Source organism: Saccopteryx bilineata, chromosome 1 (genome assembly GCF_036850765.1).
Source record: "Saccopteryx bilineata isolate mSacBil1 chromosome 1, mSacBil1_pri_phased_curated, whole genome shotgun sequence".
Classification (NCBI taxonomy): domain Eukaryota; kingdom Metazoa; phylum Chordata; class Mammalia; order Chiroptera; family Emballonuridae; genus Saccopteryx; species Saccopteryx bilineata.
In genome coordinates, this window is record NC_089490.1 from 157,901,112 (window position 1) to 158,009,768 (window position 108,657).

The window sequence follows — 108,657 nt, forward strand, 5'->3', positions numbered from 1 at the left end:
GGAGGATGCTGCAGTCTGTTGAAGACATTCCCAGCAAGTGACATCACTGTGCCTCACAGTGGTTCTTTTGGGTCCTCCGAAAACGATTTACATTACAGTCACCTCATCCTTGCACAAACAAGTTCTGTCCCTACCACTCACCCACACATAGAGGGAAGAGCGAATCACAGGCTGCGTCCGTGAATGCCCTTGCGCCGCCTGGGCCCCGCTGCCCTCTGGGAGTTGTGGTTCCGAGGGTGCTTTTCCTTAACATAAAATAGCCCTAAGCCTTAAGGCCCTTCGCAGCCGCCGTAGGCCGTGGAACTACAATTCCTGACCGGCACCGGAGACGCAGGCGCGGAGCGGGAGGCTTGTTGTGTCCGCGTGCGAGCGGCATGTCGGCGCTGCGCTGGGGCCGCGGCGCAGCAGGGCTTGGCTGGGCCTTGTGGCCGGCGGGCCGCCCCATACTCTTGGCGGAGGAAGGTAACGCGGGGGAGATCCGGAGCGACGTCGCGGGTGCTGCCACTCCCAGGCCCCAGCACTGGCCATGACCTTTGGTTTTTCGTCCCCGAGGTCTTGCTACAACCGACCTTTGTTGCGGTTCTGGTGAACCCACTGACACGTCCCCTTTTTCATTCGCCCTTGGCACACTTTTCTGACAGGGGTCGGCAAGACACTTTGACCTTTGACTCTTGGTTTCTTTTGGTGCCTTCTGATCCTTTGTTTACTGTTTAAGGCTCTTGACTTTTGAACTAGGTGTACCTTTAGTTTGAGAAACCCTTTTAACCTCCGGTCCCTCGCCTCAGTTTTCTTAACTTTGATCTTTTGGTTTCTTTCCAGTGTGAAACATGTGAACGGTGAGTTTCCACTGAAAATTCAGGGTTTCTTTGCCCCTGGATCCTGCATTACATGTCCACGTGGGGTCCCCCACTACCACTACATAGAGGCCTGACCCTCTTCAATCTCACCCTCTCTCCCGCAGGGGCCCTGGGTGGCATATGGGGCTACAGAAGGAGCTCGTCTGCCAGCCTTTGTGAACAAGACCGCCGGAGGGACTGGGGCCACGCGGAGCTGCTGGAGGGTGAGCCTTAAGGATTGAGGCCTGAAGCCCTTATATCATTGTCCCATCGTTGGCCTCTTGGATAGGGGTCACCTCCCTGGTTCCTCACAGTGACCCCACAAGAAGGGATGTCAGTCTGTAAAGGGGTGTATCCAATGTGGTCCCACCTCTCTGGTGCTCCTGAGGGCCCACTCCAATGATGAAGTGGTGACCATTTGTAATTCCCTTCTTTCCCAAACTCACCAGGTGCTGTCACTTTCCAGACAGTTGATGCCCAAAATTATGACTGGAGAGACTGGCCAAAGGCCACATGTAACTGCACCTGCAGAGGCAGGATTAGAAACCAGAAGTGATCTGTCTTGCTCTGCCTGGACTTTCTGGAGTTGAGCTCCTGATGGGATTGATAACTTAAAAAGGCCTTTCAGCCCTGGCCGGTTGGCTCAGTGGTAGAGCGTCGGCCAGGCGTGCAGGGGACCCGGGTTCGATTCCCGGCCAGGGCACATAGGAGAAGCGCCCATTTGCTTCTCCACCCCCCCCCCCCTTCCTCTCTGTATCTCTCTTCCCCTCCTGCAGCCAAGGCTCCATTGGAGCAAAGATGGCCCGGGCGCTGGGGATGGCTCCTTGGCCTCTGCCCCAGGCGCTAGAGTGGCTCTGGTCTCCTCAGAGAAACGCCCGGAGGGGCTGAACATCGCCCCCTGGTGGGCAGAGCGTCGCCCACCAGTGCCGGGTGGATCCCCGTCGGGCGCATGCGGGAGTCTGTCTGACTGTCTCTCCCTGTTTCCAGCTTCAGGAAAAAAAAAAAAAAAAGGCCTTTCAAACCCTGGCCAGTGTAGTTAAGTTAGTTAGAATATTGTCTCAATACGCCAAGGTTGTGGTTCCATCCCCAGTCAGAGCACAGACAAGAAACAAGCAAGGAATGAGTAAATAAGTGGAACAAGAAATCAATTTTTTGCTCTGTCTTCCTCTTCCCCTCTATCTCTAAAAATCAATTTTAAAAAAAGGGCTTTCAAGGTGGGAGACAACAAGCGTTTGAGACCAATAAGAATAGTTATTTAGGAGTCATTCATTCAGGCAGAAACCCAAACAATGTTCCAATTGGGAGACAAAAGACTATTTATGGGAAAGGGAAGGGGAACAACTACTCCATAGAAAGAAGTCATTGCTGTTGGTGCAGATAACATAGGGATGCTAATTCTACACATTTTTAATTTTCAGTCTGATAGCCGTCAACCCAGTAGTCATAGTATATATAATATCTGCTTTTTTGTTATTTTTGCAAAAAGTTCTTTGGAATACAGGTCACTTAGGCCCAGTCCAAAGGTTATCTCTGGTTATCTTGCACGGTTCCAACATTCTAAGGTTTTTGTTTGTTTGTTTTTGTGACAGAGACAGAGAGAAGAACATATAGGGACAGACAGACAGGAAGGGAGAGAGATGAGAAGGATCAATTCTTCGTTGCGGCTCCTTAGTCATTTATTGATTGCTTTCTCATATGTGCCTTGACTGGGGGACTTCAGCAGAGCAAGTGACTCCTTGCTCAAACCAGCAATCTTTGGGCTAAAGCCAGCGACCATGGGTCATGTCTGTGATCCCATGCTTAAGCCAGCAACCCTGTACTCAAGCTGGTGAGCCCATACTCCAGCTGGCAATCTCGGGATTTTGAACCTGGGGCCTCTATGTCCCAGCCCGATGCTCTCCACTGCGCCACTGCCTGGTCAGACTTAACATTCCAGGTTTTTTTGGGTTTTTTTTCTTTTTGTATTTTTCTGAAGTTGGAAATGGGGAGGCAGTCAGACAAACTGCATGGGCCCGACCGGGATCCACCTGGCATGCCCACCAGGGGGCAATGCTCTGCCCATCTGGGGCAATGCTCTGCCACAACCAGAGCCATTCTAGCGCCTGAGGCAGAAGCCACAGAGCCATCCTCAGCACCTGGGCCAACTTTGCTCCAATGGAGCCTCGGCTGTGGGAGGGGAAGAGAGAGACAGAGAGGAAGGAGAGGGGGAAGAGTGGAGAAGCAGATGGGTGCTTCTCCTGTGTGCCCTGGCCGGGAATTGAACCCGGGACTCCTACGTGCTAGGCCGACACTCTACCACTGAGCCAACTGGCTAGGGCACACATTCCAAGTTTTAAGGCATGAGATGTGCAAGGTGGCTCCTCCAGGGTTGCTCCAGCTCCATTTTAAAGTAGCTCCATTTATTATTATTTTTTGACATTTTCCTCCTTTTGTTTTTTGTTGAAAGCATTGCTGTTCAACCACTGAAAAGGAGCACTGATGAATTATTAAAAGCATTGTTGGTCTTCCATTGTCAGGTGGCTCATTTTGGATATGTCATGCCATTGTCAGTTCCTTGCCACCAGGAAGGCTCATTCTGGGTATGTCATATCCCATGCAGGAAGAAAAGTAGTTTTTTAGGAGTTTTAGGGCACACTTGAGCAACAAGAACTCCAGAACAGAGGAAGGCTTTGCCATCATATATAAATATATATATATTTTTTCCATCATAGTTCTTTAAGTTTCTTGAGATTTCCTATATGAAGTCTAATAGACCTTCATGACCATTTCAAACCATTGAACAACCATTATCAAAGTGATGTCTTTTATTTTTTTTAAGTTCTTGAGTGTTATTTTTTAGATTTTATTAATTTTATTTTATTTTAATCTTTATTGGTTTTTAGAGAGAGAGGAAGGGAGACAGAGAGAGAGAGACAGGGACATCAATCTGTTCCTGTATGTACCCTGACCTGGACTTGAGCCCTCAAGCTTGGCATATTGGGACGATGCCCTAATCAACTGAGCTACCCAGCCAGCGTAAATTTCACAAATCTTTTATGTTTGTCATAATATAGTAATCCAAAATATATAAAAAATATGAAGTATGAATTTTCCCTCTTATGTTTGTAATAAATTATCAAACTTATGTTTAATATATTTACTTTATTTATTTGATTTTAGAGAGGAAAGGAGGAGAAACATTAATTTGTGTTCTGCTTATTTATACATTCATTGGTTGATTCTTTTTTATTTTAGGTGAGAGGAGGGGATATAGTGAGGCAGACTCCCACACACGCCCCTACTGGGATTTGCAACATAAGGCCTGTGCTCAAGTACCAAGCTATTTTTAGCACCTGAGGCTGATACGCTCCAAAAAAATCTATTCTCAGTGCCCTAGGCCACGCTCAAACCAGTTGAGCTGCTGTGGGAGGGGAAGAGGGAAAGAAGTGGGGGGAGAAACAGATGGTTGATTTTTCTGTGTGCCCTGACCAGGAATCGAACCTGAAACGTCCATAAGCCCTCTATGCTCTATCCACTCACTAAGCCACTGGCCAGGGCCCATTGGTTGAATTTTTTTTTTTTTTAAGATTTTAAAATTTTTTTTTTTTTTTAAATTTTTTTTTTTATTTATTCATTTTAGAAAGGAGAGGGAGAGACAGAGAGAGAGAGAGAGAGGAGAGACAGAGAGAGAAGGGGGGGAGGAGCTAGAAGCATCAACTCCCATATGTGCCTTGAGCAGGCAAGCCCAGGGTTTCGAACCGGCGACCTCAGCATTTCCAGGTCGACGCTTTATCCACTGCGCCACCACAGGTCAGGCCAAGATTTTAAAAATTTGCCTGACCAGGGGATGGCACAATGGATAGAGTACTGGGCTGTGTTGCAGAGGACCCAGGTTCAAAACACCGAGGTTGCCAGTTTGAGCGCGGGCTCACCAGCTTGAGCACGGTGTCGCTGTCCTGAGTGTGGGATCATAGACATGACCTCATGGTTGCTAGGTTGAACCCAAAGGTCACTGGTTTGAAGCCCAAGGTTGCTGGCTTGACCAAGGGGTCACTTGCTCTGCTATAGCAAACCCCCCTCCCCCGTTAAGGCACATATGAGAAAGCAATCAGTGAACAACTAAGGTGCCGCAACGAAGAATTGATGCTTCTTATCTCTCTCTTCCTATCAGTCTATCCCTGTCTGTTCCTCTGTCTGTCTCTGTCACAAAAAGAAAAAAAGATTTTTAAATTTATTCATTTTAGAGAGGAGAAAGAGAGAAAAGGAGGCAAGGTGCAGGAAGCATCAACTCCCACATGTGCCTAGACCAGGCAAGCTTAGGGTTTTGAACTGGCAACCTCAGCTTTCCAGGTTAACACTTTATTTACTGTACTACCACAGGTCAGGCTTTTTTTTTATTATTATTTATGGAGAGGAGAGGAGGCAGAGAGACAAACTCCTGCATGCACCTGGACCGGAATCTACCTTGCAAGCCCACCAGGGGCCGGTGCTCTGCCCATTTAGGGCATTGCTCCATTGCTCAGCAACTGAGCTCTTCTTAGTGCCTGAGGAGGAAGCCATGGAGCCATCCTTAGCAACTGGGACCAACTCGCTCCAATCAATCATGGCTACAGGAGGGGAAGAGAGAGACAGAGAGAGAGACAGAAGACAGAGGGAGCAGTGGAGAAGCAGATGGGTGCTTCTCCTGTGTACCCTGACCAGGAATCGAACCTGGGACATCCACATGCTGTGCTGATGCTCTACCACTGAGCCAGCTGGCCAGGTCCAGTTGATTCGTTTTTGTTTGTTTGTTTGTTTTTTGTATTTTTCTGAAGTGAGAAGCAGGGAGGCAGAGAGAAAGACTCCCACATGCGCCCGACCGGGATCCACATGTTATGCCCACGAGGGGGTGATGCTTTGCCCATCTGGGGCATTGCTTCATTGCAGCTGGAGCCACTCTTGCACCTGAGGTAGAGGCCATGGAGCCATCCTCAGCGCCTGGGCCAACATTGCACCACTGGAGCCTTGGCTGTGGGACAGGAAGAGAGAGATAGAGAGAAAGAAGGGGAAGGGTGAAGAAGCAGATGGGCTCTTCTCCTGTGTGCCCTGGTCAGGAATTGAACCTGGGACTTCCACATACCCAGCAACACTCTACCAGTGAGCCAACCAGCCAGGGCCTATGTTTTAATTTTTATTTTTTTAAATTTTATTTTAATTTTATTTATTCATTTTAGAAAGGAGAGAGAGGGGGGGAGAGAGAGAGGAGAGAGACAGGGAGAGAAGGGAGGAGGAGCAGGAAGCATCAACTCCCATATGTGCCTTGACCAGGCAAGCCCAGGGTTTCGAACCTACGACCTCAGCATTTCCAGGTCGACACTTTATCCACTGCGCCACCACAGGTCAGGCTATTTTTTTAATTTTTAATTTAATTTTTTTTTTTTTGTGAGAGACAGGGACAGACAGGAAGGTAGAGAGATGAGAAACATCAGCTTGTTGGCAGCACTTTAGTTTTTCATTGATTGCTTTCTCATATGTGCCTTAACCTTGAGGGTATTGGCTCCAGCTGAGCTAGTGACCCTTTACTCGAACCAGCGATCTTTGGGTTCAAGCCTGTGATCATGGGGTCATGTCTCTGATACCACACTCAAGCTGGGTGAGCCCTTGCTCAAGCTGGCAACATTAGGGTTTCGAACCTGGGTCCTCAGCATCCCAGGTCAACGATATATCCAGAGTGCCACCTGGTCAGGCGATTTGTTTATTTATTTATTTTTAATTGATCATAGAGACAGAAACATTGATCTGTTTCTTTATGTGCCATGAGCAGAGATTGGACTGACAGACTTTGTGTGTACACATGATGCTCTAACCAACTGAGTTATCAAGCCAGGAATTTTTTTTGTATTTTTTTTTTTTTTTTTTGTATTTTTCTGAAGTTGGAAACAGGCAGTCAGACAGACTCCCGCATGCACCCAACTGGGATCCACCCGGCATGCCCACCAGGGGGCGATGTTCTGCCCATCTGGGGCATTGCTCTGTTGCAACCAGAGCCATTTTAGCGCCTGAGGCAGAGGCCACAGAGCCATCCTCAGCACCCAGGCCAACTTTGCTCCAATGGAGCCTTGGCTGCGGGAGGGGAAGAGAGAGACAGAGAGGAAGGAGAGGGGGAGGGGTGGAGAAGCAGATGGGCACTTCTCCTGTGTGCCCTGGCCGGGAATCGAACCCGGGACTTCTGCACACCAGGCCGACGCTCTACCACTGAGCCAACCGGCCAGGGCTCTTTTTTGTATTCTTGTAGTACAAGTTCCATCCTGTGTTCACCACCATTTTTAGACATCTTCATTTCCAACACTGGGCCATCCATAATAATGCCAGTGGATATGTTTTCTGGAAGATTATCTGCTATTTGTTCAGGAAAGTTATCTGCGGTGATGACCAGCTGCTTGGAGTTAAAGCCAAAGCTCTACATCACTCTGCTGCGGTAGAAGTAAGGCAGTTGCTTCATGACATTGTTCGCTTGTGTCTCAGGCTGTGGCCTGGTCTTCTTGAGGTGATACCTGGATCCCCAGAACAGCGAGGGGTCATGGACGGGTGCTTGCTTGTGGCCATGTGGGAGCACAATGGCCAAGAGGCTCAGTGATGCTCTGCAGCAAGCTCCTAATGCTTCTGACCCAACAGATGCTGCTGGGGTGACTCAGAGGCTGTGTCTTCGCTTTGAAGGGCTAAAATGATTTAAGATCCCTCCTCCACACATCTCTACAACATCCACACACCCCTGCAACATCTATACACTTTATATATACAACTGCCACACCTGCAATTTAACGTCTGCAACTTACACAACCCTGCAACATCCGCCCACCTCCTGCAACTTACACACCTATACCTACACACTCCTGCAACTTACACCTTTTGTAGCTACACACACCTATAGCTACCATACCTGCAACATACACACTCAGAAGTAAGCAGACAGGTATCACAAGTTTAGCCCTGGCTGGATAGCTCGGTTGGTTAGAACTAGAACATTGTCTCAAAGCGCAGAGGTTGCTTATTCAATCCCCGGTCAGGGCACATACAGGAACAGATGTTCCCATATCTCTCCTGCTTTCTCCCTCTCTCTAAAGTCAATAAAATAAACATTTAAAAAAATCACAAGTTTACACAGCAACCTTCTTTTGTTTCTTACTAATTATTATTTTTAAAAAATATATATATTTAGCTTGACCAGGCAGTGGCGCAGTGGATAGAGCGTCAGACTAGGACACATGGGACTCAGTTTTGAAACCCGGAGGTCCTCGGCTTGAGCACAGGCTCCCCAGCTTGAGTGCAGGGTCGCTGGCTTGAGCGGGTGATCATAGACATGACCCCATAGTTGCTGGCTTGAGTCCAAAGGTCGCTGGCTTGAAGCTCAAGGGCGCTGGTTTGAGCAACGGGTCATTTACTCTATTGTAGCCTCCAGGTCAAGGTACATATGAGAAAGCAATCAATGAACAACTAAGGCAGTGTTTCCCAACCTTTTTTGTGCCATGCCCCACCTTAACCTTTCTAAAATTTTTATGTCCCCCCCTATGTAACATATATAATTTTTAACATTAAAAAATTGATTTGGGCCTGACCTGTGGTGGCGTGGTGGATAAAGCGTCAACCTGGAAACACTGAGGTTGCCAGTTCAAAACCCTGGCTTGCCTGGTCAAGGCACATATGGGAGTTGATGCTTCCAGCTCCTCCCCCTTCTCTCTCTCTCCCCGCCCCTCCTCTCTAAAAGGAATAAAAAAAAAAATTGATTTGTTCACTTAATAAACATAAATGATAGGTTCTAGGAAGAAATCACTATGAAACTGTTAACAAAACACAGTAAGTAAAATTTCAAAACATAATGAAAAACAGAAATTTAAATTCCAAATAATTTTAATACAGATTTTTCTATATTAATTTATTATTTTAATTTAGTGTGATCCTTGCGCTTGCTGCTTGCTGCACAGAGATTTTATATTAGGTTCCAATTTGGTTAGCTTTAGTCTCAAGTCTCCACGTTGTGTTATATCCAGCCGATTTCTTTTTTTTATCAGTAAATCATTTACAGCACTAAATCCACATTCAGCTAAAAATGAAGATGGAAACGGTAGCAATAGTTTTCTTGCACATTTGGTTGAATTTGGGTATTTGATTTCTGTTTCCTCACAAAGCCATGCCATCGCTCCTTTGATATTAAATAAAGCTTTAACTGACTCATCATTTTGCAATTCTGCGAGTTCTTCTTGATAGTGCATATTTGATATATCAGACAAATCCACTAACATTGGCTGCATCATCCATGTTGGGAAATCAATTTGTTTTAAATCAGAAAATCTTTCTTTTAAATCAGCCGATAGAATATTCAAATGATTGACAATAACAAGTAAAGCGGTATCAGTTACTTCACATTTTTGGAGCCGATGAAACTGTTTAAAGTTTTTGTTGTTAATATGTTTCTGATATAACTCAATATTGGTAATGAAACCAAATATCTTTGCTTTTTTTTTTTTTTTTCATTTTTCTGAAGCTGGAAACAGGGAGAGACAGACAGACTCCCGCATGCGCCCGACCGGGATCCACCCGGCACGCCCACCATGGGGCGACGCTCTGCCCACCAGGGGGCGATGCTCTGCCCATCCTGGGCGTCGCCATGTTGCGACCAGAGCCACATTAGCGCCTGAGGCAGAGGCCACAGAGCCATCCCCAGCGCCCGGGCCATCCTCGCTCCAATGGAGCCTTGGCTGCGGGAGGGGAGGAGAGAGACAGAGAGGAAAGCGCGGCGGAGGGGTGGAGAAGCAAATGGGCGCTTCTCCTGTGTGCCCTGGCCGGGAATCGAACCTGGGTCCTCCGCACGCTAGGCCGACGCTCTACTGCTGAGCCAACCGGCCAGGGCAATATCTTTGCTTTTGCATCAACAAGAGTTTTATTTGTTCCTTGAAGTTGCTTATTTAATATATTTAGTTTTTCAAAGATATCGGCTAAATAACTCACAAATGCTTTACCGTCTATTGTTAACAGATACTTCATTTCAGGTTTGTCGCTTAAAAAAATCACTAAGAGTATCAAACAGTTCCATAAATCTTTTCAAACAGTTTCCTTTAGATAGCCATCTTACTTCAGTATGAAGTAAAAGTCTCACATGGTCTTCATTTTGTTCTTCACAAAATAGCTTGAAAAGACGATCACATTTGGCACTAGCTTTAATAGCATTAACATACTTTATTACTGTGTGTAATACTTCATTCAGAACAGGCGAGATGTTTTTAGCTACCAAGTTTTCCCTATGAATAACACAATGCACAAGCATCATTTCTGGATTCGCATCTTTCATCAATTTTAAGCAGCCATTTTTCTTGCCCATCATATTGGGAGCATCATCTGCAGCACAAGATGTTATATTTTTCATTGGTATATCATTGACATCTAAGTAGTTTTTTAGCTTATTATATATATCTTTGGAGGTAGTGGTGCTTTCTAATCTTTTACAGAACAACATTTCTTCAGCAAAATGTCCTTTATCAATATATCTTACGTAAGTTATCAATACTGCCTCACTGGCTCTCAAAGTTGATTCATCCATTTGCAAGGAGAATTTTATTTATTTATTTATTTATTTATTTATTTATTATTCATTTTAGACAGGAGAGGGAGAGACAGAGAGAGAGGAGAGACAGAGAGAGAGAAGGGGGGAGGAGCTGGAAGCATCAACTCCCATATGTGCCTTGACCAGGCAAGCCCAGGGTTTCGAACCGGCAACCTCAGCATTTCCAGGTCGATGCTTTACCCACTGCGCCACCACAGGTCAGGCTGCAAGGAGAATTTTCTTGTTTTCAGCTTTTCAATAAGTTGTTTTTCAATATCCTCACTCATTTAGTCTATTCTTCTGCTAACAGAATTGTTACTGAGTGGCATAGCTTTTACATCTTTGTCATCTTTTTTAAGAACTGTTTTAAGAAATGCTGATATTGACGGTTTTATTAAATTCCTATAGTGTGATTTTCTCCAGTTTTAGTGATGAATAAAGAAATTTGATAACTAGCCTCAAGAACACGATTATTAGTTGAAGTATGAGCAGTAAATAGAGACTTTAATGTTCTTTTTTCAAAATTTTTCTTTAAAGTTTTAAAGTAACTCAAGTCTGAATTAATATGAGTACTATGTTTCGCCTTCAAGTGCGCCTCAAGATGACCTCGTTTCATTGATTCATTGGTCAAGCATTGCTGGCATAAAAGACAAAAAGGAATCCGCTCATTGTGAACAGCGGGTATGAACCCAAATTTTAAATATTCCTCTGAATATTGACGAGTTTTTTTCTTGCTTGCACCACTCATTTTACTATGGGCTATAATAAAAATAAGATCAATTAAAAACTAATATTAAAATGTGTTAAAATATATTCAATGTGACATAGAGTAAACGTATACTAAAAATTCATATTTATTTAAATGTATATAACACATTTACTACACTACCACCGCAAATCAAAAGGTATCTATATTTTTTCGACAAAATTTTCTGGAAAGTTATGCTTCTAAAATTAAAATTGTTGCCTGACCTGTGGTAGCGCAGTGGATAAAGCATCATCGACCTGGAACGCTGAGGTTGCTGGTTCAAAACCCTGGGCTTGCCTGGTCAGGGCACATGTGGGAGTTGATGCTTCCTGCTCCTCCCTTCTCTCTCTTTCTCTTTCTCTCTCTCCTCTCTAAAATGAATAAATAAATAAAGTCTTTTAAAAAAATAATAAAAATAAAACAAAATTAAAATTGTCATGCATGCACTATTATAGCCCCAATAATATTTATAAAATATTATTTCTTTCTAGCCCCGATGCAAGAAGTACTTAATAAAGAGTTTAATATTGATAAAAATAAAATCAAATACTTACCAATTATATCTATACTATATATATGTATATTTATTAAATCAACGAGCTTTTACAACAGTTTTTTTTTTTGTTTTTTTTTTTTAATTTTTATTTTTTTTTAACACAGTCGGAGAGAGGGATAGACAGGGACAGACAGGAACGGAGAGATGAGAAGCATCAATCATTAGTTTTTCGTTGCACGTTGCGACTTCTTAGTTGTTCATTGATTGCTTTCTCATATGTGCCTTGACCACGGGCCTTCAGCAGACTGAGTAACCCCTTGCAGGAGCCAGCGACCCTGGGTCCAAGCTGGTGAGCTTTTGCTCAAGCCAGATGAGCCCTTGTTCAAGCTGGCGACCTCGGGGTCTTGAACCTGGGTCCTTCCACATCCCAGTCCAACGCTCTATCCACTGCGCCACCGTCTGGTCAGGCTACAACAGTTTTGACTGACACTTATTTCAAATTAACACCAACTGAATGATGGGAAACACTACAGAAGTTGCGATGGGCCAATTAGGTGAGAATAACTGCGTTGTTCAGCGAGTTTTTAAATTTTTTTTTAAATTTTTATTTATTTTTTCATTTTTCTGAAGCTGGAAACAGGGAGAGACAGTCAGACAGACTCCCGCATGCGCCCGACCGGGATCCACCCGGCACGTCCACCAGGGGCGATGCTCTGCCCATCCTGGGCGTCGCCATGTTGCTACCAGAGCCACTCTAGCGCCTGAGGCAGAGGCCACAGAGCCATCCCCAGCGCCCGGGCCATCTTTGCTCCAATGGAGCCTTGGCTGCAGGAGGGGAAGAGAGAGACAGAGAGGAAAGTGCAGCGGAGGGGTGGAGAAGCAAATGGGCGCTTCTCCTGTGTGCCCTGGCTGGGAATCGAACCCAGGTCCTCCGCACGCTAGGCCGACGCTCTACCGCTGAGCCAACCGGCCAGGGCTAGCGAGTTTTTAAAACGTCCGGGGTTCCCCGCGGCAGACGGCACGCTCCGAGGTGAACCCAGGACGAAGTTTACTTGACGATGCCCATCACCCAGTTGATATCTTGGTCTCGTCAAACGAAATTATACTTAATAATTATTTACCGCAATTATTTAAGAATTGCATTTTTTGTTAAATTTGGCACCGATACCTAGCATTGCATTTAAATGGCCCGGGGCGAAAGAGTTAAAGTGTGGAGACCATTTTCAAATTGCTCCCCTTAACTATCGAATTACCCCCCTGTGGGGCGTGGGCTCCACGTTGGGAAACACCGAACTAAGGTGTCACAATGAAGAATTGATACTTCTCATCTCTCTTCCTGTCTGTCCCTATCTGTCTCTCTCTCTGTCACCATATATATATCTTTCTTTTTTTTCTTTCTTTTTCATTTTAGAGAGGAGAGGGAGAGAGAGAGGAGAGACAGAGAGAAAGAAGGGGGGAGGACCTGGAAGCATCAACTCCCATATGTGCCTTGACCAGGCAAGCCCAGGGTTTCTAACTGGTGACCTCAGCATTTCCAGGTCGACGCTTTATCCACTGTGCCACCACAGGTCTATATATCTTTCTGTCACTGTACACACACACACACACACACACACACACTTATATATGTATTTAAGTTTTATTAGTGGTGGCACAGTGGATAGAGTGTTGACCTGGGATGCTGAGGTCCCAGGTTTGAAACCCCATTGTCACTGGTTTGAGCACGGGCTCATCTGGCTTGAGTGCAGGGTTGCTGGCTTGAGCATGGGATCGTTGACATGATCCCGTGGTTGCTGGCTTGAGGAAGGGGTTACTGGCTCAGCTTGAACCCCCTGGTCAAGGCACATATAAGAAGCAATCAATGAACAACTAAAGTGCTGCAACTCCAAGTAAATGCTTCTCATCTCTCTTCCTGTGTCTCAAAATAATATATATATAATATATTTAATATATTCATCACAGGGGTGCAACCAGAGACTTAATTAAAAAATAAAAAGAAGCCTGACCTGTGGTGGCGCAGTGGATAAAGCGTCAACCTGGAAATGCTGAGGTCGCCGGTTCGAAACCCTGGGCTTGCCTGGTCAGGGCACATATGGGAGTTGATGCTTCCAGCTCCTCCCCCCTTCTCTCTCTCTCTGTCTCTCTATCCTCTCTCTTCCTCTCTAAAAATGAATAAATAAAATAAAATTAAAAAAAATAAAAAATAAAAAAATAAAAAGAAGCCTGACCAGGCGGTGGCGCAGTGGATAGAGCATTGGACTGGGATGCGGAAGACCCAGGTTCAAGACCCTGAGGTCATCAGCTTGAGCGCGGGCTCATCTGGCTTGAGCAGAAAGCTCACCACCTTGGACCCAAGGTCCCTGGCTCGAGCAAGGGGTTACTCGGTCTGCTGAGGCCCATGGTCAAGGCACATATGAGAAAGCAATCAATGAACAACTAAGGTGTCGCAACAAAAAACTGATGTTTGATGCTTCTCATCTCTCTCCATTTCTGTCTGTCTGTTCTCATCTGTCCCTCTCTCTGACTCTCTCTCTGTCCCTGAAAAAAAATGAAATAAAATAAAAAGAAAACAAAGATGACATTATAGCTGGAGAAACAGAGTCCTATACAGAAATCAAGGCAAGGAGAAATCATCTAAGAAAAAATGAAATAGCACAAGGAGAGAGGTTGGACAGCCCAGGTCGGGGCTCTTGGCTGAAGACCTGCTTTGTGTAGGTTTATTGCAGGTACTTCTATTTTTTTTTAAGCTATGATTGAATGTTTTTTTTTGGTTTTTTTGGTGTGTTTTTTTTGTATTTTTCTGAAGCTGGAAACGGGGAGAGACAGTCAGACAGACTCCCGCATGTGCCCGACCGGGATCCACCCGGCACGCCCACCAGGGGCAACGCTCTGCCCACCAGGGGGCGATGCTCTGCCTTGACCAGAGCCACTCTAGCGCCTGGGGCAGAGGCCAGGGAGCCATCCCCAGCGCCCGGGCCATCTTTGCTCCAATGGAGCCTTGGCTGCGGGAGGGGAAGAGAGAGACAGAGAGGAAGAAGGGGGAGGTGGAGAAGCAAATGGGCGCTTCTCCTATGTGCCCTGGCCGGGAATCGAACCCGGGTCCCCTGCACGCCAGGCCGACGCTCTACCGCTGAGCCAACCGGCCAGGGCCTGATTGAATGTTTTAAATTATTTTTATTTTATTAATTTTAGAGAAGAGAGAGAGAGATAGAGAAAGAGAGAGAGAGAGAAGGGGGGGAGGAGCAAGAAGCATCAACTTCCATATGTGCCTTGACTGGGCATGCCCAGGGTTTTAAACCGGCGAGCATTTCAGGTCATTTGTTCCACTGCACCACGACAGGTCAGGCTGCAGGTACTTCTTTTTCTTTCTTTCTTTTTTTTTTTTTGATTATTTTTATTTATTCATTTTAGAGGGGAGGGAGAGAGAGAGAGAGAGAGAAGGGAGGGAGGAGCAGGAAGTTTCAACTCCCATATGTGCCTTGACCGGGCAAGCCCAGGGTTTTGAACTGGCAACCTCAGCATTCCAGGTCAACGCTTTATCCACTGCACCACCACAGGCCAGGCTCTCTTTTCTTTTTTTACACTGACAGAGAGAGGGATAGATAGGGACAGAAAAAAAGGAACGGAGAGAGATGAGAAGCATCAATCATCAGTTTTTCGTTGCGACACCTTAGTTGTTCATTGATTGCCTTCTCATATGTGCCTTGACCGCGGGCCTTCAGCAGACCGAGTAACCCCTTGCTTGAGCCAGCGACCTTGGGTCCAAGCTGGTGAGCTTTGCTCAAACCAGATGAGCCCGCGCTCAAGCTGGCGACCTCGGGGTCTTGAACCTGGGTCCTCTGCATCCCAGTCCAACACTCTATCCACTGCACCACCGCCCTGTCAGGCACTGCATGAACTTTTTAAAGGCTGACCCACATAACTATTTTAATGCAAAGCCCAGATATCCTATTGTTCAAGTAGGGGAAGATTTTGGAATTTTGAAACACATGGTGTCACTCTCCAGTTTAAAATCCTCCTGTTCTTTACTTCTGTGCAGAGTAAACTCGAGTCTGACCAGGCAGTGGTGCAGTGGATAGAGCGTCAGACTGGGATGCAGAGGACCCAGGTTTGAAACCCTGAGGTCACTGGCTTGAGCGTGGGCTCACCAGCTTGAGTGTGGAATCGCTGGCTTGAGTGTGGGATCATAGACATGAACTCATGGTCGCTGGCTTGAGCCCAAAGGTCACTGGCTTGAAGCCCAAGGTTGCTGGCTTGAGCCCAAGGTTGCTGGCTTGAGCAAAGGGTCACTCACTCTGCTATAGCCCCCCTGGGTTAAGGCATATATGAGAAAGCAATCAATGAACAAGCAATCAATGAACAACTAAGATACTGCAGTGAACTGATGCTTCTCATCTTTCTTTCTTTCTGTCTGTCTGTCTCTATCTGTCCCTCTCTGACTCTCTCTGTCTCTGTCAAAAAAGAAAAACAAACAAACAAACAGAAAAAACAGAGTCATGTGCCTACCTCCTCAGCCTCTTCAGGAGGGTCTGTGGCTGCTTCAGGGCTTCTGCCCCTGCTTGTCTTCCTGCTGTCTGCAGAGCTGGTGTCTTGTCTTCTAGGTCAGCTTAGATGTCCCTGTTTCCTCTTATATCTACCTCATTTCCTCTTTAACATTATCCAGCTTGTGTATCTCTCCTCTGTGTTTGAAAGAGTCTCCTGAATTTTGGCCACTCTAAGGATCAAGTTTATGCCTGTCTTTTCATTTTCATGACCCTTCAAGAGCCCCTGCTGTGAGCTGACCTTCTTTGGGGGCTGATATTCTAACAAGAAATGCCAGCAGAAGACAGATGTAGTTGATCTACTGACTGCATATTTACCAAGTCACCTAGCTGTTCAAATTTATTTGCAAGCCCAAATCAACCCTCCAGGTGCTCTCCCTGTTGTGTATACTATGCAGAGCAGTAAGCATTGCAGTTTCCCAATGCACATATTTCCCACTGAGGTGGAACCAAGGACATTTGCTTTGTTCCCGTACATCTTGTAGCTAGTGGCCGTTTCAGGGTGTATTTGGTGCCATGCTTGAACAGTTTTGTGTTGTTTGCTGTTGATTTTACTGTTTAAGTGGCATCAGATGTAGAACCAAGGTGCTGTCCTTTGATCCTGAGCGGGAAGCAGTGCTATGCCTTTTGGAGAAAATACATGTTAAGTCACTTCATTCTGGTGTGAGTGATAATGCTGTTGACTGAGCTTGATGTTTCTGAATCAGCAGTATATGTGAGATCAGGGCTCTTAAACTGATCAGCATATAAAACAATTTGTTGATAAGAAAAGAAATAAAATTATGTTCTGATCAGTTGATGGAAATGTAACTGGAGGCTTGCAGGAGCCCTGTGTTTCCCTGGGAGCAGTGGTTTCCTGTTTGTTATTTCATTGTCCTGGCGACTGTAGGAACAGAATTGCAGAGAACAGAGCTGTTGTTGGTTGTGCTCAGGAAGGGTAGGGCAAGGATGGGCTGGGAGACCTTGGTAAGGGCCTTTCAGTCAGGGAGAACAGCATGCGCAAAGGCCCTGAGGCCATTATAGCTGGAGCAGAGTGAGTGGTGGGGTAATGGAAAGCCATCGGGGCACCTGGGTAGATCTTGAGGACAGAGCCTTGAGGACGTGCCAAAAGAATGGATGTGGAGGGAGAGAAGTGAAGATATTCCTGGGACTGTGGGCTGAGCACCTGAAAGTCAGAGCTCCAGTGGTGGTGGCAGAGATGAGGAAAGGACACCAGGAGCTTGTATGTAACATGAAGTATAAGTGGGGTTGTGTAAAGAGTTGCTAAGTGGGTATGGGGGCCTATGTGCGCAGAAGTCCAGGGACATGTGGGAGTTGTCAGCAAAAACATAAAAGTGAGGCTTCAGTAGCAGGTGAGACTCACCATCTATCTCTTGGCTAGCAGAGTCTCTGGGAGATTAGGATTTGAACAGGGATCCTTTGACATCCTTGCTCTTTGCTTCTCCACAGTGCTTGAGGCCAGGGTGCGACAGCTGCAGGCCGACCATGTGTCAGAGGTGTCAATGAAGCAGGTGATCCTGGCTGGAATCCCAGAGGCTGGTGACTCCCAGCCACCCAAGAAGGCTCAGGTGGGGGATGATGGTGCTGCCCTGGGGCTCAACGGCCGCTGGGCACAGAGGTTGGACGAGGACAAGCATGTGATGCAGAAGCGCAAGCAGCAGCTGGATGCGAAGCGCAAGCAGCGGGCTGAGCAGCAGGCCCGCAAGCAGCAGCTGCGTGTGGAGCCCCAACTGCTGAGTGAGCAGCTGGCAGACCACCTGCAGCGTTGGGAGCACAGTACCCCCAGGAGTCCTTGGAAGGACCAGCTGGCCAGGCTGCTGCAGGAGGCCCCGAAGAGGCTGAGCCACGCAGAGGAGCATGGCCCTGTGAACAGGATCTCCAGGATGCGGCACGAGGGTCAGCAGCAGAGGCTCCTCGCCTTCTTGGAGTGCTGTGTGCTCGTGGATCAGCTGCCCCTCGCCCACCATGTGCTGGTCACAGAGCATAGCAAGTCCAGGCAGAAGGGGGTGCTCACTCTGCCTATGTACAACACTGTCCTGCTTGGCTGGGCTCGCAAGGTCAGTGGGAGGCTGGGTAGGCCACACAGAAAAGGGGTCACCATCTTTCACAGGTGTAGGTGAGGTTAGGGGGGTGAGACTTGCCTGTGGCAGTGCTCAGATTCTAACCCTTGTCTTTTTTTTTTTTTGCAGAAACAGAGAGAGAGTCAGAGAGAGGGATAGATAGGGACAGATAGAGAGGAACAGAAAAGATGAGAGCATCAAACATGAGTTTTTCGCCTGACCAGGTGGTGGCGCAGTGGATAGAGCATCGGACTGGGATGCGGAAGGACCCAGGTTCGAGACCCCGAGGTCGCCAGCTTGAGCGCGGGCTCATCTGGTTTGAGCAAAGCTCACCAGCTTGGACCCAAGGTCGCTGGCTCAAGCAAGGGGTTACTCGGTCTGCTGAAGGCCCGCGGTCAAGGCACAGATGAGAAAGCAATCAATGAACAACTAAGAAGTCGCAACGCACAACGAGAAACTGATGATTGATGCTTCTCATCTCTCTCCGTTCCTGTCTGTCCCTGTCTATCTCTGCCTCTGTAAAAAAAAAAACAAAAAAAAAACATCAGTTTTTTGTTGCGACACCTTAGTTCATTGATTGCTTTCTCATATGTGCCTTGACTGCGAGCCTTCAGCAGACCAAGTAACCCCTTGCTCGAGCCAGCGACCTTGGGTCCAAGCTGGTGAGCTTTGCTCAAACCAGATGAGCCTGTGCTCAAGCTGGTGACCTCAGAGTCTCAAACCTGGGTCATCCGCATCCCAGTCCGACGCTCTATCCACTGTGCCACTGCCTGGTCAGGTCTAACCCTTGTCTTTTAGACCCAAAGCTGAAGTGCTTTGTTACTGTTTTTTTGTTTGTTTTTTACAGGGACAGAGGAAGAGTCAGAGAGAGGGATAGATAGTGACAGACAGGAATGGAGAGAGATGAGAAGCATCAATCATCAGTTTTTCATTGCAAGACCTTAATTGTTCATTGATTGCTTTCTCATATGTGCCTTGACCACAGGCCTTCAGCAGACCGAGTAACCCCTTGCTCGAGCCAGCGACCTTGGGTCCAAGCTGATAAGCTTTTGCTCAAACCAGATGAGCCCGCGCTCAAGCTAGCAACCTCAGGGTCTCAAACCTGGGTCCTCTGCATCCCAGTCTGACGCTCTATTCACTGCGCGCCTGCCTGGTCAGGCTTTGTTACTGTTTTTTGTTTTGTTTTGTTTTTTGTTTTTGTATTTTTCTGAAGCTGGAAACGGGGAGAAACAGACTCCCGCATGCGCCCGACCGGGATCCACCTGGCACGCCCACCAGGGGGCGTCGCTCTGCCGCGACCAGAGCCACTCTAGTGCCTGGGGCAGAGGCCAAGGAGCCATCCCCAGCGCCCGGGCCATCTTTGCTCCAATGGAGCCTTGGCTGCGGGAGGGGAAGAGAGAGACAGAAAGGAAGGAGGGGGGGGCGTGGAGAAGCAAATGGACTCTTCTCCTATGTGCCCTGGCCGGGAATCGAACCTGGGTCCCCCGCATGCCAGGCCGACACTCTACCGCTGAACCAACCAGCCAGGGCCCTTTGTTACTGTTTTAATAATTCTTTTAGGCTTGACAGATATAAATCTCATGGTAGCCCTCAAAAGAAATTTTCAAAATGACTGAAAAGGAAGGAAGAAATCCTGCTTTTGTTTTAGTGCATTTCCTTCTAGTCTGCTGGACCATGGCTGCTGAACCTGGGTGGTGCAAAAGGTACTTTTGGCATTTAAGTGGCAGACCTGCAGACCCTCACCAGGATAATGACTTCCATGGCTTGGATTTAGTTTGCTCCTTTTCTTTTAGTTTTCTGAGGTCAAAGGTTAGGTGATTGTACTGAGACTCTTCTTTCTGAATACAGGCTTTCTCAGCCATAGACTTCCCTCTGGGTGGTGTGTCACTCTCTTTTCTTCATCTCTGAGTATTTTCCAGTTGCCCTGCAATCCCTCTTTGACTCTGGCTGTTTAGAAGACTGTTCTTTACGTGCAGTCCTAATTCGAGGAACCACAGGAGAAACTGCTTAAGGAACAAGGAGCCAGTTTTTATTTATTTATTTATATATTTATATATATTTTTTACAGAGACAGAGAGAGGGATAGGTAGGGACAGACAGACAGGAACGGAGAGAGATGAGAAACATCAATTATCACTTTTTCTTTGCAACACCTTAGTTGTTCATTGATTCCTTTCTCATATGTGCCTTGACCATGGGCCTTCAGCAGACTGAGTAACCCCTTGCTCGAGCCAACGACCTTGGGTCCAAGTTTTGCTCAAACCAGATGAGCCCGCAAACCTGGGTCTTCTGCATCCCAGTCCGATGCTCTATCTACTGAGCCACTGCCTGGTCAGGCAACAGGGAGCCAGTTTTTTGGTTTTTTTTAATTTATTCATTTTAGAGAGGAGAGGGAGAGACAGAGAGAGAGAGAGAGAGAGGAGAGAGGAGAGAGAGAGAGAGAGAAGAGGGGGAGGAGCTGGAAGCATCAACTCCCATATGTACCTTGACCAGGCAAGCCCAGGATTTCGAACCGGCGACCTCAGCATTTCCAGGTTGACGCTTTATCCACTGCGCCACCACAGGTCAGGCAACAGGGAGCTAGTTTTGTGTCAATATACCTACCTACGAGTGAGGATGTCTGTGGTACAGACTTTGATGTGCTTGACTGACACGTAAACAGTGAAGCCTACGGGCAGCCTGGTGACTACCATCTGATCACTATGATGTGATATGGAGATGCCCGATCTCCACAGGTGACAGTCAGCTGGTGTCTTGCTTGCGTCCATCATTGTGGGAGGTGTACTCAGATCCTTGAGTTAGTGGAGATGAAAGGATTGTCCTCTTTGTCTGAGTCCACAAGCCCTCCAGAATCTCCAGCAAAGAGCCCTGTGACAGCAGGGTGTCTTGTAATTAACCTGGACTCATGACACTGTGTGGGTGCCACATGGCTTCTACAGTACTGTTTCTGGGCAGCAGGTGTGTATAGGACAGGGCTTGGTGATCATGCCAGTCACTTCTCTATGAGCCTCAGTTTTCTCATCTGTAAACTGAGGAGACTGCCAACTTCTTGGGACAATGGGGGACTGAACTTAGGGCTTCCAGCTCTATATGTGTGTAGGAGAGGAATAGGAAGTTATGTGAGATTTAAAATGTGTTTTCACATTGATGATGCTACTACTAAAATGCTTTTGAAAAGTGGGACAGACGTGCTTATGTTAGATCAGTGCAGTCCAATACAAATGTCTGTAGCATTGGAAATGTTCTCTTTTCTTAAAATATTTTTTTTATTCCTATCCTCCCTTTTCTATCTCCTTTGGTGACTATCAGCATGTTCTCTGTATCTATGAGTCTATTCCTGTTTTATTTATTCAGTTGTTTTGTTCTTTAGATTCCACATATAAGTGAGATGATATAGTATTTTTTTGTGTGACTTATTTCACTTAGCATAATACCCTTTAGGTCCATCCATGTGGTCACAAATGGTAAGATTTAATTCTTTTTTATGGCTGAGTAATATTCCATTGTATATATGTACCACATCTTTATCCAGCCTTCTATTGATGGATATTTAGGTTGCTTCCATATATTGACTATTGTATATAATGTCTCTGTGAACATGGGGGTGCATATCTTTTCAAATAGTCTTTTGGATTTCTTCAGATAAATGCCCAGAATTAGAATCCTTGGTCATAAGGCAGTTCTATTTTAATTTTTTGAGGAAACTCCATACTGTTTTCCATAGTGGCTGCACCAGTTTGCAATCCCACCAACAGTGCACGATGGTTTTTTTTTTCCCATATCCTCACCAACATTTGTTATTTGTTGATTTATTGATACCAATTCTGACAGGAGTGAGGTGAGATCTCATTGTGGTTTTAATTTGCATTTCCCTGATGATTAGTGACATTGAGCATCATTTCAAGTCTATCTTGTGTCTTCTTTGGGGAAATGTCTATTCAGGTCCTCTGCCAACTTTGTAATTGGTTTGATTTTTGGTGGTAAGTTGTATGAGTTCCTTATATATTTTAGATACAAATCCTTGATTGGATATATTATTGGTGAATATATTCTCCCATTCAGTAGGATGTGCTTTTTTTGTTTGTATTTTTCTGAAGTGAGAAGCAGGGAGGCAGAGAGACTCCCACGTGTGCCTGACCAGGATCCACCTGGCATGCCCACTAGGGGGCGATGCTCTGCCCATCTGGGGCATTGCTCCATTGCAACCAGAGCCATTCTAGCACCTTAGGCGGAGGCCATGGAGCCATCCTCAGCACTTGGGCCAACTTTATTACAGTGGAGCCTTGGCTGTGGGAGGGTAAGAGAGAGATAGAAAGGAGAGGAGGAAGGGTAGAGAAGTGGATGGGCTCTTCTCTTGTGTGCCCTGGCCGGGAATCGAACCCGGTACTTCCACACTCCGTGCTGACGCTCTACCAGTGAGCCAACTGGCCAGGGCCAGATGTGCTTTTGTTTTGTTGATGATTTTCTTCTCTGTGCAAAAAACTTTTTAGTTTGATGTAGTCCAATTTATTTATTTTTTCTTCTGTTTCCCTTGCTCAAGGAGACATATCCAAAAAGATATTGCTAAGAATGATGTCAGTTTACTGCCAATGATTTCTTCTAGGAGTTCTATGGTTTTGGGTCTCACATTAAGTCTTTAACCCATTTTTAGTCTATCCTTGTATATGGTGTAAACAGGTGGCCCAATTTTATTCTTTTGCATTTATCTGTCCAGTTCTTTGACACTGTTTATTGAATAGCCTGTCTTTACCTTATCATACATTCTTGCCTCCTTTGTCATAGATTAATTGACCAAATAGAAGTAGGTTTATCTCTGAGTTCCCTATTCTGTTCCATTGATCTCTGTGTTTGCTTTTATGCCAGTACCATGCTGTTTTGATTATTGTGGGCTAATGTCAGTATTCACAGCCCCGGGAAAAAGCCCCAGGACTGAAAATCTACCCCTGTGTGTAGGGGACAGGTGAAGACTCAAGAAAGAGGCTGCCGTTCAGTCTGGTAATTAATCGAGTTTTTCAAGGGAACTTACATATGAGCTGCATCTTGGGCAGCAGCAGGATGACAGGGATATTCTCCACACCACATGGAAGCTAAGCAGATTTATATAGGACAGGGCAGGATAGATGGGGTACTGAGGTGTGACCCCTTCAGTTAGGGGAAAATGCTTTCCATCCCTGCCCAGGGCAGGGTAGGACAGTCTCAGGGGGGTTAAAGGGAAGCTTTCTCTGTTCTAGGAGATCTAGCTGGACCTAGCTTGAGGATCCAGCTGAAGAGTCTTACAGCTGTAATGTCAGGAACAATGTCTCTTCCACAGTCCACCCTTTTTGATTGGCTCTTTCAATTTCACATACCCTCTCCCTCTTCTGCAAGATGCCTGAGTGATCAGTGAAGGTTTCATTAGATGGAAGCTAGCTCATGCAGCCACCAGTTGAACACACTGGAGACACAGCCCACAGCAACAATACAGACATGTGTAAGAAAAAGGACAAAGTGACCTGGCTAGGTGGTTGTGTAGTAGATAGTGTGTCAACCTGGGATGCTGAGGACCAAGGTTTGAAATCCCGAGGTCGCTGCCCATTAGACTTGAGCATGGGCTCACCAGCTTGAGTCCAAGGTCACTGGCTTGAGCAAGGGGTCACTGGCTCAGCTGGAGCCCCCTGGTCAAGGCACATATGAGAAAGCAATCAACAAACAGCTAAAGTGCCACAACTATGAATGGATGTTTCCCATATCACTCCCTTCCTGTCTGTATCTGTCTCTCTCTCTCTTTTTATTTTTGTATTTTTCTGAAATGAGAAGCGGGGAGGCAGAGAGACGGACTCCCACATGCGCCCGACTGGGATCCACATGATGAGGGGTGATGCTCTGCCCATCTGGGCTGTTGCTCCATTGCAACTAGAGCCATTCTAGCACCTGAGGCAGAAGCCACAGAGCCATCCTCAGCACTTGGGCCAAGTTTGCTCCAATGGAGCCTTGGCTGCGGGAGGGGAAGAGAGAGACAGAGAGAAAGGAGAGGGGGAAAGGTGGAGAAGCAGATGATCACTTCTCCTGTGTGCTCTAGCTGGGAATCGAACCTGGGACATCCACATGCCAGGCTGACACCCTACCACTGAGCCACATGGCCAGGATCTATCTTTCTCTCTTGCTTAAAGAAAGAGAGGTAGAGGGAGGGGGAGAGGAAGGAAGGAAGGAAGGAAGGAAGGAAGGAAGGAAGGAAGGAAGGGAGGGAGGGAGGGAGGGAAGGAGGGAAGTAGGGAGGGAGAGAGAAGGAAGGAAGGAAGGAAGAAAAGGAAGGAAGAGAAAGAAGGAAGACAGTGTTAATAACTTTCCTACCATTCCTCCCTTCCCCGTATCTGAACCAGTGTGCTAATAACTTGCCAAGTCTTGAGGTCAGATCACAGAGGGTGTTTACTTGAGTTTCATGCATGTTAACAAAGAAGAGTTAGTAGATTCATCTGCTATAAAAAATACAACACTCAGTTTGGATGATGGTACAGGTGCCCCCTGTAACTGTACACCACAGGAACAGCAGAAGTCCAAGGTCAGAAAGACAAATATTTAGTGGGGACTTTGATTGGTAGATCTTCTCTTTCTGTGAGAATGACACTCAGAGCCTGATTCTTAGATGTTAATGTATCCCTGGCCTTGGGATCCTGGCCAGACTGTGTGAATCATGCGTGTTGGCTGGAGAGGTGGTGCTCTGTGGTGTGAGGTGAATAGGAAGGGGAATATGCCAGACCAGGGCCCCTACATTCTCCCCTTCTCACTAGAGCATGTACCAGTCCATGTGTAATGTATCTCCATGAGTCCTGACTATATTAGGATGATAGGGTTCAACTGGAGACTGAGCAGTTCATCCCCACCCAGAGGCGTGAAGTAACCAACCCACCCTTATAGGATGTCCCATTACAGATAGCAGTAACTGGTCCTGTATATCAGGGATAATAGGACTGGTCTATGGCAAGCATCGGGACTATTGCTATGTCCTTTGTTTACCATACCTTTACCATTTTGGGTGCCTCAGTCAGAGTACCATCCTGCCATATGGAGCAACAAGCGCCACAGGTTGGCCATGTAATGTATTACACCTTTGTCTACCCAGCCAAGGTAGGTTGTCCAGTTAGTAATTTTATCTGTTGCTAAGGACCCTGTTCTTTCATTCCACCAGCCCAGCTGCTTGTGGATTATATGAGAGGTGGATCTTTCATTCAGTATCATGTTGTTTGCTTATTCTTGTACTGATCTACCTTGAAATGTGACCCCTCCCCCCAGTCACTATTCTGTGAGAGTACCCAGACAGAGACTCAGCTTTTCTGGTCTCTTTATGGTAGTGGCCTGATTAGCCTGCTAACATGAGAAGGCCTGAGTTAATCCAGAGGTGCTGTTGACACACAGCACATTTGGAGCCCTTGCTCAAGGGGAAGTGTCCTATGTAGTTCATTTGCAGTCCCTTACCAGTTTTGGCACATGGGCCCAGATTTCCATGGCAGTTGTTTAGAACGTTGTCTGGAGCATATAGGACAGGATGTAACTGCATTGCCAGTTCACTGTATTTTATTTTATTTTTTGTGTGGCAGAGACAGAGAGAGTCAGAAAGAGGGACAGACAGACAGGAAGGGAGAGAGATGAGAAACATCAATTCTTCGTTGCGGCTCCTTAGTTGTTCATTGATTGATTTCTCATATGTGCCTTGACTGTGGGGCTACAGCAGCCCGAGTGACTCCTTGCTCAAGCCAGCGACCTTGGGCTCAAGCTGGTGAGCCTTGCTCAAACCAGATGAGCCTGCACTCTAGCTGGCGACCTCGGGGTCTCGAACCTGGGTCCTCCACATCCCAATCCCACACTCTGTCCACTGCGCCACTGCCTGGTCAGGCAGTTTACTATATTTTAAAGGCAGCCTTGTCTCTCCTTAGCTGTGTGCCATCCTACCTGGGAACCACAAGGCCCACTTTTCTGATGACTCCCAATCTGTAGTGATGGGTCGATTGCTGAAGTGCATAGTTTTGCCAAGGCATCTGCTTCCTGGTTACCTGCACCTGTAAACATCTGTGGGCACGGACATGGAGTACAGCAAGACTGGCCTCAGGCTACTTACTGCAAGTGAGCCTGGATATCTTTCTATATCTCTGTTTGAATAAAGGTTTGTTCATAATCATCGCTTCTTTTACTCTAAGCCACAGAATCATTCTTTTCAGAAAGGCCCAACTGTCAGGACACAGGGTCAGTGGCCAAGGTTCATATATGATTACCAACCAGACTGCTCTTAACTCACCCCAGGGTTACTGTGATTTGTTCCTGTTTCTGTCTAGATACTATCAGTTGATGGTTGAATGGTGATGACCGTCCAAGTAAACACATTGTCCCTGCTCGAGCCAGTGGTATACCAAGTTCCAGTTGGAATTTCCCCTGTTCTTTCTATGCAGGTTGCAGGGGCCAACATGAGTTGGAGCAGAGGAACTTGGAGGGTAGCATGCCTCTGCTGTAGTTGGGAATGCTAAAAAAAATATATATATATATATATATATATATATATATATATATATATATATATATATATTTTTTTTTTTTTTTTTTTTTTTTTGCATTTTTCTGAAGCTGGAAACAGGGAGAGACAGTCAGACAGACTCCCGCATGCGCCCGACCGGGATCCACCCGGCACGCCCACCAGGGGCGACACTCTGCCCACCAGGGGGCGATGCTCTGCCCATCCTGGGCGTCGCCATGTTGCGACCAGAGCCACTCTAGCGCCTGGGGCAGAGGCCACAGAGCCATCCCCAGCGCCCGGGCCATCTTTGCTCCAATGGAGCCTTGGCTGCGGGAGGAGAAGAGAGAGACAGAGAGGAAGGCGCGGTGGAGGGGTGGAGAAGCAAATGGGCGCTTCTCCTATGTGCCCTGGCCGGGAGTCGAACCCGGGTCCTCCACACGCTAGGCCAACGCTCTACCGCTGAGCCAAACGGCCAGGGCTATATATATATATTTTTTTTTAAGTGAGAGGAGGAGAGATAGACTCCAACATGCACCCCAACCGGGATCCACCCAACAACCCTATCTGGAGCTGATGCTCGAATCAACTGAGCTATTTTTAGTGCCTAAGGTTGACGCACTCGGACCAACCAAGCTATCCTTAGCACTCGGGGACCAATGCTTGAACCAATTAAGCCACTGGCTGCAGGAGAGGAAGAGAAAGAGAAGGGGGAGAGAAGCAGGTGATCATTTCTCTTGTGTGTCCAAACTGGGAATTGAACCTGGGACATTTATATGCCAGGCCATTGCTTTATCCACTGAGCCAATTGGCTGGGCCAGGCATGCCATTTTGTCAGTGCAGGAGCCTGGGCCATGCAGAGGCTGGTCAGTGGAGCACGTTGTCTGTCCACTCCTTGATGGGGAGGGAAATTCTTACTGTATTACTGGCTGTTCTGTCTGGGTATATCTGATCTCTTCCCTTTCCACAGTTAGGACCACAGACAAGGGGCACTCTCTCCCTTTGCTGCTTTTGCTATAAAGTCCCACCTAGGTCTTCTGGGATTACTGAGATGTCTAACTCAAATGGCAGTCCTGCCAAGGAGAGTCCAGGAGCTTTAATCTGTTTGACCACTATTTTTGCTTTCTCAAAGGTAGCCTGTTCGGCTCCCCAGTCCCATATATGTCCCTTCTTAACTAGGAAAAGGCTTTGTGCAAAATAGGATGTAAATGTTTACTAGTACCCCAAATTCCCAGAAGAGCCTGTATCTCTAGATTTTTTGTTGTAGAGTAGGCTTGTACTTTCTCTGTGACAGCCTTGGGGACAAGACAGGTCTTACGTAACTATATGACCCCAGAAACTGTACTGCGGTGCCTAGACAATGAATTCTCTGCAGATTCACTGCTTGTCTTTTCTGTGGTAGGTAACCCAGTAAAGCTGCAAGGTTCTCGGTAGCAAAGACAAATCTTCACAGGTTAATGTTATGTTACTGATGTAATGAGTCCATTTCAAAGGGATCAGGAAGCAAAACCATGATGAGTCCCAAGCCAGCCACCATCCCATGACATGGTGGAACTAGGTACATAGCCTTGAAGGAGCACTTAAAAAAATATACTCCAAGTGGGAAACATTTTCCAACAGTCTGTTTGTCACTGTGAGGGCATCATCCTTGAGTCAGGGAAATACAAGTGACAGACAGTTGAATCAAGTCTAGCTTAAATGTACTATGGTGTATGAAGGAAAGCAGACTTAGAAAAATGAGGTTTGCCAGAGAGCCAGGAAGAACCAAGTGGGTTTTTCATAGCCCCAATTATTCGTTCAGTTTCATTGTTTAACCATCTTAGTTTCTCTGATTTAGGAGCAGACTGCTGCCATGTTACAAAGACATCAAGAAGGCAAAAGTCTGGTAAGAAGAGACCTTTTTTTTTTTTTTTTTTTTTTTTTTACAGAGACAGAGTCAGAGAGAGGGATAGATAGGGACAGACAGAGACAGGAACGGAGAGAGATGAGAAGCATCAATCATCAGTTTTTCATTGCGACACCTTAGTTGTTCATTGATTGCTTTCTCATATGTGCCTTGACCGTGGGCCTTCAGCAGACTGAGTAACCCTTGCTCGAGCCAGCGACCTTGGATCCAAGCTGGTGAGCTTTGCTCAAACCAGATGAGCCCACGCTCAAGCTGGCAACCTCGGGGTCTCGAACTTGGGTCCTCCGCATCCTAGTCCGACGCTCTATCCACTGCGCCACTGCCTGGTTAGGCAAGGGACCATTTTTGCTGAAGCATAATGGACTTCATCCCCCTGTGTCACAGCCTGATACTCAAGTTCAGTCCAGTTACTGTGTGCCTCAGTTTTAATGACAGACATCTTATGCCAGTACTGTACATCTTAGATTTTCAGGAATTTTAAATAATTTTTGAAACATTTATAACTTACACTTACAATACAGAGAATGTTTAATGTTACTTTTAATTTGACAGTGTTTCCCAAATAAGCCTAATTGTTAGTGAAGCTTAACTCTATTTTTTTAAAATTATTTTTATTTATTTATTCATTTTAGAGGAGAGAGAGAGAGAGAGAGAAGGGGGGAGGAGCAGGAAGCATCAACTCCCATATGTGCCTTGACCAGGCAAGCCCAGGGTTTTGAACCAGCAACCTCAGCATTCCCGGTCAACGCTTTATCCACTGCGCCACCACAGGTCAGGCCTGAAGCTTAACTCTTATTGATTCCGATTTCTTAAGTAATTGAGGACCTGATTAAGACAACAGAAAACACAAATTTCTTTCTTTTTTTTTTTTTTTTTTAATTTTTCTGAAGTTGGAAACGGGGAGGCAGTCAGACTCGCGCATGCGCCCTACGGGGATCCACCTGGCATGCCCACCACGGGGCGATGCTCTGCCCATCTGGGGCATTGCTCTGTTGCATCCAGAGCCATTCTAGTGCCTGAGGCAGAGGCTATAGAGCCATCCTCAGCGCCCAGGGCCAACTTTGCTCCAATGGAGCCTTGGCTGTGGGAGGGGAAGAGAGAGACAGAGAGGAGGAGAAGGGGAGGGGTGGAGAAGCAGATGGGCACTTCTCCTGTGTGCCCTGGCCGGGAATGAAACCCGGGACTCCTGCACGCCAGGCCAACGCTCTACCTCTGAGCCAACCGGCCAGGGCAAAACACAAAATTATTTTGATAAATTATAGAATTTTTGCATTTTGGCAGAAAACTTTTCACATGATTTTACTAGGATCAGACTACTAGTACAGGAGACTTTTAGCATGGAGAGGGAGAACCAAATTCTAATTTTGTATCAGCCTACTTTTGATATTTATTTTTAAATTATTTTATTTATTGATTTTAGAGATAGCAAAGAGAGAGAAACATCAATTTGTTGTTCCATTTATTTATGCATTTATTGGTTGATTCTTGTTTGTTTGTTTGTTTTTCCATTGGTTGATTCTGGTATATACCCTGACTGGAGATTGAACTGCATCCTTCACATGTTGAGACAACATTCTATCCAATTGAGCTAGAGGACCTTGATTTGATATTTAAATTCATGCACTGAATTAAATTCATTCCAATTTGAGCTAGCTTGACTACACATTAAAATTTCTATCCAAAGGGGCCCTGGCCGGTTGGCTCAGTGGTAGAGCATCGGCCTGGCGTGTGGAAGTCCTGAGTTCGATTCCCGGCCAGGGCACACAGGAGAAGCGCCCATCTGCTTCTCCACCCCTCCCCCTCTCCTTCCTCTCTGTCTCTCTCTTCCCCTCCCGCAGCAGAGTCTCCATTGGAGCAAAAGATGGCCCGGGCGCTGGGGATGGCTCCTTGGTCTCTGCCCCAGGTGCTGGAGTGGCTCTGGTTGCGACAGAGCGAGGCCCCGGATGGGCAGAGCATCACCCCCTGGTGGGCGTGCCGGGTGGATCCCGGTCGGGCGCATGCGGGAGTCTGTCTAACTGCCTCCCCATTTCCAGCTTCAGAAAAATACAAAAAAAAAAAAAAGAAAGAAAACAAAAAATAAAATAAAATAAAAATTTCTATCCAAAGGTTCCTTCTCCATAAACCTTCTACAATTTGCTTTTTTCCCTTGTAGTTTATCTCTTACTCATTCAGGAATAACCAACCTTATTTTAGGGAAAACCACTCTTCTTTAATTACCTCTAAAATGTATTTTCATACCTTATATTGTCTGATTCCAAAGATATATCTCTCAGTTTCTTTTCATCTTAATTAAAATTTTTAACCATTAATTTTTATTAAAAATAAAGGTTTCTAAGAAGGCAAAAGTAGGTGAACCTATGTCCAATAATGAATGTTTTGTTATTTATTTATTTATTATTATTATTTTTTTACAGAGAGTCAGAGAGAGTGATAGACGGACAGACAGGAACGGAGAGATGAGAAGCATCAATCATCAGTTTTTCGTTGCAACATCGTAGTTGTTCATTGATTGCTTTCTCATATGTGCCATGACCGTGGGCCTTCAGCAGACTGAGTAATCCCCCGCTCGAGCCAGTGACCTTGGGTCCATGCTAGTGAGCTTTTTGCTCAAGCCAGATGAGCCTGCGCTCAAGCTGGCAACCCCGGGGTCTCAAACCTGGGTCTTTCCGCATCCCAGTCAGATGCTCTATCCACTGCACCACCGCCTGGTCAGGCAACATTCTGTGGTCTTTTGCTGAAACTTGGCCCAACCCTGGCTTAGTCACGAGTGCTTGGACCTTAAGTTGTGGGAGCCTACGTTCTCCCAGTTTGACAAAGTGACAAGCTAAGGTTTCTAACTATTGCTGTGTTCCCTGCCTCTTATCAGCCAGTCCAATTCTAACAGAGTTGTAGACAGTGTGACAAACCTTTTCTTTTTTTTTTCTTTTTTTTGGGTTTTTTTTTTTTTTTTTTTTTTTTTCTGAAGCTAGAAACGGGGAGAGACAGTCAGACAGACTCCCGCATGCGCCCGACCGGGATCCACCCGGCACGCCTACCAGGGGCGATGCTCTGCCCACCAGGGGGCGATGCTCTGCCCCTCCGGGGCGTCGCTCTGCCACGACCAGAGCTACTCTAGCGCCTGGGGCAGAGGCCAAGGAGCCATCCCCAGCGCCCGGGCCATCTCTGCTCCAATGGAGCCTTGGCTGCAGGAGGGGAAGAGAGAGACAGAAAGGAAGGAGGGGGGAGGTGGAGAAGCAAATGGGCGCTTCTCCTATGTGCCCTGGCCGGGAATCAAACCCAGGTCCCCCGCACGCCAGGCCGACGCTCTACCACTGAGCCAACCGGCCAGGGCCGACAAACCTTTTCTAATTTCAGTTCTTCCTCTAGTGTTCTGCCTCTGGCTTCTACCTCCAGCTAGGTGTTGGTGGCCAGCCACACCACCTGTAAGAGGGGCCAGCCTACCACTGTGGCCATCCGCATCCCTTCCTTGCTGGTGTGTAATGAGTATTTCTTCAAATGCATAAGGCCAGCCAGCATCTTTGGGACACCCCATGCTCACGTGGTTTCTAGCATATATACAGACCTTCCCTCACCAAATGGGGGTCGATGGCCAGCCTGGGATTTCTTGCTGGGATGCCTCTTTCCCAGACCCCATTATTCAGTCTCCTGGCTAGTTCACTGATTGTCATGTGGCCCCAGGGAAAAGTCTTGAGACTAGAAATCTACCTCCATACATGAAGGGTAGGTTAAGACCCAAGAAACAGGGTGCTATTCCAGCCTAGTAATCAGTAGTGTTTATTAAGGGAACTTACATGCGAAATGTGTCTTGGGCGGTGGCAGGATGATGTGGATTTCTTCTGCACCATGTGGCAAGTGCTAAGGGGTTATACAGGGCAGGGCAGGATGGATATGGTACCTGGGGTGTCACCTCTCCCCAGATGAGGGGAAGATGCCTTCCTTATATCTTTGTCCAGGACAGGGCAAGGGCCTGTTCCAGGAACCAGCAAATCTGGGAAACAAATGCATAAGGCCAGCTGGCATCTTTGGGGCATCCCTGCACTCACACAGCATCTAGCATATGGTCCGCTCTTCAGCAAATGGGGATCAGACAGTCTCTGCAGGGGTTATGGGAAGCAATCTTCGTTCAGCTCAGATCTGGCTGGATCTAGCTCAAGGGTCAGGCAGCAGTCACTTATGGAACAGTCTCTTCATAATTCATAGTATAGTTTGATATCAGAGTGAGTGATACCTTGCACTTGAGTCTTAAAATTCTCTATTTGGGTGTGTTTTGTGGTTTCACATAAATTTTACAATTAGGTCTGGTTCTTAAAAGAATGGTATTGGTATTTTGATAGGGATTGCACTGAATTTGTATATTGTTTTAGGTAGTATGTTTTAACAATATTAATCCTTCCAATCCATGAATAAGGTATATTCTTCCATTTGTAACTTCAGTTTCTTATAGATTTCCAAGTACTGTACAGGTCTTGCACCTTTTTGGTTAAATTTATTCCTAGGTAACGATGCAGTAAATGAGATTGTTTTATTTATATCTTCTACCTGTTTGTTATTGGTATATAAAAGACAACTGATTTTTGTATATTGATTCTGTAGCCTGCAAATTTATTGAATTCATTTATCAATTCTAATATTTTTGGGGGGTGGACTCTTTAGGGTTTTCTTTATACAGTGTCATGTTATCTGCAAATAATGAGTTTTACTTCTTCATTCCCAATTTATTTCTTTCGTCTGATTGCTGGGGCTAGGACTTTCAATACTACATTGAATAACAGCAATGAAAGTGGGCATCCTTGCTTTGTTCCTGATCTTAGAAGAAAAGCTTTAAGTTTTTTTTATCAATAAGCTGTGGGTTTTTCATATATGGCCTTTATTATGTTGAGGTACTATTCTTTATACCCATTTTATTGATAGTTCTTATCATTAAAAGGATTGAGTTTTTCAGATGTGTTTTTCTGTATCTTTTGAAATTATCATGTTTTGTTTTGTTTATTAAATAATTTATTGACTGATTGATTTTAGTGAGAGAGGAAGGGAGAGAGAGACAGAAGCATCATGCTGTTTCTGTATGTGCCCTGATGGCAGATTGAATCAGCAACCTCTGTGCTTCGGAACGATGCTCTAACCAACTGAATAATCTGGGCAGGGCGATCATACGGTTTTTATACTTCATTATGTTAAGCCCAAGGTCACTGGTTTGAACAAGGGGTCACTGGCTCAGTTGGAGACCTCTGATAAGGGCCCATATAAGAAAGCAAATCAGCCTGACCTATGGTGGCACAGTGGATAAAGTGAGAACCTGGAAATGCTGAGGTTGCCAGTTCAAAACCCTGGGCTTACCTGGTCAAGGCACATATGGGAGTTGATGCTTCTGCTCCTCCCCCCTTCTCTCTCTCTCTCTCTCTCTTTCTCCCCTCTCTATAATGCATAAATAAAGTCTTAAAAAAAAAAAAAAAGAAAGCAAATCAATGAACGACTAAAGTGACACAACTATGAGTTGATGTTTCTCATCTCTCTCCCTTCCTGTCTCTCGCCCTCAAAAAAAAAAAAAAAAGAAAGAAAGAAAGAAAGAAAGAAAAGAAAAAGGAAATGTCAGATGGACCATCTGTCTGCTGAGTTCAGCAGTCCCGACTAGCAGTGCTTTTCAACCTTATTCTTTGACTGCAGAGAAGGGTCTTGGGTGTGGCAGGCTGAGCCACCCAGACCCTTACCCTGGCTTGGTCTCCTCAGGGTTCCTTCAAAGAGCTGGTTTACGTGTTCTTCATGATGAAAGATGCTGGCCTCGCTCCAGACCTGTTGTCCTATGCAGCTGCCCTGCAGTGCATGGGGCGGCTGAATCAGGATGCCAGCACTATCCAAAGGTGAGTGGGTGTTGGGGTGGTCTTGCCAGGAACACAGTGACGTGTTGGGCCTGGGAGGTTGGCTTAGCCTGCACTGCGGCCAGGACTCTGTAGGACCTGATTGTGCCTCCTAGTGCTGAGACCACTGATTGTTGGGGGTCATTCTGAGTCGAGGGTTCACCACCTGCCATATGTGCCCCACAGATGTCTGAAGAAGATGGCCCAGGATGGACTGCAGCTGGAGGAGCTCTTTACAAGCTTGCGACTATACAAGGAGGATAAAGCTGCACTCCTAAGGGCGGTGCACAAGGCTGAGCCCACTTTCATACCGCCACAGCCATTCGTACCCTCATCCCAGGTCAATACTTCCCCGCTGCTCAGGGAAATCTATGACAAGGTGAGCCCCAGCTGGCAGCCTGGCACCTCAGGTGGGTTCCTATCATGTGCAGGGTGAGCCATGGGAGCGTCAGGAGCCTAAGCTTCCTTTTATTTCTCCTCACTGAGCTGCCTGCATCCTGGGGACACCTTCCCTTCTTTTCGGAGGTTGAACAACTCAGAGTTGGCAAGTTCCTTGCCCCCAGAGGACCTTGACCCTCAGGGTTGAAGCTGGAAGGTGCCGACAGAAGGAAAAGCCCACCACATGTGCTCCAGGCACCACAGCTGTCACTGTCTCACTTGACACTCAGCAGTAGGCTGAGCACAGGAGTGGTAGAGCTGGGTATAACTGTCCTAGGATGGGTCAGCCTAAAGAAGCAGGGGCAGTGGGTGAAGCAAGCACCGCTTCCCAGGACAGAGGACAGGGCTGAGGAGCAGTCACCCAGATGCCTTGGGTTTTTTGGGTTTTTTTAAAGCATTTTAATTTTATTTATTTATTTATTTATTTATTTATTTATTTATTTTGTGACAGAGTGAGGGACAGACAGGAGGGGAGAGAGATAAGAAGCATCAGTTCTTTTTTTTTTTTTTTAAATTTTATTTATTCATTTTCAGAGAGGAGAGAGAGAGAGGGAGAGAGAGAAACAGAGAGAGAGAAGAGGGGAGAGCTGGAAGCATCAGCTCCCATATGTGCCTTGACCAGGCAAGTCCAGGGTTTCGAACTGGTGACCTCAGCATTTCCAGGTCGACGCTTTATCCACTGCGCCACCACAGGTCAGGCAGCATCAGTTCTTTGTTGCGGCACCTTAGTTGTTCATTGATTGCTTTCTCATATGTGCCTTGACCGCGGGCCTTCAGCAGACTGAGTGACCCTTTGCTCGAGCCAGCAAACTTGGGCTCAAGCTGGAGATCCTTGCTCAAACCAGATGAGCCCGCGCTCAAGCTGGTGACCTCAAGGTCTCGAACCTGGGTCCTCCGCATCCCAGTCCGACGCTCTATCCACTGCGCCACCACCCGGTCAGGCGGGTTTTGTTTTTATTGGGGTATAATCTGCCAGCCATACACTTCACCTTTTAAAGTATAATTCAGTATTTTTTAGTAGGTTTACTTCTAATTCCAGAACATTCAGTCACACCAAAAAGAAATCCCAGCTCCTGGCAACCACTTACCCACCTCTTGTCCCTGTGGATGTGCCTGTTCTGGACATTTCACATAAATGGAATCGTACACTGTGGCCTTTTGTGTCTGGCTTCTCTCACTGGGCATCGTGGTTTCAAGGCTCATCCACTTTATAATGAGTGTCAGCACTTCACTTCTTTTCGTGGCTGAGTAATACAGGGTGGCACAAAAGTAGGTTTACAGTTGTTTATATGGAAAATAATACAATAAATAAAAATACAAGAATAACTAGCGTGCGGAGGACCCGGGTTCGATTCCCGGCCAGGGCACACAGGAGAAGCGCCCATTTGCTTCTCCACCCCTCCGCCGCGCTTTCCTCTCTGTCTCTCTCGTCCCCTCCCACAGCCAAGGCTCCATTGGAGCAAAGATGGCCCGGGCGCTGGGGATGGCTCTGTGGCCTCTGCCCCAGGCGCTAGAGTGGCTCTGGTCGCAACATGGCGACGCCCAGGATGGGCAGAGCATCGCCCCCTGGTGGGCAGAGCGTCGCCCCTAGTGGGCGTGCCGGGTGGATCCCAGTCGGGCGCATGCGGGAGTCTGTCTGACTGTCTCTCCCTGTTTCCAGCTTCAGAAAAATGGAAAAAAAAAAAAAAAACCACAAGAATAAAATCTGTTTTGTGTACCCAAAACTGTAAACCTATTGTTTTTTGGGTGTTTGTTTTTTTTTTGGTTTTTTTTTTTGTGAGAGAAAAGGGGACAGATGAGGCAGACAGACAGGAAGGGAGAGAGATGAGAAGCATCAGCTGACAGTTGTGGCACCTTAGTTGTTCATTGATTGCTTTCTCATATGAGCCTTGACTGGAGGGCTCCAACTTAGCCAGTGACCCCTTATTCAAGCCAGCGACCATGAGGTCATATCTATGATCCCAAACTCAAACCAGCAACTTCAGGGGTTTTTTTTTTTGTTTTTTGTTTTTGTTTTTTGTTTTTTTTGTATTTTTCTGAAGCTGGAAACGGGGAGAGACAGTCAGACAGACTCCCGCATGTGCCCGACCGGGATCCACCCAGCACGCCCACCAGGGGTGGCGCTCTGCCCACCGGGGGCGATGCTCTGCCCCTCCGGGGTGTCGCTCTGCCGCGACCAGAGCCACTCCAGCGCCTGGGGCAGAGGCCAAGGAGCCATCCCCAGCACCTGGGCCATCTTTGCTCCAATGGAGCCTTGGCTGCGGGAGGGGAAGAGAGAGACAGAGAGGAAGGGGGGTGGGTGGAGAAGCAAATGGGCGCTTCTCCTGTGTGCCCTGGCCGGGAATCGAACCCGAGTTCCCCGCACGCCAGGCCGATGCTCTACCGCTGAGCCAACTGGCCACGGCCAACTTCAGGGTTTTGAACCTGGAACTTCAATGTTCTAGGCCACCGCCTGGTCAGGCTGTAAACCTACTTTTGCCCCACCCTGTTCTAGTGTGTAAATGGACACATTGTGCTTATCCACTTAGGTTGCGTCCATTTGTGGACCTATGGAGTTTTTTTCTTGTTAAAATTTTTTTTTTTTTTTTTTTTTTTTTTTTTTTTTTACAGAGACAGAGTCAGAGAGAGGGATAGATAGGGACAAACAGACAGGAATGGAGAGAGATGAAGCATCAATCATCAGTTTTTCGTTGTGACACCTTAGTTGTTCATTGATTACTCTCTCATATGTGCCTTGACTGTGGGCCTTCAGCAGACTGAGTAACCCCTTGCTCGAGCCAGCGACCTTGGGTTAAAGTTAGTGAGCTTTTCTCAAACCAGATGAGCCCTCGCTCAAGCTGGCAACCTTGGGGTCTCAAGTCCGACACTCTAGCCACTGCGCCACCGCCTGGTCAGGCTTCTTTTTAAATTTATTGGTTGGTTTTAGAGAAGGGAAGGGGGAAAGAGAGAGATGGGGGATTCACTTGTTCCACTTAGTTGTGCATTCACTGGTCACTTTCCATATGTGTCCTGACTAGGGATCGAACCCACAACCTTGGTGTTTTAGGATGATCATCTAACCAACTGAGCTAACAGGCTCTGTGGACCTGTTTTTAATTCTCAGTGTGTTGTGTTTTGCTATTTCTAATTTATTTCTTTTGGGGTGGGTCACACATTCATGCAGATCCAAGCTTTAAAAAACGCGGGCTGGCCAGGTTGTTCAGTTGGTTAGAGCGTTGTCCTGATGTGCTCGGGTTGGGGATTTGATCCCCAGTCAGGGCACATATAGGACTCAACCAGTGGATATGTGGATGGAATGTTTCTCTTTTTCCTTCTCTACCTTTCTCGTTCCCTGACTTCCCTTCTTAACCCCTCCCATGCTTCCTCTCTCTAAAATCAATAAATAAAAGTTTAGAAAGACAAAATGGTGTCCAGAAACTTGAACTGCCTTCCTGGGCTCTCAGCACCCAACCCAGTGAGGCTAGGCAAATAGCGCTTTTTGTTTTTAAACCATTGTGACTATTTTACAGACTGCACTAGCCTTTTCCCTGTGATGTACAGGACAGGTAATTTTCAGGTCATTTGGAGAAACGATTTTTTTGAGGGCGGAGTTTCTGGGCAGCTGCTCTCCATCTCAGGTGTGCATGGATGAGTTTTGCCTATGAGGTGTCAAGGGCCTCACAACCTGCCTGTCCCACTGGCAGGACCACCCTGTGTCCTACCCAAGGCAGCACCTGCCACTGAAGACGCTGAAGTGCCTGTTCCAGAAGCAGCTCAGTGTGGAGATGGCCACCACTGTCACTGTGGACTCAGTGGAGAAGGCCCCATCGCTGACCACGGAGGTCCTGAAAGCAGTAAGGGGCCCGTTCGTGCTCAGGTTCTCACTTGATTGAACTGGGCGTCCCCTGGTCTGGGGGTGCTGCCTGCTGTGCTGCAGCCACTTCTCCCGTCCCACGTCTGTCCTCCATCCCTTTCACTGAGCCAAGGTCATCATGTGCCCTCCCACCACTGGAGCAGAATGCTCAGCAGCCACTTGGTTCACCTTGCACCACCTCCTGGTGGATTCTTGCTGGGGGCCTGTGAGCACTGGGCCCGTAGGGCACTGTGGTGACCCTGCCTTTATACCTCTCCCCCCTTAGCGAAAGACCCTGCAGGAGCTACGTGCTAGGTGGGAGGCAGAGCTGTGCGTGGCCCTCCGACAGACCAAGGCCAGCGAGGCCCGTGCTGCCCGCAAGGGTCGCCCCTCACTCTTCCCCTATCTGTGCCTGCTCAGTGAGGAGGAGTTTGCACAGCTGCTGCTGCAGGTGGGCAGTGGGCAGGTGGGAGTGGGGCAGGGCCTGGGGTGTGGAGGGTGGGGAGATGGGTGGGTAGAGTGGGTGGAGGGGAGAGTGTGGGCACCTGTGGGACAAGGGACTCATAGCACCGCCCCCAGACCTTGCAGGCACTGTCCTCACAGGGAGAGTCGCTCCTCTCCCTCGCACAACAGCTGGGCCTGCGCATCTTCAACCGGCATGTGGTGCAGAGGAAGCTGCTCAGTGATGAGGTGCAGGCACTACAGCAGCGCTATTTCAAGTACCTGCGCCTGCTGGCCTCTGACACACAGGTGAGGTCTCGAGGGGGCAGAATGAATCGCTGCTACCAGGCCTGGGGGGCCTCCTCAGGGCTAGGGAGTCTAGCTGGGTTTCAGGTGGGTAACCCAGGCCCCCAGAGGATGTCACATCCCTACTGTGCTCCCATCCTGAGGCTGTCGGAATTATGCCCAAGCCCTGCCCCTTCCAGTGCCCCCCAGCCTGTTTCCTCATTTATAACTTTCCACTTGTTGGGCAGCTGGGAGTGTACAGATCTGTGCCCAGACCCCCAGATCCCTGACCCATTATGCTGCCCTCAGGAGGCGGTAGACTGCCTGCCACGGCAGTATTGGGAGGCACTGGGGGCACCTGAGGCCCCCCACGAGCAGCCCTGGCCCTTCCCTGTTTTGGTGCAACTGGGCAAACAACTGGCTGAGGTGCTAGTGCAGACAGTGAAGATGCCTGACCACCTGGCCCAGCGCCAGGGCACCTGCAGGCTCATCCCCGTGCTCTACCATGTGTACTCCTTCCGGAGCTTCCGTCAGGTGAGCCACTGTGAAACTGGCTTCTAGGCCTAGAGATCCTTCTGCCTCCAGTAGGGCTCTGAGATGGGGCTAGGGGCTCAGGGTGGTGTGGGAATGAGGCCACTATGGGGTACTGTTGAAATCCTGCTGGGGTCATGGCCTGGTCTCCGGATAAGGGCGCTTGGTGGGACCTTGGGGCACTCTGTCTGCTTCTTGCCTTTGGGGCAGTCAACTTCTTCATGGTGCCTGCCCATCCCACCCCCAGATTGGGATCCTGAAGCCACACCCAGCCTTCATGCAGCTGTTGGAAACTGCAGCCTTGCGCACAATGACCTTTGAGGCCGCTGAAGTGCCCATGCTGTGCCCACCACTGCCGTGGACTTCCCCACACTCGGGTGCCTTTCTGCTGAGCCCCACCAAGCTGATGCGTTCCATGGAGGGTACCATGCAGCACCAGCGCCTCCTGGAAGGCTGCCCACCTACTGAGCTGCATGGTGCCCTGGATGCCCTCACTCAGCTGGGCAACTGTGCCTGGCGTGTCAATGGGCGTGTGCTGGACCTGGTGCTGACCCTCTTCACCAACAAGGGCTGCCCCCGCCTGGGTGTGCCAGCCCCTGCCTCCGAGGCACCACGTCCACCTGAGTGCCGCCTACCAGCCGATGCCTCACCAGAGCGCAAAACTGAGCTGCGGCGGGAGCTGGCCCGCTGCCTAAAGATGGCACGGGAGATGCACAGTCTGTGGACTGATGCGCTGTACCGCCTCTCGTTGGCCCAGCACCTGCGGCACAGTGTCTTCTGGCTGCCTCACAACATGGACTTCCGAGGGCGCACCTACCCCTGCCCACCCCACTTCAACCACCTGGGTAGTGACCTGGCACGTGCCCTGCTGGAGTTTGCCCAGGGCCGACCACTTGGCCCCCATGGCCTTGACTGGCTCAAGATCCATTTGGTCAACCTCACCGGGCTCAAGAAGCGTGAGACACTGCAGGCACGCCTGGCCTTTGCTGATGAGATGATGGAGGACATCCTGGACTCAGCCGACCAGCCCATGATGGTAGGGTGGCCAGGGCCCTTCTCCCTCTGTCTCTCTCTGGCCTGTCTTCCACTCTGGCTCCAGCCGCCTCAGTACTCACCTCCAGGCCAAAATCAATAACCCTAGGTCCCTAAATCCCCCCTTAAGACAAAATTTTTTTTTCTGGCCCTTCCCTTTGCCTCAGGCCACCAGCAGCTCTACCACCTCCCACTCCAGAGTAGCCCTCTTTCCATCTCTGCCCTGTGGCTGCTGACTCAAGGCTGGGTCCAGTTCCTTCCCTGGTCCATTGCTCCAGTCCTCACCCTGCTGTCCCAGGGACTCTGTCCTAGCCTCCCTGTATCCTCACATCACCTGGGCCAGCCCAGCTCCCATCCATGCCCAGAAGCCCTGTCCCACTGATACAAACCCAGCCTCACCCAGCACATTGTCCTCCTGCAGGGCCGGAAGTGGTGGATGGAGGCAGATGAGCCCTGGCAAGCCCTGGCCTGTTGCATGGAGATTGCTCGGGCTGTGCGTGCCCCCAACCCTGCTGCCCATATCTCCCATTTCCCTGTTCACCAGGTGAGCTGGTGGGGACCCTGGTATGGAGTGGGGCTATCTGAAGTTGTCTTGAGTCTGAGGTTCCACAGGACACTGTGGTCCCTATGTGGGGGCCAGCCCCAGTGGGTCCAGCTGGCTTTGACTATGGCATATTCCCTGCCTTAAGTGCCTTCATTCTCTCTTTGTGGTGGGATAACAACACCTGCTCCTAAGCATTGAGGTCCAGCCAGCTGGTGATATGAACAGAGTGCTGAGAAAGCAGAGCTGTGGTTCATTGCTGGGGATGCCCGTGCCATCCCAGCCCAGATGCCTCACCATTTCCTCCTTGGCTCAGGATGGCTCCTGTAACGGGCTGCAACACTATGCTGCTTTGGGCCGGGACAGTGCAGGGGCCGTCTCCGTCAACCTGGTGCCCTCAGACCTGCCGCAGGACGTATACAGCAGTGTAGCTGCACAGGTGGCCACCACAGCCCTCCAACCTGTTCTCATCCCCGAAGCCCCCTGGGGTCTCTGTCCTGTGACTGCTTATGTGTTGCTGACCCTATGGCCATGGCCTTGCTTATTATATATGATGTGACTGGGCAGTCAGGGCAGGCTTTCCAGGGGAGGTGCCAGAGTGGAAATTGTGAAGTCAGTGGAGAAGGGGCCTCATTGAGATGCTATTGGGTAGGGTGGGGGCGGCCAGAGAGGGAGGCAGGCAGAGAGTCTATGGGCCTGCCTGCTGACCGCCAACTTCTGCCTAGGTGGAGGTGTTCCGCAGGCAAGATGCTGAGCGGGGTGTGCAGGTGGCCCAGGTTTTGGAGGGCTTCATCAGCCGCAAGGTGGTCAAGCAGACAGTGATGACTGTGGTGTATGGGGTCACCCGCTATGGTGGCCGCCTACAGATCGAGAAGCGCCTCCGGGAGCTCAGTGACTTCCCCCAGGTGTGTAGTTTCACCCCAAATCCAGCCTGCAGCTTCCCCTGAACACCTAGCTGCTGGGCAATAAATAGCTCAGGGAGGGGCTTGTTTCCTACCACTGGGGGGTAGAGAGGGGGGTAAGGGAGAGACCTATAGGAGTGAGCCATCTTCTTAGTACCCTGGGCCTTTGTTTCTCCACCCGAAAAATGGGAGTGTATATTTCAGGAATCAGGACAGCCCTGTGAGGTCACCTGGCCCTGGACTGTGGGGGGCTAGCATGGAAGCTATCCGTCCCCTCCAAGCTCGCTCCCACCATTTCTTTACCTCACCTACCCCCAGGAGTTCGTGTGGCAGGCCTCTCACTACCTTGTGCGCCAGGTGTTCAACAGTCTTCAGGAGATGTTCTCGGGCACCCGGGCCATCCAGGTGTGTCCTCCTCCTCCCTTCCCCAGCATGGCTTCCCAGACTGGGCTCCACTCTGAATGTGCCCCCATCCCTGCAGCACTGGCTGGCCGAGAGCGCCCGGCTCATTGCTCACACTGGCTTCGCTGTGGAGTGGGTCACACCCTTGGGCATCCCAGTCATCCAGCCCTACCACCAGGACTCCAAGGTGTTGGTATGTGTTGCCCCCACATCCCCGCCATCCCCACCCCAGTGCTAGGGCAGGCCTCATGTTCCTTACCCCTCCCACTCTATCCCTACAGATCAGCGGAGGGATCCAGAGCCTTACCTTCAGCAACAGTGGGGACACTAGCCAGTGAGTGTGGGAGGGTGGGGGGGTACAGCTGGACTAAGGGGAAGCTGGGTGAGGACTGAGGGGTTTGCTGGGCCAGGGGGTGCCACCTAGGTTAGGCCAGGGTAGAAGTACTGAGTCCTCTACCTCAGCACACCCTACCTCCTCACCCACACAGGAAGCCCAACACACTGAAGCAGAAGAATGGCTTCCCACCCAACTTCATCCACTCTTTGGACTCCTCGCACATGATGCTTACAGCCCTGCACTGCTACAGGTTGGCCCAGCATCTGCAAGGCACACATTCATTAACCACATGCTGTAGGCAGGCCTGGTGCCAGGGACGCTCATAGTGCAGGAGATAGATTGTGAGGCCAAGTCCTGCAGATAGAGGTTGGAGCAGAGACCTACAGCAGGCAGAGAACCCAGCCATGTGAATCTGTTGAACCTGGTGCCCAGAAGATCACTGTGCAAGCAAGTGTAAAGGTGTGAGTGATGGGGAAGTACTGGGTCATGGAGGGAAAGGATGGTTCCTCTGAGTGTAAAGCTGGTTGCTCTGGAGGTCCTTGTGACCCCATCCATCCAGGTGAGTGCAGGCACACGCTATATGGCCAGTTCTGGGGGGCTTAGATGTTGTCCTGATGCATTGGCCTTGTGGCAACTGGCAGAATCCTCTGGTTTTCTGTGCTGAACCTCTCAGGCGGTGAGCCTGGGGTGATGGGGCAGGTATGTGGACAGTTCTGTTAGAAATGATCATTCACACGAGGAAGGGTTCGCTGGACAGAGCCAGGGATAGGGACGAAGTCTGTGCTCCGATCTGCCCTCTGTGCATGGCACAGGTAACCCTGTGATGCCCTGTGGTTGGTGGAGGGTAGGGAGGACATCCTCTGGCCCCTACAGGGAGCTGAAAATCAACCTGGTAGCAATAGGAGCAGAGTGGAGAGGACACAGAACAGTCTCATTCTAAGATGGGAACTTGTGCATATGCTGAGAGTACAGTTGCTGAGCTTACAGGGATGGGGGGAGCATGAGGAGAGAGAAGGGTGTACATTGCTGAAAACAGCCCCCAGCCTAGTGGTTGAGATCTGGGCCCTAAGTGAAACCAACAGGCCTGGCCCCTCCTCATGGGAGCCCTTCCCCTACTACAGGAAGGGCCTGACCTTTGTCTCTGTGCACGACTGCTTCTGGACCCATGCAGCTGATGTCGCCATCATGAATCAGGTGCCTGCCATGTCCTCCCCTCCAAGGGTGGATACCCATGCTCTCTATGTGGGACTTGCACCTCCAGCCTCAGTCTAATCTTTGGTCCCAACACCCATCAGGTGTTGGGGCAGGTGTTGTTAATCCTACCCCTCAGGCCCTTACTCCCAGCTACTGATGTCCCATCCCCAGGTGTGCCGTGAGCAGTTTGTCCGCCTGCACAGCCAGCCCATCCTGCACGACCTGTCTAGGTTTCTGGTGGAGCGGTTCTGCTCTGGCTCCAGGTGAGGCACCCCACCCTCAGTGTAATTTCTACTACCTCCTCCCCATCCTCCCTGGGCCTCACTCCCCACCCTGTCCTCCACTTCAGGTCCACGGATGTCACCAAGTTGCTGGACATGCTATTGTCGGTACCCAAGACAGGTAGGGCCATGGGCAGAGGAGGGGTGTCCTAATTACCAGCTGGGGGCTGGGCCTTCCCAGGGCCCTGCCTATCCCAGGACTGGGGTTCATAGTCTTGCTGCTCTGCTCCACAGGGACCTTCAACCTGGAACAGGTAAAGCACTCAACCTACTTCTTCAGCTGAGCAGACCACTGGGCCGTCCCATGGGCCCTCTGTACCATAATGTAAATAAAACTCTGTTGCTACCCAGGGGAGCATTGCCTTCTGCGGGGAGAGGGTGTGTACACCACCCTGCCATCATGGGTCTCTCATCAAGCAGATGCTGGCAGGCTGGGCGCCAATGCTGTCGTTTATTGCGCGGAATGGGGGTGTGGAGGTTAGTGGGGTGTGGTGGGGGAGCATTGCTGCCTCGGCTCGTCAGTACATTCATCATGAAGGGGGGAATCCCCAGCCTCACCCCCACTCCCAGGCACAGCCAGGACTGCTGGCCCCTGGGTGCTGGAGGGTGCTGTGTGTGCCTGCTCCAGGGAGGTCACCTGAGAGCACACACAGACAGAGGTGGGGCCAGTTATTGCGTGAGTGTGATGGGAGCAGCGGGGAAGCCGGCAGGCCAAGTATTGCACTTAAACAGAATCCTCATCTGACGGCGGGCCACCTATGAAGGTGGGGGTGGGTGGAAGTCCACGGCCATCTCTTCTCAGCCATGGGGTTGCTCCCTTCCTGTTTCACAGTTGGGGGAACTGAGGCACCATGGTGAAGGGAGCCCCCTCGCATGCTCGCGAGGCCACCACTAGGGGCGGGGGCAATGTGAGTGGGCGCAGGGTGATGAGGGGGGACGGCAGGGGCCCGTCCGTCCAACTACAACTACCTACGACTCCTCTATGGCTTCTGGGGTGGGCGGCCGGGGCAGCGCGCAATGGCATGGCTTTGGTTTGGATGAAGGCCCCGCCCCTGGCCCACCTAGGCCCTCGGGGCGGTGCAGCGAGGGTCACAAGTTGGACGAGAGGCGCGAGCGCGCCGAGTCCAGCGGGTCGAGGCCTCCTGTGGCGCTGGGCAAGGCTGAGTCCCTGCGGTCCGGGCTGGGCCCGGCAGCCCGGGTGGCTGGCATGGGCCCCAGGCGTGGCGTGGAGCTGCTGGCTGGACGCGCAGAGGCTGTGGGGCCAGGGCCGGGAGCGCCATGGGGCAGAGAGGGCTGTGAGGCGGATAGAGGGCGTGAGGCTCGGCTCAGGCGGCGCGCTGGAAGTGCGGGCCCAGCGCGGGGCGCAGCTGGGGAGCAGGGCGCACCGCCATAGGGTGAAGTCCGTGGTGCCCGGGGACTGGCGGGTGCGCCCGGGGGACTGGCAGCGGGCATATGCCCCGGTGAGGCAGTGGCAGCGGGCATGGGCCCTGGGGGCAGGCGGCGCACAAGGCGCGGCGAGCCTAGTGCCAGTGGCCCTACGAGCGGGCGCGCCACCTGTGGGCAGAAGCTCATGGCCACAGCCTGCTGTAGTGTGGCAATGGCTGAGGTGACCTGTGGCGGTGGTGGCGGCGGGAAGAGGCCCACACGCTGGCCCAGCTCAGCCTGCTGCACCATCTCACGGTCATACTTGACGATCTCCTGGATGATAGCGTTCTCCTGGTTGTTGAACACGCCTGAGTTGAGGTCGTGTTGTACCTTGTGCAGCAGGATTGAGTTCTTCTTGCCTGGGGATGGGGGAGGTGTCAGTGCACAGGGGAGCATCTCCTGCATAGTGAGCAAGTATCCAATAGGCATACCACTGCATGCACTGAGTATTGGGCACAAATAAATAGAGCCAATAGGCACAGAACACCTGCATAAAGCAAGCAGGCAAGGCACCTACTCTCTAGCCTGTATGTAAAGCACACCTCTTACATATTGCAGGCATTGGGACCTACACTACACTGCTCACAGAAATTAGGGGATATTTTATAGCTTCATTCATTTTGAAATATCCCCTAATTTTTCTGAGCAGTGTATTTATCCTGTGTATATGTATATGCGTGTGTGTACTCACTGCCTCCTATACATAGAGGGTAGGTGTCTAGTGTCTACTGTGTATGGGAAGCAAAAATTGAGAACCTCTGTCCTGACCAGGCAGTGGTCCACTGATAGAGTGTCGCCCTGGGATGCTAAGGACCCAGGTTCAAAACCCCAAGGTCACCAGCTTGAGTGTGGACTCGTTCAGTTTGTGTGAGGGCTCACCAGCTTGAACACGGTCACTGGCTTCAGTGTGGGATCACAGACATGACCCCATGGTTGCTGTCTTGAAGCCCAAGGTCACTAGCTCGAGTCCAAGGTCACTGGCTTGAGCAAGGGATGACTAGCTCAGCTGGAGCCCCCTGGTCAAGGCACGTATGAGAAAGCAATCAATGAACAACTGAGGGCCGCAACTATGAGTTGATGCTTCTCATCTCTTTCCCTTTCTGTCTGTGTCTTTCTCTCTTAAAAATAAAAAAAGAGAACCTTTGTATATATGGCAAGTATACATGATCTATATACAACAAGCAGAAATCAAACATCTGTTGAGTGTAGCAAGGACAGAGAATCTGTTGTATACATAAAGCAGGTATGAGATACCTATGTATACTGCCAGCAAACATGGAGCATTTCCTTTGTATAGCAATCATATATTGAGCCCCTGCAGTAAGCAACACACCCAGAATACTCGCCTATTCAAGCCAGAGTGCCAAGTGCTTAGCGTGTGTTGAGTGCCTGCTGTATATAGCAAATATGTCTTAGCACCTGTAATTCACAAATATGTTGAATACCTACCGTATAGAGCAAACTTTTGTGCCTTTTGTATATAAACTTTTGTATTGACTTTCTCAATACGTAAGAGGAAGTTCTTCATCTAACCCCACCCCCACCCCCAACCCACCCAGTCCTGCTTCTCCAGCCATTGCTCTTTATTTCTACAAATAGAAGCAAGGGCCACCATCTATCTCCCTGCCTCCTTAGTATAGTTATCAGCAGATCCTGAGGGAACCTCCCTACTATTCCTGAGGTTCCCTCCACCTCTCCCTGCACTCAAGGCTACCATGTCCTACACAGGCCAGACCATCTTCTTCTTGTATACCCTTGTAGAATACAAATCTGACTAGGTCTTCCTCTGCTTAAACACGTCTGTGGTTCCCTGTTTCTCGTGATTTTATTTTATTTTATTATTCAGTGAGAGGAGGGGAGGCAGAGACAGACTCCCGCATGCACCCCGACCTGGATCTACCCGGCAAGCCCACAAGGGGCCAATGTTCTGCCCATCTGGGGTGTTGCTCTGTTGCTCAGCAACCAAGCTCTTCTTGGCGCCTGAGGCGGAGAGGCCATGGAGCCATCCTCAGCGCCTGGGGCCAACTCACCCCAATGGAGCCATGGCTAGAGGGGGGGGAAGAGAGAGAGAAGCAAAAAAGGAAGGGGTGGACAAGCAGATGGGTGCTTCTCCTGTGTGCCCTGACCAGGAATCAAACCTGGGACATCCACATGCCAGGCCAATGCTCTACCACTGAGCTTACTGGACAGGATCCCTGTTGCTCCTGATTTACAGTCCAAATGCCTCCTTCACAGCCCACTAGGCCCTGTGTGCCTGGATTCTTGCCCACCTCCCCAGCCTTCCTCCTCTCCACTTCCCTGGCTGTATAGACTCCAGACCTCTTTCTCACCACATGGCCTTTGCACATGCCACATCCATGTGCAAAAAAAAACATTTCTCATCCTGGCAATGCCTACTAAACCTGGTCACCACTTAACATCACCAGGAAGCCCCACTTCTCCCACATGCCTTCTCTGACATAAGCTTCCTGAGGGTGGTGCCCAAGACATCCTCATGGCTTACCAAGCTAAACCTCCTGGCACATGGTAGGTGCTCAACAGGTATTTGCTAAATGAGCAGAGTTCTGCACAACTGGAAACACCCTACACTTTTTCTTCCTTGGAAAACCAGGGCTATGTTTGGCCAGGGGGAAAGTCCAGTCAGAGAATCTTGTTTCCTGTGGATCTGCTAGGCCATGCCACCTCCCATCTCAGTATGATTTCCCCCATGACCACAGAGGGCTCATAGCCAGTTCCACTCACCAATGCGGTCTAGGCGGTCAATAGCAACGGTCTCAAAAGCCCGCCGCATCATGGGGTACTCCTCCAGCACCTCGTTGAAGTTGTCCACACTCAGCGAGTAGAGGCGGCAGTAGGTGTCAGCCCGCACACTTGCTGTGCGCCGGCCCCGTGTTAGCAGACAGATCTCTATGTGTGGTCAAGGGAGGCACCTCAGCAGCTAGGAAACACCCAGCTGCCCCCTATTCATCCCTGGGCTGCTCCCAGCTGCCAAGAGCGCAGTCTAGCCCACACCTCGGCTAGTGTGGTCCATCTAGCCAGAGGTACTTCTTACCAGCACCCTTGTGGCCTTCCCACCTTCCCCTCCATTCCCAGGAAGGGTCCAGCTTTGTTGCCTGCTCCCTGGTCCCCGTAGACACTAACCCCCGAAATAGGAGCCATCAGAAAGCTTCATCTCCTTGTTGCCCTTGGTGAGCACACTGACCACGCCGTGCTGTATGAAGTACATCTTCTTGCCAATGGTGCCCTCACGGATGATGTAGTCACCTGGCTGGAAGACCTCAAACTTGAGTTTGGTCAACATGGCCGTGACAAAGTTGGGGTCGGCATTGGCAAACAGTGGCATTGAGGCCACCAGCTTCCGGCAGTTGAAGTTTACAATCTCCTGTAGGGGCAGGAGGCAGGGTGACATCAGGGCAAATGGAAATGAAAGGAAACCTGGGGTAGCAATACTTCTATCAGCCAAATAGACTTTAAAACAAAAAAAGTAAAAATGACAAAAAAGGACATTTCATAATTACAAAGGGGTCCATCCAAGAAGAGGCTATAGCAATCATAAATATCTACACACCCACCGTAGGAGCACCTAAATACAAAAAGCAAATATTAAAAGACAAAGGGAGAAATTTGCAGTAATACAATAATAGTAAGGAATTTTAATACCCCATTCAAGTCAATCCAGACAGATGATTAATAATAAGGAAATAATGGATTTAATGTCATAGAAGAGAGCGACTTAATAAGTATTTATACATCATCTCATCCAAAAACAACAGAACACAAAGTTTTTAAGTGCACATGGAACATTCTCCAGGACAGATAATATGTTAGGCCACAAAAGAAGCCTCAATAAATTCAAGAAGACTAATCGTATCAAGCATCTTTTCCAGCCACAATGGCATGAAACTAGAAATCAATTAGAAAATTGGAAGAAACACAAATATGTGTAGACTAAACAATATGCTACTAAAAGCCAATGAGATTAGATGAAATTAAGCAAGAAATTAAAAACTAGCCTTTCCAAATGAAAATTAAAATACAACTTTACAAAATTTATAGAATGCAGCAAAAGCAGTTTTAAGAGGGAGGTACATAGCCACACAGGCTGACCTCAATAAATGAAAAGTCCCAATTAATTTAAATCTATACCTAAAGTAAATAGAAGAAGAAAAAATCCAAAGGAAGTAGAAGGAAGGGAATAGGTAATATCAAAGCAGAAATAAATAAAATAAAATTTTTTAAAAAAATGGAAACTATCAGTTTAAGAGCTAATCCTTTAAAAAGATAAATAAAAATTATCAAAAGAAAAAAAGAATTATAATCCAATGTCCTTGATGAACTTAGATGTAAAAATTCTCAACAAAATATTAGCAAACCAAATTCAACAGTAAAAAGAATCATATACCACAAGCAAGTGGAATTTATCCCAGATATGCAAGCATGGTTCAATATCTGTAAATCAATGAAATACATTAACAAAATGAAGGATAAAAATGGTATAATCATCTCAGTATATACAAAGAAAGCACTTGGCAAGATACAACATCCTTTTATGATTAAAACACTCAATATGATGGGTGTGAAGGAAAGTACCTCAACATTCTAAAGGACATATATGACTCCATATACTCTAAAACAGAAAGCTTTTTCTTTAAGATTAGGAACAAGGCAAGGATGCCCACTCACCACTGTTATTCAACATAGTGCTGTTAGTCCTAGCCAGAGCTATCAAACAAAAGAAAGAAATAAAAGGCCTCCAAATTGGGAATGAAGTAAAACTGTCACTATTTGCAGATGACATGATTCTATAGAGAATCCAGACTTTAAAAAACTATTAGAGCTTGACCAGGCTGTGGTGCAGTGGATAGAGCGTCAGACTGGGATGCAAAGGATCCAGCTTCGAGACCCTGAGGTTGCCAGCTTAAGCGTGGGCTCATCTGGTTTGAGCAAAGCTCACCAACTTGGACCCAAGGTCGCTGGCTCGAGCAAGGGGTTACTCAGTCTGCTGTGCCCCCCCCCCCCCATCAAGGCACATATGAGAAAGCAATCAATGAACTGCTAAGGTGTTGCAACGAAAAACTGATCATTAATGCTTCTCATCTCTCTCCATTCCTGTCTGTCTGTCCCTATCTATCCCTCTCTCTGTCTCTGTAAAAAAAAATAAAGGCTTAGAAAATAAAGTTTCAGGCCCTGGCCAGTTGGCTCACTGGTAGAGCATTGGCCCAGCATGTTGATGTCTCAGGTTCAATTCCCAGTCAGGGCACACAGGAGAAGTGCACATCTGCTTGTTCACTCCTCCCCCTCTTGCTTTTCTCTCTCTCTCTCTCTCTCTCTCTCTCTCTCTCTCTCTCTCTCTCTCTCTTCCCCTCCTGCAGCCATGGCTTGATTGGAGCAAATGGCCCAGGGCGCTGAGGATGGCTCCATGGCCTCTGCCTCAAGTGCTAAGAAGAGCTCAGTTGCTGAGCAATGGAGCAACGCCCCAGATGAACAGATATGAGCAAGCCACCCCCTAGTGGGTTTGCTGGGTGGATTCCAATCAGGGCACATGTGGGAGTCTGTCTCTGCCTCCCCTCCTCTCATTAAGTTAAAGAAAAAAAAGAACGTTCAGAATGCTACATGCAAAAGAGCGAATTAGACTGCAATTTGACACTTTATACAAAAATTAACTCAAACAATGGATTAAAGTCTTGAATACAGTCTGACCAGGAGGTGGCGCAGTGGATAGAGCGTCGGACTGGGATGCAGAGGACCCAGGTTTGAGACCCTGAGGTCGCCAGCTTGAGCACAGGCTCATCTGGTTTGAGCAAAGCTCACCAGCTTGAGCCCAAGGTTGCTGGCTTGAGCAAAGGGTTACTCGGTCTGCTGTAGTCCCACGGTCAAGGCACATATGAGAAAGCAATCAATGATCAACTAAGGTGTCGCAATGCGCAATGAAAAACTAATGATTGATGCTTCTCATCTCTCTCCATTCCTGTCTGTCTGTCCCTATCTATCCCTCTCTCTGACTCTCTCTCTGTGTCTCTGTAAAAAACAAAATAAAAAGATTCTCAACTTCACTAATCAAACCCACAATGATATACCACCTCACACCTGTCAGAATGACTGCTAGCAATAGACATGAAATAAGCTTGACCAGGTGGTGACACAGTGGATAGAGCGCCGGACTGGGATGCTGAAGACCCAGGTTCAAGACCCTGAGGTCGCCAGCTTGAGTGCGGGCTCATCTGGTTTGAGCAAAAGCTCACCAGCTTGGACCCAAGGTCACTGGCTTGAGCTGCTGAGGGTCTGCTGAGGGCCCCCGGTCAAGACACATATGAGAAAGCATCAATGAACAACTAAGGTGTCGCAATGCGCAATGAAAAACTATTGATTGATGCTTCTCATTTCTCTGTTCTTGTCTGTCTGTCCCTGTCTATCCCTTTCTCTGACTCTGTCTCTGTAAAAAAAAAAAAAAAAAGTCATGAAATAACAAGTGTTGGAAAAATTGTGGAGAAAAAGGAAGCCTCATCCACTGCTGGTGAGAATGTAAACTGGTACAACCACTGTGGAAAACAGTGTGGAGGTTCCTCAAAAAATTAAGAATAGAGCTACCATATGACCCAGCAATCCTTTTGGGTATCTACTTGAAAACAGTTGTAAGAATATATGTACCCCATGTTCACTGCACCATTATTCATGGGCATGGAAACAACCCAAGTGTCCTTCAATGGGTGATTGGATAAAGATGTAGGACGGAATACTAAGCCATAAAAAGGATGAAATATTGTCATTTGCAGCAACATGGATGGGTCTTGAGAGTATTGTGCTAAGTGAGCTATATCAGATGGAAAAAGGACAAGAACCATATGATTTTACTCATGTGGGATATAAAACAAAAAGCAACAACAAATGAATATAACAAAGTAGTTGTTACAAACACAGAATGGTTGTTACCAGAGGGGAAGGTGGGGCAGGGAAGGACAAAGAGTTGGAAAAGAGGGGTAAAATATATGTTGATAGAGGGAGACTAGTGCTCAGTGATGAACACACAATAGAGTATACAGGCACATATTATAAAGTTGTACACCTATAATTTATATATAAAATGTTGTAAACCAATGTTACCCCAATACATTTATTTATTATTTATTTATTTACTTATGTGACAAAGTCAGAGAGAGGGACATATAGGGACAGGAAGGAAGAGAGATGAAAAGCATCCATTCTTTGTTGCAGCACCATAGTTGTTCATCAGTTGCTTTCTCATATGTGTCTTGACCGGGGGTGGGGGGAGTGGGGGGGCTACAGCAGACCAAGTGACCCTTTGCTCAAGTGAGCAACCTTGGACTCAAGCTGGTGAGCCTTGCTCATACCAGATCAGCCTGTGCTCAAGCTGGCAACCTCGGGGTCTCAAACCTGGGTCCTCCGTGTCCCAGTCCAACACTCTATCTACTGTGCCACCGCCTGGTCAGACCCCAATACATTTAATTTTTTAAAAACCAGCATGGTGGCCCTGGCTGGTTGGCTCAGTGGTAGAGCGTCAGCCTGGTGTGCAGAAGTCCCGGGTTCGATTCCCGGCCAGGGCACACAGGAGAAGCGCCCATCTGCTTCTCCACCCCTCCCCCTCTCCTTCCTCTCTGTCTCTCTCTTCCCCTCCTGCAGCCAAGGCTCCATTGGAGCAAAGATGGCCCGGGCGCTGGGGATGGCTCTGTGGCCTCTGTCTCAGGCGCTAGAGTGGCTCTGGTCGCAGCATAGCGACGCCCAGGGTGGGAGAGCATCGCCCCCTGGCGGGCGTGCCGGGTGGATCCTGGTCGGGCGCATGCGGGAGTCTGACTGTCTCTCCCCGTTTCCAGCTTCAGAAAAATACAAAAAAACAAAACCAAAACCAAAAAAAACCCAAAAAACCCCCAGCATGGTACTGGCATAGAAACAGATTCATAGATCAATGAAACAGAATAGAGAGCCCAGAAATAAATCCTTGCTTATGTGTTTAATTAATCCAGGATGAAGAAGAAAAGAATATACAATGGGATAAAGACAGGCTCTTTAACAGGTGGTGTTGGGAAAACTAGGCAGATACATGTAAAAAAAATGAAATTGGCTTACTTCCTTACACCATATGCAAAATCTCAAAATGGACTAAAGATTTAATGTAACACCTGAAACCATAAAATTCCTAGAGGAATACAGGTAGTAATTTCTTTGACATCAGCCTGAGCTATATCTTTTTGGGTATGTCATCTTAGGCAAGTAAAACTAAAGAAAAACAAATGGGACTACATCAAAGTAGAGTGTTTGCACAGTGAAGGAAACCACCCACAAAATGAAAAGACAATCTATTGAAGGTAAAAGGATATTCACAAATGATACATCCACGAAGGTACTGATATCCCAAATATATAAGGGAAAATAAACAAACAAATAAAAACCAGAAGAAACAAAACAAATATATAAGGAACTCGTGCAGCCTAACACCAAAAAAGAAACCAATCCAGCTAAAAATGGGCAGAGGGACCTGAATAGACACTTCTCAAAGAGGCCCTGCAGATGGCCAACAGACCTAGGAAAAGGAGCTCATTATCATCAGAGAAATGCAAATTAAAGCCACAAAGAGATATCACCTCACACCCGTCAGAATGATTATTATCAAAAACATACCAAAAAATAACTGTTGGTGAGGATGTGGAGAAAAGAGAACCCTTGTGCACTGTTGGTGGGAATGCAGACTGGTGCAGCCACTGTGGAAAATGTTATTGAGGTTCCTCAAATAATTAAAAATGGAATGGCCATATGACCCAATAATCCCACTTCTGGGCATTTATTTAAAGAAAACAAACACCAATTTGAAAAGACATGTGCACCTCTGTGTCCATTGCAGCATTATTTACAATAGCCAGGATATGGAAACAACCTAGGCATTCATTCATAGATGAATGGATAAACTGGCACATATATACAATGAAATATTACTCAGTAATAAAAAAAGAATGAAGTCTGCCTGACCAGTGGTGGCACAGTGAATACAGCGTCAATCTGTGACACTGTCCCAGGTTCAAAACCCCACAGTCACTGGCTTGACTGTGAAGCATGGCTTCACTCATCTAGCTTGAGTGAAGGTTCACTAGCTTGAGTATGGGATCAACGATATGATCCCATGGTTGCTGGCTTGAAGTCCAAGGTCACAGGCTTAGGCAAAGGGTCACTGACTCGGTTGGAGCCACCCCCCAATCAAGGCACGTGCAAGAAGCAATCAAACAACTAAAGTGCTGCAACTACAGTTGATGCTTCTCCTCTCTTCCTTCCTGTCTGTCTGTCTGTCTCTCGCTTAAAAAAAATCAACCAATAAATGCATGAGTGGAAGAACAAATTGATGTTTCTCTCTCCTTCTCCCTTCTCTCTTTCAAATCAATAATTTAAAAAAATATATTTAAAAAGAATAAAATCCTGCCTTTTGCAACAACATGGGTGGATATGTATGTGCATGGTTATGATATGGGCACTATGCTAAGTGAAATGAGTCAGATAGGGAAAGACAATCAAACAACTAATTGCCTGACTTATATGTGGAATCTAAAATAAACCCAAAAAACAAATGAATAAATAAAACAAAACAGAAACCTAAATATTGAGAACAAGCTGATGTTTGCCCAAGGAGAGGGGATGGGGAATGGGAAAAAAATAAATGAAACTACGCAAGCATTAAAAAAAACAAACCATGGGTGAATTCTACTATAACCTGGGTATGTACAGCAACGAGGTACTGGGGCCTACTATATACAGAAAGCATACACAGAGCTCCTGCTGTAACAGCATAAAAATCCCCCAAGTTAAAAAAAGAAAGAAAAAACGAAGCAAAGTTAAAAGACCAATGACCATCAGTATAGAAATTTGTATGACAAAGTGTAAGTGCTCCATATATAAAGACTTCTTACCAAAAACCCCCAAAGACTGAAAGCTCTGTAGAAAAACTACCAAAAGTTTTGGACAGTCCACAGAAAGAGAAACACAAAACAGCCCTTGAGCACACAAGAAGGTATTGACCCTGCTCCTGGCTTGCTTGTAAATGCATCTGGCAGTGTGTTTAGGAATATACCCCAGCTAGGAATAGGTGTCCCTCACGGAGTCACTGGGCATGCTGTCGTTGGGCATGTCCCACTTGGTGCCGGGGGTCCCTCCCTGCATAGGCACAAGAGGGTATCTGGCACTGCACCCATGGGTCCCAGGACAAGGGGAGGAGGGCTGGCATGGGGCGTGGATTTTGGCATGCCCTCTTTTTTTGTATTTTGAAAAGAAAACAGAAGGATATGGCAGTAGAGAAGTAGGTAGAGGGACATGATAGAAGCCAGAAAATTTCTGGATATATGTCTTTTAAATTTGACTTTTGGAACTGTGTAAACATTTAAATGGTTAGTTATCAAATACAGGTTGCCAGGGGCTGGGTATGGGAGAGATGAGATATGATGGCTCACAGGCACGGTGGGATTAGACAGTGATGATGGTTGCACAGCTCTGAATATACTAAAAACCACGGAACTTTATGATTTTATAGTGTATGGGGTGTACTCTATTAACGGATGGATGAATAAAAGTGATTATCAAATACAGTTAACTGTTTTCTATAAAGTTAACCACAGCACTTAGGAGTTCCCTAGGACCCTGTTCCCTAGGAAGCAAAATGTGTGAATGGTTCCCCCACCCCATAGAACCTCTGGCCCTGAGCACAGGCTTCCTTCCTCCCAGCCCTCATCATCCTCTCCTCATCCTCACACTGCACAGCATCTTTCCTTCCTCAGGGCTTTTCCTGGACTGTGCCCTCCACCTGGGGCACCCACAGGTTCACACTTCCCCAGCCCCTTCCTGCTCCCATCCTTCCCAAAGCTTCTCCCTCTGGACCTCCCCTGAGGGCACAAGGCAGGGTTCACAGACTAGCTCAATAACTTCTTGGTGAGTGCTGTGGGTTGAATCATGTCCCCCAAAAAAGACACATTGAAGTCCTGAACCCCTGGTACCTGGGACTGTGAACTTATGAAACAGGGTCTTGCCTGACCTGTGGTGGCGCAGTGGATAAAGCATCGACCTGGAAATGATGAGGTCACCGGTTCGAAACCCTGGGCTTGCCTGGTCAAGGCACATATGGGAGTTGATGCTTCCAGCTCCTCCCCCCTTCTCTCTGTCTCTCTCTCCTCTCTCTCCCTCTCTGTCTCTCTCTCTCCCTCTCTCCTCTCTAAAAAAATGAATAAAATAAAAAAATAAAATAAAATCATTAAAAAAAAAAAAAAAGAAACAGGGTCTTTGCAGATGTCATTAGTTAAGATGAGATCACACTGGTGTCCTTGTAAGAACACACACACACACACACACACACACACACACACACACCCATGCAAAGATGGAGGCAGAGATCAGAGTGACACATCTCTAAGTCCAGGGACACCAATGATTGCTGGCTACACCAGAAGCAGGAAGAGGCAGGAAGGATCCTCCCTGGAGCCTTCATAAGGAACATAGCTCCGTGACACCTTGATCTTGGATTTTTAGCCTCCACAATGTGAGACTAAATTCCTCTTGTTTTTAAGCTCTCCAATGTGTAGCTATTTATCATGGATGACCCAGAAATCTTGCCCAATATCACACAGGCTGCAAGGGGCAGAGCTTGGACTGACCCCATTATCCACCATGGGCTGACCCGCTCCAGTCTTCCCTTCCTCTGCCTCCTCTCTAACAGATTCCACACAGGATAAGTGGAATCAGGCAGAGTGTGGGGACTCAGGATGTCTGGGTCATCGGGTGGGTGCAGGAGGCAGAAGCTCACAGAGGGTCTTCTGGCATGTGTACAAGTCTAGCTTGAATCCTTCATGCTGCAGCTGGGCCAGCCCCTCCTTATCTCAATGACTGGGAGCCTGTAACAGGGGCATCTTGAACCCCACCCAACCCTGAGGGTCCTGTGACCCTGCCTCACCTCCCGTAGGGGCCCGTTGAGCTCTCCCAGGATGCTGTCCTCGTCGAACATCTTGCCCTGGTAGCGGTGCTCATAGTAGTCATGGATTTTCTGTCGGAAGTCAGCAGGCAGCTTGTGGAAGGACATGTACTGCTCCACTTGCTTGTACTATAAGGGGGTGAGGGGCTTGGGTAAGTGGCCATTGTTCAGAGAACCCTGGCATCAGCCCAACAGGGCTCCCAGATTTAACCACAACCACAACAAACACAGGATGCCCAGTTAAACTTCAGATCAACTGCAAACATACTTAGTGTAAGTGGATCCCATGCAGTACTTGGAATCTGCTTATGAAAGCAGAAGTTATTCCTTGTGTCCTGAATTGTATCTGGCAATCTTACCCCGGACAGTTTAACCCCAGGTCCCTAAGATGCTGGACCCCCATCCCAGAGAGGATTTCTGCCCCAATTTTGCCTGTGGCCCTGGCATTCTTCCCCTAAGATCTTTCTATAAACCAGGGGGATGTGGGCACCAGGCAGGACTGCCAGGCCCTGCTGTCCCCACAATGGCACCCCAGGGGTGCCCTAGCCCCATTACCACCCCAGCTCCACCCAGCCACAGCTGCCCTGAGCTCAGCGGAACTCGTGACGGGCGGGTGGCAGCACCAGCTCATGTTTGGGTGTGAGGCTGTGGCTTCCGGACAGCCGGGGCACCTGGCATTGGGCCCAGCTGACCCGGCTGACCCGACTGGCACTGCTGGGGGTGCTCACAGCTGCCCGGCCATGGTCAGCTATCAGGTAGCAGTGCAGGACAGATAGGGGCAGCATGAGGGTGGGAGCAAAGCTCACCCTTGGCACTTAGGGAGGAAAACTGAAGCACAGGATAGACATCAAGGCCAAACTCCAGACAGGGCTGCCCTATAGGGCCAGCACCTGTTCTCCCTCAGCTCTTTCTAGTCCCCTAGACCTCAGACCAGACCCATGGAGGCTCCCCCCGACTCTGAGGCCAGGACCAAGTGGCTGAACACCCTTGCTCCCCTAGAGGCTTACTCCATGGACCCAGCTGACTGGCATGTCCTGGAGTGACCCGTCTTCTTGGACCCTGCTCAGTGCCTTCCCTGCCATCGACCCTTCAGAGCCAGCCCAGAAACCCCTGCATGAGTTCACCTCCTAGAGAAGTCCCCACTGCATCTGCAGCCCTCAGGGAACTCCCTGACACCCCATGGTTTGGCCCTTCCCGGTTTCGACCCCCTGACCCCCATTCCCCTCCTTGGCATGTGTCGTCTCCAAACTCAACTTCTCTCTAGAATCCCCACCCTCCACCTGGAGCTGGGGGGATGGTGGGGTGGGTTCCCCAGACCTTCTCCTGGTACTGGCGCCTCGAGGAATCCAGCGACTGGATAAGGGCGGTGGCGTGTCCAATGAACATAGCGTAGCAGGTGGCACCCACGATCATACTCAGCATCGTCAGCCAGATGTCAGTCATGCTCTCAGGTGCTTGCCGACCATAACCAATGCAGAGCATGTGGCTCATGGCCTTGAAGAGTGCAAAGGAGTAGAGCTCGCTCCATGAGTGATTCTGTAAGGCCACAGGTGGGCAGGTGGGCAGATGCTCACAGCCCCAGGGAGCTCCAGGACCTCAAGGGCCCCACCTGCCTATCCTCTCCTAGGCATCCAAGATGGTGAGCTTTCCATGTCCCGAGATAATCAACAGAAACTAAGACAAAGGCAGGTGACATGATGGGTACATGTGTCACAGAGAGTCAGCAGCAGGGGCAGGTCTGAAGCTACTTCCCACCTTATTCCTGGAGAAACTGAGGATCAGAGGGGCCAGAGTCTGGCCCTGGGTGCTCAGGATCCCCCACCCCTTTGCAGCCTCTGATCAGAGTGTCTATAAGGCCAAGCAGATGTGAAAGTTCCAGAGACCCTGGAGACGGTGAGCTGGGGACAGCAGAATCCTATCAGAGGGGCCAGGAGGATGGAGGCATCTGGCAGAGCCAGTCCTCAGTTGACCTGCCTGGGGGCAGAGGACAGCGGGGCCCCATTCAGGAAACAAGACAGCATGCCCGGGTGTCCCGCCAGACAATGAGCTGCCTCAGCTGGTCAGCTGTGCCAGGCGCTGGGTGCGCGCCTGAGGACGTTCCCTCTGATGCCTCTTGCCCATCTACACCCTTCCTGCCCCTGCCCAGCTCCAAGTGCATCCCACCCGCACATGCTTCAGAGACTCAGCACTCCAGAGGCGGGAGAAAGGCTCCTGTGATGATAAAGAGCACCCAACACTTGCCCCTTTTCAAGAGTAGGTATCTTAGCCAGGCAGCAACTAGTAGTGACTGGGTCTCCATGGATTGTTATCTCTTATGGCCCATGATACCACGTTCCCATTTGTCTTTGGAATAAATTATGTACTTAAGAAAGTGGACTTAATGGGGAAAAAAACAGTAAGCAGATGCTATTATGTCTGAGTGACAGACGTTGTCATAGTCAACGAAATGATCAAGGATCTGTTTGTTCGTAGTCCCAGAGGGGCGCTTTCCTGGGACCTGGGATGGACACTGCCCGAGTGGGGCGTGGCCCTGGTGGGCGTGGGATGGGCGTGGCCCAGGGCGGGGCGCTCACCACCATGCCGTTGATTGACACCCAGCAGTTGCGAGGGAAGTCCTGCAGCATGGGCACCAGGAACTGCAGGCAGCCGTCCCAGTGGCACAGTAGCAGCATCATGCTGATAAGGTTGCAGATGCGCATGACCGCGCTCGCCAGGTCGTAGGTCATGTGGAAAATCTGGGGCGTGGCAGGCGCGTGAGGTAAAAAGGAGCCCCCAAACCCCGAGGGACCCAAATCCCCCCCAGCACCCCCACTCCCGGGAGGCCCTGCTACCTTTCTGGTTAATAAAATGTCCTGAAAGAGAGCACGTGGCCAGGACCACTGCCCCTTCCAGCAACCCTGTTCCCTCCCGCTTCCCGCCTCGGAGCCTTGTCGCTGCCCTGGAAACTGGGGGTGACATCGCTGGGCACAGACGGCCCAGAAGTGGACTCAACTTGGGAGATGGTGCATAACTTCACTTCCCTGAGCTTCAGTTTCCCTATTGCCAATGAAGCTGTGGATTCCTCCTCTTACAGGGCAGAATGAAGAAAGGGGTGCAGAGGAGTCAAAGGTCTACGGGGTGTTCTTCATGACCCCAGCCCGCGGTTCCACCTGAGAGGGGCCCCTGAGACCCCTCCCTTGCCCCCACACCATGCCCAGGTTCTATCATCTGTGGTACAGGCCTTTCACTGCAGCCTTTGTGAGCCCCCTCATGAACCCTCTCCTGTTCTTATAACCCTGCCTCCCTTCTACCTGTGGCCCCGCCCCTGGACCCTCATAGTCCCTCCCTGAATCTCCCATCACTTCCCGCCTGGTTGTTTCCGGGGCCCTACAGCCCCGCCCCTGCAGCTATGACCGCGCCCACAGCGCCCCTCAAGCTGGGTCTCTGCAGCCCCTTCTGCGCCCTCACCTCCTCCCATTGGTGGATGTAGCGGATGAGGCGCGAAAGGCGCAGCAGCCGCAGCAGGCTGAGGATCTTGGTGAAGCGCACAATACGCAGGGCGCGCGCCGTCTTGTAGACCTCAGAGTCGATGCCTTTCTCCACAATGAGGAAGATATAGTCCACAGGGATGGAGGACACAAAATCCACCACGAACCACGTGCGTAGGTATTTCTTCTTGATCTTCTCGGGGTCCAGAATGATCTCTGTGTTGTCCTCAATCACGATGCCCGTGCGGAAGTTCAGCACCAGGTCCATGAGGAAGAACGTGTCCGAGACCACATTGAACACGATCCACGGAGCTGTGGTCTCATCCTTGAAGAAGGTTATGCCCACCGGGATGATGATGAGGTTTCCCACCATGAAAAGCAGCATAGTGAAGTCCCAGTAGAACCTGGGGAGAGGCGTGGGCGTCATCCCCAAAGCCCTCGCCAATGACACGTGGTCTGTTAGGTGTCCAGTCCCTACTGCGCACATGCACCTTGGAGGACCAGTTTGGCCCCAGGTCATGGCTAGTGTAGACTTCGTCTCCAGAAATCCTCCCACCCCCACCCCACCCCAGACAGAACCCCATAATTCGCCGGGCTCCTGCGGCCCTCCCGCTGGCCAAGTTTTACTTTCCTTCTGTAAAGAAGCTTGAGGCCTCACAGAGCCTAAGAGGTCACTCAAAAGTTTATATTAAATGTTTCCCTTGACCAAAAAGACACAATGTGCCTGGCACAAGGGTGGAGTCAAAGGGCCAAGAAAGGAGAGGGAGACAAGCAGAGAGGAGCCAGAGTGGTGGGGTATGGGGGGGGGGACGAGGAAGGAGCATGAGTGGCAGGTTCAGTGGGGGCTCTAGGGGCTGGAGAGTGTAGGGTGGGAGCCAGACATGGCAGTTGGACTTCTGGGGTGCAGGGCACCAACACCATCCTGAGCAGCTGGGCTTCCATGTGGTGCACTGGCTGTATTTCCATTTTAAGAAGCGCCCTTGGGGGCCACAGACAGGGAGATAGCAGAGGTGCCAGTCCAGCAGGGAGAAAGTGGCAAAGGTCAGGTGGGACCAAAATGAAGGGCTGAGAGCCTGACCAGGTGGTGGCGCAGTGGATAGAGCATAGGACTGGGATGCGGAAGGACCCAGGTTCGAGACCCCGAGGTCGCCAGATTGAGCGTGGGCTCATCTGGTTTGAGCAAAAGCTCACCAGCTTGGACCCAAGGTCACTGGCTTGAACAAGGGGTTACTTGGTCTGCTGAAGGCCCGCGGTCAAGGCACATATAGAAAGCAATCAATGAACAACTAAGGTGTCACAACAAAAAACTGATGATTGATGCTTCTCATCTCTCTGTTCCTGTCTGTCCCTGTCTATCCCTCGCTCTCTGTCTCTGTTAAAAAAAGAAAGAAAGAAAGAAAATACTTTTTAAAAAATGAAGGGCTGAGACTGTGGGAGGAACCTGTGCTATAGGACTTGGCAACTGCTCAGACATTTAATGAGATAAATATGCTTGAAAACATGATGACGGGTTGCTTCTACTCCCAAATACAAGACCCCAAGGTCAATTCCTAAATTCTACCTGGAAAAAAGTCAGAAAAAGGTCCATTCATTCAAGGAATATCTACTGATGCCCAGGCATTATGTTTTGAATAAAGTGTTCATGAGAACACACAGAGCAAGAGGCCACATGGACAAACTGCCAACCCCACAGCAACCAAGAAAATGTGAATCAAAACCACTCTGAGGGAGAACTGTCAGTTCCTCAAAAAGTAAAGCTGACTCACCATATGATGCAGCAATTCCACTCTTAGGTGTGTACCCAGAGGATTGAAAGCAGCAACTCAAACAGGTACTGGTGCTCCCATGTTCACAGCATCATGATTCATAACACCCAAAAGGTGCAAACAACCCAAATGTCCGTTAATGAATGAATGTGGTCCATCTATATACTGGAATATTATTACTCAGCCATGAAAAAGAGTGAAGAACTGATACTTGCTACAACATGGATGAACTTTGAAACTATGATGTTTGCCCTGTGGTGGTGCAGTGGACAAAGCATCGACCTGGAACACTGAAGTAACCAGTTCAAAACCCTGAACGTTTTCAGTCAAGGCATATACAAGCAAGCAATGAACAACTAAAATGAAGCAACTAACCTGACCAGGTGGTGGCGCAGTGAATAGTGCATCGGACTGGGATGCGGAAGACCCAGGTTCGAGACCCCGAGGTCACCAGCTTGAGTGCGGACTCATCTGGTTTGAGCAAAGCTCACCAGCTTGGACCCAAGGTCGCTGGCTTGAGCAAGGGGTTACTCGGTCTGCTGAAGGCCCGCGGTCAAGGAACATATGAGAGAGCAATCAATAACCAACTAAGGTGTGACAATGAAAAACTGATGATTGATACTTCTCATCTTTTCTCTGTTCCTGTCTGTCTGTCCCTGTCTATCCCGCTCTCTCTCTGTCTCTGTAAAAAAATAAAATGAAGCAACTATACTTCTCGCTCTTCTTTCCTCTCTCTGTAATATCAATAAATAAAATCTTTAAAAAAAGAAAGAAAACATGATGTTCAGTCAGAGAAGCCAGACACAAAAAGCCACACAGTATATAGCCTGACCTGTGGTGGTGCAGTGGTTAAAGCATTAACCTGGAACACTGAGGTGGCTGCTTCGAAACCCTGGGCTTACCTAGTCAGGGCACATATGGAAGCTGATGCTTTCTGCCCCCACCCATTCTCTAAAATGAAACAGCAAAATCTCAATTAAATTAAAAAAAAGGCCACAGTGTATATTTGAATTATGTGAAATATCCAGAACAGGCAAATACACAGGCACAGAAAATAGGTTCATGGTTGCCAGGGTCTGAGCAGTTTCTTTCTTTTAAAAATTGTTCCATTGATTTGAGAGAGAGAGGGAGAGGAAGAGAGAGAGAGAAGAATCAACTTGTTGTTCCACTTAGTTGTTCCCTCATTGGTTGCTTCTCGTACCCTGACTGGGGATCAAACTTACAACCTTGGTGCCCTGGAATGACGTTCTATCTACTGAGCTACCCGGCCAAGGTCAGGGTGGGGACTTTCTGTTTTGGAAAATGAAAACAATCTGGACATGGACGTGGTGATGGGTACATAACATGTGATTGTACTTAATGCCATTCGAACGCACACTTTTAAATGAGTAAATGCAAAATTTTATATTTTTTATATCTAAGGTCTCAGTGATGAGCAGCTGCCCTAGATGAGGGGTCTGAGACCACACCCACTATCTAGATTCAAGCAAAGGAGTGTCTCAAATTTTCAACGGTGACAATTATTTGATTTTGCCTTTACTGTTGAGGGGAGAGCACCCACGCCCAGATCATGTTAGTCCTTTCACTGTCTCAAGGTCTTCAATCCCCAGGCTAGCTTGTGCAGGGCTCTCCTGTAGGACCAGCACTATCCCCATCATGGCTGGAGTTCCCATGTCCATAGAAGAAAGGTTCTGTCACATGTAGGTCATGTAGGGACACTGCCCTGGAGGACCCACAAAGCCGCGACTCCCTGGGCTCCTCCTGGATGGACAGAGACTGAGGTTCCCAGTGGCTGGAGGGACTCACCCAAACCAGCACACATAAATTAAAAGCCACAGGCCCTGCATTGGTTTGGCTGTAGTGAGCTCCCTATTTCAGTAGCCACTGTAAACTGGCTCCTTTCTGATGGCACTATGAGAGCTATTAACACCACGCCTGCCAGCTGGTGTTCCACTCCAGGGAACTGATCCCAAGGAAACTGTCCAAGAGGAAGAGAAAAAAATTAAAAAGTTATTTGCACCAACATATTCACAATAGCTCAGCCTGCGAGAGCCAAAGGCTGGAAGGAACCCAACACCTACCACTGTGGTGACAGCAGCCAAACCTGGCTGATACCCACTTCTACAGTCTACTGGCAGGTGTGACCTTGGGCAAGTCCTTCCAGACCTTGGGAACCTCAGTCTTTTCTATCCATGTGGGAAGAACCCAGGGAGTGGCAACCTTTGAGGGTCCACCTGGGCACTGTTCCACCCACATGTGATGGAACCTTCTCTGAATGGACCGGACTCTGGCCCTGATGGAGAGGGCAATGGTACTGTAGGAGAGCCCTGGAAGGACCCACTGGGGTAAGGATAAAGACCTTGAGAGAGCTAAGAGGGCTGACTTGATCTGGGGGGGGGGTGTTACAGGTAAAATCAAATGACTGTTAGAAATTCCAGACTTTCTTTGGCCTGAATCTAGATAAGGTGTGGGGCCCAGGCTCCTCATCTGGGAGATCTACCCATTCTGGAGACCCCAGAGCCCCGGTACCCAATGGGATTGAAGGGCCCCACTTGCCTGATGTCTGCAGTCTCCACTCCCAATACCTAGAGCATCCACTAAAGAGCTCCTAATCCCACCCCACCCTCTCTGGAATGATACCTGTTCCCCCCCCCATTTGGGGGCACACACTGTAGTATAGAGCAAGCAAGAAAGAGTAACTGAGATGACCAGGGTGCCTAGAAACCACCATGGTGCCTAGAAGCTATCTAAATGGCCACAGAGTATGAGAGCATCCTTGACAGGTGACTTCAGACATTTTCTCCTTTTATTCTTGGGGTGGGGACAGGCAGCACACTTCCACACTGACAGGCCAGAAAGGTGGCCCAGCTAGAGAGTTGAGGCAAGGAAGTGAGAGCCAGGGCCCATCTTCCGTCTCCTGTCCCACTATCTGGGAATTCCTTCCACAGCCCCCAAGTTCCAGCCCCATCATATGCTGTGTACTGTCTCCCTATTCTGGATGGTGTCCCCTGGGTTTATGAGGTATTGCAGCAGAGGGCAGGGGGCTGTAGAGGGGCTGGTGGGCAGGACAAACTGGTGCCACGTGCAGGGCATCTCAGCTGCTCCAATTAGGATGCTCCCAAATTGGCCTAGTGCCTTGACCTTGTCCTTTCCAGCCATCCTGGTCCCATCAAGGGGAAACTGAGGCCTGGGGTAGAGAAACTGCATGGAGGGTAGAGGAACCCAAGGTATCTACCTGAGCATCCCACCTCTCTCCTGCCCTGCCTGCCCCCTTGGGCTATGCAGCCTGGTGCTAACTACTCTCCTATGAACTGCAGTGCCTCATCCACCCAATTCCAGCAGCCCCTTCCTCACGGGGCACCCCAGGGATCACCAGGACACAGGGACCACTGGGACGTCATCAGGCAGCCAGCAGGGATTGGTGCACGGCCAGCTCTCATCTACTCAGCACTTTAATTAACTATAATTAAATCCTGTATTTTAAAAATCTTTCTTAACGAGAAACAGTAGGACCCTTGCTTCTGTGGAAGCACCCAGATCCTGGCTGCTCCATCCAGGAGAGCAGTAGATAGACTGGCCAGTCCACACCTTGTTCATGGAGAGAGAAAAGCAGGCTGGAGAGACACAGGGATGAGGCCAAGGTCTCCCAGGGAGCAGAGGGCTCAGCAGCAAGGACTCTGGGCCCCCAGGCCTGAACTCCTCAGCTCCAGCATCCTATAGATGGAAGAGAGCCAAGAACCCTCTCGTAGGCACACCCACAAGGGCGGGTGACCTCAGTGGGGCCCTGATGGCTGCCACCACCATGAGCTCAGTCCTCCTCTAGCAGCTGCCCAGTTATTCTCTTGGCTCAAACAGAGAACTCAAGGCATGGCAAGCATTAAGTGACAGGACTCCGGTGGCTAGACTTCCCAGCAGTAGTTCAACTGAGGCCCCACAACCACTGGTTGGAGACACAGTGAACAAGGCAGCCAGATCCCTCCCTCCAGGATGTGAGAATACAGAACCGGGGATATTACAGATCTGGCAAATCTGAGGGATTAGGGGCCAGGTCAGTGATTAAGGGTTAGCAAGGGATGGAGGATTAGGGGCTTGAGCCCTTGGATGTAGAGTTATAGAGAGGCGAGTGTCAGGGATTAGGAAAGGGAGACTCCTGCTGGGGAGGCTGCGGATTCCCAGCTTATCCCAAGGCAGGGTGGACTGTGGGGCTGATGGTGTGCCAGACCCCAAGGATACACAGTGACCAGACAGACCTGGCCCTCCCTCAGGGACCCCAGCCCAGGGGGAGAAGTTGGGTGTTCCACACAAACATAAATGAAAGGGATGCTTCAGAGGGCCCACTTTAACCAGTGTGGACAGGGAGGGCTTCTTGAAGGAGGTGGCATTTGAATGGACAATGGAGAAGGAGCCCCTTGGTGGAGTGAGAGAGGCATTGAACCCCAGTAGATGGAGTAGCAAGTACAAGGGTCCTGTAGCTACAGTGGGGTTTCCCCTTTCAAGCCCGGCTAGGTGGCTTGGAGCTGGAGCAGAGGAAGTAAAGGAAATGAGAGGAGATGATGGGAGGGGACAGAAGCTGGGCTCTGCAGGACCTTGGGGGCTTTGGCCAACAGAGGTTTTAAGTGAGGGGGAAAGATGAATACGTATTTACCTTGAGACACTCTTGCTGACAGCCAGAAAGTCAGAAAGTGGGCAGAAGGTGGCGTCTAGGCAGGAGACGGGGTGACTTGTACTGGTTGGATTTGGGGTGGGTTGCTGATGGGAGGAAGTGCAGCAGGATCTGGCCAAAGCAAGTGAGTGGCTAAGGAAGGGCCTCCCGGGGCATCCCCTTAAGGAGGCTTGGGAATGTGAAAATTTAAAGCAGGGAATTCAGGGACCAGAGATTTGAAATTCTGGTGGGAAGCCCCTGGAGAGAGGAGCAAGGCTTTAGGCAACTCCCACCCTGACCCCTTCATAAGGACCATGGAGTTCACTTCCTCCTACCTTGGGGGCCTGGGCCTCAATTCTCTGACCTGGAAAATGGGTTTTTTCACTGCTCTCCACTCTGAGAGCCTTCATATTGGGTCTGGAGCCAGGGAAACCCTCACCACGTCCTGTTGCCTCCCCACTCTGGATAATGTGGGGTTTATTCCTGTGAGCTAATGTAGGGATTTGCAGAAAGTCCCCCCATCCTGATCTCCTGCTGATCCTTTAGCCCATCTGGGGTAGGGGATAGGGGCCTCCAATTCTGTATGGTTTTGCAAGCCAGCATCCTCTACTACCCCAGTCTGGGGGACCCCAGAGGAGGTGACACAGAAACAGATCAGCACCCACAGGTACTGGCTTTGTAGAAACTCCTCTGAGGGCCAAGAAGGGGACCAACTCATCTCTTTTTCTTATGCTAGGCCTCCCAGCAGTAGGCAATTCAGAAACATTGAACTGAAAATCAGCAGCAGCAGAAAAGACTTAAGTCAGACCTCAGAGGCACTTACAGACTTAAGAACAGGATGAAAGGCAGCAAGGAAGCCACTTGCCCAAACTCTCTCTAGGGAGATGAGGACTCCATCCCTGGATCAGGGCTACCTTAGACCTGCCCAGCACCCAAGTGTGCCTCTCAGCAAGATCAGAGACATCCTGGGCACCCATTGTGACAGGGACCTCTACAGACCCACATCCCATAGCAGGAGGCTGAGAGACAAGTAGGCAACATCAAATGAAAATGCAGGTTCCAAGTATCTGGGCAGCAGACACAAAACAGGTGGGAGAACAGCAGGATGAACATGCTGAATAGGGTTCTGGGGAAAGTGGCTTGTGAACCAGGAGTTGCAAATCAGAAACACTGGGGTGAGGACATGTGCAGCTGTGGGACCAGCTTACAAAGGCTGTCACTCTATATAGGAAGAAGAGGGAAAAGGTGTGGGATTTCAGGCCAGGAGAGATACTGGCATAGCTGTGAAAGCCAGATGCCCCCTTCCCCTCATAGCATACCATTTGGGGAAACTGAGCAGGGAGTTCCAGAGAGAACTCTAGGCCAGTCGTAGGTGGAATAGGGGCTTGCAGCAGACACCCTCCACAGTCTTGGTTGAGATGCCTCCCTCCTGCAGGCCTCTGCAAATGCCCTCCTCCCTGATGCTTGCTTCACAACAGCCCTCACAGGACGAGGCGCAGCCAGGGCTGTTACAGTGCACCAAACAGTAATCCCATTCTCAGTGCCAGGCGAGTGCCAGGCCAGTGTTCAGGGATGGCATCCACTGGCAAGCAACTTAGTCATAGCTCAAGGAAGTGGAGACTTTATGATGCTAGGTGGGGACCCTGGGGGCTGGATGGGAGCCTCCACCTCACCATCCTGCTTTCCCTTTAAATTGGGACCAGTGTGCATATACAGGCACCACAGGGATGGTATCTGCTTCATTGTGTCCCTGGTTTGAGGACACAAGGAAGCAAAAGTAGAAAGGTAGATCCATAAAGGCCCCTCCCCACTGCTCTGTGAGCGGTTTTTATTTTAATTTTTAAATTTATTTATTGATTTTAGAGAGGAAGAGAGAGAGAAATATCGATCTGTTGTTCTACCCATTTATGTATTCATTGGTTGATTCTTGCATGTGCCCCAACCAGGGACCGAACTTGAAACCTTGGCGTATTGGGATGACACTCTAACCAAATGAGCCACCCAGTCTGGGCTGCAAATGGTTTTTAAAAACTAACATAAACACATAAACACAGAGAGGACCCATGGTATACCTCTGGGTACCCCCAACATCTTGAACAATCCCCAGAATGCTTTTTCCTCCCATGTCTTCTTGGCCTGTATAGGATATGGCCAGAGGCCAGGCTGCCCAGTGGTCAAGAGCACAGACATTGGGGCCAGTCTGCCCAGGTGTGAATGCCTGATCTGCCCTTGACTAGCTGTGTGGCTTTGGGCAAGTGACTTTACCTCCATGTGCCCCACTTTTCTGGTGTGTAAAATGCAGGTAGCTGCAGTACCCACATCACAGCTGTCATAAGGATTGAATCAATGTTTGCAAGGTGCTTCCACAGCACATGGCCCAGGAGAAGCTCATGAAATATTGCTTTGGTCGTGTTTGGGGTCTGTCTCCATGTTGAATCAGAAGGGTCTAGAAGAGACACAGTTCATAAAGCATGAGGGTTGTAGAGGTCCTGCTGCACCCCAGCTTGCAATAGTCTAACCTTTTCCATTGGACTGTGGCTCCTCTAATCCAAACTATAGGCCACCCCCCATTGCTCATCCCATTTTTGTGTTTATTTTATTGATTTTAGAGAGAGGAAGGGAGAGGACAAGAGAAAGGACATTGGTTTGTTCCTGTATGTGCCCGACCAGGATTGAACTCGGCAACCTCTGTGCTTCAGGATGATACTCCAACCAACTGAACCATCTGGTCAGGGCTCATCCCATTTTAAAAAATGACATTTTTTGGGGGGGGGGAGGAGAAACATTAATTTGTTGTTCCACTCATTCATGCATTCACTGGCCAATTATTGTATATGCCCTGACTGGGTATCAAACCCACAACACTGGCATATCAGAATGATGCTCTAACTTGGAGCTACCCCACTAGGGCTGCTGATCTCATTTTACAATTTTACATGAGTTCTGACCATCCCAGACCTCCTGGCCTGCCCAGAATCCCAGAGGTGACTGTGCTCAAGTAGCCCAGCTGCTCCCCCAGGCATCCTTTACCCAAGCCCCACATTATGCCTTCTGTAAGAAAGAGAAATCATAGGGCAACTCATGAGCTGGAGGGAATGAAGGGATAGTTATTTTCTGCAACCATCTCCCCTTGCCCACCATGTCCCTGATGCACATTCCCTGCCAGTTGGCACTAGTTCCCTGCTTCACAGACTGGAACATGACCCTTCATAGCCTGGACCATCACCAAAGGAATGCTGAGCCCCAATGCAGGTCGGGGCCATACAGATGCATCCCATCTGGGCTGTCCCTCGGTTTCCACATCGCCGTCTCTCCCAGCTACTCTCAAAACTCAAGCCACTGGCCAAGGCTGTGTATTCACCTCCCAGGGAAGATCTAAAGGGTAAGGAGTTGAAATCCTAGACTTTCTTCCAGCCTTGTCTCGGACTTGTGTGCCCCTGGGTCTCATTTTCCCCAGTTGCCAAGTGGAGACCGCGGACATGGTGGTGGAAGGGGGTGGGGGTGGTGGCGGCAGTGTGTGTCGGGGAGGCGCGGGGGGTAGGGTGGGGCGTGGGAGAACCTCTGAGTGGTGAGTCCTGGCGGGCTCCAAGCCACGACTGGGATGCTGTCCGTGGTGCTGAAATCGCGCCTGGCGGGATAGCTGGGGCTGGGCGGCCAGGACGCGTCCCACATGGACCCCACTCACGTACACAAAACCTCACACACCATTCATAGAACTCACAAACACTGTCCATCAGTGCACACCGACCGGGGCACACGCGCGCACACCCCATCTTCATCTCCCTCTAAAACTAGTGACCCAGCACACAGACACACCCCTAGGAACAAGCTCTTTCCCATTACTTGGCCCACATTCCCAAGACCCCCGCCCCCCGCAGTCACATGCTCGTGATCACATACATTGTCTGCGGTGATATGCACCGTCCACACTCACCGGCCACAGAGCGTACGCCCAAGAACAACAAGAACTGCAATAATACATGTCTTGTTGGGTGGCCCTAGCTTCCTCTTGGCTGTACAAGGGCTACTAGTGTGGGGCACGGTGATGACCCTGTCTGTGCCCGGCCTTGCTCTGAGCCTTTCCACACATCAATCAACCGGTTTAATTCATATCAACATCTACACACTCACTGACACATGTGCACACCACTCGGTGGCTGGGGCTGATGCGGCTCAAAGACACAGCCCAGGGACCCAGGATGCTCAGCGACCCCTCCTTGCGCAATACCCAGGCTCGGGGACGGGACGCCCCTCCCTGCGGCCGGAGCGCAGGTAGAAATCGTGGGAGCCGTGTTCGCTTAACCCTTTCTCTTCCAGTCTTTCCAGGGCGCGTCCTTCCTGTACACACTTCCTTCCTCCTTCCTTCCGCTCCTCCACCTCCCCGGCGCCCACGTTCCCCTCTATTCGTCCTCTCCGTCCCTCCGCGCTCAGACCCAGGTCCTGCGGCCCGTGACGTTTGCCCTCCCGGCGGGGCTTGGGACGTCTGGGTGTGCGGGAGGGGGAGCGGTAGGAGTCTGCGCGGGCCTCGCAGTGCCCCTCAAGGGCGGAGCCTCGTGCGCCCAGGTCATTCCAAGCGGGTCCCGGATGCGCCCGAGGTCACCGAGGGCCCTGAGGTCACCTGCGGGGCGCGGCGCGGCGCGCCGCCCCGCCCTCCCCAAGGCGCTCCAAGGACTGCCTCCGCGCCGGCTCCCAGTGCCCCTCCGCGCTGGCCCGCCCCTCTCGGTGGCGGTACCTGAAGTCGCTGTAGGGGTGGATGATCCAGGCCCCAGCCGACTTGACGCGCTCCTGCTCGCGCTCCACAGCCTTCTGGCTGCCGAACATCCGCAGCGAGAACTTGTTGACGCCCGGTTGCAGGAGCGCGCCGAACTGGCGCTGCATGAAGCTGGCCTGGCTGCCGCGTGGCTCTCCCGCCGGGCCCGCTTCCTCGCTGCCCGCCTCGTCCGCCGGGCCCGGGGACGGGCCCGACACGGGCCCCGCGGCTGCCCCGCGGCATGAGAACGACACCTTGGGCCCCCGCGCCGGGCCCTCGAGCCCCGCGGGGCTGCACTGCGGCTCGCCGCGCCCGCACTCCCCATTCGGGCTGCCCTTCGCTGTGCTCGCCGCGCCCGGAGTACCCGGGCGGCCACACGAGCTGTCGCGGCTGCGGAGCCTAGCCCGAGGGCCGCCCTCGTCCGCCGCCTCCGGGGGCGCCGCCTCAGTACGTGGCGGCTGCTGGAGGGGCGCGGACGCGGGCGCGGGGCCAGGAGGGGGCGCGGGCGGCGGCGGCGGCGCAGGCTGCTGCTGAGGCGCAGGCGGCGGCAGCGGCGGCGGCGGCCCCGGAGCGGGGGTCGTGCCCGGGCTTTCCCCCGGCCGCCCGCCGCCCCCGCGCGCGTCCATGGCGAGGCGGCGCCGGGCAGTGCGGAGCGGTGCCGCCGCCGCCGCCGCCGCCGCCGGCCGGAGCCCGAGGGAGGGCGGGGAGGCGGGGGCGGGGCGGGGCGGAGCCGCGTGGGGCGGAGTCTTGTTCGCAGGAGCTGGGCTGGGGCCTGAGTCCCGCCTCTGCCCGCGTCGGCGCCGGGCAAACAGAGGCCGCCGGGTCGGGGACAGCCCAAGGTCACACGACCCGAGACCTGAGGGACACGATTAGGTCCCTTCCCAGAATGGTAAACTAAGGCCCGCGAAACGGAAGGACGCGTCCAAGGTCACCGAGCCCAACTGTGAGGCCAGACCTTCTGTACGCGACCTTGGCTATGCAAGGGGCCTTGGCTTCGCCTCCGTCCAGAGCGTCCGGTGGGGCGGTAACGGTTGCAGGTGGGACCCAGAGAAGTGGGGACATTCCCGTGTCAGCCTTTTCTTTCTATGGGTTTGAGGATTTCTATAATAAAAGGTTGTTTTTAAAAGCCACAGGAGCCCTTGCTTGTCCACTTGAGGGTCTGGACAAAGCCCTCAAGTGAGAATGTGTTATTTGGGGAGGGGCAAAGTGGGGGCAATGCTGCGGGTCTCCAGTCCCACAGTCGCCCCTTTCTCCCACGTCCTGCATATGAGGAAACTGAAGGCAACAGAAAGAGCCACACCCTCAAACAGTGCTCTAAACTACAGTGTGGGGGGGTCTCCTGTAAGACTAGTGGGCTTTAAAATTGAGAAGTGTCCAGGGTCCCTTCCCACCAAATGCCCAATTTTTCAGCCCCAGCCAGCCCCCCTGCCTCCAGCCCTTCTGCCCCCAGCTCTGAGAAGACACCTGAAGTTCTGTTGCTGGAGCTGGAGCCAGGTCCAGGACTCTGTCCCTAGCTCACCCCCCCCCCCCCCGTGACCCCCAGCTCAACCAGAGAGAGGGAGGAGGTATCGTGAGAGGATGGTGGTGAAGAGAGATGGAGAAGGGCACAAAGGAGATGGAGAAGAGAAAAGGAGGGGTCTTGAGGAGGGGAGACACTCCAGCCTAGGACACAGGAGCCCTTCTGAGACCCTCCAGCCTTCATGGCACTTTTCAGCCTGATGTCATATTGGATGTCTCCACCGACCAAGATGTCAGGGCCACGAAGCCAGAGATGTCGCTTGTCCCTGCACATAACAGGTGCTCAATAGTGATTGAGATGGCCTGACCTGTGGTGGCGCAGTGGATAAAGCATTATGACCTGGAATGCTGAGGTTGCCGGTTCAAAACCCTGGGCTTGCCCGGTCAAGGCACATATGGGGGTTGAAGCTTCCTGCTCCTCCCCCCTTCTCTCTCTTTCTCTCTCTCTCCTCTAAAATGAATAAAATAAATAAAAATTAAAAAAAAAATAGTGATTGAGATGGGCCCATTTGGACAATGCGTGAGCTAAACTAGGCCATTTTTTGCCCCCATCAGGCTGCTCGGAGCTCTGGGAATTCCCACACCTTCACCAGGTGGGACTGGCCTCCCAGGGACCACCTATGTAGTGCCCCCAGCCAGACCCACAGCCAGATGGGTAGGCAGGCAGGGCCACTATCCAGAGGCAGCAAGAGAGACTGGGCAGAGTTGGCAGTGCTAGGCTGTACACCCCCAGGCAGATGTGTGTTCCTGCTGAACAGGGATCTTTTATGCACGCCCTGGGAAGATGTCAATCTGGGCAGGTCGCCAGAACCCTGGGGCTTGCCACTGAGAGTGGGGAAGTGAACTGTGGACTATCCTGAGAACCCACCATGCCTGGCAGCCGAAAAGGCAGACCCACAACTGCTTCCCAGAAACCTGGAGTGGACCTTGGACCTGTGAGTTAGAGCACTATGGGACCTACAGGGTCCCAGCCCCTCTCTGAGCCTTGGAGGTCTTGTCCCTAAGTCCTTTGAGATTCCTCCCCAAACTACAGGTTCCACGCTGGGCCAGGCTGACACTAGCCTCCTCCCCCTTCTTTTCCACTTACTCTACTTACCAGGTCAGAGTATTCTTTGCACTGAATTCTTTCCATTCATTCATCCCAAAAATATTAAGCATCTAATAAAGGGCTGGGATTCAGAAATCAACCTAACAGGTCACCCTCCATGGTAAGGCTGACGGTTGAGCATAGGAGACATAACCACCACAGCTAACATTACATTTAGTAGATATATTGTCCTTTAAAAGGTGGTGCTATCCAACCATTCAGAACCAGGAAAGGGGTGAGGAAGTTGCAGGACATCATGTCCAGAGGCTTCAAGGAGGGAGTGATGTCTGAGAGAAGATCTGAAGGAGAGGAGTGGTAGTGTCATACGGACATCTGCAGGAAGACTGTTGTTAGACAGCAAAACCTGTGCAAAGGCACTAAAGCAGGATGATGCCTGGCCAGTTCACAATGGTTTGCTACCTAAAACAGCTCCTGACTCCCACTGCCTTCAAAAGGAACCCTGGTCCTTCCCGCCATCCAGAGCTCTGGGCACACAGCCCCTCCCCCCTGCCCCGCACGGAGCCTCCAATAGATCTTTGAGGCCTTTGCACCACCATTCCTCTCCTTCAGGGCTGCCCTGCGAAGCTGGTCCTGACCTCTTAGCCACCACTGCACACTCCTCTCAGTATCCACTCAGGCCCAGGTCCAAAGTCCTAAAGTCCATAGTTTGGGGACCCGTGAGGGGCCCTGGTGTTTAACCTTCAAGGGCTGCCTGGGAAATCCACTGTCAGATTCAAGAAATACAGAATGTCTGATCAGCCATGTGTGGCTAAATGGGACCCCAACACCTCTAGAATACCTTTAATGGCCAATGGCTTGCTGAATGGATGGATGGACAAGAATATTTAGTGAGGAAAAGAGACAAGGCTGCTGGCCAGTTACTAATAGGTTTATCTTCCTGTGTGCACAAGAACTGGACAGCAACCCACAGTGAGCAGCGTCCCTCCCTGAAGGATGATTTATGTAAACCTGCCAAAGAGGCTGAGTCCTGCTCACCTCTCCACACATCCTCCACCTGCTGCTCTGTGCTCCATAGAGTTGCTGCCAACCCCACAGCACTGCCTGTCTTCAAGAACTCAGTACAGCCACCCTGTCTGATCCCAAGCAAGCCAATGTCCACTCAAGCACCTGGAGTTGGGGAGGGATGGGCTGACCAGGAGGCCTGGCCAAGCCTTCCCCAGTGAGCAGCCAACCTTACTGTCACATCACAGATTTGGCTCTTCCCACTGGACCTGTGGCCTGGCCAAAGAATCCTCAGCACCAGGTACACTATTGGTGCCCAATCAATGTTGGCGAGGAAACGAGTAGGCACCTTATGGGCCATAGAGAAGTTAAAGTGGTAGGTTCCTGAGGACTCCAAGACTCAAGGAGTTTGGGACCCACGTGTCCAGCTGGAAGGTACAGAGAACCAGGCAGTAAACAAGGGCCTCTGGACTTATTTCTTATACCGTCTCACTCGGCAGTGTGCACGTGGCACCCTCTAGTGGTGGCCAGAGGGTAGGGATGGACAGGGGTAATCCCTCCCCCTCCCCCCTTCCGCCTGGGGTTTCTGGCATGGAGCAACCTCAGTTCCTTCCTGTGAAATGACTGGTGACTCCTCCCAGGTTGTAGTGCGCAAGACAAACAGGGTGACGGCACCCTATAAAGAACCCCTTCTTCTTTTTTTTTTTTAATGCGTTTTTGGGTTTTTTTGTTTGGTTTTTTGTAGCAGAGACAGAGTCAGATAGGGACAGACAGACAGGAAGGGAGAGAGATGAGAAACATCAATTCTTCGTTGTGGTTCCTTAGTTGTCCATTGATTGATTTCTCATATGTGCCTTGACGGGGGGGGGGGGGGGGGCTACAGCAGACCGAGTGACCCCTTGCTCGAGCCAGCGACCTTGGGCTCAAGCTGGTGAACCTTGCTCAAATCCAATGAGCCCACGCTCAGGCTGGCAACCTCAGGGTCTCGAACCCGGGTCCTCTGCATCCCAGTCCAACGCTCTATCCACTGTGCCACCGGCTGGTCACTTCACCCTCTATTCTGGCCACAAGAGCTTGGGAAAACCAGACTGGCAGCTGACCACTATGTGGCCTTAGTGGCTTGGATTAAGTGCCTGGTCACTAGGCAGGGGCACCTGGTGACCGGTAGGCACAGTTTTGTGGCAATTATGCTGGACATTTTGCTAACACCAAAAAAAGCTGCTTCTCTGGAGACTGGGTCCACCACTTGCCAAGACCCTCACCCAGACTTGCTGATAGTCTGAACCCAAGTCCAGAAGGGCGAGTTCCTTTGGTATAGAAATGATGTTACCTTGGACAAGCTCTTTCCTCTCTCTGGGACTGTTTCCCCACTGAACTGGGTGGGAGGCCTAGACAGTACCTGATAGTCCCAGGGTTCAGCAGGGCCCTGCCTCCTGTAACACCCTGCTCCCTGGCCATTCAACCTGTCCACGATTCTCTGCCTGGTATAGTCTGGGTTAGCAGGCACCCCCTTCTTGCTTTCTGGGTCCTGGCTGCTCCTCAGCTAGAGCAGTCCCAAGAGGCCAGGCTCCAGATGCCTCCACACCTCTACTTGCATCCTCCCCTGCACAGGTCTTAGACAGTGCTTGGGCTCTTAACACAGTGAGTCCCCAGCTGTCACCAGCACTCACAGGCCACCCAAGCACAGGGAGTGTCCTGAGGCTGCTTATACTATACTAGGAAGCCTATAGGAAGAATCCAGGTATTGTTCAGGGCCTCTGAAACAGCTGGTGAATTTCCACTCCATTCAGTCATGCTGCAGGGCCCCATGGTCCCATGTCCTGTCCATCCCTTCCTGCCTTTACCCTTTGTCTTTTTTTCTTTTTTACAGGAACAGAAGGCCCTGGCAGGTTGGCTCAGCGGTAAAGCGTCGGCCTGGCATGCGGGTGACCCGGGTTCGATTCCCGGCCAGGGCACATAGGAGAAGCGCCCATTTGCTTCTCCACCCCCCCTCCTTCCTCTCTGTCTCTTTCCCTCCCACAGCCAAGGCTCCATTGGAGCAAAGATGGCCCGGGCGCTGGGGATGGCTCCTTGGCCTCTGCCCCAGGCGCTAGAGTGGCTCTGGTCATGGCAGAGCGACGCCCCGGAGGGGCAGAGCATCGCCCCTGGTGGGTGTGCCGGGTGGATCCCGGTCGGGCGCATGCAGGAGTCTGTCTGTCTCTCCCCGTTTCCAGCTTCAGAAAAATACAAAAAAAAAAAAGGTTACAGGGACAGAAAGTCAGAGAGAGAGATAGGGACAGACAGGAATGGAGAGATGAGAAGCATTAATCATCAGTTTTTTGTTGTAACACCTTAGTTGTTTATTGATTGCTTTCTCATATGTGCCTTGACTGTGGGCCTTCAGCAGACCGAGCAACCCCTTGCTTGAGCCAGTGACCTTGGGTTCAAGCTGGTGAGCTTTTTGCTCAAGCCAGATGAACCCATGCTCAAGCTGGCAACCTCTGGGTCTCGAACCTGGGTCCTTTGCATCCCATTCTGACGCTCTATCCACTGCGCCACCGCCTGGTCAGGCTCTTTTTTTCTTTTTGACGAAGACAGAGAGGGAGATGAGAAGCATAAATTCTTCCTTGGCGCTCCTTAGTTGTTTCTTGATTGCTTTCTCTTATGTACCTTGACCAGGGGGCTACAGCAGAGCAAGCAACCCCTTGCTCAAGCCAGCAACCTTTGGGCTCAAGCCAGATGAACCTACTCAAGCTGGTGACCTCGGGGTTTCAAAACTGGGTCCTCTGCATCCTAGTCCGACACTCTATCCACTGCGCCATGGCCTGGTCAGGCATCCTTTGTTTTAAGAACAAAGCTCCCAGCCCAAGTGGTCATTCCATCCTGTCCTGCCCCCTCCATTCACCCCCCATGCACTGTAATCTCACTTAGTGCTTGCCCGGAGTTAAAACCCCACCCCAGCTCTCCTTGTAAGGAGATCTAGGCCCAATGCAGACAGTAGCCAGGAGAGGGAGAGGTGGGTCAGCCTTTATTGGTGAGCAGGTGGGGTGGAAGAAAAAGCCTCAGGCACAGCTGGGGGGGGGGGTTCTTTAGTCATATGGGAACAGATGGGAAAGGGACTCTTTTAGCAACTTGCACTCCATGATGGTCACCCAGACCATTGCTCACCAGCATGGGGCTAGCAGGAGCAGTGGGGGGGATACCCTGAGGGGCAGCCTTGTGGTCAGGCTGTACTATGTCACATAGACCTGTGGTGATATGACAGCACTGGCTTCAGATAGGAAAAACGCCAGACATCAGGACCTGTGACCTTTTGAAATGGGCAAGAAAGCAGCAGAACCAAGGCCCAGCAACCTCAGAAGGTGAGAGGTATCAGGAGTCTCAGTAAAAGGCCAGCATGCCCTCCATAGCCCCCCATAATGACAGACTGGAAGGCTAAATGCCCAGGGGACATGGAGGGCATGGGATGGGGATGCTGAGAGGGAACAGGGAGGGGACGGGCAAGGGACAGCAGGGGCCTCCCACAGAACCTCATGCCTCCCCTGGAGTACCCTTAAAAAGAAAAAACAAAACCTCTAAGGAATAGAACTCTACATAAAGAAAACTAGTTTCTTTTAAAAATAAGAAAAACGTGATTTGAATCCATAGTGCAGTCTACTTTGCAGAGTGGGTTTCTTTAAGAGAAGACTTGGAATGGTGCAAACACTGGGAACACCTGGAACACTGGGCTCCTCTGGACAGCAGCTCAGGCCTGTGCAGACTCCTCCTAGCTGCCTGTAGGAAGAAAGGGGCTCTCAGGCCCTAGTCCTGGTAGGACAGAAGGCCCCCAGAGTCACGTCCCTCACCTTGCTCACTTACTCAGTTAGCGTTCCTCTGGCGGACATTCTTGTCTTTGTCATTCACGTGGTGACTACTGCTCTTCCTGGGGACATGATGCAGGGGGAATTCAATGCTCAGGGTAACAAAACAGGAGCCCCTCCACTCTGCCCCAAGTCACAGATGGAGGGACATCCAGGCCAGCAGCTCCTCCAGCACTGCCCACACCATCCGCCCACACCGCCACCCCCGCTAGCGAGGCCAGGACTCACAGTGGAGCAGAGCCTGTGTCCTCATCTGTGCAGACGTGCAGCCAAGTCACATGCAAGAGAAGAACAGGCATCAGGGATGGTTCCTGTCCTGCTGGGCCCTGTCCCTAAAACACGTAGCCTCAAAATGAGCTATCTGAGGTCACGCCCAAGGGTCCCTGGAAGCCCTGCATGCTCTCCTTGTCCACCTGCAGACAGGGAGGCAGGTGCCCCCACCTGGCCCAGGCAGCTCAGGTTTCCTGAGCTTCATCAAGTACAGTCAGAGGCTGCTTAAGCCACAGCCCTCAGGACCAAGCAGCTTCCGCGAGGGGAAGCTGAGCAGCTCAGAGCAGCCGCTCACCGAAGGGGACACCTGCCAGCAATTAAGTGAGGCCATGGGGGTGAGCAGATGCTCAATCTCAGGTGGGGCAGCCCCTGGGAGAGGCTTGGGGCCCTGATCTGGATAAGGGGGCTGCCCCCCCAAAGTGCACTTCACTATCCCATATTCCTGGATGGTGCCCAGGACCTGGGGTCTCCAGGCAGGGAGCAAAGGGCATAGAGCCAAGGGCGTGGAGCCGGCTCACCATCCAGGACCTCATCCGGCTTCCGCCGCTTTTCATAGATGAGGATGACGGTGACCAGCACAAGCACCTCAGCCACGATACCCAGGAAAGGCCAAAGGGCGGCAAGGCGGTGGCGTACGCGCAGTGTGATAACAGCCTGGGCAGTGTCCTCCGCATTGGTGCCGTTGCAGACGTACGTGCCGGGGTCATCCTGCAGGTCTAGGTTCTGGATGTGCAGCTCCGTCTTGGTATCCGAGGACACCACAAAGTTCTGGGAATTGTTGGCAAGGACCTGGGGGGTGGGCAGACCTTGTAAAGCAGTGGTCCCCAACCCCCGGGTCGTGGACCGGTACTGGTCCATGGGCCATTTGGTACCAGTCCACAGAAAAAGAATAAATAACTTACATTATTTCTGTTTTATTTATATTTAAGTCTGAACGATGTTTTATTTTTTTAAAATGACCAGATTCCCTCTGTTACATCCGTCTAAGACTCATTCTTGACACTTGTCTCGGTCACGTGATACATTTATCTGTCCCACCCTAAAGGCCGGTCCGTGAAAATATTTTCTGACATTAAACCAGTCCATGGCCCAAAAAAGGTTGGGGACCACTGTTATAGAGCACTGAAGCCCAGACCTGCCCCCAGCCTCAGGCAGGCATGGTCCTTACCTTAGGCCCAGTATCAGTCATCTTGTACCACAGCCAGTCGGTAACTGGGGGGAAGGACGTGGACTTGCAGATCAGCACAGCTGTCTCCCCCTCAGTAGCATGCTCGGACTTCTTCGCAGCTCTAATCTTGGGGGGCCCTGGTGGGAGGCAGAGCATGATAAAGCCTGAGCCCCACAGCGTGGGGAGCCAACTGTCTTTCAGTGCATGGACTCTTCTAACCCCAGAGATGGATGAACCCACCCCTTCTGACATGTTCCAGGGACCAGAGAGCTCACCCCTCACATCCACGTAGGTTCTGCCTGCAGACTCTGGGAGAAAGATGCAGGAGTACTGTCCCACTCGTTCATCCATGTCCACCCTGCAAACAGACGTGACTGTGAGCTGATCCTATGCAGGTGACCCTGTGAGGCCAGAGCAAGGCCTCAGCAGTCATGGTCAGAGACCTTGTAGGAGAGTGCATACTGCCCATGTCCCATCAAAGAGGGATGAGGTGGTTTTGGGGATGGCAGATGGGCTTGGTCCCACTCCTGAACTGGGCGCCCACACCAATGAGCCTCTGTACCCACCAACCCTAACCCAAAAACAACAGGGCAGTGTTTCCAAAGCTGGATTAGCCTCAAGTAAGAGACTTCAACTTGGGCAGCCTTGAGTGCCAGAGACCCTAATGAACCAGGAACACAGGGACTCAAGGCTGTGGGGACCCATGTAGTGCTCCTTCCCATGCAAGTGCCCATAGGAAGGAGAAAAGGGTCTCAGAGGCCATGATGTCCGTCCAGCAGCTACTGAACCTTCTTCCCTGGTTCCCAGACTTCTCATGACCAAGGGATCTGAGCAGAGCATGTGTCTGATGTCCATCCTAAGTGATCCCAAGGATCATAGCCTTCATTTGACTAAACACAGCTATTAGCAGCGAGGACACGAGAGCAAATGGGCAACAGGGGGCCCAGGGTGAAACCACCTCCCTGAAAGTAGGCCCCACAACCTTTTGCTAGGACCGGGGGGATACGAGGCCTGGGTGCCTCTCTGGGTCTCACGTACTCATATTCCATTGTCCGACTGGTCTGCGAGTCCTCATGCAGCACTCTGTCCCCCTTTACCCAGCGGTGGCCTGAGATCTCTGTGTCACTGTCATTCAAGGTGCAGGTGAGTCGTGTTTTGGAGCCAACATCAACTATGGAAGTCAAGATCCTGCTGTCTGTGTGGCCAAATGAGAGTAGATTAGCCAAGGAATCAGAGAAGGACAAAGTTTGTGACCACCCAGCTGCCTGCCCACTTGTCCCTACAGCAAATCTGCAGTGGCTCCTCCACACAGTCACAACCCCCTCCTGGCAGAGAAGTCCCAGCCTTGTTGATAAGTTCAGAGTTGCACTGGCAGGTTCAATAAGGTAAGGATAACCCCTACAGAGTTAAGAGGGCCCCAGGTCTGATAAGCTACTGGGCAGGACACAGAACTTGAGGAAGGTTTCATCAGGAGACATGGATCTCAGATATGGAAACAGAGGCCAACATCCATCTGGGATCCCAACTTGTGGGCCCAGCACAGATCCTAATTTCCTTTTTAAAAAATAAATCACTACTCAGGTTACCACTCCTTTGCTGGACAGTCTTACACATTCCCTCTCCCTCATTAAAGCAAACCACCAGCAAAGGGGCCAGATGCACTTGATTGTGGGCTAGGCAGCAGCAGAGATGACAGCACTTGGGGGTTCCAGCTTCCCCTGTCCTGAAAGGAGCCTTCTGCCCAGATCAAGAGTTCCCACAACCCGCCCTGGCCGGTTTGCTCAGTGGTAGAGCACTGGCCTGGCGTGTGGATGTCCTGGGTTCGATTCCTGGTCAGGGCACACAGAAGCATCCATCTGTTTCTCCACCCCTCCCCCTTCCACCTCTTGCTTCTCTCTTACTCTCTTTTCTTTTCTCCTCCTGCAGCCATGGTTTGATTGGAGCGAGTTGGCCCTGGGTGCTGAGGATGGATCCATGGCCTCCATCTCAGGTGCTAAAAAAACTGGCTCAGGTTGCAACTGAGCAAGGGCTCCATATGGGCAGAGCATTGCCCCCTACTGGGCTTGCCAGATGGATCCCAGTGTGGGTGCATGTGCATGTGGGAGCTATCTCCACCTCCCCTCCTTTCACTAACTAAAACAAAACAAAACAAAACATAAAGGAGTTCCCACAACCCACTCGCACTTGCCACTGTACAGGAGACAATCTGTCGTTCAGCCCAGGAAGCTGAGGGTGGATTCAATCAGCAAAGGCCCTTCAACTTAATTTCCAATTAGGCAAGCTCCTTATTAGTTTCACATAGTCTTTTGATGAATCGAAATGTGAAAATCACTTAGAACCAGAAGGTGAGAAGCACAAGAGGCTGGGCGTGAGCTGGAAGGGCTCCTTTTCAGGGTCCAGGAATGGGAAGGCGAACCCCAAACCTCCTAATGTCCAGAGAGGAAGACAGACAGATGCTCCATGGACCAGAGGTCAAGGGTGAGGGGGATGGAGCCTTCTGCTGGGGGCAGGGGCAGGGCCAGCCACTGCCTGGCCATGCCAGATGCTGACCGACCATTGATGGGGCAGTGAGCACGCCGATGTCTATACAGGGTTGGAACAGGTGTTGTGGGGACATCCCCATGCAACTACCATGGGGTCCTAAGCACCACAGGACTATCCATACTGGCCCCCACCTGCCTTCTTTGGGATAGCTCCAAGGTAGAGCTTTACTCGGAAGTGTCTGTTTCTCCAGGATGTTCACTCACACCCCAGGCCTCTCCAGGCGTCCCTTCTAAAAGGCTGTGGACACAGGCTTGAGAAAACAAAAAACAAACAAACAAAATAAACCACAGCCATAGCTGTTTGCTAGTAGGTTATTTTCCTTTCAGTTTGTGGGGAGAGGCCTGTGGCACAAAGTTAGGTGAAAAAGCAGAATACAAGACTGTATTTGAACAACATTTGCTCAGAGGCCACCATGTCAGAAAAGCGGCTACAAGAAACCTGGCAGTCTGGCAGTCACCCAGCAGGCCCAGCCCACTCAGACCCCCACTTCCTCACTGGGACGCACAGTGATTTTTGACAGTGAAACTATGAAACAACAGAACAAAATACATGAAACTGGGTAGTGACTCCTCTGTGAGCAGTTATCTTAGCTGCTTGGAACTCAGCACCAGTATAAATAGATTCTATGGGCAGCAAACCTCTGGTTTAAGCCTAATACCCCCCAATCCAGAGGGAAATGACAGGAAAGGTACACTCCTGCACTGGACACTACACCAGGTTCTCACCACATAAGCAAAGCTTGCTCAGTCTCACCCATGCACAAAGAGACCCAGTGGTCATTAAGATTAAACCTCAAAACCCAAAAAGAACCTGACCTGTGGTGGCGCAGTGGATAAAGCGTTGACCTGGAACACTGAGGTCGCCAGTTCAAAACCCTAGGATTGCCTGGTCAAGGCACATATGGGAGTTGAAGCTTCCTGCTCCTCCCCCTCTTCTCTCTCTCTCTCTCTCTCCTCTAAAATGAATAAAAAACAAAAACAACAACAAAAAGAACCCCAAAAGGACAGCAGGAAACTTGACTCAAGGGACAGAGCTGAAGCCCTGGCCGGTTGGCTCAGTGGTAGAGCGTCGGCCTGGCGTGCGGGAGTCCCGGGTTCGAATCCCGGCCAGGGCACACAGGAGAAGCGCCCATCTGCTTCTCCACCCCTCCCCCTCTCCTTCTTCTCTGTCTCTCCCTTCCCCTCCCACAGCCGAGGCTCCATTGGAGCAAAGATGGCCTGGGCGCTGGGGATGCTCCTTGGCCTCTGCCCCAGGCGCTAGAGTGGCTCTGGTAGCGACAGAGCTACGCCCCGGAGGGGCAGAGCATCGCCCCCTGGTGGGCATGCCGGGTGGATCCCGGTAGGGCGCATGCGGGAGTCTATCTCACTGTCTCTCCCTGTTTCCAGCTTCAGAAAAATACAAAAAAAAAAAAAAGAGACAGAGCTGCATCTGGAATGATATTTGGGCAGAATATATCTGTGTCCTTCTCAGGCAGTGTGAGATTGGTGTGCCCTGAGGGTGCAACCCTAGCCCCCTACCTGCACTGGATTCCAGGGCAATAGCCAAGGGCCTGGCACTTAGGTCCTCAGTGGGCTGGCAGCACCCCTACTCTGTCCCACTGTGAACTTGACACACATAGACCGAGCTCTACAACCGCCTTTCTAGTCCAGGAGGATGGTGGTGTGCCCATGGACAGGCGATATGCACAGCCAGGCAGGGCCTCTTGCTGAACAGGCTAGTCTTCACTGACTCACTTGCTGCCTCCTTTTTTAAAAGAGGATATAACGTCTTAAAATTCCAGGCAAGCAGAGGACGAAGCAAATCAACCACAGCCAGACAGGCAAGGAGACTTCTGGGGCTGGGGCACCCATCTGCTCCCATGGCATGTACACACATGCACCACTCCAGGCGTGCACGTGTGGGCGGCAGAGGCACACACACACAGTACGTACCAGCACACATATGCATGTATACAGCATACATGCAGAGTGCACATACACATGCAATCATGGCTCCCTTGCTGCACGTAGGAGAGCACAAGCTGCTGGCCAGGAAGTCCTAGGGCCTCAGGCTATCTGTTCTGGGATAAGGCAGCCCCAAGAACAAGTGGACCTTCACATCTCCCTACCTGAAGTGGCCCAAAGGCAACTCACAGGACTTAAGACAGGCACAGTTACAACTAGACAGGCGTGGGAAGCTAGAAGCTCCACTGCCTGGTCTGGAAGCCTCCCAGTTATCCACACGTCTCAGGAATCAAAATTTCCCAAGACTGCAAAACAGCAGCTATATGCAAAGCAGGGAGCAGTCAGAGCAGGAAGTGAGGCCAAGGCAGCCCTTCCCCCAGACAGGCCTGATTCTCTCAACCCTAGAGCCTCAGACCCCCATCTGTGCTCTCATTCCCTCACTCAGGGGCTGCTAGAAAGGAGGTCAGTCAGATTTTGTCCCAGCTGTACCTGCCCCCCAGTGGGAGTAAGAGGTGGCTCAAGAGCGAGCCTAAAGCCCTTCAGGAGGTCAGCTCTCCTCTGGCCTGAGGGTCATGTGCAGCACTGGACCAAGCGATGGTCCCCCATGCCCACTTGCCAAACGTCCCACCAAGGAGCCTCCTGTGAGCTGGCCATCATGCTGCCACATCTCACTCATGCATCCTCAACAGGGCCATATCACTCCCAGGAGGAAGGGAGGGTGTCCCTAGGCATTATAATGGTTGTGGCCCTACCCAGGGTCACCGCACACAGAGACCTGTTACTATAAGTAGTGATATTAACATCTGTAATATTAAGATGTCACTGGGGCCTGACCGGACGGTGGCTCAGTGGATAGAGTGTCGGACTGGGATGTGGAGGACCCAGGTTCGAGACTCCGAGGTTGCTAGCTTAAGCGTGGGCTCATCTGGTTTGAGCAAGGCTCACCAGCTTGGACCGAAGGTCGCTGGCTCGAGCAAGGGGTCACTCTGTCTGCTGTAGCCCCATGGTCAAGGCACATATGAGAAATCAATGAACAACTAAGGAGCCGCAACGAAGAATTGATGTTTCTCATCTCTCTCCCTTCCTGTCTGTCTGTCCCTATCCATCCCTCTCTCTGACTCTCTCTGTCTCTGCCACACACACACACACACACACACACACACAAAAGATGTCACTGGGCCCTGGCCAGGTAGCTCAATTGGTTAGAGCAGTGATTTTCAACCTTTTTTTGTCATGGCACAAACACACACTAATTACTAAGGTCAGTGCCCCTGACTAAATACAACCATTTTCACCTCATGGCATAAATAAATTAGTTACTAAAAAAGAAGAGGTCAGGGCCCCTTTTTCTTTAGTAATTAGTTTATGAGTGTGTGAGAAACAAAGGTTGAAAATCACTGGGTTAGAGCATTGTCCCGACATGCTGAGGTGTTCTGGGTTTGATTCCCCATCAGGGTACATACAAGAATCAACCAATGATGGCATGAATGAATGGAACAACCAGTGTTTCTCTCTCTCTCTCTCATTTTCTCTCTAAACATCAATAAAAATAAATCAGTAAAATGTCACTGGGACAGAGCCATTGGAAATAAAAAGTCTCAAAAGGCTCAGGGTAGGGGAGTGATATTGAAGAAAGGTTGAAAAGCATATCCTCTGGCAACCTCTGGCCAAACCCAATACCCAGAAGACTTGGAGGAAGCACCCTCAGAATCCACTGGGAGAGGAGGCATGAGCCTCTACCCCTAGAACACTAGGAGACCAGGGAGAGAAAAGTAAAAACTCCATTTTGTGATTCTGCCTCTGTGACTGTAACCGTGTTCTCAAGTAAAGTCACCTTCATCTAAAAACAGCCACCCCTCCTCCATGCCCACTCGGCAGGCAGCTGGGCAGAGGCACAGGGCCAGGCAGGCCTTGTGGTAAACAGCCAAAGAACTTGCAGGATGAGGGCAAAGACACCAGCCCTCCTCATCATCCATGGCAGCATTGCAGGGCTCAGATAGGAGTCAAGAACGTTTCAGGGATACCAGTCATGGGCTCCTTACCTCTTCCTCCTCCCCTCCATCCTGCTAGGAGATGGCTCCTGCTCCCTTTATCTGAGGCTCAGGGAGGCGAAGTCATCAGCCCAAGGGACCCAGCTGGGAAGCCCGTGCCCTTCCAACTGCTTGGCTAGGACAACAGGACATTGGGCAATCCGAGGGGAGCCAAGATCTCCTGGCAGAAGAATCGTCCCAGGGCCTTAGGGAACAGGGGTGAGTATGCTCTGGTCAAGAAACCTTCTCCTGGCAGAGCCCCCAACGCACTTCTGGAGTGCTGACTTGCTCAAGAGAGGCAAACTCTGTCACTAAGTCATTCCTCCAAGGCATAAAAAGGATGTGTGGTCTCCTCTGAAAGATTTTCTATCTTTTTTTTAAAATGATTGATTTTAGAGAGAGAGGAAGAAAGGGATATAGCGGGAGAGAGGGCAAGAGAGAGGGAGACAGAGGGAGAGGGAGAGGAAGAGGGAAAGGGGGGAGTGTGGGAGGGAGGGAGAGGGAGGAAAAAGGAGGGAGAAGGAAGAAGAAAGGAAGAGAAGGAGAGAAGGAGAAAAGGAGGGAGGAGAGAGGGAGGGAGGGAGGGAGCCAGGGAGAGAGGGAGAGAGGGGAGAGGGAGAGAAGGAGAAGCATTCATTTGTTGTTTCATTTAGTTGCACACTCATTGGTTGTTTCCCATATGTGCTCTGACTGGGGATCAAACTCGCAACCTTGGCATTTTGGGACGACACTTCAACCAACTGAGCTAACTGGCCAGGGTCTGCTGAAAGACTCTCAGGGGCTGTCAAAACAAGGAGAAGAAAACAGACAAGAATCCTGAGGGAATCAGATATGATGTAAATGTGCAAGAACAGCCCCAAATGTTGAATGGCACAGATCTCTAGGCTTCCTGGCTGAGGCTCTGGAGTCACCCAATGCTTCTGCTCTAAGGAGAGAGTAACAAACTCAGGAACTGTGCTCCCAGTAAAGGAAGACCACAGGCCTTTTCACCCCATTGGCTGTCTGCAGCCATGGAGGGCTATGCTAAAGTTCTCAAGCTGCCAAATGCAGCTGTGTATTTCCCAAATTCACTTTGTCTATGGCCTCCTGAGTCTTTCCAGAGAGCATTGGGAGGCAGATGCTCTCTGAAGAAGAATGTCCAGAGACATTCAGTAAATGGCTTTTGATCATAAGAAGGATGAAAGAGGCAAACTGGGATCATAAAGTAGATCAGGTGTTAACCTAGCGAAGCCTCTACAAGAGGCAGTCCCTGAGGACCCCTGCCCAGGACAGTTGACACACTAGCACTCAGAGCCCGACACGTCCTACCTACCCAGAAGAGCCCCAGACCATTCAGGTCTGTACTTTGTCCCCTACATGCCAGTTACTATAAATCTTTAACTCAGTATCAAATGGGAAGTCTCAATATGGAATGAAAATGTCCATCAGGCCTTCCCCTGAAAAACTACATACCTTAATCTCACGAGCACTGGCTGAACCACATCTGTCCACTTCCAAGAGCTATAAAATTTAAGGCTGTTTGATAGCCTGCAAAAATTCTCTCCCTTGCCCTGGCTGGATAGCTCTGTTGGTTAAAGCCTCGTCCCGAAGCACAGAGGTTGCCGGTTCAATCCCCAGTCAGGCCACATACAGGAACAGATCAATGTATTAATGTTTCTGTCTTTCTCTCTCGCTAAAATAATAAATAAATGTTTAAAAAAAATTCTCTCCACTTCCTCCTCTTTACTGGATGGCCATGGCGAACTCATGGTGACCTTGAAATATACACCCTTCCCTCCTGGGCCTGTTTTTACCCCCTGTAAAAGGCGGTGGGTGGACCAGACAGACAGCCGTCTCACCTGTGCCAGGAAATCAGAAATACAGGCAGCAGAGCATGTTGGCTTCCCTACAAGGGTTTAAATTTACATGCTTGTCCGAACACCAGGAGGAGGTGCACACCCAGAGAGACTCGGGACCTAAATCCCGGCAAGAATTACAATCCCTGCCAATTCCAAAGCCGCTCGCCTCAGGGGCACTCACGTGCATTTGCTTCCAGCGTCCACTTGAGGACAACAGTCTGCTTTCTAAATAAGAGTCAAGGGTCCAGGAGAGTCCAGTGGGCCCTCCGCCGCTCTCCTTGCCCCAGCACACCTCGGGCCGAGGGGCGCGCCCTCAAGCTGCCTCCCCAGGCTCCTGGGCTCCCTTCCAAGGGGGATACCGCAGAAGCCAGATGGGTCGTCCCTTCTCTGTAGGGAGATGGTGGGGATCCACCTCGAGATCCCCTCCCCAAAGATCAGGCCACTTCCGGGCTCGAGTCCCTCCCCCAGGCCGCTGAAAATCTGAGACTTCACCTCCAGTATCTCCCTCGTCGGACCCCCAGGCCGGCATACACTACGGCGGGAAGCCTCATGGGTACCCTCAAACGTCCAAATGCCTCGTAACCCCGGGCACTACCTCCCACGGAACTCCCTGGGTGTCCCTTCCACCCCTCCTGGAGGGATGCCCGAGGTCGGGCACGCGCTCGTCTGCGGCCCCAGCCTGCTCGCCCGCCTGGCCTTGTCCTCACCCGCCCGGGAGCCGTTCTCGGTAGCCAGCAGCGCGAGCCCCAGAACCACCAGCAACACCATCGCCATGTCGCCACCTTCCCCGCCACCAAACGTCGCTCACGGTGCTATAAAAGCCGGGAAGGCGGGCCGGGCGGGCCGGGCGCGCGCGCGCAGGGCGGGACGCAAATGGCCCACCGGCCGCCATCTGCGCACGCGTGCAGACGCACGTACGCACGCGTAAGCCCTAGCGGGCTAGTGTTACCGAATCCGAAGAACGGCACCACATGACTTGGGCACGCCCTGCAGCCTGGGTTGGGGTGGGAGGTGGTGGTGGTGGTGGCGGTGGCGGCTACGTTGCTAGGAAACGGGGCGGGGCTCTTCATTAGTTTAGAAAGTGTAAAGTAAGAGTTAAATTGTGATACGAAAGTGGTTAAAATGCTCAATTTATAGCATATATATTTTACTACAATACAAAAAAAGCACTAAGGGAAGCCATAGGGATCCCTGTGAACAGGTGGGATATGTCTTGACGGTGGGGGTTTAGCCAGTAAAACACCTGGAAGATAGCAGTTAAATTTGAATTTCAGGTGGAAAACGAGTAATTTGTCAGTGTAACTATTCCGTACAATATTTGAACATAATAATGCAAGGAAAGTATTCGCTATTTGTTTAATATTCGCTATTTATCTGAAATCAAATGTAACTTGGCAGTCCTGTATTTTGTCTGGAAAACCTACCAGGAGTTTCTATTGTTTTCAACAATATACTTTTTATTTTATTTTTATTTATTATTTTTATTGATTGCTTTTATTTTATTTATTTATTTCTAAATTCATTTTAGAGAGGAGAGAGAAAGGGAGAGAGAGAGGAGAGAGAGACAGAGAGAGAAGATGGGGAGGAGCTGGAAGCATCAATTCCCATATGTGCCTTGACCAGGCAAGCCCAGGGTTTCGAACTGGCGACCTCAGCATTTCCAGGTCGATGCTTTATCCACTGTGCCACCACAGGTCAGGCCTATTGATTGCTTTTAGAGAGAGAAAGATTGATTGATTTGTTATTCCACTTATACGCATTCATTGGTTGATTCTTGCCTGTGCCCTGACCTGGGATGGAAACTGCAACCTTGTCATATTGGGATGATGCTACCCTGCCAGGGAACCAATACAGTACCTTTTCCCTCCTTTCTTTTAGAAAGAAAAGCATCAACTCATAGTTGCAGCACTTTAGTTGTTGATTGATTGCTTCTCATACGTGCCTTGACCAGGGGCTCCAGTCCAGCCAGTGACCCCTTGCTCAAGCCAGTGACCATACGATCATGTCAATGACCCCACACTCAAGCCAGGGAGGCACTACCCCGTGCTCAAGCTGGATGAGCCCACACTCAAGTTGGCAACCTTGGGGTTTCAAACCTGGGTCCTAGCATCTCAGGTTGATGATCTATCTACTGAACATCTACCGGTCAGACAGTCAGGGAACAAATACTTCTTGAAATTACAAAATAATTGCTTACTGGTAGAGTGTCGGCCTGGCATGTGGATGTCCCAGGTTTGATTTCTGGTCAGGGCACACAGGAGAAGTGCCCATCTGCTTCTCCACCCCTCCCTTTTACCCCTCTTGCTTCTCTCTCTCTTTCTCTCTCTCTCTCTCTATTCCCCTCCTGAAGCCATGGCTCAATTGGAGCAAGTTGGCCAGGGGCACTGAGGATGGCTCCATGGCCTCTGACTCAGGTGCTAAGAAGAGCTCAGCCGCTGAGCAATGGGGCAACACCCCAGATGGGCAGAGTCTCGCCCCCTAGTGGGATTTCCAGGTGGATCCTGGTTGGGGTGCATATGGGAGTCTGTCTCTGCCTCCCCTCCTCTCACTCAATAAAAAATAAAAGAAAAAGGGAATTACAAAATAATTTCAAATGAAAACAAGGTAATGTAATCTTTGTGATCTTGGATTAGGCAATGATTTCTTTTTTTTTTTGTATTTTTCTGAAGTTGGAAACGGGAGGCAGTCAGACAGACTCCTGCATGCGCCTGACCGGGATCCGCCTGGCATGCCCACCAGGGGGCAATGCTCTGCCCATCTGGGGTGTCGCTCTGTTGCAACCAGAGCCATTCTAGCACCTGAGGCAGAGGCCACAGAGCCATCCACAGCGCCCGGGCCAATTTTGCTCCAATGGAGCCTTGGCTGCGGGAGGGGAAGAGAGAGATAGAGAGAAAGGAGAGGGGGAGGGGTGGAGAAGCAGATGGGCGCTTCTCTTGTGTGCCCTGGCCAGGAATTGAACCCTGCACGCCAGGCTGACGCTCTACCACTGAGCCAACCAGCCAGGGCTGGCAATGATTTCTTATATGTGATACCAAAACACACTAACCAAAGGAAAAAATAAATTGGACTTCATCAAAATAAAGACTTCTGTGCTTCAAAGAACACCACAAAAGTGAAAGACAACCCAAAGAATGGGAGAAAATATTGGTTAAATAAATATCTGTTAAGGAACTTTATATAATGAACACTTGCAACTTAATTTAAAAAGACAATAACCCAATTAAAACTGGGCAAAGGGCCTGGCCAGGCGGTAGCATAGTGGATAGAACGTCAGACTGGGATGCGGAAGACCCAGGTTCGAGACCCCAAGGTTGCCAGTTTGAGCGCGGGTTCATCTGGCTTGAGGAAAAAGCTCACCAGCTTAGACCCAAGGTCGCTGGCTTGAGCAAGGGGTTATTCAGTCTGCTGAAGGCCCACGGTCAAGGCACATATGAAAAAGCAATCAATGAACAACTAAGGTGTCGCAATGTGCAACGAAAAACTAATGATTGATGCTTCTCATCTCTCCGTTCCTGTCTGTCTGTCCCTGTCTATCCCCCACTCTGACTCTCTCTCTGTCTCTGTAAAAAAATAAAATAAATAAAAATAATTATAAAAAAAATTAAAAACAAACAAACAAAAAGAAAACTGAGCAAAGGATCTGGCCTGACCAGGAGGTGGTGCTGTGGATAGAGCAGGGGAATGAGATTCAGAGGACCCTGGTTCGAGGCCTTGAGGTCTCTGGCTTGAGTGCAGGCTGATCTGGCTTTAGCACAGGCTCACCAGCTTCAGCATGGGGTCTCTGGATTGAGCATGGGCTATACATGGCCTGAGCTGGCTATACATGACCCCATGGTCGGTGGCTTGAAGCCCAAGGTTGCTGGCTTGATCACTGGCTTGATCCCAAAGTCGTTGGCTTGAGCAAGGGGTCACTCACTGTGTTGCAGCCCTCTGGTCAAGGCACTTATGAGAAAGCAGTCAATGAACAACTAAGGTGCCGCAACAAAGAACTGGTGCTTCTCATCTCTTTCCCTTCCTATCTGTCTGTTCCTATCTATTTCTCTCTCTGTCCCTCTCTGTCTCTGTCAAAAAAATAAATAAAATTAAAATTAAAATGGACAAAAGATCTGAATACACATTTCCAAAGAAGACATACAAGTGGATAATAAGAACATGAAAAGTGTTCATGATCATGAGCTATCAGGGAAATGCAAGTCAATACCACAGTGAGACACTATTTCACAGCCACTAGGATGACTGTAATGAAAAGGCAGAAAATAACAGGTGTTGGAGAAGGTAAAGAAACTAGAGATCTCAAGCACCGCTGGTGGGAATGTGGAATGGTACAGCTTCTGTGGAAAACAAACACAGAGTTACCATCTGATCTAGCAATTCTACTCCTAAGTATATGACCATAAGAACTGAAAACTCACACCCACACAGACAGTTGTGTCAATTTAAGGTCTGAAGGTCATCACCACCAATAAAATGCCACCAGGAATCCCCAGTTTTGGGTGCAGTGAAGGGGTAAATGGGGAGACTTTACTTAAGCAGCTCAGGGAGGTGGCTCAGGTATCACAGCTCTGGCTAGGACACCCGTAGTCTTCAAGAGGAATTGAGAATGCACTCCACAAAGCCAGAGAGAAGGCTGACTTATATAGAAAGAAGTCCCCAACCTTGGTCCTTGATTAGTTGTTCCTCTACACCAGGGGTCGGGAACCTTTTTGGCTGAGAGAGCCATGAACGCCACATATTTTAAAATGTAATTCTGGCCTGACCAGGCGGTGGTGCAGTGGATAGAGCGTTGGACTGGGATGCAGAGGACCCAGGTTCGAGACCCCGATGTCGTCAGCTTGAGCACGGGTTCATCTGGTTTGAGCAAAAGCTCACTAGCTTGAGCCCAAGGTCGCTGGCTCAAGCAAGGGGTTACTTGGTCTGCTGAAGGCCCGCGGTCAAGGCACATATGAGAAAGCAATCAATGAACAACTAAGGTGTTGCAACGTGCAACGAAAAACTAATGATTGATGCTTCTCATCTCTCCATTCCTGTCTGTCTGTCCCTGTCTATCCCTCTCTCTGACTCTGTAAAGAAAAAAAGTTTAAAAAAAAATGTAATTCTGTGAGAGCCATACAACAACCCGTATACGTTATACATTATTCAATAAAAATTTGGTGTTGTCCCAGAGGACAGCTGTGATTGGCTCCAGCCACCCACAACCATGAACATGAGTGGTAGGAAATGAATGGATTGTAATACATGAGAATGTTTTATTTTTTTTTTTAATTTTTTTTCTTTATTCATTTTAGAAAGGAGAGAGAGGGAGAGAGAGAGGAGAGAGAGACAGAGAGAGAAGGGGGAGGAGCAGGAAGCATCAACTCCCATATGTTCCTTGACCAGGCAAGCCCAGGGTTTCAAACCGGCAACCTCAGCATTTCCAGGTCGACGCTTTATCCACTGCACCACCACAGGTCAGGCTTGTTTTATATTTTTAACATTATTTTTTTATTAAAGATTTGTCTGCGAGCCAGATGCAGCCATCGAAAGAGCCACATCTGGCTTGCGAGCCATAGGTTCCTGACCCCTGCTGTACACAATAAGAACTCCAAATCTTCACTGTTCAATTGGTCTGAATTGCACCATCCTGATTGTTAAAACGGAACCATTCTGATTGATCAGTAAAAATGCAAATGAGCATATAGCTGTACAGCTCTAATTGAATAGGAAAAGTGTCAGTCTTGTTGATAAGATTTGATTCTACAAGCACTCTTATAAAGGTGACTCAGCAGGCAGGAGTACAGTGCAGGAGGCTGGCAGGTCAGTGGCTTTTCCCTGTTATGCAGCTTAAACGAGAGGCCCCTGTAAACAATGACTGCTAGACACTGGCTATGAGTTTAGGTTCACTTAACCCCAAGGAATCCTTCTTGCCAAGTATTTCATTTCCTCAGAGTCAACACTCACACATGAATGTTCACAGCAACAGGATTCACAATAGCCAAAAAGTGGAACAACCCAAATGCCCATCAACAGGTGAATGGAGAAACACAATGCATCCATCCATCCATACACTGGAATATTACTCAGCCATGAAAAGAAGTGAAGCACTCACACATGGATGAGCCTTGAAAACATGGTGCTCACTCAGAGAAGCCAGACACAAAAGGCCACACAGTGTGTGATTTTATTTATGTGAAATATCCAAACAGGCAATTCACAGAGACAGAACGTGGGTTAGTGGTTGTTAAGGGCTGGAAAGGAGGATAGGAAGTGATGGTTAACGGCTTTTTAGGGTGATGAAAATGTTCTAAAATTGATTGTGGTGATTGATGGGTGCACAATTCTGTGAATGTACTAAAACCAACTAAACTATATATTTTAAATCAGTGAATTGTATGGTATGTGAATTATCTCAATTAAAAATAGGGTGATGTGCCTGACCTGTGGTGGTGCAGTGAATAAAGCTTTGACACTGGAATGATGAGGTCATGGGTTCAAAATCCTGGGCTTGCTCGGTCAAGGCATATACAAGAAGCAACTACTATGAGTTGATGCTTCCCGTTTCTCCCTGTACCTTTCTCTCTCTATCCTCTCTGTAAACTCAAAAAAGAAAATCTTTAAAATAATAGGATAATGTAAGGGGACACCCTACATCATAAGCCTTACGACATAAAGGGTCAGGCAGCTTCTTGCTGGCAATGACATAGGAGGTGAGACAATAATGAGGAGGCAGAAGCCATGGGCAAGAGTGAGTGTAAGTCTGCGAACAGCCTGTCAGGTGGGGGAGGTGGAATCCAGGGAGGAGGGTGGGTAAAACTGGCAGAGTCCCATCTGCAGCGGGCATTAAAAGAAAAGGCTGAAAAGACTTAACAGAGAAGTCAGAACTTGCTGATAATGAGACTGTAGAGTGAGGATTTCACTCCTGGGAGACCCACTCTCAGGTCCTGGGAGCCTCAGAATCAACTAGATGCCCCAGCCTTTGTGGTTATTGGGTTTTACAAGGCCACAAGGCCACACAGATAGGGGTTGAGCTATGAGAGCTACGTGCAGAATGAGGGAGGAAGACAGCCAGCTGGCTTCAAAGTCCCTACAGCCTGGGAGGGTGGAATTTCTCCTATCCTGTACCCCTTGTCCTCCCCAGGCTGGGCTGAGGACAGATCTCATGGGAAATAGCCTTTGCTTTTGTTTACAAAATAAAGCTCAGCTTCCTGAAGACCCAGTTTTCTGGTCCTCTCTGTCAACATAAGAAATGTCCAGATTTTGGAAGACAGAGGAAGCCACATCCAATGCATTCATTCAGATATAAGATTCCCGTCATTGAAAATCTGGGCACGAGCTTAGACCAGTTTGATGCTATTGATTTTTCTGACAATAAAATCAGAGAGCTAGATGGTTTTCCTTTGTTGAGAAGACTGAAAACGTTTTTGGTGAACAACAACAGAGTATGCCGTATAGGAGAGGGCCTTGACCAGGCGCTGCCGTGTCTGATGGAACTCATTCTCACCAACAACAGTCCTGTGGAACTGGGCGACCTGGACCCTCTGGCATCTCTCAAGTCTCTGACTTACTTAAGCATTCTAAGGAACCCTGTAATGAACAAGAAGCATTACAGGCTGTACGTAATTTATAAAGTCCCACAAGTGAGAGTGCTGGATTTCCAGAAGGTCAAACTGAAGGAGCGTCAGGAAGCAAAGAAAATGTTCAAGGGCAAACGGGGTGCACAGCTTGCAAAGGATATTGCCAGGAAAAGCAAAACTTTCAATCCAGGTGCTGGTCTGCCTGGTGACAAGAAGAAAGGGGGCCCGTCCCCAGGGGACGTGGAGGCAATCAAGAATGGCATCGCCGGCCCTGGCCGGTTGGCTCAGTGGTAGAGCATTGGCCTGGCGTGTGGGGGACCCGGGTTCGATTCCGGGCCAGGGCACATAGGAGAAGTGCTCATTTGCTTCTCCACACCCCCCTCCCCCTTTCCTTCCTCTCTGTCTCTCTCTTCCCCTGCTGCAGCCAAGGCTCCATTGGAGCAAAGATGGCCCGGCGCTGGGGATGGCTCCTTGGCCTCTGCCCCAGGCGCTAGAGTGCCTCTGGTCGCGGCAGAGCGACGCCTGGAGGGGCAGAGCATCGCCCCCTGGTGGGCAGAGCGTCGCCCCTGGTGGGCGTGCCGGGTGGATCCCGGTCGGGTGCATGCGGGAGTCTGTCTGACTGTCTCTCCCCGTTTCCAGCTTCAGAAAAATACAAAAAAAAAAAAAAAAAAAAAAAGAATGCCATCGCCAACGCATCCACTCTGGCAGAGGTGGAGTGGCTGAAGGGCCTGCTGCAGCCGGGGCAGATCCCGGGCCGGGAAAGCTGCCCAGGCCCCACTGATGCTGGTGAAGAGGAGATGGAAGAAGACACAGACACAAACGGGTCCTGAGCAGTGTGGCCAGGGGCCCACAGGACGTCTAGCACGTCCACTTGGCTCCCTCTTGCCTTCTGAACCTGGAACGACAGCCTTGCATGTGTCAGCAAAGAGTTCGTGAGCATTGGGGAAATGCTCCAGACTGCTGCTGCTCGTTTTGTAATAGAAATTTTGAAATCTTTTTTTATAATAATAAAAAAAAAATGTCCAAACCTGTAAGAATTTTTTATGAGTTTGTTTGAGCCAAACTGATGACAATTGCCAGGAAGCAAAACTCAACAGATTGAGAAAATGCTCCCAAAAATGGCAGTTTTACCACTTATTTTATATATCTGAATCAAAGGGGAAGATATTTGGGGTTACATGAAATCCACTGGTGATAGATTAGGAAGGCGGGAGAAAGCAAATCAGGTAGATCTCTGGGATTGGATAAAAAGTAAAACAAATAGACACATACTACTTTTTTTTTTTTATTATTGACTTTTAAAGAAAGAGAGAGAGAAAAAAGAGGGGGTAGAGTGGAAAGCATCAACTCTTAGTAGTTGCTTCCCTCATGTGCCTTGACCAGGCAAGCCCACGGTTTTGAACCAGTGACCTCAGCATTCCAGGTTCATGTTTTTTTTGTTTGTTTGTTTGTTTGTTTGTTTTACAGAGACAGTGAGTCAGAGAAAGGGATAGAGAGGGACAGACAGACAGGAACGGAGAGAGATGAGAAGCATCAATCATTAGTTTTTGTTGTTGTTGTTGTTGAGCGTTGCAACACCTTAGTTGTTCATTGATTGCTTTCTCATATGTGCCTTGACCGCGGGCCTTCAGCAGACCAAGTAACCCCTTGCTGGGTCCAGTGACCTTGGGTTTAAGTTGGTGGGCTTTTGCTCAAACCAGATGAACCCACGCTCAAGCTGGGGACCTCGGGGTCTCGAACCTGGGTCTTCCGCATCCCAGTCCGACGCTCTATCCACTGCGCCACCACCTGGTCAGGACAGGTTCATGTTTTATCTACTCTGCTACCACAGGTCAGGCTAGACACATACAGGGGGTCCTCGGGTTATGACAGTCTCAACATACGGCATTTCAAGTTTACAATGGTCTCCCATAAAAACTTTAAAAAATTGAGACATGAGGGCCCTGGCCGGTTGGCTCAGTGGTGGAGCGTCGGCCTGGCATGCAGGAGTCCCGGGTTCGATCTCTGGCCAGGGCACACAGGAGAAGTGCCCATCTGCTTCTCCACCCCTCCTCCTCTCCTTTCTCTCTCTCTTCCCCTCCTACAGCCGAGGCTCCACTGGAGCGAGGTTGGCCCGGGCACTGAGGATGGCCCCATGGCCTCTGCCTCAGGTGCTAGAATGGCTCTGGTCACAACAGAGCAGTGTCCCAGAGGGGCAGAGCATCGCCCCCTGGTGGGCGTGCTGGGTGGATCCCAGTCAGGCACACGTGGGAGTCTGTCTGACTGCCTCCCCGTTTCCAACTTCAGAAAAATACAAGAAAAAAAAAATTGAGACATGAGTGTTTTGGCTTATCCCTTTAGAGTCGTACTTACAGACTATGTCAGCGAATTAGTTGGGTTATGCACAGTTGAAGATTATGCAGTATTCTTTTTCTATGGCTTACTTGTATTTTTATGTTCTAGATTATGATTTTACAACTCTGTTAGGATAAGTAAGTGACTTAGGGTAGGGTGTGTTTCAATTTACACCAAAATTTGGATTATGTTTCTGTCATAGGAATGGAACTGTCATAACCGAGGACCTTCTACTTCTTTTTTTTTCATTATTATTATTATTTTTACAGACATAGAGAGAGAGTCAGAGAAAGATGAGAAGCATCAATCATCAGTTTTTCGTTGCGACACCTTTGTTGTTCATTGATTGCTTCCTCATATGTGCCTTGACCACGGGATTTAGCAGACCGAGTAACCCCTTGCTAGAGCCAGCGACCTTGGGTCCAAACTGGTGAGCCTTGCTCAAACCAGATGAGCCTGTGCTCAAGCTGGAGAGCTTGGGGTCTTGAACCTGGGTCCTCTGCATCCCAGTCTGACGCTCTATACACTGCGCCATCGCCTGGCAGGCTCTTTATTCATTTTAGAGAGGAGAGAGAGAGAGAGAGAGAGAGAGAGAGGGAGGAACAGGAAGCATCAACTCCCATATGTGCCTTGACCAGGCAAGCCCTGGGCTCCAAACCGGCGACCTCAGCGTTCCAGGTCGACACTTTATACACTGTGCTGCAATAGGTCAGGCTCTACTTCTTTTACATAAGGTTTGGGTATAGGATAGTTAACAGTTAATATGATAATAACAATGAGGGGATTTGTGGTTTCTGCTCTGGTGTGGTGGTTGTGCTTTGAGGAGTTCAAATAAATAAATTATTCCAAAGGTATGTTATCAGGTACGTTATTACAGATGCGGAAAGAAAAAAAATAAGCCCTGGCCGGTTGGCTCAGCGGTAGAGCGTCGGCCTAGCGTGCGGAGGACCCGGGTTCGATTCCCGGCCAGGGCACATAGGAGAAGCGCTCATTTGCTTCTCCACCCCTCCGCCACGCTTTCCTCTCTGTCTCTCTCTTCCCCTCCCGCAGCCAAGGCTCCATTGGAGCAAAGATGGCCCGGGCGCTGGGCATGGCTCTGTGGCCTCTGCCTCAGGCGCTAGAGTGGCTCTGGTCGCAATATGGCGACGCCCAGGATGGGCAGAGCACCCCCCCCTGGGGGGCAGAGCACCGCCCCTGGTGGGCGTGCCGGGTGGATCCCGGTCGGGCGCATGCGGGAGTCTGTCTGTCTCTCCCTGTTTCCAGCTTCAGAAAAATGAAAAAAAAAAAAAGAAAAAAAAAAAAAAAGAAAAAAAATAAAAGACAAACTCAGTTAAGGTAAAGATTGACCTTTGTTAGGAAAAAATACTGACCTAGGACATGACTACCTGCCATGAACTGCCTTTACTTAGAAAGTTTTTTTTTTTTTTTTTTTACAGAGACAGAGAGAGAGTCAGAGAGAGGGATAGACAGACAGGAACGGAGAGATGAGAAGCATCAATCATTAGTTCTTCATTGCACATTGTGGCACCTTAATTGTTCATTGATTGCTTTCTCATATGTGCTTTGACTGTGGGCCTTCAGCAGACCGAGTAACCCCTTGCTCGAGCCAGCGACCTTGGGTCCAAGCTGGTGAGCCTTTGCTCAAACCAGATGAGCCTGCGCTCAAGCTGGTGACCTTGGGGTCTCGAACCTGGGTCCTTGGCATCCCAGTCTGATGCTCTATCCACTGCGCCACCGCCTGGTCGGGCTACTTAGAAAGTTTTAATTTCAATCCATCTTATGTGGTTATTTTAGTTTTCTGAGTTTGTAAGGCCGCCATGTAGGCCTTCCCTGAGCTTGTCAGGTTAGTATGTGGCCCTTTCTTTGTCCACACCTCCCTGGAAAGCCTGTCTTGCCCTCTTCCACTCCCCAGATAGATCCTTGCTCTGCTCAATCCTGCTCCCACCCCAGGCAGGAGGGTCTGAGTCCTCCTCTGCTTCCAAGGACAGACCTTCTAGGACCACTTTATCAAGGGTGGCCAGACTTAGCAAATAAAAATACCGGGAACCTAGTTAAATTTGAATATCAGATTTTTAAAAATCAGTATTATTTTAGTATAAGTATATCCCACACAGTATCTGGGATATACTTACACTAAAAATATTACCTGTTCTCTATCTGAAATTCAAATTTAACTGGGTACCCTGTATTTCATCTGGCATCTCTGACCCAGTTTAAAGTGGCCTGGTGCCATCCCCCTTTGTAATAGTCCTCACTGCACACTGGCCACTCTCTGACCTTGTGTGAGGTCAAGGACATACCGCTTTACCTGGGCTCCTGCTGTGTGCCTGTCTACACACAAAAGCTTCCTCTGTTAGTAACAAGTTTAGATACTTGTCTCCCGATATAAAAGAATTTAGACCAGGGACACAGATAAAAGCAAAGGCAGATTTATTCAGGCTCTGCAGAGGCAAATAACACTGAGACAAGGGTCCCAGGTTCTGCGTGCCCAAATGTGGGGCTTCGGAACACAAAAGTTGATGGGGTTAACCAATCAGGGTGAAGGTTGGCTGACTTTTTTCCTTTTTAGGAACCCTGAGGTCCCACTGAAGTCTGGTGTGCATCAGTAAAGCAAGGTATCCTGGAAGTGTGCAAGACTTATTATGGGATGCATCAGGATGGGACTTCCCAACCAGGTATTGAGTTTGTCTCTGAGGTTTGCAGCTTGGCTTTAGATCTGAAAAACAAACTTAAAAGAAGTTAAAAAAAAAAAGGTTAGTTCCTGGACCATTGTTTTATAGCTACCTATTGATAAATGCCACATTTCTGGCAAGGCTTGACTTGATGGAGTAATTTTGGGGAACATTTTATTCTACCTCTGTCACTTCTATTTATGTGTGGGTGATCCTTACTTACTCACTTTCCCATACCCATATCCAGTGCCTGACCCTCTCTGAGGTAGATCTGGACTTCTTCCTCCAATAGAGGGCAAGGCAAGCAAGCTTCTTCTCCAGCCTATCTCTCCAACTTTATTGTGGGCAGTAAACAGGCCTCCCCTTGTTGGAGATGACCAAGAAAGAGGGCAGAGAAATTCTTCTTTCTTTGTTCCAGCTATTCTTGCAGGAAAAGGAAAAACCAAAGTTCTCTTGGAAGTCCTCAGGCCTGGCCTCTACTAACACCTTGGGCCTCCACACCCTCCATGTCTCCTACGCCTTTGGCTACACCCTCACTGGCACTGTTTCCTGCCTCCAAGCCTTTGCTTGGGCTGTGCCTGCCACAATGCATGCCTTTCCCAGGTTATTGCCTGGCTCCTTCCTTAGCTGCACTGGCCACCTCCTGACAGAGGCTTCTCCTAGCCATCCTGTCTCAAGCCAGCCTCACACAGGATACCAGCCACTGTTCCATCACAGAGTATTGGCTTTGGTTTGTTTGCTTCCTACTTTTTTTTTTTTATAAAACCTTTCAAACTCACAGACACAGGGAGAGAAGAAGGCATGAGGTTTTTATTCTTTTCATACCCATTCATCCTAAAATGTTTCAACCTAACTGTGTGTATTTTTCTGAAAGGGTGGAGCCTTGAAATCCAGCCCTTCTCTAGGTCATGACTGTGGGGAGGGGTGGAGTGTGGATTTTATTCTCTGGGCACTAGGGAGACCTGGAGGGATGTGAGAAAGGGAAGGCCATCATCTAATATGTGTTATAGGGAGAGGTCTTGGCTGCTGAGGAGAAAGAGGCCTGGAGGGTCAGGAGTGGACTTGGGTAAGGAACAGGATGGTGCAGTAAGCTGAGTGGTGGTGGCTCCAGAACCTGTGAATGGGGCCTTGTTCGGAAAAATGGCCTTTGCAGGTAAAATCAAGTTAAGGGTCTTGCTTGACCAGGTGGTGGCGCAGTGGATAGAGCATTGGACTGGGATGCAGAGGACCCAGGTTCGAGACCCCAAAGTCGCCAGCTTGAGCGCGGGCTCATCTGGTTTGAGCAAAAGCCCACCAGCTTGAACCCAAGGTCGCTGGCTCGAGCAAGGGGTTACTCGGTCTGCTGAAGGCCCACAGTCAAGGCACATATGAGAAAGCAATCAATGAACAACTAAAGTTTTGCAACACGCAATGAAAAACTAATGATTGATGCTTCTCATCTCTCTCTATTCCTGTCTGTCTGTCCCTGTCTATCCCTCTCTCTCTAAAAAAAAAAAAAAAAAAAAAAAAAAAAAATCAAGCTAAGGGTCTTGAGATGAGATCATCCTGGATTAAGGTGGATCATAAATCCAATGTCTGGTGTCCTTATAAGAGACAAAAGATGAGACATAGACACGAAGGATAAGCCACCTGAAGGCAAAGGCTGGAGTGAGGACTCCACAAGCCCACGAACCTGGGAGCCAGCAGAAACCCGAAGATGCTGGAGCCTGGGGAGGGAGAGTAGCCCTACTGACACCGTGATTTCTAATGTGAAGCTCCAGGAAGGTGGGGGGTACATTTCTGTTGCTCTGAACCAGCTGGTTTGTGGTGCTTGTTCTGTCTACTGAGGGACAGTCACTCAGTGGCATTGTTGCACTACCCTCCATATTTGTCCAGTTGAAAACATCAGAAACCAGAATAAGATCCACTCAGCCATGGACACTTGCATGGTTGTTCCTTTTCAACACCTTCAGAAACCAGCTGGGAGGTGCTCTGAGTCTCCAAGCAGGACAGGGCACCAGGACACAGGGACCTTCCTCAGCACCTTCCCTCCACACCAGCCTACCAGTCCAGAAGGGAGCTGCAGCATCTTATTTGAGCTGGTGGCTTGCTCTGTCCCTTTAAGTCACCTCAGGCCTCCTGCTCACCTAAGGGTGGAGTAGGGAGGAACCCAGCTGGGCCAGGAAGGAACAGCTGCAAAGGCAAGATAAGATTTCTCCCTTAGGGTGGATCCTGCTCAGCAAACACAGGCCTGGTCTCCAGTGATCTTTGTCCAATTGGAGCCATACCAAGACCCTGCTGAGTGGACGGGGACCTCTGACATCTGGGGTAGGCCAGCAAGAAAAGTTGGACTCCCTCTCCTTTAACCCAGTATCATTTTAGGAAAATAAAGAACAATAAAAACCAAAGGTTCAGGAGCCATGTGCTGGTTGGGTGACGAGAGTGGTGATGACAGTGAGTCTGTAGAAGCTTAAATGCAGGAAACCAGCAGTCAGAGAGGAAGGACCAAGATATCCAAAAGGTAGAGAAACAGCCCAAGTGTCCATCAATGGATGAATGGCTACATACAATATATCCAGCCACACAGTGGAATATTACTCAGCCATGAAAAGGAATGAGGTACTGACACTCACCATCACCACAGCATGTTTGGACCTTGAAAACATGATGCCCTGGCCTGACCAGGCAGTGGCAGTGGATAGATAGACTGTTGGACTGGGATGCTGAGGACCCAGCTTTGAGACCTTGAGGTCGCCAGCTTGAGCATGGATTCATCTGGTTTGAGCAAAGCTCACCAGCTTGAGCCCAAATTGCTGGCTCGAGCAAGGGATTACTCAGTCTGCTGTAGCTCCCCAGTCAAGGCACATATGAGAAAGCAATCAATGAACAACTAAGGTGCTGCAACAAAGAATTGATGCTTTTCATCTCTCTCCCTTCCTGTCTGTCTGTTCCTATCTGTCCCTCTCTCTGTCTCTGGCACAAAAAAAAAGAAAAAGAAAAAGAAAGAAAGAAAGAAAGGGAAAGAAAGAAAGAAAGAAAGGGAAAGAAAGAAAGAAAGAAAACACGATGGTCTGACCTATAATGGCACAATGGATAAAGTATAGATCTGGAATGCTGAAATCACCAGTTCAAAACCCTAGGCTTGCCCAGTGAAGGGCACATGTGGGAGTTGATGCTTCCTGCTCCTCCCCACCTTCTTTCTCTCTCTCCCTCTCTCTCTCTCCCCTCCCTCTAAAGAATGAATTTTTAAAAATCTTAAAAACATGTTCAGTGAGAAGCCTGACACAAAGAGCCAAACAATGTATGATTCCATTTATGAGAAATCTCCAGAACAGGCAAATCCAGAGACAGGAAGTAGATCTGAGGTTGTCAGGGGGCTGTGGAGTGATTGCTGATGGGGATGGGACTTCCTTTGGGTGATGGAACATTCTGGAATTAAATAAAGGTGGTGGTTGCATAGTATTGTGAATGTACTAAATACCATTGAATTATACAATTTAAAGGGGTGACTAGTATTGTTGGGGCCCTGGGCAGGCCACCCCAAGATGTTCCACAATGGCATAATATTTTGAATTCAAGTTACTTAAAAAACTGCCTGTGCAGCCTGACCAGGCGATGGCACAGTGGATAGAGCATTGGATTGGGATGTGGAGGACCCAGGTTTGAGACTCTGAGGTCGCCAGCTTGAGCACGGGCTTATCTGGTTTGAGCAAAGCTCACCAGCTTGGACCCAAGGTCGCTGGCTCGAGCAAAGGGTTACTCGGTGTGCTGAAGGTCCACAGTCAAGGCACATATGAGAAAGCAATCAATGAACAACTAAGGTGTCACAATGAAAAACTGATGATTGATGCTTCTCATCTCTCTCCGTTCCTGTCTATCTGTTTCTATCTATAACTCTTTCTGACTCTCTGTCTCTGTAAAAAAAAAAAAAAAAAAAAAAAAAAAGGCCCTGGCCGTTGGCTCAGCGGTAGAGCGTCAGCCTGGCGTGCGGGGGACCCGGGTTCGATTCCGGGCCAGGGCACATAGGAGAAGCGCCTATTTGCTTCTTCACCCCCCCCTCCTTCCTCTCTGTCTCTCTCTTCCCCTCCCGCAGCCAAGGCTCCATTGGAGCAAAGATGGCCCGGGTGCTGGGGATGGCTCCTTGGCCTCTGCCCCAGGCGCTAGAGTGGCTCTGGTTGCGGCAAAGCGACGCCCCGGAGGGGCAGAGCATCGCCCCCTGGTAGGCAGAGTGTCGCCCCTGGTGGGCGTGCCGAGTGGATCCCGGTCGGGCACATGCGGGAGTCTGTCTGACTGTCTCTCCCCATTTCCAACTTCAGAAAAATACAAAAAATACAAAAAAAAAACACCCCACAAAAAACCAACAAAATAAACAAACAAAAAAACACCTGCCTGTGCAAGAAGAAAACCCTGACATCTCTGTCCTCTTAAATTTAGTAAAAACTCTCTCCTTATCATTAGAGCTACAAGTCCAGAAGCACAGAGCTTCTATAAACACCTTGCTGACTTCCACCAAGCTCACTGCTCAGATTCCTTTCCAGTGAGCACTAACTTTCTTAGTCCTGTTGATTTCTCACAAATGAACTGTTCCTTTGTCTAGAAACAAAAACAGCCTGATTCGATCAGATTTTTAGATTCATCTTATAATCTGAGTATCATATGGTGATTCTTCCATGCACCTGTATTGAATTTGTGTTTCTTCTGTTGATCCAATCTTGTGAAGATTTTATTATTTTATTACTTTTTCAGCCATAAGCACTAAAGAAGAGTAGAGCGGGAAATACTTCTCATCCTCAACAGTTTGCTTAAAAAACTGCCTGTGCAGCCTGACCAGGCGGTGGCACAGTGGATAGAGCATTGGACTGGAATGTGGAGGACCCAGGTTTGAGACTCTGAGGTCGCCAGCTTGAGCACGGGCTCATCTGATTTGAGCAAAGCTCACCAGCTTGGACCCAAGGTCGCTGGCTCGAGCAAGGGGTTACTCGATCTGCTGAAGGCCCACGGTCAAGGCACATATGAGAAAGCAATCATTGAACAACTAAGGTGTCACTAAGAGAGAGAGACAGACAGACAGGACGGGTGAGAGATGAGAAGCATCAATTCTTTGTTGTGGCACCTTAGTTGTTCATTGATTGCTTTCTCACATGTGCCTTGACCAAGGGGCTCCAGCTGAGCCAGTGACCCCTTGCTCAAGCCAACGACCTTTGGGCTCAAGCCAGCGACCATGGGTCATGTCTATGATCCCACACTCAAGCCAGAAACCCCATGCTCAAGCCGGTGAGCCTGCGCTCAAGGCGGATGAGCCCATGTAAGCCAGCGACCTTGGGGTTTTGAACCTGGGTCCTCAGCATCCCTGGTCGATATTCTATGCACTGCGGCACCACCTGGTAAGGCTTAAAAGATTTCTTGCCTGACCAGGTGGTGGTGCAGTGGATAGAGCGTCGGACTGGGATGCGGAAGGACCCAGGTTCGAGACCCCGAGGTCGCCAGCTTGAGAGCGGGCTCACCTGGCTTGAGCAAAGAGCTCACCAGCTTAGACCCAAGGTCCCTGGCTCCAGCAGGGGGTTACTTGGTCTGCTGAAGGCCCGCGGTCAAGGCACATGTGAGAAAGCAATCAATGAACAACTAAGAAGTCGCAACGCGCAACAAGAAACTGATGATTGATGCTTCTCATCTCTCTCCATTCCTGTCTGTCTGTCCCTGTCTATCTCTGCCTCTGTAAAAAAAAAAAAAGATTTCTTAAAAGTACAGGGGAAATCAAAATGTGGGTGGGATTCCCAATGACGTTTAGTGAAGTCCTCATGGGGAGATGGGGCAGGGCTTATTTCTGGGACAAGAGGCAAATAAAATAATGTAGGGATAAAGGGCCAGAACTTACTGTCTCTCTCTCTTTTTTTTTTTAAATTATTATTTATTTATTCATTTTAGAGATGAGAGAGAGAGAGAGAGAAGAGGGGGAGGAGCAGGAAGCATCAACTCTCATATGTGCCTTGACCAGGCAAGCCCAGGGTTTTGAACCAGCGACCTCAGCGTTCCAGGTCGATGCTTGATCCACTGCGCCACCACCAGTCAGGCTTTCTCTCTTTTTTTAATTTTTAAAATTTATTTATTGATCTTAGAGAGAGAAAGGTGAGAAAGAGAAATGTACACATGGGGAAAGGGGTGTGAGTGCATCAGAACTCCGTGCTTTCTTCGTCACTTTTCTGTAAATCCAAAACAGTTCTAAAAA

General features: G+C 49.7%; 3 protein-coding genes and 1 pseudogene across 7 annotated transcripts; 2 read left to right on the forward strand and 2 right to left on the reverse strand.

Annotated features, from left to right (window-relative positions):
- The first annotated feature begins 302 nt into the window (after positions 1-302).
- Positions 303-45,045, forward strand: POLRMT (RNA polymerase mitochondrial). 3 transcript variants are annotated; one of them, XM_066278323.1, is made up of 22 exons: positions 303-462; positions 962-1,060; positions 17,627-18,234; positions 28,554-28,601; positions 34,350-34,480; positions 34,664-34,856; positions 38,599-38,748; positions 39,034-39,198; positions 39,327-39,497; positions 39,783-40,007; positions 40,252-41,040; positions 41,458-41,580; positions 41,894-42,016; positions 42,303-42,482; positions 42,798-42,884; positions 42,961-43,074; positions 43,163-43,215; positions 43,370-43,468; positions 44,340-44,412; positions 44,584-44,675; positions 44,762-44,814; positions 44,928-45,045. In XM_066278323.1, the coding sequence occupies exons 1-22, from the start codon at positions 375-377 to the stop codon at positions 44,975-44,977; spliced, it is 3,714 nt and encodes a 1,237-aa protein (XP_066134420.1). In that variant the 5' UTR covers positions 303-374; the 3' UTR covers positions 44,978-45,045. The 3 variants fall into 3 exon arrangements, with proteins under 3 accessions (XP_066134420.1, XP_066134436.1, XP_066134428.1); XM_066278339.1 differs by lacking the exon at positions 38,599-38,748; XM_066278331.1 differs by lacking the exon at positions 28,554-28,601.
- A 316-nt stretch (positions 45,046-45,361) lies between these two features.
- HCN2 (hyperpolarization activated cyclic nucleotide gated potassium and sodium channel 2) lies at positions 45,362-73,371 on the reverse strand. The gene is made up of 8 exons (XM_066278351.1): positions 72,679-73,371; positions 61,519-61,942; positions 60,645-60,806; positions 59,389-59,607; positions 58,054-58,200; positions 49,260-49,500; positions 48,861-49,025; positions 45,362-46,477 (listed from the first exon to the last, which is right to left on the reverse strand). Exons 1-8 carry the CDS (start codon positions 73,320-73,322, stop codon positions 45,783-45,785), a joined length of 2,697 nt encoding a protein of 898 aa, XP_066134448.1. The 5' UTR covers positions 73,323-73,371; the 3' UTR covers positions 45,362-45,782.
- Positions 73,372-79,250: 5,879 nt separating this feature from the next.
- Positions 79,251-90,769, reverse strand: BSG (basigin (Ok blood group)). Of its 3 annotated transcripts, none has more exons than XM_066278365.1 (8): positions 90,604-90,769; positions 82,580-82,736; positions 81,817-81,899; positions 81,542-81,678; positions 80,892-81,162; positions 80,332-80,356; positions 80,102-80,165; positions 79,251-80,017 (listed from the first exon to the last, which is right to left on the reverse strand). In XM_066278365.1, the coding sequence occupies exons 1-7, from the start codon at positions 90,668-90,670 to the stop codon at positions 80,102-80,104; spliced, it is 804 nt and encodes a 267-aa protein (XP_066134462.1). In that variant the 5' UTR covers positions 90,671-90,769; the 3' UTR covers positions 79,251-80,017. The 3 variants fall into 3 exon arrangements, with proteins under 3 accessions (XP_066134462.1, XP_066134470.1, XP_066134479.1); XM_066278373.1 differs by lacking the exon at positions 90,604-90,769 and adding an exon at positions 90,389-90,440; XM_066278382.1 differs by lacking the exon at positions 90,604-90,769 and adding an exon at positions 90,078-90,101.
- A 6,386-nt stretch (positions 90,770-97,155) lies between these two features.
- LOC136319406 (U2 small nuclear ribonucleoprotein A' pseudogene) lies at positions 97,156-97,740 on the forward strand (annotated as a pseudogene).
- The last annotated feature ends 10,917 nt before the right edge of the window (positions 97,741-108,657 follow it).

Bases quoted from the DNA above. Each gene is read 5' to 3' on its own strand.
- POLRMT (XM_066278323.1), top strand. From the start codon at position 375: ATGTCGGCGCTGCGCTGGGGCCGCGGCGCAGCAGGGCTTGGCTGGGCC. The intron at 38,749-39,033 runs GTAAGGGGCCCG...CTCCCCCCTTAG, and splicing joins CCACGGAGGTCCTGAAAGCA to CGAAAGACCCTGCAGGAGCT. The intron at 44,815-44,927 runs GTAGGGCCATGG...TCTGCTCCACAG, and splicing joins ATTGTCGGTACCCAAGACAG to GGACCTTCAACCTGGAACAG.
- HCN2 (XM_066278351.1), bottom strand. From the start codon at position 73,322: ATGGACGCGCGCGGGGGCGGCGGGCGGCCGGGGGAAAGCCCGGGCACG. The intron at 60,807-61,518 runs GTGAGGGCGCAG...GCCACGCCCCAG, and splicing joins ACATCCACCAATGGGAGGAG to ATTTTCCACATGACCTACGA. The intron at 46,478-48,860 runs GTGAGTGGAACT...CCCCATCCCCAG, and splicing joins TGACCGCCTAGACCGCATTG to GCAAGAAGAACTCAATCCTG.
- BSG (XM_066278365.1), bottom strand. From the start codon at position 90,670: ATGGCGATGGTGTTGCTGGTGGTTCTGGGGCTCGCGCTGCTGGCTACC. The intron at 81,900-82,579 runs GTACGTGAGACC...GTCTGTTTGCAG, and splicing joins AGTCGGACAATGGAATATGA to GGTGGACATGGATGAACGAG. The intron at 80,357-80,891 runs GTGAGCCGGCTC...ACGTCTGCACAG, and splicing joins GCCGGATGAGGTCCTGGATG to ATGAGGACACAGGCTCTGCT.